Here is a 144,179-nt window from a genome sequence, read left to right on the forward strand (position 1 = left end):
TTCTGCTTCTTGGCCTCCGGGCCCTCGTTGTAAAAGACCTTCCATGTGGCACTGTGTAATACCCCATTTGTAAAATTTCCCAATATTGGCAATATAACCATCTTGTTCTTCATCAATCCCAAGTGGTTTCCTCCTTGTGGTTTCATTTTGGGTTTTGCCTTGTCTTGTCATTTCTTATCATGTTTCTTTTCGCCTTTAATTGTTGCATCATGGCCTCATCATAGTATTGCATTTGTGCTTCTTGTCATTTTACATTCCATCCTCATCATTTGCATTGTGTGATTGTTTTCATGCATGTTGTATTATTGCATGCTCCACGTGTGGTTCTTGCACCATCACTCCTCCTTCCTTCCCTTCCTTCCATTTTTGCAAGTGCCACTTAGCCCTCCACCATAAGTGTTCATTTTCTCCCCAATATTCTAACATCATGTCCTGAACCCCTCTGCCAAATTTCACCTATTTTGAAGTTGTTTTGGTTGGGTTCAAAAATGCCTCAAGTTTGAATTATTTTCAAACTTGTTTTATTTTTCTACCTCTAAAAGTGCCCAACTAAATTTTATCAAATAGTGGGTAATTTCAGGATTATGGGTATATTTTTATATTTCTCCAACTCCTCTCATTTCCCCCTGTGCATTTCTCTTCATTATGTCTCAAGAAAAGAAAAGAGTAGCTAGGAGAAGTAGCCCAGCCAACAGCAACAGCGAAGCTGCCAGCCGCGGCCCAGCAGTGCGCCCGCAGCCCACCTGGCACCCCGCGACCTCCCTCTCTCCGCTTTTTCTCACCCAAGCACGCACGCACCCCTGTTAGGCCCTCGTCACGTGGCCACCTCGGCCCCACTTGTCAGCGGCTGCACTATAGCCCGCACCCACCTTTTCGCTCTCCTCCCACCTTCGCCATGGGGAGCGCGAGCACGAGCGTGATGGCGTGCACCACCCGTCACCCTAATCCCCTTTTAAACCCCTCTCCATGTCACCTGCCTCTCTAGGGTTTCCCTCTCCCACCCGTCGCCGCCAGGTGGGGTCAGCCACAAGATCCGCTGTTCTCCACCGTGCCTGAGCACAACTGGGAGCGCGACCTCGTTGTCAGAGTGCTCTTTGTCGACCTCCGCCTCTCCAACCATATCCTTCTTCTTCCCCATCGCCAACTACATCCCCGATGTCGACTACGGTAGCTGGAGCCCTTTGCAGCATCGACTTCATCTTCTTCTTCGACTCCGGCCACCATACCTGTTCGATCGCCGCCTTCCCCGTCTCCGTCCATTTCATGCCAAGCCGAGCACCCCATCTTGTTCGTGGTGAGCACCCGCGTCACACCGCGCCCTCCCCCCTGTTTTGCACCGGAACCCGTCGTCGTCGATCCTCGCTCCGGCGAGTGGTCCGACCACCATAAGCCCTCCTACACATCGCCGTCGTGTTCGCCATGTCGCGTAGGTCCCAGTTCCGTGCCTAGTTGTTCTGCTAGATCGTTGTAGCTTCATGTTCACGTTCGCGTCACTGACCCTGTTTCTTGCTGCCGGCGTCGACTTAGTCATCGCCCGGTGCCGTATATTGACCGTACGGGTGCAGGATCCCCTGGCGATCCCATTACATCCCACCGCCGCATCTTCTGGTCACCAGATAGACTCCGGCGAGCTCTCCGCCGTCTCTACACCCCGGTGAACCCCTCCTCTGCTTCCCCTGTTTTGCCACCACCTTGTGGGACCCTGCGGGACCCACCCATCAGCCTCACAAGGGACCAGATCCCACCTGTCACCCCTCTCCTCTTTTCTCCTTTTATCTTATTATTATTTCTTTCCAAGTGAATATTCCATTTCTGGCATAGAGCATCTTTGCTTTTCAGGCAAGTCAATTTCTGAACGTTTCCAAATAAGGAAAATGCCATTTCTATCAGTTCCAAATGAGGTAGGTTTTAACTTAAAGTATTTCTGGTGATTTTTCTGTTGTTAACTAAATATATTATATATGTTTTTGGGCTAGAGAAATCCAATGAATCCAGTGGTGGCATTAGTTTCTGCATTTTAGCAAGTTTGCACATATGTCATTTTACATCATGTTACTGTTTTGTCTTTTATGTGTATATTTACGCAAACATGCTATGAGGTATCTTAGCACATGTGTAGATTCATTTTCATGTCTACCCCATGTTAGAATTTATTTCATGCCTTATAGTGCACTGTGATGAGTGCCACAAGCTTGCAAAGTTGCTATCATGAATCTATTTCTGCCATGCATGAATTTCCTCCAAGTCTGAAACCTGTTCATATCACTTGCCATGTTTGCATTGATCCTAACATCTTTTCTGTGGATTTTTGGGTCAAGTTCCGTAAAGGAGTTATGTTAACTGCATTTAGTTCTAGAATGCCATGGTCAAGTTTGCCATGATAGGTTCCTGTAACATGTAGTTTACTTTAACATCCCAAATTTTCAATTTGGAATGTTATACATTAGATCATCATGCATATCATATTTTATTCTGCTTTTGGTTTTGATCCTAGAAAATCCAAAACAACTCAAGGACCCACGGAGAGAGTTGGGGATTTCGTTATTTACATATTTGAGTTTTCTCAAATTTTTTAAACAGGATTATTTGATTTTATTTATTTTATCATCAATTATTTCTATTGCAAAAATATGAGAGAGGGAATAAAATGACTTTCCCGAAATATAGAAATATTGAGGATTTAATAAAAAAATCAAATAAGATTTATTTCGTAGTTTTGCGGTATTCTTATTTAAAATTAGGAAAAATGCGCGTTTTTCAAAATTGCATTTAGGGCCCAAATAAATGTTCACTTTATCGGGCTTGATTTTAGAAACCCGGCAAAATTTATTTCGTGATTTTTGGAGTCAGTTTAGTATTTCTTTTTATTTTTCTTCCGAGCGTAATTATTTAAAAAGAACAAAACCGAATTTGGGCCGTACTCGGCCAGGACTCCGCCTGGCCGGGGCCTTTATAAGGCACGCCCGAGGCCCGAGCTGAGCCAGCCCACAGCCGCCGCCCTAACCCTAGCGCGCCCCAGCCCAGCCGCCGCCGCCGCCGCCAGCCGCCGCCGCCCCGCCGCCGATCCGCCGGAGCCGCGCGCCGCCCGAGGTTCGCCGCCGCCTCGACTTCCATGCTGTTTTTTTTAATATTTTTTTTTCTGTTTGTCATTTTTTTCTTTTTCATCGGATTTTTCGCGGTTATTTTCTCATCGCGATTTCTGATCCGATTTTCGTTTTAGTATAACTTTTCGCTCGTTTATCGGAATCAGGCGATTCAAGCGCCTGGAGTTTCGTCTCGAAACCCTCTTTCCGAATAATCAACTTAAACAAGTTTTTGCTACTGTAAAATTTGACTTAGATCCAGATTACTAGAACGAAGTTGATTTCCTTCGCCGTTTGATTTCTTTTGCTTCATTCGATTTGATTCTTTTTGCAAACCAGGGTTCTTAAGTTGAACTTTCTGGTTAGATCTTCTATTTGAGTTTTACCTGTGCATTAGATGAGTACTTATTGTATGCTTGTTTGTTTGTCTGCGATAGAATACCCGGAGTGCGCCGCCTGTAACTTCGAATCTCTAGGTTTCGCGGATCATCAGCAAGGCAAGTAACACTTTGATCATACCTTTTTCTACAACCCAGTTTTATTGCATTAGATTAATCCTCACACATTGCATGATTAGGATCTAATTAAATTGTGGGATGGGAGGTAGATGAGGTAGTACCTATCACCTGTATTATTATGAAACCTTTGGGAGTTACTTCTACGTTTGCTTATTATGCCATGCTATGCTAGTAGACGTGGATTGGGTGAGTGATATCCATGACAGATGTGAGTTTGTTAATTTTAATGGTTTACTTAAGGTGGCAACTTAAATACACATCTAGGTGGATTGAGGCACCTGGTTTCTATCAGGACTTGCCTGTTTTTCTTTTGGACCGCCACCCAGGCTCAAAGGGATCATAAGATTATTCATACTAGAAACTTCCGTGTGCAGCCACAAGCCATTATGGGCTCTGGCATAGTTGATTAAGTCGTGCGAACTCTTACAGGGTAGACTAGCAGATGTAGGGGAAAGTAGGTGTACCGGTCTATCCAACGTAAGGTGCTAGCGCTTCTGAAAGACTGTGTCTCGGTCATCCGTTTCTCAAACACCATGTAGTGCGAGACATCCAACGGAGGCGATCGAGTCTTGTGGGGAAAAGTGCCCAAACCTCTGCAGAGTGTAATAAACTAATCATGGTTAGCCGTGTCCCCAGTTATGGACATCTTGAGTATCTAGTACCTGGATTATCATGTGAATCTCAACATGTTACTCTAAAATTAATATTGTTGGGTTTTAATGATGATGCTTAATTGGGATTGAGAATGCTGTCAACCATTCTCAATGTTTAACAACCACCATGATAGTAATTAAGTTTATTCCTTTGAAGTAGGGAAAAATTGGCTTTACGCAAAACTGTAACCATAGAGCTTTCCACCAACCAAATATGCATATAGTATAGCTGTTGCATTTCATTACTCTCTATGTGTTACCTTGCCAGCATATTCCATGTGCTGACCCATTCTCGGGCTGCAACGTTAATGTTGCAGACTTTTCAGACGATGATTAAGGAGTTTTTAGGTCGTGGTTCTATACTCAGTGATGCCGTTGGAGTTGATGGACTCACTTATCTTCCAAGCCTTCCGCTGTTATCATTATTAGATGGCCTTAAGCCATATTTATTGTAATAAGTTCTCTTTTGAGACACTCGATGTAATAAGTGTGTGATTTCTACTCTGCTATAAATCCTCCGAGTACTGTGTGGTGTCAGCATTACTGATCCAGGGATGACACCGGAGCACAGAGATCAGACTGTTTGAGGTCTGGTCGCTACAGGGATGGTATCAGAGCACACGCTGACTGTAGGACACGACCACTAAGCTAAAAGACCTAGATCACTACTCACTCTCTTCTCTTTTGACTTCTCATCTTTTCTACTCTTTAGGATGGCGGATGCAAGGAACAAGTTCACACAACTAGATGAAGATACACCCTTTGGACGCCACTTGAAGGAAGTCACTAGATACCTGAACATAGGAGTACCAGGCTTCACGGGAACCTACAACGCCACTTTACCTGAAGAAGAGCGCTGGATGATTCAACTTCAAGTTCCAGGAAGGACGTTCATGCCAGTCACTGAGCCCATAGAGTTTTCTTTTGACACACCAACTTGGAGTCTAGGAAAGAGTATGGCAGCTCACATTGCCATAGGATGCATTGGAGAAGTCTACCGCAAGGATCTCAAGGATACTATCTACCAGATTTGTGGGCGCCGAGATGAACACTGGGAGATGATTAGCACCAGGAAGGATAGATCAATTGCAGCTTTTATCCAGGAGTTAAACCAGCACATTCGACGACAGGAGAATCAGATGTGCGCCGACATGATAGATCTAAAGAAGGCTAAGACTAGAATCAAGGAACTGGAGGAAGAACTCAAGGCTACATGTGAAGATTATGAAGAAGAAATTGAAGTATTGGTGGAGAAGAATGACAACATGATCAAGAAGATTGGAATATTTATGGGAGGCCCGACACCAGTAGATGAAGACGAAGAACCCAAGGAGATTAGCCCGGAAGACCACATCATCATCGACGGCACCGACTCAGAATCAGATAGTAGCGATGATGACTATGTTGATGAAGCTGGAGCCGATATCATGGAGTCTACAACCGTAGAATATTTCTAGTAGACCACCTCATCAGTAGTAGTAGTCCACCATGTAAATATAGTAGTCCGAGCACTTTTGCGATAGCTAGATCGATTGTATGCCTTTGTTTGATTGAATGAAGTGAATTGTTTGCTTTTGCCTCATGTGCATATGGGTAGTGTTTTCTCTTTAGCCCCCTCTATTCTTATATCTCATCTTTTCTAAACCCTCAGATTCCTCCGAGACGTGACCCCGGATTTGCCTTTCCGCCGGAGCTCACCCAGTTGATCCAGCAGCAGAACACCTTGATGCAGTTGCTAGTTCAGAATCAGAATCACGGGAACAACACCAACAACCCACCACCACCACCACCTGTTGACCACTTAGCCCGTTTTCTTAGGCTGAATCCGCCGGTGTTTTCCAGTAGCACCGAGCCGATAGTAGCAGATGATTGGCTCCGCAAGATAGCTAGGGAGTTGACCACAGCAGGATGCACAGATACGGAGAAGGTGAAGTTTGCCGCACATCAGTTAGAAGGACCCGCAGCATCATGGTGGGAGAATTTCACAGCCACCTTCCCAGTCGACACTGTCACATGGGACCAGTTTTAGCAGGCTTTTCGTACTGCCCATGTTTCAGCAGGAGCAATGGCCATGAAGAAGCGTGAGTTTCATAACTTGCGCCACGGAGGACGGACAGTTGGCCAGTATGTGGAGGAGTCTAGTAAGCTAGCACGTTATGCCCCATATGACGTTGCTACGGATGCAGCTAAGCAGGAGAAGTTCCTGGAAGGACTGAATGATGAGTTGAGTATGCAGTTGATGGTAGCCACATTCAACAACTACCAGGAGTTGGTAGACCATACTCTTATGATTGAAGGGAAGCAGCAGCAAATTGAGAACCGCAAGAGGAAGTATGGACAAGGAAAGTATAATTCAGGAGCTCAGCAGAAGCCACGTTTTACCCCTAGACCGGGAGGACATTTTCAGCGTTGGAGTAGGTAGCTCGCACAATCACAATGGCACCAAGAATGGTAACGGGAATGGAGGAAGCAATGGACAGAACCGCAACACCCCATCAACCCCGGCCAAGAGAGATTTGAGTCAAGTCACTTGTTTCAAGTGTTCCAAGACCGGACATTATGCCAATGAATGTCCTGAAGGCCAAAACGGCAATGGAAGTTCTGGGAAGAAGCCGAACCCTTTCAACAGGGGACAGGTGAACCACGTTAATGTGGAGGAGGTTGAAGCTCAGTCCGATGCAGTAATAGGTAAGTTTTTGGTTAAGTCATTTACTGCACTCGTTCTTTTTGATACTGGTGCATCGCATTCATACATATCAAGGGGATTTGTGGAAAAGTATAGCCTACCCACTAGGGTTCTTAAAACACCTATGCTAGTAAGCTCGCCAGGAGCAGAATACATGGCCGGACAAGGATGTTTTCAAGTGCCATTAAGTATAGGAAGGCATGTTTTCCCAACGGATTTAATTATTTTGGAATCCCAAGGTTTGGATGTAATTCTCGGTATGGATTGGTTGTCGATGTATGGAGGAAACATCGATTGCGCCAGTAAGACAATTTTGCTCACAACGCCATAAGGAAGAAGGATCAAGTATGTATCCCGACATGCGTCAAACAGGACACAAGTAAATTCCTTATCAGGAGTTGTGCAAGAGGAAGTACCAGTGGTAAAGGATTTTCCTGATGTATTTCCCGAAGAGTTGCCAGGCATGCCCCCGGATAGAGACATTGAGTTTTTTATTGAGCTTTTGCCAGGCACTGGGCCAATATCGAAGAGACCATACAGGATGCCCACAAAGGATTTGGTGGAAATTAAGAAGCAGATTAAGGAGTTACTGGATAAAGGTTACATTCACCCAAGTTCTTCGCCTTGGGGATCACCAGTACTTCTAGTGGAGAAGAAGGATGGATCGTTAAGAATGGTTGTTGACTATCGAGGACTGAACGAAGTAACAATCAAAAACAAGTACCCGCTACCAATGATCAATGATCTGTTTGATCGATTGCAAGGGGATAAAGTGTTTTCCAAGATCGATTTGCGATCAGGGTACCATCAGTTGAAGATTCGAGAACAGGATATTCCTAAGACAGCATTCACCACAAGATATGGACTGTATGAGTATACTGTTATGTCATTTGGACTGACTAACGCGCCTGCCTATTTTATGAACCTGATGAACAAAGTGTTTATGGAGTTTTTGGATAAGTTCGTCGTAGTGTTCATCGATGATATCCTAGTTTATTCAAAGAATGAAGAGGAACATAAGGAGCATTTGCGTTTGGCACTTGGAAAGCTCAGAGAACATCAATTATATGCCAAGTTCAGCAAATGTGAGTTTTGGTTGAAGGAAGTAGGATTCCTCGGACACGTTATATCTGGAGAAGGTATAGCTGTTGATCCCACTAAAGTTGATACCGTGACCAAGTGGGAAGCACCAACAACAGTTGGAGAGATCCGGAGTTTTCTTGGACTCGCAGGATACTACCGGAGGTTTATTGAGAATTTTTCAAAGATAGCGAAGCCTATGATGGAGTTGTTGAAGAAGGATACTAAGTTCAAATGGACTGAGGAGTGTGAGGCTAGTTTCCAGGAGTTGAAGAAACGCTTGGTTACCTCACCAGTGTTGATTTTGCCAGATCAGACCAAGGATTATGAGGTGTATTGTGACGCTTCACGTCGAGGACTTGGAGCAGTGCTTATGCAGGAAGGGAGAGTTGTTTCGTATGCTTCACAACAACTGAAGCCTCACAAATTGAATTATGCCATGCATGATTTGGAGTTAGCAGCCGTAGTGCATGCATTGAAGATGTGGAGACATTTCCTCATTGGAAATCATTGTGAGGTGTACACGGATCACAAGAGTTTGAAGTACATTTTCACGCAGAAGGAGTTGAACCTCAGACAAAGGAGATGGTTGGAGCTCATCAAGGATTATGATATGAGATTGCATTACCATCCCGGAAAAGCTAATGTAGTAGCTGACGCATTAAGCCGTAAGAGCCATGTCAATACGTTAATGACGGGAGAAATACCCAAGGAGTTAGCAGAAAACCTTCGTGAGCTATGTTTGTAGATAGTTCCGAGAGGCTATGTGGCAGCATTGGAGATTCAGTCAACATTGATGGATAAAATCAGAGAGGCTCAGAAATCTGACAAGGAGATTGCTTCTATAAAAGAGAAAATGAGCCAAGGAAAAGCTAAGGGATTTCGTGAGGATGAGCACGACACCCTATGGTTTGAAGACCGTGTTTATGTACCCAATGACCCGGAGATCAGAAAGTTGATTCTGCAAGAGGCACATGATTCACTGTATTCGATTCACCCAGGAAATACCAAGATGTATTTGGATTTGAAGGATATTTTCTGGTGGACCGGAATGAAGAAGGATATTGCGGAGTATGTAGCAGTTTGTGACGTATGTCAGAGTAAAGGCAGAGCATCAGAAGCCAGCAGGACTGTTGCAACCATTGCCGATACCCGAATGGAAGTGGGATAAGCTAGGCATGGATTTTATCACGGGATTACCAAGGACTCGTTCAGGCTATGACTCGATTTGGGTTGTAGTTGATCGATTAACGAAGGTAGCTCATTTCATCCCAGTAAAGACCACTTACACCAGTGCTAAGTTGGCAAAGATATACATGACCAGGATAGTATGCTTGCATGGAGTTCCAAGGAGTATCGTATCAGATAGAGGCACCCAGTTTACCTCAAAGTTCTGGAAGCAGTTGCATGAGACTTTGGGTACTAGGCTAGAATTTAGTACAACTTTTCATCCGCAGACAGATGGACAGACCGAGAGAGTCAATCAGATTTTGGAGGATATGTTGAGAGCTTGTGCGCTAGATTATGGATCTAGTTGGGACGATAATTTGCCATATGCAGAGTTCTCTTACAATAATAGCTATCAGACCAGTTTGAAGATGGCCCCTTTCGAAGCTCTGTACGGAAGGAGGTGCAGGACACCGTTGTCATGGGACGAAGTTGGAGACCGCCAGTTGTTTGGACCAGATCTGATCAAAGAGTCTGAACAGAAGGTGAAGTTGATTCGCGATAGGCTCAAGGTAGCCCAGTCCAGGCAGAAGAGCTACGCAGATTCTAAACGCAAGGAGACAGTTTACGAAGTTGGAGACAGAGCTTATGTTCGAGTATCCCCACTTCGAGGGATTAATCGCTTTGGAGTTAAGGGGAAGTTAGCGCCATGATTTGTAGGGCCATATCAAGTTTTGGAGTGTATGGGAGAAGTGGCCTACAAGTTGGAATTGCCAGAAGGATTGTCGGGAGTTCATGATGTGTTCCACGTCTCTCAGTTGAAGAAGTGTCATGCGGAGATGGCTGACATACCTTTGCGAGACACAGTGCCATTGGAAGCAATTCAGTTGGATAACAATTTGACCTATGAGGAGAAACCAGTCAAGATTCTCGAGTTTGACAGCCGAGTCACTCGCAGCAAGGTTATCAAGTTTTGCAAAGTTCAGTGGAGTCACCACACGGAGGATGAAGCCACCTGGGAGCGAGAGGAAGATTTGCTCAAGGACCACCCTCACCTATTTTCTAGCCAACCCGAATCTCGAGGGCAAGATTCATCTTAAGGGGGGCAGGTTTGTAACATCCCAAAATTTCAATTTGGAATGTTATACATTAGATCATCATGCATATCATATTTTATTCTGCTTTTGGTTTTGATCCTAGAAAATCCTAAGCAACTCAAGGACCCACGGAGACAGTTGGGGATTTCGTTATTTACATATTTGAGTTTTCTCAAATTTTGTAAACGGGATCATTTGATTTTATTTATTTTATCATCAATTATTTCTATTGCAAAAATATGAGAGAGGGAATAAAATGACTTTCCCGAAATATAGAAATATTGAGGATTTAATAAAAAAATCAAATAAGATTTATTTCGGAGTTTTGCTGTATTTTTATTTGAATTTAGGAAAAATGCGCATTTTTCAAAATTGCATTTAGGGCCCAAATAAATGTTCACTTTATCGGGCTTGATTTTAGAAACCCGGCAAAATTTATTTCGTGATTTTTGGTGTCCGTTTAGTATTTATTTTTACTTTTCTTCCGAGCGTAATTATTTAAAAAAAACGAAACCGACTTTGGGCCGTACTCGGCCAGGACTCCGCCTGGCCGAGGCCTTTATAAGGCGTGCCCGAGGCCCGAGCCGAGCAAGCCCACAGCCGCCGCCGCCGCCGCCCCGCCGCCGATCCGCCGGAGCCGCGCGCTGCCCGAGGTTCGTCGCCGCCTCGACTTCCGTGCTGTTTTTTTTAAAATATATATTTTTTTCTGTTCGGCGTTTTTTCTTTTTCGTCGGGATTTTTCGCGGTTATTTTCTGATCGCGATTTCTGATCCGATTTTCGTTTTAGTATAACTTTTCGCTCGTTTATCGGAATCAGGCGATTCAAGCGCCTGGAGTTTCGTCTCGAAACCCTCTATCCGAATAATCAACTTAAACAAGTTTTTGCTACTGTAAAATTTGACTTAGATCCAGATTACTAGAACGAAGTTGATTTCTTTCGCCATTTGATTTTTTTTGCTTCGTTCGATTTGATTCTTTTTGCAAACCAGGGTTCTTAAATTGAACTTTCTGGTTAGATCTTCTATTTGAGTTTTACTTGTGCATTAGATGAGTACTTATTGTATGCTTGTTTCTTTGTCTGCGATAGAATACCCGGAGTGCGCCGCCTGTTACTTCGAATCTCTAGGTTTCGCGGATCATCAGCAAGGCAAGTAACACTTTGATCATACCTTTTTCTACAACCCAGTTTTATTGCATTAGATTAATCCTCACACATTGCATGATTAGGATCTAATTAAATTGTGGGATGGGAGGTAGATGAGGTAGTACCTATCACCTGTATTATTATGAAACCTTTGGGAGTTACTTCTACGTTTGCTTATTATGCCATGCTATGCTAGTAGACGTGGATTGGGTGAGTGATATCCATGACAGATGTGAGTTTGTTAATTTTAATGGTTTACTTAAGGTGGCAACTTAAATACACATCTGGGTGGATTGAGGCACCTGGTTTCTATCAAGACTTGCCTGTTTTTCTTTTGGACCGCCACCCAGGCTCAAAGGGATCATAAGATTATTCATACTAGAAACTTCCGTGTGCAGCCACAAGCCATTATGGGCTCTGGCATAGTTGATTAAGTCATGAGAACTCTTACAGGCTAGACTAGCAGATGTAGGGGAAAGTAGGTGTACCGGTCTATCCAACGTAAGGTGCTAGCGCTTCTGAAAGACTGTGTCTCGGTCATCCGTTTCTCAAACACCATGTAGTGCGAGAAATCCAACGGAGGCGATCGAGTCTTGTGGGGAAAAGTGCGCAAACCTCTGCAGAGTGTAATAAACTAATCATGGTTAGCCGTGTCCCCGGTTATGGACATCTTGAGTATCTAGTACCTGGATTATCATGTGAATCTCAACATGTTACTCTAAAATTAATATTGTTGGGTTTTAATGATGATGCTTAATTGGGATTGAGAATGCTGTCAACCATTCTCAATGTTTAACAACCACCATGATAGTAATTAAGTTTATTCCTTTGAAGTAGGGAAAAATTGGCTTTACGCAAAACCATAGAGCTTTCCACCAGCCAAATATGCATATAGTATAGCTGTTGCATTTCATTACTCTCTATGTGTTACCTTGCCCAGCATATTCCATGTGCTGACCCGTTCTCGGGCTGCAACGTTAATGTTGCAGACTTTTCAGACGACGATTAAGGAGTTTTTAGGTCGTGTTTCTATACTCAGTGATGCCGTTGGAGTTGATGGACTCACTTATCTTCCAAGCCTTCCGTTGTTATCGTTATTAGATGGCCTTAAGCCATATTTATTGTAATAAGTTCTCTTTTGAGACACTCGATGTAATAAGTGTGTGATTGCTACTCTGCTATAAATCCTCCGAGTACTGTGTGCTGTCAGCATTACTGATCCAGGGATGACACCGGAGCACAGAGATCAGACTGTTTGAGGTCCGGTCGCTACATTTACTAGCTCTAAACATTGCTACCTGATACTGTTTCTGTAATGCTCAGTGAATTTCTGCTAACTCTATTTGCCATGATGTTTTACACATGTTATATTGAGCTCTAGCAGTAGCTCAGTGTTCATGATTTGTAGAGATTCACCTGTACTTTACTGCCATGTCTTTTGTTTCCATGTTTGGGTGCTGTAGCATATTTAAACTTTGCATCTAAGTTGCCATGCTATTGTTTTCAATATATTGCATTGTATCTTGTTTTGCTCGTCATTTGCAAACCGTGCATCCGTTTTCAGTGATCTTCATATCAATTTCATTTGAAATCTTTCAATCTTTCCCGTCGCATGCTTGGGTTACCAAGGTTCTGCCCATATCCTTCATGACTCCATCGTTACCTTCTTGTTGTTTGTCTCCTTTGTTCTGATAGATCTGTAACTCCATGCATACCGTTCTTGTTATGCATCCTCGTTAGACTTGCATCTAGAACATGTTCTTTGGGTAGGTTCGGGAGACGATTTTGAGTACGTGGATCCTGTCGAGTACATTCACAAGGAGCAAGGATTCAATACCTCTGAAAACGTTGCAAGCAAGATGATCATTACCCCCGATATCACTTCTATCTTTGCTTGCTAGTTGTTCATTCTATTACTATGTCGCTCTAGCTACTACTTTTTTATCAAGCCTCCCTTATTGCCATGTCAAGCTTCTAACCCACCTTCCGAGCAAACCGTTGTTTGGCTATGTTACAGCTTTTGCTTAGCCCCTCTTATAGCATTGCTAGTTCCAGGTTCAGTGCAGGTTGTTCCATGTTGGAACATGGATATGTTGGGATACCACAATATCTGTTATTTAATTAATGCAGCTATATACTTGGTAAAGGGTGGAATGCTTGGCCTTTTGCTTGGTGTTTTGTTCCACTCTTGCCGCCTTAGTTTCCATCATACCGCTGTTATGTTCCTTTAATTTTGCGTTCCTAACATGGTCGTGGTGTTATGGGACCCCCTTGTCTCTTCGCCTAAAGTAAAGCTTTCCAGAGGAGATCCATGGTTTTACCATTTGCCTAATAACAACCAAAATTTTGCATAGGGAGTAATTAACCCGAGGACTCTTAATCAACCCCCGGGATAGTGCTCGACATGAGTGTTGGTCCACCTACATAGCAGTCGGCGGTGCCGCCCTTTGGCTATCGTCCAATTCACATAGACAGATGAGTCTGTAGATAGAAAGCGCGCAACTCTGGACACGGACCTGACTAACCAGGAGATCTCCTTGGGATATTTTTCCTTTCTTCAAAGAGCTTGTGCACCAAAATTCTGAGAATACTCGGGGTGTCCCGCGATGGAGGATTGTCTTCGCGGATCGTGAGCTTGTCATGGGCTAAGTTGGGACACCCCTGTAGGGTTTTATATTTCAAAAGCCATGCCCATGGTTATGTGGCAGATGGGAGTTTTTAATATCCGGTTGTAGTGAACTTGAAACCAGAGTCAAATAAAATACACCAACCACGTGTGTAACCATGATGGTCTCTTTTAGATGAGGTTCAGGAAGAGAACATGGTGGGGTCATGTTTGAATGTAAGTAGTTCAGGATCACTTCTTGATCATTACTAGTTTGCGACCGTTGCGTAGTTTCTCGTCTTATTCTTGTATTCATAAGCTAGCCACCATACAATGCTTAGTGCTTGGTGCAACTCCACCTTATATCCATACCTTACCTTTAATCTTCGATAGTCTTGCATGGTGGGTAATGGAATTGCTGAGTCCCCATTGCTCACATTATACTACAAACACAGTTGCAGGTGCAGATGAGACTGATGCAGGTGATGTGTAATGCCCCGAGACCGATGCTCGAGAAAACTTCTATATGTTCCTGGTTTCGTTGTGTGTTTCTTTTGTGCCTGCCCTTTTATTTGTGCATTGCATCATGTCATCATGCAACCCGTTTTAAAAACTAAACCAAATAAACCGTATGGATCTTCGATCCATTTAAACCGAGGGAATTCACATGGTGAGTTCTCTTTATAACATATCATCCCAGTATTTAGAGACCTACTATAAATAATCCATTAGTTTGGAATTAACCGCAAACACACTTGCAATTTAAACTCTCAAGTGTCTTCTGCTTCAAGTTTCACCCCCAAACTTTGCCAACAATTCTTTTCCCTTTTATCGAGACTCTTCCTGTTTTCCCAACATTTTTGGACTCTTAAAAAAAACCTTGAGTTTATTCAAACCATTTGAATTAAATTCAAATGTATTTGAATTTAAATCTTTCAATCATGCCACTTTCATTTTCCTAGATCGAGCTCAGTTTTGTGAGTCTGAAAAAAATACCCCTGTGCCTAAGTCCCTTCTCTTCCCTTTTTATTTTCCTTTCTTTCTTTCATTTTTTTTCTTTCTTTCTCTGGTACGAGAGAATGAGGGAGAGAGGAGAACCGCAGTGCAGCCCAGTCGGCCAGTTGGGCCTCCAGCAGCCTCGTCCCACCAGTGGCCCAAGGCCCAGTCATGCCCCCGTAAACCTAGCGAGCCCCTCCTTGTTCCCTTCCGCCGCCGCTGGCCCGATCCCCATCTCACTGCTCGATACCCCAACCTCTCGCTCCCGTGCCTGATCGATCCAGCGCCTCCAAGGGCGACGTCCGATTCCCGCGTCCCTGACCTCGGCCTCGACCATGGCGCCGCGCCACCGACCACCAACAGGACGCTGCCCATGGACGCGCCCGTCCCCGAGCATCGATCCGGCCCTCATCGAGCCCCCGTGCAGCACCCGCCTCCCTGGATGCGTCTCTGGTATCTCCGTCCTCCAGCCGCGCCCGAGGGTGCTCCCCGAAGCCGGCGCCGTGTTCCTCCAGCACCACCACCAGGCTGCCCTCTCCTTCCCCCTGCGCAGGAGCTCGCAGCCACCACCATGGCGCGTCTTGCTACTCCCCCCAGCACCCAATCCTTTCCTTCTACTCCCTCAGTCATGGCACTTCGCCGCTCTTTTGCTCGCCCGCCTTCCCTCGCGCGACCTGCATGGCCGCCGGCCATGGATGCCATCATGCTGGCCTGCAGCTTCGAGTGCGCTACTGTGCCTTGCTGCTCCTGCTTCGTATGATAGCGGATGACCTCCGTCGAGCTCGCCCGGCCACCTTCGACCTCAGTGTGGCCCTGCCTCCACTAGCAGGCTCCTGCTGTCGGCCGTTTCCATGGGTTCGGGGAGCCCCAAGTCATGTCTGTGGCCTTCGTGTCTATTGATGCTCCGCTATTTTCTTTCTCCATCGTCTCCCCGAGCTCGTCAAATCCTGTACCCGGAGCCCAAGTCGGAAGACCCCGTGAAGTTCCTCTACCGTCATCATGGATCCAACAAGTTCGCGAGTACGACTACTTCCCACGACGACTTTGTAGCACTACCATCTCGATGATCGCCGATGAACGATAGGACGACTACTTCTACCGCCATCGCCGTGAACATCTACTTCCACTACCATCGCCGGAATCGTGAGAACCTCTACCAACGACCTCGAAACGTGTACGACGACTGTTGTGGAAGACTCGTACCTCTACCACTTCCCGAACATGTACCACGACGGCCGTGAACGACTACTTCCTCTACGAACTAGAACCGCTCTGAGAATGCTCCCTTGTAAGGTATAACCTCGACACGACCGTCCATGGACCGAATGCATGTTTTGTGATACGAGATGAACCCCGTGTTTGCAGCGTGCCCGTTTGTTACGTGCACGACCCTTGGTTGCCATGCCGCCGACACATGGGACACCCGGTATCCGGGAGCGCCCCACCTTCTTTTGCTCGCTCCCGCCACTTCCTTTTGCACCGGTATCTCTATGAGCTACCGGAACCGATATATTGCCGTGGCATCACTTCCGGATTCGTTGTCGTGGCACCCCTTCCGTTTCCGCCATGATGACAAATGCCTCATATCTTTTCGTGCCAACATTTTCATAAATATTGCATAAAACTTGCTCATGTTATGCGCATCATGATAATAACATTTAAATGTTTAAAATTGTTGTTGTACCAAGTTGATAAATGCATATGGGGATTTACCGGGTTTGTTGTTTATTATATCCGGCCCCATATAAAATTGTTTAGGTGGTTTAGTCTTGTTATGTTTCACCTCTTGCCATGTTAACCATCATTTAATATTGTTGAGTACCTAAACGAGAGAGAACTAAATAACTTGAATGTGGTGTTTCTTCAATATGCAACGGAGTTGCATATTGAGCTCCACTTAATTTGTAGGATTGTTTGTGCACTTTGCCATGTCATGCTTCATTAAAACGGACATCCATCATACTTGATTGTGCATCATGCCATATTTATGTGGTGGTTGTTTACTATGATTGTTTGCTTCTTTCCGGTGTTGCTTCTTCGGGTTGATTCCGGTAACGTCGTGTTGTGAGGATCTGTTCATCTACGTCTGTTTGTCTTCCTCATGGACTCGTTCTTCTTCCTTGCGGGATTTCAGGAAAGATGATCATACCCTCGAAATCACTTCTATCTTTGCTTGCTAGTTGCTCGCTCTTTCGCTATGCCTATGCTGCGATACCTACCACTTGCTTATCATGCCTCCCATATTGTTGAACCAAGCCTCTAACCCACCTTGTCCTAGCAAACCGTTGTTTGGCTATGTTACCGCTTTGCTCAGCCCCTCTTATAGCGTTGTTAGTTGTAGGTGAAGATTGAAGTTTGTTCCTTGTTGGGACATGGAGATGTTGTTCTTTGTTGGAACATGTTTACTTGTTGGGATATCACAATATATCTTATTTAATTAATGCATCTATATACTTGGTAAAGAGTGGAAGGCTCGGCCTTATGCCTGGTGTTTTGTTCCACTCTTGCCGCCCTAGTTTCCGTCATATCGGTGTTATGTTCCCGGATTTTGCGTTCCTTACACGGTTGGGTTATAATGGGAACCCCTTGACAGTTCGCCTTGAATAAAACTCCTCCAGCAAGGCCCAACATTGGTTTTACCATTTGCCACCTAGCCTTTTCTTTCCCTTGAGTCGGCCGGCTCAAGGGTCATCTTTATTAAATCCCCGGGCCAGTGCTCCTCTGAGTGTTGGTCCAACCCAGAGCACCGTGCAGGGCCATCCCTTGGCAACTTGGGTTACGTCGGCTCCTGTACGCTTAGCTTATCCGGTGTGCCCTGAGAACGAGATATGTCAGCTCCTATCGGGATTTGTCGGCACAGCGGGTGGTCTTGCTGGACTTGTTTTACCATTGTCGAGGATGTCTTGTAGAACCGGGATACCGAGTCTGGTCGGAATGTCTCGGGAGGAGGTCTATTCCTTCGTTGACCGTGAGAGCTTGTGATGGGCTAAGTTGGGACACCCCTGCAGGGATTTGAACTTTCGAAAGCCGTGCCCGCAGTTATGGGCAGATGGGAATTTGTTAACGTCCGGTTGTAGAAAACCTGAAGTTGACCTGAATTAAAATATATCAACAGCGTGTGTAACCATGATGGTCCCTTTCCGGCGGAGTCCGGGAAGTGAACACGGTTGTTGGAGTTATGCTTGACGTAGGTTGCCATAGGATCACTTCTTGATCATACTTTTATCGACCGTGCTTTTCCTTCTCTTCTCGCTCTCATTTGCTTATGTTAGCCACCATATATGCTAGACGCTTGCTGCAGCTCCACCTCATACCTTTACCTTACCCATAAGCTTAAATAGTCTTGATCACGAGGGTGTGAAATTGCTGAGTCCCCGTGGCTCACAGATACTTCCAAAACCAGCTTGCAGGTGCCAATGAGTCCGTGCAGATGATGCAACCCAACCCAGGAGGAGCTCGATGAAGATCTTGTCCTTTGTGTTGTTCCATTCTAGTTGATCAGTAGTGGAGCCCAGTTGGGGTCGATCGGGGACCTTTGTCGCATTTGGGGTTCTTCTTTTATTTTGGTTCCATAGTCGGACCTTGATTGTATTTGGATGATGTAATGCTTTATTCATGTATTGTGTGAAGTGGCGATTGTAAGCCAACTATGTATCCTTTTCCCTTATGTATTACATGGGTTGTGTGAAGATTACCTCACTTGCGACATTGCTTTCAATGCGGTTATGCCTCTAAGTCATGCTTCGACACGTAGGAGATATAGCCGCATCGAGGGCGTTACAAGTTGGTATCAGAGCCTTCCCCGACCTTAGGAGCCCCATTGCTTGATCGTTATTAGCGGCCGAGTTGTGTCTAGAAAAATGTTTTGAGTCATTTAGGAATTATTTATCAGAGAGTTTAGGAATTCTTTTTACTCCTCAGTCCCTTCATCGCTCTGGTAAGGCATCCTGACGTAGAGTTTTGACTCTTCTCTTCTCTAATTTCACTAAAAAAAATTTTTAGGGTCACGCGGGTATCTTGGAATCGTTCCGATGGTTTTGTGACGAGAACACTGTCTTGGTGCCTCCTGTTAGGGGTTTTGTGGAAGTGTCCCGAGGAGTTGAGCTCTGAGGTGTTGTCGTCATAATTTTATCGTTGCAGTTCTGGAATACCTGAGTTTAGTATGTCGACATCGAAAATCTCTTTTATGCAGTTCATTGGTGAGATAACCTCGACGCCACCCAGTACTGGGGCGGGAGTTCGGGAGTATCGCCATAACTTGTATAACGGATGCTTTTCGAAGGTTGAGGTAGACGATTTCCGAAGGTTTCTTGGTTATGCGTTGAAGGATGGATACAGCTGGATGTAGGATTTGCTAGTTTCTGGTGAGATATTATGCTTCCCCTGTATCCCCGACACCTGATTGCATAACCGAAAAGGTTCAGGAGTTTCATAGGTGGGAATTCGATTAGCTCTTAGGATATCTTTTCGACAGATGTATGATATGAAATTGGGGTTCGACGTCTAGTGGTCTGCCTATTCACGGTCGGTTTTACAGTGGTCTCGTTGTGTCTTAAAGAGTCCTTGGCTATGCCGACTCGGGGACACTTCGTATGTCATGTGCACTGCCTTGTACATGATGGTGCTGTACGATCGAGCCCGTGTAGGCCCCACCACGAAAACTTCGGACGAAATCTCTATCATATGTTTGTTCCGGCTTATTTTGTAAGCCAATCCTTTGTTTGTTTTGAATTGTGGTATTCGAGTTGCTTCGAAGTCAAGTGTTCATTACATACCTTTCCTAAACGGTGTTCTCATACTCCGATGTGAATACCAATCCTTCATGATAATTGGGATTGTCATGTCAATCCTTTTCACCGGTGTGTTTCTCTTCAAGTGGACCCGATCATTTCAACATTCGCAAGATCAACTCTAACTCTTCTCAACGTTGTTCGTTTCATCCGTCTTCAAGTTGACTTTGTTTCCCTCCCTCCCACCCTTTTTCTTCAAGGACTCTTATATCTTAATAAAGTATCCATTTTATTCATGTGAAGACTCTCCATTCTTTTTCCGTCAATATTCTTATCCGGTGATTCTCATGAAGATGATAATGGAGTCTCAAGTTAATCTTTCTTCATTCTTTTTCTTCTCCGGTGGTTTCAATTCAAGTTTTCTGTGTTGATCATATTTTTTTTCCTCGTTTCAAATACCTTCTCATGCCGCTGCACGTCATATTCATTCACTTCTCGCTATTTAATTGTTCCGGAGTGCTCAAGATATCTCGAAGATTAGTGTTTTCCACTCTGCATTCGTTCAAGATCTTTCGAGGTTGTTATCTCATTCAAGTCATTTAATTCAACCGGTGCAACCTCTCTTTTAAATCATTTCAACGGAGTTTCTTTTGAGTGGGCCTAACCGATAGGTCTTTTCCTAGGAAATTACCTGACTCTTCTCATTATCCCGGGGATAACCTCAATTTCATTTCGAAGTTTGACGTAAGAATGAAGTTTTCATCAGTCATATGTATTTCTCCAAGATCTCTCAATTTCTTATCATCGTTGGATCAACCTTTCCATTCTTCATTCCGGAGTATCTCAGCAATTCATGGTGGTGTTTCTCGTCGTCATTCTCAACATTTGAAGACCGAAGAAGAGTTTTACATCCATATTTTATTCGTTCTCTCAGAGATTCGTGGTTCTAGTTCGAGACCATCCTCTCATAATTGTTTTCGATTGTCAGAATTATTTTCATCCTTCCGGAGCAATTCAGGAGCCTTTTTTCAGTGTGTTCATCTGGAGTCCATCATCTCAGAATTTATTCATTCTCAGCTTTCAGCTCTCATACTCCAAATTTTACCGGTGCTTCGTTCAAGTGATCTCTAATCAGTTCGTGATCCCTTCGTTCTCATGTATCTAGATTCTCTTGAGCATCTTCGTTCATTTGCAAATTCTTTCCAGTGTTTCTTTATGTTCTCTTCGTTCATTTTTAATTCTTACGGTGGTTCGTTCAAGATCTCTCTTCCGTATCAATTCATTCGTTCTTTCCAATCCCAACCGGTGATTTCTTGAAGGCCTCTTCAAGTTTGCGCATTATCTATCTTAATCCTTTTTACGAGAATAAGTAGTATGTCAAATCCGTTGATTGTCATCAATTTAATTGATGAAGGACGAGCATAATGTAATTCTTATTCTTGTTTCATCCGAATGAGTAATTTTTTTTCCAGAGTGGTTCATCATATCATATTCTCAGTTTGAGATGCCTTATCTTTTCTTTCCCGGAGTTCCAAGCTCTCGCAATTATGTAATCACGGGGATCTATCAAAAATCTTTACAGGGTTTCAGCTTGTGTTTTCAGCTTCTCTCCCTTTTTCTGTTTGATCATTCTTTTGTTTACCGGAATTCTTCATGGAGGCTCTACATAATGATTCATCAAGGATTTAATCCATTCTGAAACGTTCATCGAGATTATTTTCAGAGGAGTTCAAGCATTCTTAATCTTGCTAACCGGAGTGCAATTCTTTCTTCCGTATTATTGGAGGTGGTATTATGTCATTCTTGATAATTTGAGTTCATGTTTTCATGATTCACATGGTGTCAAGAATGAGATATTTTAAATCCATAAATCTCGTCATTGGAGTTATCTTGGGTTATATTTCACCTAAAGCCTTCCCTAAGGGTTGTTGCTATCTATGGTGATTATAAATGATCAAAGTTCTTCATTTATCCTTTCGGTGAAATAAGTTTCTCGTTTCCTTGTTCTTACCAATAAAATTCTTTTTCCCGTGAGTGGCAGGTTTTCATCTCTTAATTTGAGATGTACTCCACAAGACCATATAAAGCTTATCCTTTCGTTGTTGGTTTTCCAACAACTCCATTCGACCCTTCTCCTAAAGATGCCTTTTCAAACTCTTTGTGACAGAAGTTGGCATTTTCTTCTCCATTCTTTATTTTAATCATCTATCTTCTATTACTCTCTCCTAGAGGAATTGTGTTGCTGCTCTTTTCAAACCTTTTTCTTGTCCTCATCATGTTTATCATCTTAACCGGAGTGTTGTGCCCCTTTGCTCAAGCTCTTTCATTTTATCTAGTCTTTCATCTCTTTTCATCCGAAGTGTTGTCCGAATTTGTAATTCCTTATTCCGCTTCCCTACCGGAGTGCTTTCAACTTCATTTATCTCCGTTGTATTCTTTTCTCGATATGGCTTAACCTTTTCAAGTTTCTTTGGTCCCACTCGTTTGTCAAAGAAGCAACTTAGTTTTACCTCTTCTCTTTCTCTTCCGTTTGTCCCTCCGGTGTCATTCTAGATCTCGGGACGAGATCCTCTCGTAGTGGTGGAGTGTTGTAACGCCCCGAGACCGATGCTCGAGAAGACTTCTATATGTTCCAGGTTTCGTTGTGTGTTTCTTTTGTGCCTGCCCTTTTATTTGTGCATTGCATCATGTCATCATGCAACCCGTTTTAAAAACTAAACCAAATAAACCGTTTGGATCTTCGATCCATTTAAACCGAGGGAATTCACATGGTGAGTTCTCTTTATAACATATCATCCCAGTATTTAGGGACCTACTATAAATATTCCATTAGTTTGGAATTAACCGCAAACACACTTGCAATTTAAACTCTCATGTGTCTTTTGCTTCAAGTTTCACCTCCAAACTTTGCCAACAATTCTTTTCCCTTTTATCGAGACTCTTCCTGTTTTCCCAACATTTTTGGACTCTTAAAAAAAACCTTGAGTTTATTCAAACCATTTGAATTAAATTCAAATGTATTTGAATTTAAATCTTTCAATCATGACACTTTCATTTTCCTAGATCGAGCTCAGTTTTGTGAGTCTGAAATGATGCCACTGAGCTGAAGTGGGAGTTCGAGGAAGACCTTGGCTGTTACTATGCTTCCTTTCAGGATGATCAGTAGTGGTGCCCAGTAGGGACGATCGGGACTTATCATGGGTGGTTGTCTTTATTCGTTTGATTTCATCCATAGTCGGACTTTGTATTCATCTTGAATGATTGTATAACTTGATGATATTGTGTGACATTGTGGCGATGTAAGCCAAAGTTCGTATTCTATCTATTCAGTACATGAGATGAGAAAAGATACAACCACTCTTGCGACCATACCAATATGTGCTTATGCCCCAAGTCGTGCCTCGAAATGTATGGAGTATAGTCGCATATTGGGCGTTACACACCGTCTCCGGCATTGTGCACACGTCCATATTGGGGATGCTGGTCCAAAGGGAGTCCATTAAGTTCGTTCAAGGCAGGGTTGAGAGGGGTGTCCCACTTGGACCTCATTGACGAAGACTGGCTTTCGGCTGCAAGCTCGTGTTGCTTGTCCTATAGAAGGAACGTGAACCATTTACGAATGTGTAGTCGACTTGATCAGAAGCTAAATGTAAGGTGGTAAAAGAATAATTACCAGTATTCTAATCAATTTCCTCATGATCGGGTCCGTGTAAAAAACCTTCTTTTCCTTGTCCCACTTGTAGTGGGCCCTGATGAAGTCACGCTCCAAGGGGTTGGTGAACTTCGCGAAGGGGTCTGGGAGACCCGCGACTTCACGTTATGCGTCCTCCTTATCCCATATGGTCCTTTTGCCAAGGTAGCCACGGCTTCCAAGGCATTGGTTCCCCGTGTTCCTTTGTTGAAGTCTCTTGAATTTCACAACCCTAGCCTTGGCTGCCTCGGTAGCGCAAGTGTCCTTGGGCTTTTGGAACTCCTCTTCCATAAGTGTCGGATTTTCCTTCGGAATCTTGGACAGGGGTTCCTCAGCCTCAATATCTCGTTTCACCCTCCCTTTCTAGGGGGACAAACCATTGCTGAACATGACCATGGCGTGATTGTTAATATTTTTCATCTTCGCATCATCCCATGAGTGCTCTATGCCATCATCCCAGTCGGGGAAGTTGAATCTCTTATGCAACTTCGTCAGGAGCAACTGCCTCAAATGTTCTTTACACCTTAAGTCATCGTCGTTGATGCTCGCGCATTCTTGTAGGATGCATCCAACTTGGTTCCCATAGCACTTTCTAGGTTCTTCCGGCTCCAATGGCTCAAACTTTCCAGGGGTCATCTTTGTGATCACCAATCGTCCGATGCCGAGTTTTTTAGGTTTTCGTATCCTCTGCTTCTTCTTTTTGGTAGCGGCTTTGGCGCCGATACCTTTCCTGCCGGTATCTTCCCCGTCGGTCTTGGCGCCTCCATCGGTGCTGGCGCCGTCGGTGTTGATGTCGACGTCAGTACCATCATCAAGGCCGCCTTGCAAACCTTGATTGTGCTTAGCAGACAAAAAGTCGAGGTATTGTTTTCACCGTCATAATCCATCTTGTCTGCATCATGGTCAGAAGGCCCGGTTTCTTCGTTGTTTGACATGTTTCCTATGATTAAGTCTCCTCGTTTAATTCTAAAACTATAATAAAAAGATAAATGACATAAAAATGGTCTATGGTTTGCTAGAATGTCGTTTCATTCCCGTCGCAGCAAATCCCGGCACTCGATATGCCTACTTTCTAGCACAAGTCATGCCAAAATTCATGGGAAAAATTTCGGCATGACCTTTGCTAAAAAGTAGACATATCGAGCGCCTGAAATTCACTGGAATGGAAATGAATCAACATTCCTGCGAAACATAGGCCACTCGGATCATTTACCCTACACACAAGCATCATTTTCCAAATATCACATGTCCACTTCAAATATAAGCTAGCTAGTGGGGGGTTGTTCCACCACGGCCCTGTTTGAATCACATGTCCAAATCACATGTCCACATATCATATAGGGTTCATATAGAAACAATTGCTTTATCTAAAAGATCAAATAGCAAAAAATTCCTTGAATAAAATTTGTTAGCTAGCTAAATACCAAAAAAATCCTTCAATAAATTTTTTATCCTAGTTTGGTAGCTGGCTAAATGCCAGTAAAAATTCCTTGAATAAAATTTATGTCCTAGTTTGATACCTACCTAAATTCATAACTAAATTTGATACATAGGGTTCATATCTAAATTTGATAAATTCATCACCGCAAAATTCATAACTAGGGTTCAACCTAGCTAAATTCATAACTATATTTGATACCTAGCTAGGGTTCAAAACTAAATTCATTGCCACAAAAAAATAACTACCTACTGCCCTAACTGAATAGATAACCTAATTAACCTACTTCCCTAACTAAAATCTAAGTAAATTAACCTAAGAACCCTAGCTAGAACTGTAATGGTAGACATAGAGAGAGGAGTGGTGGGGGGCTTACAGAGCGTGCAAGGCGAGGTGGCAGGCCAGACGACGACCGAGGTTGGGAGGGGAGGAAGTAAAGGAGGTAGGCGTGCCACGCTGGCATCGGGGACGGGGCTAGACGACGGCGATGGAGGCATGTGGCGTCGGGGTCGGGCCGGGGCCGTGGGAGGAGGCGCGCGCGTCGGGGGCCGGGAAACGGTGAGGGAGGCGTGCGACGTCGCGGTTGAGGTTGTCGCTCGGGCTCTGGCAATTGTAATGGATGGGGAAATGAGGGGGAGAAGAGAGTGGGGGGGGGGATTGGGGGAGGAAGCAAAGGAGGGAAGCCCACGTGGGGGGTTATTTGAAAATAGCAGTAGCGCTGTTTTGGAAAATGCACTATAGCTAAGGTAGCAATATTACGTTTGCGCCAACAATGCTACTGCTGTATGAAGTCGCTATAGAGGGCTTCTGGGACATCGCTACTACTACATAACTTAGCTATAGCGCTTTTATTCAACCAACGCTCCTGCTATTGTTTTCATTTTCTCTTTTCCTTTTCGTTTTTGCTTAATTTTTTCCTTTTCTTTTCCATTTTGTTTCTTTTGTTTTATTTTCCTTTTCTTCTTCTTTTTTGCTTTCTTTTTTTCTTTTTTGCTTTCTTTCTTTTCTTTTCTTTACCTTTTTCCAAGAGCTAGAACGAAGGGAAGATGGTACAATGTATATAACTAAGGCGATATATATTGCATCATTTTACCCATAACGGTTAAGTGTGCATACAAAATAGGAACATATATATTACATCATTTGACCCATAACGGTTAAGTGTGTACACAAAATCAGAACATATATATTACATCATTTGATCGATAACGGTTTCTCAGCATCGACATTTTCGTTTTTGAGTGAGCTTCTTTCCCTTCTTGTTCATTGACGAATAATTGAGCCCCTCATTGTGAGTTTTCCTTTTCCATGGAGTATGATCTTTCTTAGGTAATGTAGTATTGATTCTTCTTTTGACATATACTTCATTGTCATCGTCATCTTCCCTCATCGGGTTGCCGTACTGGTCGTACTCTTCCTCGTTGGCGACTCCATCCATTCCAATGATGTTCCTTTTGCCTCTCCTCACGACAACATATCTGGGATTTCTCGGGTCTGTTATGGAGAAGCATTGTGTCACGTGCTTAGCGTGTACCCATGGCTTGTTTTTTGCGATGGCGTTCACCGTAGCGCTCTTGGCATCGCGTATAGTCATGGTAGTGAAATACCTATTTTCTCCAGAGTAGTCAAGCTCAGAGATCTCCTCGACCCTTCGTAAAATCTCTCAATTGCGCTGTTGTCGCTGCCATCATGCATTCCATCGTCACCCCTGAGTTCTGAAAATCAATGTTCATATCTTTGGCCGTTATGTAGAACGTGTATCCGTTGATATCGTATGCCTGATAGGTCACGAAGTTGGGCGACGGGCCATGTGCTAAGGCGTATATGAGCAATCCGTCCTTAGAGCCCTCTCCCGGGGGATTAGCAAGAATATACTCTTTGAACCAATGCAGGAAAGTGGAGTTGTGCTATCTAGTAACTCCAGCATCCATCCTGCATACCCCTCGGTCACGATACTTCTCTGTGATGGTTTCTTTGTGTAGTGTCACGAAGGGATCTACCTAGTCTAGGTGTTGCAGCACTACTAAGTTTGCTCTGTCAAAGTCGTTGCATCGATCTGAGTAGGTCACATGCAGTTCCCTTCGACCGTTGGAGTGACCTTCTCCTTTAAGCCTCCCAACGTGCTTCTTAATGGGCAAACCAACACCAGGCAGCTGGTCTCCGCGATATAGAAAATTCTCGCAGAAAGAGATGCACTCTAGTGTCAGATAGCCCTGGACGATGCTTCCATCTGGACTGGACATGTTATGAACGAATCCTTTGATGATCCCATTCATCCTCCCGAACGACATCATGTTGTGCAGGAACGACGACCCTAGGTCTATTATGTCATCCACAATATGGACACACAGATGCACCATGACATTAAAGAACGCGGGTGGGAAGTACATCTCAAGCTCATTTAGTATCACAACGATCTCTTCCTGCAGCCTTCGGAGCTGCTTCACACTGATCGACTTTCGAGAGATGCCGGCGAAAAATTTGCAAAGACCAATAAGCGTGTCACGTACGTGTTTGTCCATTATCCGTCTAAGGACAATAGGTAGTATCTGCATCATCATAACATGACAGTCATGGGACTTCATCCCGCCAAACCTTTTCTTCTTCGTCTCTAGAAATCTGCTTACCTTCCCATAGTAACCGGAACTAACTTTGATTCCGGTAAGGCACTTGAAGAACTCAGGAGGACTTAAGGTGAAGCAAGAAGGGGGCTAATAATCCCCTTCCTTTACTTTTTTTCGCTTCTTCTCCCGCTCCTCTCTCTGTCTCTGTCTCCTCTGACTTTTTACAGGGTGGCATGTGCAGATCTACCCTGATCTCCAAATCTTGCAACTCTTTTCTTGCCTTCGGCCCATCCTTGGTCTTATCCAGCATGTTCATCAGTGTCGCAAGCAAGATCTCAAGGATATTCTTACAGATATGCATTGATCAAGGCAATGAGGCGTGTCGACTTCGTGCCAGAAAACATACCTCATCTTCCATACCTTAAGCAGAGGCTCTCGCGCCTTTTTCATCGTCTATCTTGGAGCGAGGAACTATTCCCAGTTTTTCAATAGCTCATCAATTTTGGTGCCGCTCCACTTACGTGGAGGTCCACGATGCTCAGCCTCACCATTGAATAGATCTCCATGGTTTCTCCACGGGTCGTCCTTCTCGAGCCATCTTCGATGCCCCATGTACACGATTTTCCCAGACCCGCCATCTTTCGTTGATGTTAGCTGCTGAGATGTCATATCATCCATGCACCACGTGCATCCGCAATATCCATGGCACGCCTGGCCTGCGACATATCCGTAACCGAGATAGTCGTGCACCGTCGTGATCAATGCGACTCTCGTATAGAAATACTCTCCTTTGCTGGCGTCCCATGTCTTGGCTGGTGTTTTCCATAACGTGTCTAACTCGTCTTGAAGTAGCCCCAGAAACAGATTAATATTATTTCCTGGTTGTTTCGGCCCTTGAATCAGCATGCCCATGTGTATGTACTTTGACTTCATGCACAACCAGGGGGGATGGTGTACATCCATACAAACACGGGCCATGTGCTATGGTTGGTGTTCTGGTTTCCAAACGGATTCATGCCATCGGTACACGCGCCAAGCACGATGTTCCTTGCATCACATGCGAAATACCGATATTTGCCATCGAACACTCTCCACTGGCTTCCATCCACGAGGTGTCTCAGCTTTGGATCATCTCCGCATGCCAACGCATGAGATTTGCTTCCTTGGGATCTACAAAATAAAGTTGCAGACAGGGAGCGATCGGTAAGTACCATACAACTTTTCTGGGGAGATTTCTTCCCGGCCTTCTTGTATCGAGAAGCATTGCACACCGGACAACTTGTTTTTTCCGCGTGCTCCTTCTGATAAATTATACAATCTTTGATGCATGCATGGTATCTAACGTGCGGCAGATCAAGAGGGCACACGATCTTCTTGGCCCCGTCCACACTAGTAGGACATAGATTCCCTGCGGGAAGAACATCCTTTAGGCTAGTTGGACATAAAAGCTCATCGAGGCTAGTGTGTGTCCATTTGTTTTTAGCCTTTGTCTTCAGAAGTTTGAGCGCGAAAATCAAGCGGGTCACCTCGGGATCACAACCATCATACAATGGAGTGTTCGTGTCTACCACCGATTGCTGCAGCTTGGCCTCCTCTCTAGAAGTAGCTCTGTCAGTACTTGTCTCCTTGCGAAGCAGTTCTTGAACATGAGGGTCCTGCACGATTGAACTTAGTATCTAACGAAGTCTGTGGCATGGAGTCCACGTTTTCTCCACCGCCATGTACGGCCCCTTCTCCGCCGCCATGTCCGGCCTCTTCTTCGTCACCATGTCCGGCCTCTTCCCCGCCACCATGTCCGGCCAATTCTTCGCCGCCATTATGGGTCATCTCTTCGTCTTGTCCTGTGTCATCATTGCGTGCCCTGTCAGCATAGTCATCCTCATCATCCTCATCTTCAATTATCCATCGACTATAAACATCCATGAAACTAGTCATGAGCAGGTGTGCTATCACACGACCATCCTCATAGGGGTCGAGCCAAATCAACACAGACATAAAATCTTCGTCTGGTTATTTTCTTTCATGTCCTACTCCGTCGACCGCAACCACCTTTCCACCATCGTTCCACTGACCATCATGAACACCTGCACGGTAATAATAAACAAATTGATTATAAAAATGCATGCATGCATAAAAGTCATACAAAAATTGGGCATGACCTTCCCTAAAAATAGGACATATAGAGTTTGCCTGGAATTCGCCGAAACGGAAATAAATCGACATTTCAGCAGAACATAGGCAACTCACAAGCACAATTTGCCAGGAAACTCATGCCACACACAAAATTTCCATCATATCACCCGATTATATCATACCTCACACATACACATATGTTCATTCTTGCAAAAGCACAAACTTTTAATCACCTATCTCGAGATCGAACACGGTGATGATGATGTCGATCGGTGTCGCCACACACCTATGGAATGATCAAAAGTGGACAAAGCTCTTCTTGACAAGGCTAGATCTAGTTACGGAGGTACATAGGTCACTTCACTAAATGCTAGATCTACCTAGCTAGTTAGTTTGGGAAGGAGATAAGTTCAACTAGTGGAGGGGGAAGGAAAAAGAGAAAGGAGATACATCAATGGAGGTGGTGTAGTTAGCAAGGAGCAATAAAGAGAGAGGAAGAGAGGTAGAATAAGGAGAGTAATGGGGGAGAAGTAGTGAGGAAGAAGCAAAGTGAGGGAGAGAGGAGGTGGGAGCTAGGGGAAAGTGAAGGAAGAGAGGATGGGCAAGGGGGAGGGGGAGGAAAAAGGTGGTGGTTACGGTTTAACAGTAGTGTCGGGTCTAAAACGCGCTGCTACTAATAAGATAGTAGTCGCGCGCCCCTGAGAGAGGCGCTACTGCTAAGTGGGGCTCGCCATGTGGCCAGGTTCATACTTATCAGTAGCAACCTACACAAAAAACGCGCTACTACTATTAAATTAGAAGTAGCGCGGTTATATGAGGTGCGCTACTTCTAAACCTAGTGTGGCGGGAACGATGGGGCAATTTTAGTAGTAGCATTGTTTTATCGCGCCACGCTACTGCTAAGTCGATAGCAGTCTCGCCTTGTTATGAAACACGCTACGGCTAATCAGCAGCAGTGCCTCTTTTTATCCAGTGCTACCGCTAAGGTTTTGTGTATAAGGTTTTCCCTAGTAGTGAATGCATGAGCATGACAATAGTGCTCTCAGAATCTGGCACTTATTTGAGAAGGTGATGACTCAACATAAAATTAAATTGATAGTCCCTGCATAGAGGGAAGTAGATATTTGCAGCGGTGCCAGAGCTCAGTTTTTTAAAATAGAGGTAAATGAAATTTTGAGAAATGCACCCTTCATGTTTACTTCCCGACTTATTTATGTCGCTTGAAGCTACGTCAGTATTTCCCCAAAGAGGAAGGGATGATGCATCACAACAGTGGTAGGTATTTCCCTCAGTTATGAGACCAAGGTTATCGAACTAGTAGGAGAACGAAGCAACACAACGTAAATAGCCCCTGCACACAAATAACAACTACTCGCAACCCGACATGTTAAAGGGGTTGTCAATCCCTTTCGGGTAACGGCGCCAGAAATTGGCACACGGACATGAGATAAATTGTAGTAGATTGATAGATCGAACGCCAAATAAAATAAATTGCGGCAAGGTATTTTTGTATTTTTGGTTTAATAGATCTGAGAAGAAAAGGCAAATAAAATAGAGCGCAAAGGAGAATAATATGAGAAAGAGACCCGGGGGCCGTAGGTTTCACGAGTGGCTTCTCTCGAGAAAAATAGCAAACGGTGACTAAACAAATTATTGTTGGGCAATTGATAGAACTTCAAATAATCATGACGATATCTAGGCAATGATCATTATATAGGCATCGCGTCCAAGATTAGTAGATCGACTCCTGCCTGCATCTACTACTATTACTCCACACATCGATCGCTATCCAGCGTGCATCTAGTGTATTAAGTTCATGGAGAAATGGAGTAATGCAATAAGAACAATGACATGATGTAGACAACATCTATCTATGTAGACATAGACCCCATCATTTTATCCTTAGTATCAATGATACATACGTGTCGGTTCCCCTTCTGTCACTGGGATCAAGCACCGTAAGATCGAACCCACTGCAAAGAACCTCTTTCCATTACAAGATAAATAGATCAAGTTGGACAAACAAAACCCAAATATCAAAGAAGAAATACGAGGCTATAAGTAATCATGCATATAAGAGATCAAAGAAACTCAAATAACTTTCATGGATATAAAGAGATAGATCTGATCATAAACTCAAAGTTCATCCGACTAGAACAAACACACCGGAAAAAGAGTTATATCATATGGATCTCCAAGAGACCATTGTATTGAAAATCAAATGAGAGAGAGGAAGCCAACTAGCTACTAAATACGGATCCGAAGGTCTATAAAGAACTAGTCATGCATCATCGGAAAGGCACCAATGGAAGTGGTGAACCGTTCCGTGATGGTGTCTAGATTGGATCTGGTGGTTCTGAACTCTACGGTGGCAGCTGGAATTGATTTGCATCGACTCCCCTAGGGTTTCTGGAATATTGGGGTATCTATAGAGCAAAGAGGCGGTCCGGGGGGCACGCGAGGTGGGCACAACCCACTAGGGCGCGCCTGGGCTTCCTGGCGCACCCTGGTGGGTTGCGGTCCCCTCAGACCACACCCAGGCGTTGCCTTGGCCCATTGGGTGTCTTCTTGTCCAAAAAAATCTCCATAAAGTTTTGGTGCATTTTGACTCCGTTTGGTATTGATTTCATGCGATGTAAAAACATGCAAAAAACATCAACTGGCACATGACACTATATCAGTAGGTTAGTACCAAAAAATGATATAAAATGATTATTAAACATCCAAGATTGATAATATAACAACATGGAGCAATCAAAAAGTATAGATACATTGGAGACGTATCAGCATCCCCAAGCTTAACACTATGTCAGTAGGTAAGTGATAAAAACATAATTTTTGATGTGGAATGTTGCCTAACATGTCATATCATATTCTTTTATTTATAGCATGGACATTTGGACTTATATATTGTTCAAAGCAATAGTCTAGTTTTGACATGATAATTTAAATACTCAAGCATATCAACAAGCAACCATGTCTTTCAAAATATCAACGCTAAAATAAGCTGTCCCTAGCCCATCATGCTCAATTATTTATCCATTCGTGAAACACACTCGCATATTAACTACATTCCATACTCAAGTACGATCATAGTGCCTCCTAGTTGGTGTTTTTATAAGAGAATATGGAGACTCAAATTCAAAAATAAAATTGCATAAAGCAAAAGAGAGGCCCTTCACAGAGGAAAGTAGGGATTTGTAGAGGTGCCAGAGCTCAAAGCGGAAAACTTAGAGATAAAAACATTTTGGGAGGTGTGTCCTTCCCACCAACGAAAATGACTTAGAGTTCCCAACACTTTCCATGCTAGATATATCATAGGCGGTTCCCAAACAGAAAATAAATTTTATTCCTTTTTCCAGCATACTTTCACTTTCCATGGGTGCCTTCCATACCAACACTTTCCAATGAATTTATTATTTGACAACATAAAGTAAATTCATTTTTCATTTCAGGATTGTGCATCCCTAATACCTTTGCCTTACTCTTGTGCAATGACATGTGAATAAATACTCATCTTGAGAATAACACATCTAGCATGGAAAATATTAGCCACCCCTCACCGCTTCGCGAGCGGTACGAACACAAAAAAGAGAACTTTATTTTGAAAATTAGAGATTGCACATACAAATTTACTTAGAACAGCAAAAGAATACCGCATATAGGTAGATATAGTGGACTCATGTGGCAAAACTGGTTTAAAGGTTTTTGGATGCACAAGTAGTGATCATACTTAGTGCAAAATGAAGGCTAGGAAAAGATTGAGAAGATACCAACCAAGAAATGAATAATCTCATATGCGAGCATTAAGCATAATCAACACCGAATAATGCACCACAAGTAGGATATAATTTCATTCCATAATTATCAACTTTTGTGCTTGCATAGGGAATCACAAACCTTAACACTAATATTCTTACTAAAGCATAATTACTCATCAAGATGACTCACATATCACGTCATCATATCTCAAAACTATTACTAACAATCAAGTTTATTTTGTTCAATGATCTTCATGAAAGTTTTTATTACATCCTTCTTGGATATTTGTCACTTTGGGACTAATTTTCACGAGCTCAAACAAATATAAGTGAAGATCATGAGCATAATTTTTCTTTCTCTCAAATTAATTTAAGTGAAGCAAGAGATAATTTCTTCAAATTTTTTACGAACTCTCAAATAAATCTAAGTGAAGCAAGAGAGAATTTCTTCAAAAATACTAAAGCACACTGTGCACAAAAAGATATAAGTGAAGTAATAGAGCAAGTCCATAGCTCATAAAAATTTAAGTGAAGCATAGAGAGCAATTCTAACAAGTCATGACATAATTTTGGCTCTCTCAAATAGGTGTGTCCAGCAAGGAATCAAGACTTAAAGCACAAAATAAAGAAGCCAAAGACTCATATCATACAAGACACTCCAAGAAAAACACACAGTATGTGACGAATAAAAATATAGCTTTGAGTAAAATACCGATGGTCGTTAGAAGAAAGAGGGGATGCCACTCGGGGCATCCCAAAGCTTAGTTGCTTGCTCTCTTTTGGATAATAGCTTGGGATGCCGGGGCACCCCCAAGCTTAGGCTCTTCTTACTCCTTATGCCTTCATCCATCGTAAGATAACCCAAAACCTGAGAACTTCAAACACACAAAACTCATCAAAAGCCTTCGTGAGATCCGTTAGTATAAGAAAACAAATCACTACTATAAGTGGTGTAGTAAACCAATTCATATTTTGTTCTTGCATTATATCCACTGTATTCCAACTTTTCTATGGCAAAAACTCATCAAATAAAAATATAGAGCCATCAAAACAAGCACACAACGCAAAGAACAGTCTGTACAATCTGGATATTTTAGATAATTCTATAACTCCGAAAACTCTGAAAAATTAGGATGACATAGGAAATTTGTATATTAATCTAATGCAAATGGAATTGGTATTTTATCGCTCCCTGGTTAAAAATGGAAATTATTTTCGTGAGCGCAAAAGTTTCTGTTTTCCAGCAAGATCAAACAACTATCACCGAAGAAGATGCTAAAGGCTTTACTTGGCACAAACACTAATTAAAACATAAAAAACACAATCATTACAGTAGCATAATGGTGCAAACACTCTAGAACAGAAAGCAAAAAGAAAAAATAAATTTTAATCATTGGGTTGCCTCCCAACAAGCGCTATAGTTTATGCCCTTAGCTAGGCATAAAGCAAGGATCTAAGTTTTGTCATCCTTGTTCAACTCTTCAGTCAAACACTTAGAATTCTTCAACAATTTAGCATAAAGATTTTCAATGACAATACTCCTAGGAACAATTTTAAAGAATTCATTTTTGCCAAAGGAATGCTACTCAAGTTCTTAGTAACTTGAGTACTATTGCCAATCTTTATGGGAGTTTTTTCAATAGTTTTAGCAGAAGCAAAAGTCGTGCTCAAAATACTAAAGATTTCTTCTAGTTTATCAATCCGAGACGGACTTTCTTCAATTATTTCATGAATCATGGTTCCTTTTCTTTTAACAACTTAGAAACTTCTATAGATTTTGACCCAATTTTAGTAGCAAAATTATGTATCTTTTTGTCCAAGCTTTCAATATGTTCTTCAGTAAGCATTTTCTATTCAATAGCATCTACTCTTTCCATGGCATGCTCAAGAGTCAAAGTTGTTTCATTAATCATAAGAGATGCTGAACCCACAAAATTTCCCATAGCATTGAAAGCATCAAGAGAGGGACACATCAAGAAATTTTCACAAGTAATCGTATCAAGGACGAATCTATAGCAAGTTGTGATGCCCACATAAAAACAACAAAGAAGAACAACGGTAGATTGCTTACGGATAGATCTATTATGAGCATTGCAAATTCTATCCCAAGCATATTTTAAATTTTCTCCTCCCCTTTGTTTAAAGTTGAGAACCTCGTTCTCGGGAGTGCACGCAATAGAGGAAGAACTATCCATGATGATAATAACGGCAAACAAGTTTGCACACAAAGACAGATCCGACAAGAAAACGGCTAACAAAAAAGAGGGGCGAATAAAACGACAAATTTTTGTGTAGTGGGGGAGAGGCAAATGAGAGGCAAATGGCAAATAATGAATTTCGAGGAGATGAGATTTGTGATTAGGAACCTGGTATATGTTGAAGATCCTCCCCGGTAACGACGCCAGAAATTCCTTCTGATGCAGCACAGTGGCAGTGGTTATATCCCCCAGTTATGAGACCAAGGTTATCGAACCAGTAGGAGAACCAAGCAACACAACATAAACAGCCCCTGCACACAAATAACAAATACTCGCAACTCGACATGTTAAAGGGGTTGTCAAACCCTTTCTGGTAACGGCGCCAGAATTGACAGACGAACGCGAGATAAATTGTTGTAGATTGATAGATTGAACGCTAAATAAAATAAATTGCACCAAGGTATTTTTGTATTTTTGGTTTAATAGATCTGAAAATAAAAGGCAAATAAAATAGATTGCAAAGGCGAATAATATGAGAAAGAGACCTAGGGCCCGTAGGTTTCACTAGTGGCTTCTCTCGAGAAAGATAGCAAACAGTGGGTAAACAAATTACTGTTGGGCAATTGATAGAACTTCAAATAATCATGAAGATATCTCGGCAATGATCATTATATAGGCATCACATCCAAGATTAGTAGACCGACTCCTGCCTGCATCTACTACTATTACTCAACACATCGACCGCTATCCATCATGCATCTAGTGCATTAAGTTCATGGAGAAACGGAGTAATGCATTAAGAATGATGACATGATGTAGACAAGATATATCTATGTAGAGATAGACCCCATCATTTTATCCTTAGTAGCAACGATACATACGTGCCGGTTCCCCTAGTGTCACTGGGATCAAGCACCGTAAGATCGAACCCACTACAAAGCACGTCTTCCCATTGCAAGATAAATAGATCAAGTTGGCCAAACAAAAATCCAAATATGGGAGAAGAAATATGAGGCTATAAGGAATCACGCATATAAGAGATCAAACAAACTCAGATAACTTTCATGGATATAAAAAGATAGATCTGATCATAAACTCAAAGTTCATCAGATCCCAACAAACACACCGCAAAAATAGTTACATCATATGGATCTCCAAGAGACCATTGTATTGAGAGTCAAATAGGAGAGAGGAATCCATCTAGCTACTAACTAAGGACCCGAAGGTCTACAAAGAACTACTCACACATTATCGGAGAGGCACCAATGGAAGTGGTGAACCCCTCCGTGATGGTGTCTAGGTTGGATCTGGTGGTTCTGGACTCTGCCGTGGCTGGAATTGATTTTCGTTGACTCCCCTAGGGTTTCTGGAATATTGGAGTATTTATAGAGAAAATAGGTGGTCTGGGGGGCACCCGAGGTGGGCACAACTCACCAGGGGGCGCCTGGGCTTCTTGGCGCGCCCTGGTGGGTTGGGCTCCCCTCGGACCACCCCCAGGCGTTGCCTTGGTCCATTGGGCGTCTTCTGGTCCAACAAAATCTCCATAAAGTTTCGTTGCATTTGGACTCAATTTAGTATTGATTCCATGTGATGTAAAAAACATGCAAAGAATAGCAAGTGGCACTTAGCACTATGTCAATAGGTTAGTACCAAAAAATGATATAAAATGACTATAAAATGATTATAAAACATTCAAGATTGATAATATAACAGCATGGAACTAAAAAAATTATAGATACATTGGAGACGTATCACTTATCGATATCTTCCATGCTAAACACATTAGTGGCAGTTCCCAAATGGTAAAAGTAACGGTTTACTCCCCCTCCACCAACAATCACACTCCACGGCTAGCCGAATCCTCGTGTACCGTCCATACTAAAGGAAATATGACCTAGAGGCAATAATAAAGTTATTATTTATTTCCTTATATCATGATAAATGTTTAATATTCAGTGTCATCCCTGTGCTAGAGGCTAGAATTGTATTAACCGGAAACATGATACATTGTAGCGACCAGACCTCAAACGGTCTGATCTCTGTGCTTCAGTGTCATCCCTGGATCAGTAATGCTGACACGCATAGTACTTGAATGATTTATAACAGAGTAGCAATCACACACTTATTACCTCGAATGTCTCAAAAGAGAACTTATTACAATAAATATGGCTTAAGGCCATATAATCATGATAACAGCGGAAGGCTTGGAAGATAAGTGAGTCCATCAACTCCAACGGGATCACTGAGTATAGAACCACGACCTAAAGGCACCTTACTCGTCGTCTAAAAAGTCTGCAACATGAACGTTGCAGCCCGAAACGGGTCAGCACATGGAATATGCTGGCAATGTAACACATAGAGAGTAATGAAAGAAATAGGCAATACTACATGCATATATGGCTGGGGGAAAGCTCTATGGTTACAGTTTTGCGTAAAGCCAATTTTTCCCTACTGCAATGGAATAAATTTTATTTAACTATCATGGTGGTTGTTAAACATTGAGAGTGTAGACAACCTCTCAATCCCAATTAAGCATCAACATATAAAACCCAACAAATTAATTAAAGTAACATGATGAGATTCACATGATAATCCATGTACTAGATACTCAAGACGTCCATAACCGGGGACACAGCTAACTATGATTAGTTTATACACTCTGCAGAGGTTTGCACACTTTTCCCCACAAGACTCGATCTCCTCTGTTGGGATTCTCGCACTACATGATGTTTGAGAAACGGATGACCGAGACATAGTCTTTAAGAAGCACTAGCACCTTACAAACGGGTAGACCGTTACACCTACTTTCCCCTACATCTGCTAGTCTACCACTATAAGAGTTCACACGACTTAATCAACTATGCTAGAGCCCATAGTAGCTTGTGGCTGCACACGGAAGTTTCTAGTATGAATAATCTCACGATCCCATTGAGCCTGGGTGGCGGTCCATACAGGCAATCAGTGGAATACCTAGGTGCCTCAATCCACCCAGATGTGTGTTTAAGTTGCCACCTTAAATAAACCATTAGATAAACAATCTCACATCTGTCATGGATACACTCACCCAATCCACGTCTACTAGCATAGCATGGCATAATAAGCAAATGTAGAAGTAACTCCCAAAGGTTTGATAAGGAAACAGGTAATAGGTACTACCTCGTCTACTTCCCAAAACCCACAATTTAATTAGATCCTAATCACGCAATGTTTGAGGATTGATCTAATGCAATAAAACTGGGTATGAAAGAGGTATGATCAAAGTGTTACTTGCCTTGCTGATGATCCGTGAAACCTAGCGATTCAAAGTAGCAAGCGGCGCACTCCGGGTACTCTATCGCGAACAAAAAAGCATACAATAAGTACTCATCTAATGCACAGGTAAAACTCAAATAAGAGAACTAACCAGCAAGTTCAACTTAAGAACTCCGTTTTGCAAAAAGAATCAAATCGAACGAAGCAACGAAAGTCAAACAGCGAAAGAAACAAACTTCATTTACTAATCTGGACCTAGGTCAAATTTTACAAAAGCAAAAACTTGTTTGAGTTGGTTAAATGGAAAGAGGGTTTTGAGACAAAACTCCAGGCGCTTGAATCGCCTGATTCTGATAAACGAGCGAAAAGTTATACTAGAACGAAATTTGGATCAGAAATTGCGATCAGAAATAATCCCGGAAAATCCGGGAAAAAGAAAAACGACGAACAGATTACCGAACGAACGTTCGTTTTCTGGAACTAAATGGTGAACGCGTCCGTTAAAACGAACGAACGAGCGAATGCTCGCTATATAAACTAAACCAAAAAAAACCGATCTAAAAAATGGATCTAAAAAACTCGAATAGAAAACCGGCGGAAAACCAAACAGTTTTCTCGAGGAAAACTGCCGGCCGCGGGCGGGGTCAACCTCGGCGGGGCAGCGGGGTCGGCGGTGGCGGCGGCGGCGGGCGGCGGGGTCGGCGGCGGCGGGCTACGGGGGCGGTGGCGGCTCGGGCGGCGGAGTCCGGCTGCGGCGGCAGCACGCAGCAGCGGCGGTGGAGGCGGCGGCGGTGGCAGATCGGCTAGGGTTAGGGTTAGGCGCGGCGCGGCTTTCGAGCTAACGGGCTCAGGGCGGCGCATTATAAAGGCCGGCCGGACAGAGTCCTCGCCGAACACGGCCCAATGTTGGTTTCGCATTTTTTGTTTATAATTACGCGCAGAAAAACAAATAAAAGAAATACTAAACGGACTCCAAAAATCTCGAAATAAATTTTCCCCGACTTCTAAAATAAAGCCGGTCTAGATGAACATTTATTTCGGGCCTAAATGCAATTTTGAGAAACGTGCATTTTCCTAAATTCAAATAAAATAGCAAAAAAATCCAAAAAAAATCTTATTTGATTTTATTATTAAATCCTCAATATTTCTTTATTTTGGGAAAGTCATTTTATTCCCTCTCTCATATTTTTATAATAGAAATATTTAAAGATAAAATAAATAAAATCAACTGATCCTATTTTCAAAATTTGAGAAAACTTGAATATGAAAATAATGAAATCCCCAACTCTCTCCGAGGGTCCTTGAGTTGCGTAGAATTTCTAGGATCAAACCAAAAGCAAATAAAATATGATATGAAGTGATGATCTAATGTATAACATGCCAAATTGAAAATTTGGGATGTTACATACATGTGTGAATACATAAACAAACCGAGTGTCACTAGTATGCCTCTACTTGACTAGCTCGCTGATCAAAGATGGTTATGTTTCCTAGCCATAGACAAAGAGTTTTCATTTGATTAATGGGATCACATCATTAGGAGAATGATGTGATTGACTTGACCCATTCCGTTAGCTTAGCACTTGATCGTTTAGTTTGTTGCTATTACTTTCTTCATGACTTATACATGTTCCAATGACTATGAGATTATGCAACTCCCGTTTACTGGAGGAACACTTTGTGTGCTACCAAATGTCACAACGTATCTGGGTGATCATAAAGGTGCTCTACAGGTGTCTTCGGAGGTACTTGTTGGGTTGGCGTATTTCGAGATTAGGATTTGTCACTCGGGTTGTCGGAGAGGTATCTCTGGGCCCACTCGGTAATACACATCACTTAAGCCTTGCAAGCATTGCAACTAATGAGTTAGTTGCGGGATTATGTGTTACAGAACGAGTAAAGAGACTTGCCGGTAACGAGATTGAACTAGGTATTGAGATACCGACGATCAAATCTCGGGCAAGTAACACACTGATGACAAAGGGAACAACGTATGTTGTTGTGCGGTTTGACCAATAAAGATCTTCATAGAATATGTAGGAGCCAATATGAGCATCCCGGTTCCGCTATTGGTTATTTACCAAAGATGTGTCTCGGTCATGTCTACATAGTTCTCAAACCCGTAGGGTCCGCACGCATAAAGTTCGATGACGGTTATATTATGAGTTTATGGTTTTTGATGTACCGAAGGTAGTTCTGAGTCCCGGATATGATCACGGACATGACGAGGAGTCTCCAAATGGTCGAGATGTAAAGATCTATATATTGGACGACTATGTTCGGACAGCAAAATGGTTTCGGGGAGTTTTGGGCATAGACCGGAGTACCGGGGGGTTACCGGAACCCCCCGGGGAGACTAATGGGACTATTGGGCCCTAATGGAGAAGAGGAGGGGCGGCCAAAGTGCAGCCACGCGCCCCTTCCCCCAGTCCGAATTGGACAAGGAGTGGGGGGCGACGCCCCCCTTTCCTTTCCCCCTCTCTCTCCTTCCCTCTCCACACCTAATCCCACATGGAAAGGGGGAGTCCTACTCCCGGTGGGAGTAGGACTCCTCATGGGGCGCGCCTAGGGTGGCCGGCCCCCTCCTCCTCCTCCACTCCTTTATATACGAGGAGGGAGGCACCCCTTGGAGACAGCATAAGTGATCTCTTGGATCTTTTAGCCGTGTGTTGTGCCCCTCTCCACCATAGTCTAGCTCGATAATATCGTAGCGGTGCTTAGGCGAAGCCCTGCAATGGTAGAACATCGACATCGTCACCACGCCGTCGTTTTGGCGAAACTCTCCCTCAAAGCTCGGCTGGATCGGAGTTCGAGGGACGTCATCGAGTTGAACGTGTGCAGAACTCGGAGGTGTCGTGCGTTCGGTACTTGATCGGTCAAATCGTGAAGACGTACGACTACATCAACCGCGTTGTGCTAACGCTTCTGCTTTCGGTCTATGAGGGTACATGGACACACTCTCCCCTCTCATTGCTATGCATCACCATGATCTTGCGTGTGCGTAGGAATTTTTTTGAAATTACTACGTTCCCCGATAGTGGTATCAGAGCCAGGTTTTATGTGTTGATGTTATATGCACCAGTAGAACACAAGTGAGTTGTGGGCGATACAAGTCATACTGATTACCAGCATGTCATACTTTGGTTCATCGGTATTGTTGGATGAAGCGGCCCAGACCGACATTACGCGTACGCTTACGCGAGACTGGTTCTACCGACGTGCTTTGCACACAGGTGGTTGGCGGGTGTCAGTTTCTCCAACTTTAGTTGAACCGAGTGTGGCTACACCCAGTCCTTGAGAAGGTTAAAGCAGCACTAACTTGACGAACTATCGTTGTGGTTTTGATGCATAGGTAAGAACGGTTTTTGCTCAGCCTATAGCAGCCATGTAAAACTTGCAGCAACAAAGTAGAGGATGTCTAACTTGTTTTTGCAGGGCATGTTGTGATGTGATATGGTCAATACATGATGCTATATTTTATTGTATGAGATTATCATGTTTTGTAACCGAGTTATCGGCAAATGGCAGGAGCCATATAGTTGTCACTTTATTGTATGCAATGCAATGGCCCTGTAATTGCTTTACTTTATCACTAAGCGATAGCGATAGCCGTAGAAGCAATAGTTGGCGAGACGACAATGATGCTACGATGGAGATCAAGGTGTCGCGCCGGTGACAATGGTGATCATGACGGTGCTTTAGAGATAGAGATCACAAGCACAATATGATGATGGACATATCATATCACTTATATTGATTGCATGTGATGTTTATCTTTTATGCACCTTATTTTGCTTTGATTGACAGTAGCATTATAAGATGATCTCTCACTAAATTTCAAGATCAAACTGTTCTCCCTGAGTATGCACCGTTGCCAAAGTTCGTCGTACCCAGACACCACGTGATGATCGGGTGTGATAAGCTCTACGTCCATCTACAACGGGTGCAAGCCAGTTTTGCACACGCAGAATACTCAGGTTAAGCTTGACGAGCCTAGCATATGCAGATATGGCCTTGGAACACTGAGACCGAAAGGTCGAGCATGAAACATATAGTAGATATGATCAACATAATGATGTTCACCATTGAAAACTACTCCATTTCACGTGATGATCGGTTATGGTTTAGTTGATTTGGATCACGTAATCACTTAGATGATTAGAGAGATGTCTATCTAAGTGGGAGTTCTTAAGTAATATGATTAATTGAACTTAAATTTATCATGAACTTAGTACCTGATAGTATTTTGCATGTCTATGTTTGTTGTATATAGATGGCTCGTGATGTTGTTCCGTTGAATTTTAATGCGTTCCTTGAGAAAGAAAAGTTGAAAGATGATGGTAGCAATTACACGGACTGGGTCCGTAATTGCTACACAGAAAAATTACGTCCTGGAAGCACCGCCAAGTACCAAACCTGCTACAGGAGCAACACCAGATGTTATGAACACCTGGCAGAGCAAAGCTGATGACTACTCGATAGTTCGGTGTGCCATGCTTTACGGCTTAGTACCGGGACTTCAACAATGCTTTGAACGTCATGGAGCATATGAGATGTTCCAGGAGTTGAAGTCAATATTTCAAGCAAATGCCCGGATTGAGAGATATGAAGTCTCCAATAAGTTCTATAGCTGCAAGATGGAGGAGAATAGTTCTGTCAGTGAGCATATAATCAAAATGTCTGGGTATCATAATCACTTGACTCAACTGGGAGTTAATCTTCCTGTTGATAGTGTCATTGACAGAGCTCTTCAATCACTGACACCAAGCTACAAAGGCTTCATGATGAACTATAATATGCATGGGATGAATAAGACAATTGTCGAGCTCTTCGCAATGCTAAAGGCTGCAGAGGTAGAAATCAAAAAGGAGCATCAAGTGTTGATGGTCAATAAGACCGGCAGTTTCAAGAAAAAGGGCAAAGGGAAGAAGGGGAACTTCAAGAAGAACAGCAAACAAGTTGCTGCTCAGGAGAAGAAACCCAAGTCTGGACCTAAGCCTGAGACTGAGTGCTTCTACTGCAAACAGACTGGTCACTGGAAGGGGAACTGCCCCAAGTATTTGGCAGATAAGAAGGATGGCAAGGTGAATAAAGTTATTTGTGATATAGATGTTATTGATGTGTACCTTACCAGATCTCGCAGTAGCACCTGGGTATTTGATACTGGTTCTGTTGCTAATATTTGCAACTCGAAACAGGGACTACGGATTAAGTGAATACTAGCTAAGGACGAGGTGATGATGCGCGTGGGAAATGGTTCCAAAGTCGATGTGATCGCCGTCGGCACACTACCTCTACATCTACCTTCGGGATTAGTTTTAGACCTAACTAATTGTTATTTGGTGCCAACATTGAGCATGAACATTATATCTGGATCTTGTTTAATGCGAGACGGTTATTCATTTAAATCTAAGAATAATGGTTGTTCTATTTATATGAGTAATATCTTTTATGGTCATGCACCCTTAAAGAGTGGTCTATTTTTGATGAATCTTGATAGTAGTGATACACATATTCATAATGTTGAAGCCAAAAGATGCAGAGTTGATAATGATAGTGCAACTTAGTTGTGGCACTGCTATTTATGTCATATTGGTATAAAGCGCATGAAGCAACTCCATACTAATGGACTTTTGGAATCACTTGATTATGAATCACTTTGTACTTGCGAACCATGCCTTATGGGCAAGATGACTAAAACGCTGTTCTCCGGAACTATGGAGCGAGCAACTGATTTGTTGGAGATCATACATACTGATGTATGTGGTCCAATGAATGTTGAGGTTCACGGTGGTTATCATTATTTTCTCACCTTTATAGATGATTTAAGCAAATATGGGTATATCTACTTAATGAAACATAAGTCTGAAACATTTGAAAAGTTCAAATAATTCCAGAGTGAAGTTGAAAATCATCGTAACAAGAAAATAAAGTTTCTATGATCTGATCGTGGAGGAGAATATTTGAGTTACGAGTTTGGTCTATATTTGAAACAACGCGGAATAGTTTCACAACTCACGCCACCCAGAACACCACAACGTAATGGTGTGTCCGAATGTTAAATAGGGCACCATCAAAATCCATTGAGACGACACCTTATGAACTATGGTTTGAAACCAAAGTTGTCGTTTCTTAAAGTTTGGGGCTGCGATGCTTATGTGAAAAAGCTTCAAACTAATAAGCTCGAACCCAAATCAGAGAAAAGTGTCTTCATAGGATACCCAAAAGAAACTGTTGGGTACACCTTCTATCATAGATCCGAGGGCAAGACATTCGTTGCTAAGAATGGATCCTTTCTAGAAAAGGAGTTTCTCTCGAAAGAAGTGAGTGGGAGGAAAGTAGAACTTGATGAGGAAACAGTACCTGCTCCCTTATTGGAAAGTAGTTCATCACAGAAAACTGGTTCATGTGACGTCTACACCAATTAGTGAGGAAGTTAATGATGATGATCATGAAACTTCAGATCAAGTTGTTAGTGAACCTCGTAGGTCAACCAGAGTAAGATCCGCACCAGAGTGGTACGGTAATTATGTTCTGGAGGTTATGTTGCTAGACCATGACGAACCTACGAACTATGCAGAAGCGATGGTGAGCCCAGATTCCGCAAAATGGCTTGAGGCCATGAAATCTGAGATGGGATCCATGTATGAGAACAAAGTGTGGACTTTGGTTGACTTGCCGAATGATCGTCAAGCCATCAAGAATAAATGGATCTTCAAGAAGAAGACTGATGTTGATGGTAATGTTACCGTCTATAAAGCTCGACTTGTTGCAAAAGGTTTTTGACAAGTTCAAGGGATTGACTACGATGAGACCTTCTCACCCATAGCGATGCTTCAGTCTATCTGAATCATGTTAGCAATTGTCGCATTTTATGATTATGAAATTTGGCAAATGGATGTCAAAACTGCATTCCTGAATGGATTTCTGGAAGAAGAGTTGTATCTGATGCAACCAGAAGGTTTTGTAGATCCAAAGGGAGCTAACAAAGTGTGCAAGCTCCAGCGATCCATTTATGGACTGGTGCAAGCCTCTCGGACTTGGAATAAACATTTTGATAGCGTGATCAAAGCATATGGTTTTATACAGATTGTTGGAGAAGCCTGCATTTACAAGAAAGTGAGTGGGAGCTCTGTAGCATTTCTGATATTACATGTGGATGACATATTGTTGATTGGAAATGATATAGAATTTCTAGATAGCATAAAAGGATATTTGAATAAGAGTTTTGCAATGAAAGACCTTGGTGAAGCTGCTTATATGTTGGGCATCAAGATCTATAGAGATAGATCGAGACGCTTAATTGGACTTTCACAAAGCACATACCCTGACAAAATTTTGAAGAAGTTCAAAATGGATCAAGCAAAGAAAGGGTTCTTGCCTATGTTACAAGGTGTGAACTTGAGTAAGACTCAATGCCCGGCCACTACAGAAGATAGAGAGAAAATGAAAGATGTTCCCTATGCTTCAGCCATATGCAATGCTGTGTACCAGACCTAATGTGTGCCTTGCTATTAGTTTAGCATGGAGGTACCAAAGTAATCCAGGAGTGGATCACTGGACAGCGGTCAAGAACATCCTAAAATACCTGAAAGGGATGAAGGATATGTTTCTCGTTTATAGAGGTGACAAAGACCTCACTGTAAATGGTTACGTCGATGCAAGCTTTGACACTGATCCGGGCGATTCTAAATCGCAAACCGGATACGTGTTTTTATTACGGTGGAGCTGTCAGTTGGTGCAGTTCTAAACAAAGCATCGTAGCGGGATCAACATGTGAAGCGGAGTACATAGCAGCTTCGGAAGCAGCAAATGAATGAGTCTGGATGAAGGAGTTCATATCTGATCTAGGTGTCATACCTAGTGCATCGGGTCCAATGAAAATATTTTGTGACAATACTGGTGCAATTGCTTTGGCAAAGGAATCCAGATTTCACAAGAGAACCAAGCACATCAAGAGACGCTTCAAATCCATCTGGGATCAAATCCAGGTGGGAGATATAGAGATTTGCAAGATACATACGGATCTGAATGTTGGAGACCCGTTGACTAAGCCTCTTCCACGAGCAAAACATGATCAGCACCATGGCTCCATGGGTGTTAGAATCATTACTGTGTAATCTAGATTATTGACTCTAGTGCAAGTGGGAGACTGAAGGAAATATGCCCTAGAGACAATAATAAAGTTATTATTTATTTCCTTATATCATGATAAATGTTTATTATTCATGCTAGAATTGTATTAACCGGAAACATGATACATGTGTGAATACACAGACAAACAGAGTGCCACTAGTATGCCTCTACTTGACTAGCTCGTTGATCAAAGATGGTTATGTTTCCTAGCCATAGACAAAGAGTTGTCATTTGATTAATGGGATCACATCATTAGGAGAATGATGTGATTGACTTGACCCATTCCGTTAGCTTGGCACTTCATCGTTTAGTTTGTTGCTATTGCTTTCTTCATGACTTATACATGTTCCTATGACTATGAGATTATGCAACTCCCGTTTACCGGAGGAAAACTTTGTGTGCTACCAAACGTCACAAAGTAGCTGGGTGATTATAAAGGTGCTCTACAGGTGTCTCCGAAGGTACTTGTTGGGTTGGCATATTTCGAGATTAGGATTTTTCACTCCGATTGTCACAGAGGTATCTCTGGGCCCACTCGGCAATACACATCACTTAAGCCTTGCAAGAATTGCAACTAATGAGTTAGTTGCGGGATGATGTGTTATGGAACGAGTAAAGAGACTTGCTGGTAACGATATTGAACTAGGTATTGAGATACCCACGATCAAATCTCAGGCAAGTAACATACCGATGACAAAGGGAACAACGTATGTTGTTATGCGGTTTGACCGATAAAGATCTTCGTAGAATATGTAGGAGCCAATATGAGCATCCAAGTTCCGCTATTGGTTATTGACCGGAGATGTGTCTCGGTCATGTCTACATAGCTCTCGAACCCGTAGGGTCTGCACGCTTAAAGTTCGATGACGGTTATATTATGAGTTTATGGTTTTTGATGTACCGAAGGTTGTTCGGAGTCCCGGATATGATCACGGACATGACAAGGAGTCTCGATATGGTCGAGATGTAAAGATCAATATATTGGACAACTATGTTCGGACACCGGAATGGTTTTGGGGAGTTTCGGGCATATACCGGAGTACCGGGGGGTTACCGGAACCCCCCGGGGAGACTAATGGGCCTATTGGGCCCTAGTGGAGTAGAGGAGGGGCGACCACAGGGCAGCCGCGCGACGGTAGAACATCAACATCATCACCACGCCATCATGCTGACGGAATTCTCCCTCAAAGCTCGGCTGGATCGGAGTTCGAGGGACGTCATCGAGTTGAACGTGTGCAGAACTCGGAGGTGCCGTGCGTTCGGTACTTGATCGGTCGGATCGTGAAGACGTACGACTACATCAACCGCGTTGTGCTAACATTTCCGCTTTCGGTCTACGAGGGTACGTGGACACACTCTTCCCTCTCGTTGCTATGCATCACCATGATCTTGCGTGTGCGTAGGATTTTTTTGAAATTACTATGTTCCCCAACACATACCAACATCAATCCTGGGGGAGTTTTGTTTAATTATTGGCAATTTGATTTCGGGACTGGGGATCCCTATTACTGCCCCTCTCGTGCAAGGATGAGTGAATAAACACTCATCATGAGAATAACCCGCCTAGCATGGAAGATACCGACTACCTCTTGTCGCTCTATAAACAATCCAGGCACACAAAAACAGATATTTATTTGAAGGTTTTAGAGGTGGCACATGCAAATTTACCTAGAGCGGCAGGGTAATACCATGTATAGGTAGATATGGTGGACTCATCTAGAATAACTTGGGTTTTAGGAATTTTTAATGCACAAGCAGTGTTTCTGCTTAGTACAGGCGAATGGTAGCAAATAGATTGGGAAGCAGCCAGCTAGAGAGCGAAAATGGTCATGAACATGCTTTACGCATAATGAACATTGGATACTAGCATGAGTAGGATATGAACACCATGAACATAAGTATCATAGAGGCGATGTTGATTTGATTCGACTACATGCATGAACATGTGCCAAGTCAAGCCTCTCGAAACATTCAGAGCACGATACCATCTCATCATACTACATCACAATCATTTTAACACAATGTTGACATCCAAGATAAATCATTATCCACTCCTAACTACTTAAGCATGGCATGAGAAACTATAATCTCTAATTTTCATTGCAAACATGTTTGATCATAATATGCTGAATCATGGATACTAGGTTAAACACATTTACAATGCACTACTGCAGGATGCTACTAATGCGACACTACGATCAGAGACCCTTCGACGAAACTATGTGCGATGCAATAATCGCAAACAGTGGTGTAAAAAAACCATCAAAAAAGGTGCAAAACATTTGCGATGGAGGATACATCAAACATGGTTAATATTTTAGTCGCGTGTGCGATTCAAGGCATATGGTTCAGTTCAATTACCCGTTTTCAATGAGGAGGAACAAAATAAACGAGTAGCCAGATGAAGGTGTGTGTGATGTACAACATACGGTTCACTCGGATGAACTGTTTGTGATTAGGCAACAAAAAAGAGAAGGTCAGCCCGATCAAGGTGTGTGCGATGTATAGCATACAGTTCACTCGGATGAACTGTTTGTGATTAGGCAACACAAAAGAAACGGTCAGCCAGATCAAGGTGTGTGCAATATACGACATGCGGTTCACTCGGATGAATTCTTTGCGTTGAGACAAGAGAATAGAAACGGTTCAATATAACAAATGCCATAAATATTGCAAGGTTCAAATTCAAAGATTACATCGCCCAAATTCAAACATTGCAAACCGCGTCATTTCTGAAAAGGGATCAACCGCTCATAAGTCATGTATGGGTTTAACACAATGACTTCCAATTGCTTTGCCATATGCTCTTCCAATACGAAGATTGACATTTTTGGAGGCACTTCCATTCCGCTGTACCTGCCGGCTCTCATAATCATACCATTGATCTTTCCTAATTAAATGCGTGTTCAACCTCAGTACCCTCAACACCTTTGCTCTGGCAAGAAAGAACTTGGCAAGTGTAATCTCAGGTAAGGTCCCTCGGTAGGAGTTCAAAGTAATATTTGAGAGATGCAGATCCAGGCATTCGATGTGATTGTCGGTATAAACATTATCCACCTCCGGGCCTATTATTATCTGCAAAATAAGAGAACGTGTTAGTGCCTACATGTAGTTTTGAACATTGCTACATGCCCATTTGGCTTGCAGGATTTGTAAAATGCACCAACGTGCCATCTTCGATCTTGCATGATTAACATGGGCATTTGATTACAATCTAGAAACATGTAGCCTTCTTCACAAGTGGTTGGATTGGATGAAAAATTCCATAAGAAAACTAGTACAGATGAATCCAAAGGAGAAATGCTTATGGATGATTGTAACCATATGAAGGAAGAAACCAATATGGGGTGGGGCGTATGTCCTAAAATCCTCCAACATTCCTTCAGAAATCGTAGTACATTATGATTGTAAACTTGGGAAAAGGCGCAAAAAATTGAACTCCCTTATGGTTAACATTTAACAGGAAAGGAACATCACCTCAATATACAGCTTCTTCAGGCACGGAAAGCATCTCAGGCAACTGACAACTTGGTCCAGCTTGGGGCTGACAGATTCTAGTGCCAAGACCTTCACGGTGCCCAGAGTCTAGGTGAAGCTTCGCTGGATGACAGACAAACATACATCTTCAAAACTAGAAATAATGTTGATATCAAGAAGGAGAGGTATATAAGCGATTGTTGTACCTGAAAGTTGTAGTATTTGACAGACGAATAGCCCACCACTTTCAATTTCGGCGCATAAATGACATTGATTCTTGTTCGACCTTGTTGATCAACTACAAGTAATCTCTCAAGTGAAGGTGGGTCCTGGATGACCATATTGTGGTCCACCTTTTGTGATCTCTCGTTGCAGCACCAGCAACACACATAAATAGTCTGGAGAGTCCTGGAGGTGATGTGCAAGGTACTCGACCAATTCATTGCCTGAAGGCGAAGGAACTCGAGTGCAGTACAGCAGCGGAGCACGCGCTCCATGTCATCCTTTGGGATGCGGACAGCGACAAGCTCGAGGTGCTTCAGTCGTGGTAGAAAAAGAGCGGGCGTGTCATTGGGGGGTGGCAGTTCATGAACTTGGCGACGCGTAGCATGGGCCCGAAGCGGAGCACGGACGTTGGCAGCAAGCGCAGATGCCCATCATTATAACTTAGCTTCTCGAGCTGATCTATGGCGGGGGATCAGAACCACTCGTCAAGATTGGCTTGGTCCTTGCCATTGGAATGGAACTTGCCCGTGATAAAGCCTTTGATTGGGCCATCGTGACTGCCGAGGATCTGGGAGAATGCATCCAAGCTTTGGCGATAGCCATGGCAGAGCTTGTGGACATCGAGGAGGTCGACAGGGGTGCAGAGCCATAGGGTGTGCCACCGCCAGGAAAGGGCGGCTTTCCTCGCCCGATATTTGATTGGGAGGAGGGATAGGATGACTATCAACATACCATCGAGGAGGTTGTTGATGAAGTCTAGGCCTGCTGGAGTCGCTTGCGGTTCTTTCTTGAACCGTCTCCACTTTTTGGCAGCCTCGGTCTCCACCTCGTCGGCGGCAACGGAAACCTCTGTCTCCATATTCATGCCGTGCTCCGGTGCTTTGACGGCATCCTCGTACACTGACGGCTTTGAGGACTTAGAGCGGCGTCGAGGATGCGGGCGGAGAGACATGAATTATGCGTGTGGCGGGGATGGGGGTGCGGCCGCTCGGCAGCGCCATTAATATACACCAGTGGGAGCGAGGCGGGCGGGGGTCCAACGCTGTCTCGCTTCCCGGTGAGAACGACTGCTTAATCTCTAGTATGAATGAAATCTATGCTTAATTACTAAATTATAGTTGCAAAAAATAGATAGTGCTATTGGTTTTTAGCTGCATATTTTGACAAATCGAAGCGTCTCTTGGCTTAGCGCTGAAGTCTGGCTTTAATTTGCGTACCGTAATCTGAACCGTTTGCGTTGAAGAGATGCACAGATCCTGCGTTGAACCGCTTGTACGCTTCCCGGTGAGCCTGCGCACCGGACTACACTCGGACACCTCCTGTTCAGTCAAGCAAGTGTCCACACGGCACCTCCTATTGCCATTAAAACCAAGACACGTGGCGTCACGTGAATGGTTAATAGAACGCACACGTTTTGAATTATACAAACGTTAATATTAAAGAGGAAGCTATTTTTTAAAACTGCATTTGTTGGCTGTCATTATTCGAGTGCGCCTTCTCTAAAAATGGACATGAAAAATACAACAACATGTCGGGTGCCCTTCCATGATAGCATGTCAAGTTTCATGAATTTTAGACGAGTTTTAGATTTACTAGAATTTAAAAACAAAGTATCTCAACGTTTTGCCGGCAATCAACGGTTCCCTGGTGTTTGAAATTCATTCCCATTTCTTGCATGCACCCAAGGACACATTTTTGATTTTTCAACCAATTTATATGCACTAGAGCATGTGCATGTAGTTCAAATTTGAATTATGCATCCAAATGGATTGAATACTCAGTTAATGCATAAAAATGTCGAAAGGAACCCTGAAAAATCACAAAAAATGACATGATACTCCTGTTGTTCTATGATGACACGAGAAAAAACTTGAAAGCAATAAGAGGCAATGTATATCGTTTCGTCCCCAAATGTGGGATGTTCCCTATCGAAACTATCATGCTTGTTGTGAGAAGCTCTAGTTTGTGAGAAGCATATACCAAAACCTGCCCCAAATGGGACAAAAAATTTATCACGACATGTTGATGCCGCTCCATCATAGCATTCCAGGTTTCATCATTTCAGACGAGTTTTGGATTTACTAGAATTTAAAAACAAGGTATCTCAATGTTTGCGGACGAGTGACGTTGGCAGGGAGTTTGACATTCATTCCCTTTTCTTGCATGGGACCTAAGCATGCACCCAAGGAAAAAGATTTTATTTTTCAACCAATTTATATGAACTGGAGCATGTGCATTTAGTTCAAATTTGAACTATGCACATAAATGCATTGAAAACTAAATTAATGCATAAAAATGTCCAAAGGAATCCCGAAAAATCACAAAAAATAACATAACACTCCTGTTGTTCTATGTTGACACGAGAATTTTTTTGGAAACAATAAGAGGCAATGGATATCGTTTCATCCCCAAAGGTGGGGCGTTTCCTACCGAAACCATCATGCTTAATTACTGAATTTTAGTCGCAAATAATAGATAGTGCTATTGAGTTTTAGCTGCATATTTTGACAAATCGAAGTGTCTCTTGGCTTAGCACTGAAGTCTGGCTTTAATTTGCGTACCGTAATCTGAACCGTTTGCATTGAAGAGATGCACAGATCCTGCGTTGAACCACTTGTACGCTTCCCGGTGAGCCTTCCCACCGGACTACACTCAGACGCCTCCCGTTCAGTCAAGCAACTGTCCACACGGCACCTCCTATAGCCATTAAAACAAAGACACATGGCGTCATGTGAATGGTTAACAGAACGCACATGGTTCGAATTATACCAACATTAATATTAAAGTGGCACCTATTTCTTCAAAATGCATTTGTTGGCTGTCATTATTCGAGTGCGCCTTCTCTCGAAATGGACAAGAAAAATACCACAACATCTCGGGTTCCCTTCCATGATAGCATGCCAAGTTTCATGAATTTCAGACGAGTTTTAGATTTACTAGAATTTAAAAACAAAGTATCTCTACGTTTTGCCGGCAATCAATGGTTCCCTGGTGTTTGAAATTCATTCCCATTTCTTGCATGCACCCAAGGACATATATTTGATTTTTCAACCAATTTATATGCAATAGAGCATGTGCATGTAGTTCAAATTTGAATTATGCACATAAATGCATTGAAAACTCAGTTAATGCATAAAAATGTCGAAAGGAACCCCGAAAAATCACAAAAACTGACATGACACTCCTATTGTTCTATGTTGACACGAGAAAAAACTTGAAAGCAATAAGAGGCAATGGATATCATTTCATCCCCAAAGGTGGGATGTTCCCTATCGAAACCATCATGCTTGTTGTGAGAAGCTCTAGTTTGTGAGAAGCATATACCCAAACCTGTCCCAAATGGGACAAAAAATTGACCACGACATGTTGATGCCGCTCCATGATAGCATTTGAGGTTTCAACATTTCAGACGAGTTTTGGATTTACTAGAATTTAAAAACAAGGTATCTCAATGTTTGCGGACGAGTGACAGTGGCCGAGTGTTTGACATTCATTCTCATTTCTTGCATGGGACCTAACCATGCACCCAAGGCCAAAAGATTTGATTTTTCAACCAATTTATATGCACTGGAGCATGTGCATTTAGTTCAAATTTGAATTATGCACATAAATGCATTGAAAACTCACTTAATGCATAAAAATGTCCAAACGAATCCCAAAAAATCACAAAAAATAACATAACACTCATGTTGTTCTATGTTGACACGAGAAATTTTTTGAAAACAGTAAGAGGCAATGGATATCGTTTCGTCCCCAAAGGTGGGGCATTTGCTACCGAAACCATCATGCTTAATTACTGAATTTTAGTTGCAAAAAATAGATAGTGCTATTGATTTTTAGCTGCATATTTTGACAAATCGAAGTGTCTCTTGGCTTAGCACTGAAGTATGGCTTTAATTTGCGTACCGTAATCTGAACCGTTTGCATTGAAGAGATGCACAGATCCTGCGTTGAACCTCTTGTACGCTTCCCAGTGAGCCTACGCACCGGACTATGCTTAGACGCCTCCCGTTCAGTCAAGCAACTATCCACACGGCACCTCCTATAGCCATTAAAAGGAAGACACGTGGCGTCATGTGAATGGTTAACAAAGCGCACACGGTTGGAATTATACAAACGTTAATATTAAAGTGGCACCTATTTTTTCAAAATGCATTTGTTGGCTGTCATTATTCGAGTGTGCCTTCTCTCAAAATGGACACGAAAAATACCACAACATCTCGCGTGCCCTTCCATGATAGCATGCCATGTTTCATGAATTTCAGGCGAGTTTTAGATTTACTAGAATTTAAAAACAAAGTATCTCAAAGTTTGCCGGCAATCAACGGTTCCCTGGTGTTTGAAATGCACTCACATTTCTTGCATGCACCCAAGGACACAGATTTGATATTTCAAAAAATTTATATGCACTCGAGCATGTGCATGTAGTTCAAATTTGAATTATCCACATAAATGCATTGAAAACTCACTTAATGCATAAAAATGTCCAAATGAACCCCGAAAAACCACAAAAAAAACATAACACTCCTGTTGCTCTATGTTAACACGAGAAATTTTTTGAAAACAATAAGTGGCAATGGATATCGTTTCGTCCCCAAAGGTGGGGCATTTCCTACCGAAAACATCATGCTTGTTGTGAGAAGCTCTAGTTTGGGAGATTCATATACCCAAACCTACCCCAAATGGGACAAAAAATTTACCATGGCATGTTGATGTTGCTCCATGTTAGCATGCCATGTTTCATGAATTTCAAACTTGTTATGGATTTACTAGAATTTAAAAACCAGGCATCTCTATGTTTTGCCGGCAATCAATGGTGCCCTGGTGTTTGAAATTCATTCCCATCTCTTGCATGGGACCTAAGCATGCACCCAAGGACACATGTTTGATTTTTCAACCAATTTATATGCACCGGAGCATGTGCGTGTAGCTCAAATTCGAATTATGCACATAAATGCATTGAAAACTCTGTTAATGCATAAAAATGTCCAAACGAACCCCAAAAAATCACAAAAAATAACACAACACTCATGTTGTTCTATGTTGGCACAACCAAAATTTTGAAAGCAATAAGAGGCAATGGATATCGTTTCGTCCCCAAAGGTGGGGCATTCCCTACCGAAACCATCATGCTTGTTGTGAGAAGCTCTAGTTTGTGAGAAGCATATACCCAAACCTGCCCCAAATGGGATAAAAAATGTACCACGACATGTTGATGCCGCTCCATGATAGAATTCGAGGTTTCATCATTTCACACGAGTTTTGGATTTACTAGAATTTGAAAACAAGGTATCTCAATGTTTGCGGACGAGTGACGGTGGCAGGGTGTTTGACATTCATTCCCATTTCTTGCATGGGACCTAAGCATGCACCCAAGGAAAAAGATTTGATTTTTCAACCAATTTATATGCATTGGAGCATGCGCATTTAGTTAGAATTTGAACTATGCACATAAATGCATTAAAAACTCAATTAATGCATAAAAATGTCCAAACGAATCCCGAAAAATCACAAAAAATAACATAACACTCCTATTGTTCTATGTTGACATGAGAATTTTTTTGGAAACAATAAGAGGCCATGGATATTGTTTCGTCCCCAAAGGTGGTGCGTTTCCTACCGAAACCATCATGCTTAATTACTAAATTTTAGTTGCAAAAAATAGATAGTGCTATTGATGTTTAGCTGCATATTTTGACAAATCAAAGTGTCTCTTGGCTTAGCGCTGAAGTCTGGCTTTAATTTGCGTACCGTAATCTGAACCGTTTGCGTTGAACAGATGCACAGACACTGCGTTGAACTGCTTGTACGCTTCCGGTGAGCCTGCGCACCGGACTACACTCGGACGCCTCCCGTTCCGTCCAGCAACTGTCCACACGTCACCTCCTATGGCCACTAAAACGAAGACACGTGGCATCATGTGAATGGTTAACAGAACGCACACGGTTCGAATTATACAAACGTTAACATTAAAGTGGCACCTAGTTTTTCAAAATGCATTTATTGGCTGTCATTATTCGAGTGCGCCTTCCCTCAAAATGGACACGAAAAATACCACAACATCTCGGGTGCCCTTCCATGATAGCATGCCAAGTTTCACGAATTTCAGATGAGTTTTAGATTTACTAGAATTTTAAAACAAAGTATCTCAATGTTTTGCCGGCAATCAACAGTTCCCTGGTGTTTGAAATTCATTCCCATTTCTTGCATGCACCCAAGGACACATATTTGATTTTTCAACCAATTTATATGCACTAGAGCATGTGCATGTAGTTCAAATTTGAATTATGCACATAAATGCATTGAAAACTCAGTTAATGCATAGAAATGACGAAAGGAACCCTGAAAAATCACCAAAAAATGACACAATACTCCTGTTGTTCTATGTTTACACAAGAAAAAATTTGAAAGCAATAAGAGGCAATGCATATCGTTTCGTCCCCAAAGGTGTGATGTTCCCTATCGAAACCATCATGCTTGTTGTGAGAAGCTCTAGTTTGTGAGAAGCATATACCCAAACCTGCCCCAAATTGGGCCAAAAAATGTACCACGACATGTTGATGCCGCTCCATGATAGCATTCGAGGTTTCATCATTTCACACGAGTTTTGGATTTACTAGAATTTAAAAACAAGGTATCTCAATGTTTGGAGACGAGTGACGGTGGCAGGGTGTTTGACATTCATTCCCATTTCTTGCATGGGACCTAAGCATGCACCCAAGGAAAAAGATTTGAATTTTCAACCAATATATATGCACTGGAGCATGTGCATTTAGTTCAAATTTGAATTATCCACATAAATGCATTGAAAACTCACTTAATGCATAAAAATGTCCAAATGAACCCCGAGAAACCACAAAAAAACATAACACTCCTGTTGCTCTATGTTGACATGAGAATTTTTTTGAAAACAATAAGTGGCAATGGATATCGTTTCGTCCCAAAAGGTGGGGCATTTCCTACCGAAAACATCATGCTTGTTGTGAGAAGCTCTAGTTTGGGAGATTCATATACCCAAACCTGCCCCAAATGGGACAAAAAATTTACCATGGCATGTTGATATCTCTCCATGTTAGCATGCCATGTTTCATGAATTTCAAACTTGTTATGGATTTACTAGAATTTAAAAACCAGGCATCTCTATGTTTTGCCGGCAATGAATGGTGCCCTGGTGTTTGAAATTCATTCCCATTTCTTTCATGGGACCTAAGCATGCACCCAAGTACACATGTTTGATTTTTCAACCAATTTATATGAACCGGAGCATGTGCATGTAGCTCGAATTCAAATTATGCACATAAATGCATTGAAAACTCTGTTAATGCATAAAAATGTCCAAACGAACCCCGAACAATCACAAAAAATAACACAACACTCCTGTTGTTATATGTTGGCACAACCAAAATTTTGAAAGCAATAAGAGGCAATGGATATCGTTTCGTCCCCAAAGGTGGGGCGTTCCCTACCGAAACCATCATGCTTGTTTTGAGAAAACTACAAGTTACAGGAACTTAACATGGAAAAGAAAGGCACGACATGAAGCTACTTAAAGCACTTAACAAAAGTCCCTTAGTGACCTTGAGCCAAAAGGGATCAGAAAATACAATTGAAAGCATGTGAACATGGCAAAAACATAAACAGATTCAGACTTTGTGATAAATTGGAGCATGCAAAACAGATAACGAGTAGGCATGTTTACGAGCTCGATGCACTCACTACAAAGTATGGCATAACAAACTAAGCATACACTCATCAAGAAGACATGGCATAGGAGCTATACATGGCAAGAACAACAACATAGCATGCACGGATCAATAGCATCAACCTTCGCAAAATTGCTAAACATGTCAACGATCTGCCAGGATTCACTTCATAGCAAAAGTAGAGCTCGATTGACTCAAGCTAGGGTGCCCTATAATTGCAAACAAGGACATGGATGGATAGATCACCACAATTTTAACAAAACATCCTTAGTGATCATCCTCAAAAGAGGCACGTATCACTAGGAAATAACATGAACATATGGCATAAGAACAAAATCAGGACAAGGAGTTTGTGAAATTTTAAGTCCCTGAAATCAGCATTAACGATTACTCTACTTTGCAAGCTTGTGCTAGTCACCACAAATATCACCAAAATACATGACATACACCCCTGTAAAGATTGCATGGCATATAACAAAACACATGTAGAGCTCAGGATCATATCATGCACACATTAATCATGGCAAAAATGACAAAATGCCATTTGCTGAAACAGATCTGACAAATTCCTCACATAGCCCTCTTCCAACAGCATTTCGGGAATCAAGATGAGCTCAAATGAAAATGATGCAATGAGATGAAATGATGTACTCGTCGAGACGAACATTTTGATATGCTACACGCGCAAATCGAAGCTACGGAGCAGAGATACGATGCGATGAAGCTTGCGTAAAAACATAGCAGATCTGGGGACTTAGAAGAAATTTGGACCTCTCCGGGAAAAGTCAACGGAGGATGAGGGGGTGCGGGACGACGAGATCCAGTCGCGAGGCACGGCGTTTGGATTGGGTGTTGACACTGTACAGGCCGAGGGTGAAAGGGGTCGTTCCGGCCGGAGGTTGAAGATGCCCGCGGCGGTGCCGGCGATGGCGGGTAGCTCCGTGGCTCCGGCGAGCAGGGGAGGCCGGATCCGGCATCGAGGTCGCCGGATCTGGGCGGCGCCGGCCCAGACCGGACGGATGCGAGGCAGGGCGGCACCAGAAGACACAGCCGGCGGCGCGGCGAGGGCATGGCCGCGGCACTCCGGTGAACAGGCGGCAAGGCACGGGTTGCTCACGGCGGGGATGATGGCGCCCTGGTGGCGGAGAAGACAGGCGGCGGGGCACTGACTCCCTGGCGGCGCGCGAGGACCCCGGCGCAGGACGGCGGCTCGGGCCCGTGGGGGCTGGAGACGGGCCTCGGCGGGCCGCGCGGGTGGGACGGCGGAGGCGCTGCCACATGGCGAGGTGGGATTGGAGGGGAGATGCGGCATGGCCGATGTGACGGCCCCTGATTGGTGGAGGTGAGGTGGCCGGCGGAGCGGACATGTCCGGGCGGCGCGTGGACGCGTCCAGCGGCGCGAGGGGAAGGATTTTAGGGTTTGTACCGCGAATTTTTGGGGAGAGCAACATATATACAGGTAGAGGGAGCTAGGAGAGTCCAAATGAGGTGCGGTTTTCGGCCACGCGATCGTGATCGAATGACCGAGATGATGGAGGAGGTTTAGGTGGTTTTTGGGCCACTTTGGATGGGTGTTGGGCTGCAACACAAACGAGGCCTTTTCGGTCCCTCGTTTAACTGTTGGAGTATCAAACGAAGTCCCAATGGCACGAAATTTGACAGGCGGTCTACCGGTAGTAAACCAAGGCCGCATGACAAGTCTCGGTTCAATCCAAAAACGTCTAACTCCCGCAAACGAAAAGAGGTAGAATGGGACACCGGGTGACATAGGAGCGCCGGATTGCAAAACGGACAACGGGGAAAATGCTCGGATGCATGAGACGAACATGTATGCAAATGAAATGCACATGATGACATGATATGCAATGCATGACACGCAAGAAATGACAAGACAACCACAGCGAATAACCTGAGGACACCTGGCACATTGGTCTCGAGGCATTACAGAAGCATATACCCAAACCTGCCCCAAATGGGACAAAAAATTTACCACGACATGTTGATGCCGGTCCATGATAGCATGCCAAGTTTCACGAATATGAGACGAGTTTTGGATTTACTAGAATTTAAAAACCAGGTATCTCAATGTTTTTGGCTGAGTGACGGTGGCAGGGTGTTTGACATTAGTTCCCATTCCTTGCATGGGACCTAAGCATGCACCCAAGGCCAAAAGATTTGATTTTTCAACCAATTTATATGCACTGGAGAATGTGCATATAGTTCAAATTTGAATTATGCACACAGATGCTTTGAAAACTAGGTTAATGCATAAAAATTTCCAAACAAACCCCGAAAAATCACAAAAAAATAACACAAGACTCCTGTTGTTCTATGCTGACACGAGAATTTGTTTGAAAACAATAAGAGGCAATGGATATCGTTTTGTCCCCAAAGGTGGGGCGTTTCTTACCGAAACCATCATACTTGTTGTGAGAAGCTCTGGTTTGTGAGAAGCATACACCCAAACCTGCCGCAAATTGGACAAAAAATTTACATGTTGATGTCGCTCCAAGATAGCATGCCAAGTTTCATGAATCTCAGATGAGTTTTGGATTTACTAGAATTTAAAAACCAGGTATCTCAATGTTTGCGGCCGAGTGACGGTGGCTGGGTGTTTGATATTCATTCCCATTTCTTGCATGGGTCCTAATCATGCAACCAAGGACACATATTTGAATGTTAAACCGATTTACATGCATTAGAGCATGTGCTTGTAGTTCACATTTGAATTATGCACATGAATGCCTTGAAAACTCAGTTATTCAATAAAAATTTTCAAACGAACCCCGAAAAATCACAAAAAATAACAGAACACTCCTGTTGTTCTATGTTGGCACGAGAATATTTTTTGAAAGCAATAAGAGGAATTGGATATCGTTTCTTCCCCAAAGGTGGGGCGTTCCCTACCGAAACCATCATGCTTGTTGTGAGAAGCTCTGGTTTGTGAGAAGCATATAACCAAACCTGCCCCAAATGGGACAAAAAAATTACCACGACATGTTGATGCCGCTACATGATAGCATGCCAAGTTTCATGAATTTCAGACTAGTTTTGGATTTACTATAATTTAAAAACCAGGTATCTCAATGTTTCCGGCCGAGTGACGGTGGCAGGGTGTTTGACGTTTATTCCCATTTCTTGCATGGGACCAAAGCATGCACACAAGGACAAAATATTTGATTTTTCAACCAATTTATATGCACTTGAGAATGTGCATGTAGTTAAAATTTGAATTATGCACATGAATGCATTGAAAACTTAGTTATTGAATAAAGATGTTCAAACGAACCCCGAAAAATCACAAAAAATAACACAACACTCCTGTTGTTCTATGTTGACACGAGAAAAAAAATGAAAGCAATAAGAGGCAATGGATATCGTTTCGTCCCCAAAGGTGGGGTGTTCCCTACCGAAATTATCACGCTTGTTATGAGAAGCTCTAGTTTGTGAGAAGCATATACCAAAACCTGCCCCAAATGGGACAAAACATATACCATGACATGTTGATGTCGCTCCATGATAGCCTACCAAGTTTCATGAATTTCAGACAAGTTTTGGATTTACTAGAATTTAAAAACCAGGTCTTTCAATGTTTGCAACCGAGTGACGATGGCAGGGTGTTTGACATTCATTCCCATTTCCTGCATGGGACCTAAGCATGCACCCAAGGACAAAAGATTTGATTTTTCAACCAATTTATACATACTGGAGAATGTGCATGTAGTTCAAATTTGAATTATGCAAATAAATGCATTGACAACTCAGTTAATGCATAAAAATGTTCAAACGAACCCCGAAAAATCACAAAAAATAACACAACACTCCTGTTGTTCTATGTTGACACGAGAAATTTTTTGAAAGCAATAAGAGGTAATGGATAACATTTTGTCCCCAAAGGTGGGGCGTTCCCTACCAAAACCATCATGCTTGTTGTGAGAAGCTCTGGTTTCTGAGAAGCATATACCAAAACCTGCCCCAAATGGGACAAAAAATTTACCATGACATGTTGATGCCGCTCCATGATAGAAAGCCAAGTTTCATGAATTTCAGACGAGTATTGGATTTACTAGAATTTAAAAACCAGGTATCTCAATGTTTGCGGTCGAGTGACGGTGACAGGGGGTTTGACATTCATTCCCATTTCTTGCATGGTCCCTAAGCATGCAGCCAAGGACAAAAGATTTGATTTTTCAACCAATTTATACACACTGGAGAATGTGCATGTAGTTCAAATTGGAATTATGCACATAAATGCATTGACAACTCGGTTAATGTATAAAAATGTTCAAACGAACCCCGAAAAATCACAAAAAATAACACAACACTCCTGTTGTTCTATGTTGACACGAGAAATTTTTTGAAAGCAATAAGAGGCAATGGATAACATTTTCACCCCAAAGGTGGGGCGTTCCCTACCAAAACCATCATGCTTGTTGTAAGAAGCTCTGGTTTGTGAGAAGCATATACCCAAACCTGCCCCAAATGGGACAAAAAATTTACCATGACATGTTGATGCCGCTCCATGATAGAATGCCAAGTTTCATGAATTTCAGACGAGTATTGGATTTACTAGAATTTAAAAACCAGGTATTTTAATGTTTGCGGTCGAGTGACGGTGGCAGGGTGTTTGACATTCATTCCCATTTCTTGCATGGGACCTAAGCATGAACCCAAGGACAAAAGATTTGATTTTTCAATCAATTTATATGCACAGGAGAATGTGCATGTAGTTCAAATTTGAACTTTTGCACATAGATGCATTGAAGACTCAGTTAACGCATAAATTTTTTCAAACGAAACCCGAAATATCACAAAAAATAACACAACACTCCTATTGTTCTATGCTGACACGAGAAATTTTTTGAAAATAATAAGAGACAATGGATATCATTTCGTGCCCAAAGGTGGGACATTTCCTACCGAAACCATCATGCTTGTTGTAACAAGCTCTGGTTTGTGAGAAGCATATATCCAAACCTGCCCAAAATGGGACAAAAAATTTACCACGACATGTTGATGCCGCTCCATGATAGCATGCCATGTTTCATGAATTTCAGACAAGTTTTGGATTTAGTAGAATTTAAAAACCACACATCTCAATGTTTTGCCGGCAATCAACGGTGCCCTGGTGTTTGAAATTCACTCCCATTCCTTGCATGGGACCTAAGCATGCACCCAAGGACACATATTTGATTCTTCAACCAATTTATATGCACTAGAGTATGTGCATGTAGTTCAAATTTGAATTATGCACATAAATGCATTGAAAACTCAGTTAATGCATAAAAATGTCCAAACGAACCCCAAAAAATCAAAAAAATGACACAACACTCCTATTGTTCTATGTTGACACGAGAAAATTTTTGAAAGCAATAAGAGGCAATGGATATCGTTTCGGACCCAAAGGTGGGGCATTCCCTAGCGAAACCATCATGCTTGTTGTGAGAAGCTCTGGTTTGTGAGAAGCTCTAGTTTGTGAGAAACATATAACCAAACCTGCCCCAAATGGGACAAAAACTTTACCACGACATGTTGGTGCCGCTCCAGGATAGCATGCCAAGTTTCATGAATTTCAGAAGAGTTTTGGATTTACTAGAATTTAAAAACCAGGTATCTCAATGTTTGTGGCCGAGTGACGGTGGCAGGGTGTTTGAAATTCATTCCCCTTTCTTGCAAGAGACCTAAGCATGCACCCTAGGACAAAAAGATTTGATTTTTAAACTAATTTATATGCACTAGAGAATGTGCATGTAGTTCAAATTTGAATTATTCACATAAATTCATTGAAAACTCAGTCAATGCATAAAAGTATTCAAACGAACCCTGAAAAACCACAAAAAATAACACAACACTCCTGTTGTCCTATGTTGACACAAGAAAAAAAATTCAAAGCAATAAGAGGCAATGGATAGCGTTTCGTCCACAAAGGTGGGGCGTTCCCTACCGAAACCATCATGCTTGTTGTGAGAAGCTCTAGTTTGTGAGAAGCATATACCGAAACCTGCCCCAAATGGGACAAAAGATTTACCATGACATGTTGATGCCGCTCCATCATAGCATGCCAAGTTATATGAATTTCATACGAGTTTTGGATTTGCTAGAATTTAAAAACGAGGTATCTCAATGTTTGCGGCCGAGTGATAGTGGCATGGTGTTTGACATTCATTCCCATTTCTTGCATGGGACCTAAGCATGCACCCAAGGACAAAATATTTGATTTTTCAACCAATTTATATGCACTGGAGAATGTGCATGTAGTTCAAATTTGAATTATGAACATAAATTCATTGAAAACTCAGTTAATGCATAAAAAATAACACAACACTCCTGTTGTTCTATGTTCACACGAGAAAATTGTTGAAAGCAATAATAGGCAATGGATATCGTTTTGTTCCCAAAGGTGGGGTGTTCCCTACCGAAACCATCATGCTTGTTGTGTGAAGCTCTGGTTTGTGAGAAGCATATACCCAAACCTGCCCCAAATGGGACAAAAAAATTACCACGGCATGTCGATGCCGCTCCATGATAGCATGCCAAGTTTCACGAATATGAGACGAGTTTTGGATTTACTTGAATTTAAAAACCAGGTATCTCAATGTTTTTGGCCGAGTGATGGTTGCAGGGTGTTGGACATTCGTTCCGATTTCTTGCATGGGACCTAAGCATGCACCCAGGGACAAAAGATTTGATTTTTCAACCAATTTATATGCACTGGAGAATGTGCATATAGTTCAAATTTGAATTATGCACATAGATGCATTGAAAACTTGGTTTATGCATAAAATGTCCAAAAAAACCCTGAAAAATCACAAAAAATAACACAACACTCCTGTTGTTCTATGCTGACACGAGAATTTTATTTGAAAACAATACGAGGCAATGGATATCGTTTCGTCCCCAAAGGTGGGGCGTTTCCTACCGAAATCATCATACTTGTTATGAGAAGCTCTGGTTTGTGAGAAGCATATACCCAAACCTGCCCCAAATGGGACAAAATATTTACCACGACATGTTGATGCCGCTCCATGATAGCATGCCATGTTTCATGAATTTCAGACATGTTTTGTATTTACTAGAATTTAAAAACCAGGCATCTCTATGTTTTGCCGGCAATCAACGGTGCCCTGGTGTTTGAAATTCATTCCCATTCCTTGCATGGGACCTAAGCACGCTGTAGCGACCAGACCTCAAATGGTCTGATCTCTGTGCTTCAGTGTCATCCCTTGATCAGTAATGCTGACACGCATAGTACTTGAAGGATTTATAACAGAGTAGCAATCACACACTTATTACATCGAATTTCTCAAAAGAGAACTTATTACAATAAATATGGCTTAAGGCCATCTAACAACGATAACATCGGAAGGCTTGGAAGATAAGTGAGTCCATCAACTCCAACGGCATCACTGAGTATAGAACCATGACCTAAAGGCACCTTACTCGTTGTCTGAAAAGTCTACAACATGAACGTTGCAGCCCGAAATGGGTCAACACATGGAATATGCTGGCAATGTAACACATAGAGAGTAATGAAAGAAATAGGCTATACTACATGCATATATGGCTGGAGGAAAGCTCTATGGTCATAGTTTTGCATAAAGCCAATTTTTCCCTACTGCAATGGAATAAATTTTATTTAACTATCATGGTGGTTGTTAAACATTGAGAGTGTAGACACCCTCTCAATCCCAATTAAGCATCAACATTAAAACCCAACAAATTAACTAAAGTAACATGATGAGTTTCACATGATAATCCATGTACTAGATACTCAAGATGTCCATAACCGGGGACACGGCTAACCATGATTAGTTTATACACTCTGCAGAGGTTTGCGCACTTTTCCCCAGAAGACTCGATCTCCTCCATTGGGATTCTCGCACTACATGATGTTTGAGAAACGGATGACCGAGACATAGTCTTTCAGAAGCGCTAGCACCTTACGAACGGGTAGACCGTTACACCTACTTTCCCCTACATCTGCTACTCTACCACTGTAAGAGTTCGCACGACTTAATCAACTATGCTAGAGCCCATATTAGCTTGTGGCTGCCCATGGAAGTTTCTAGTATGAATAATCTCATGATCCCTTTGAGCCTGGGTGGCGGTCCATAAGGAAAAATAGGCAATCTCTTGAATACCCAGGTGCCTCAGTCCACCCAGATGTGTGTTTAAGTTGCCACATTAAATAAACCATTAAATTAAAAATCTCACATCTGTCATGGATACACTCACCTAATCCACGTCTACTAGCATAGCATGGCATAATAAGCAAACATAGAAGTAACTCCCAAAGGTTTGATAAGAAAACAGGTAATAGGTACTACCTCATCTACTTTCCAAAACCAACAAATTAATTAGATCCTAATCATGCAATGTTTGAGGATTAATCTAACCCAATAAAATTGGGTATGAAAGAGGTATGATCAATGTGTTACTTGCCTTGCTGATGATCCGTGAAACCTAGCGATTCATAGTAGCAAGTGGTGCACTCCGGGTACTCTATCGCAAACAAACAAGCATACAATAAGTACTCATCTATTGCTCAGGTAAAACTCAAATAAGAGAACTAACCAGAAAGTTCAACTTAAGAACTCCGGTTTGCAAAAAGAATCAAATCGAACGAAGCAACGAAAGTCAAACGGCGAAAGAAACAAACTTCGTTTACTAATATGGACCGTCAAATTTTACAGAAGCAAAAACTTGTTTGAGTTGGTTAAACGGAAAGAGGGTTTCGAGACAAAACTCCAGGCGCTTGAATAGCCTGATTCTGATAAACGAGCGAAAAGTAATACTGGAATGAAAATCGGATCAGAAATCGCGATCAGAAATAATCGCGGAATATCCGAGAAAAAGAAAAATGACGAATAGATTAACGAACGAATGTTCGTTTTCTGGAACTAAACGGTGAACGCGTCTGTTAAAACGAACGAACGAGTGAACGCTCGCTAAATAAACTAAACCGGAAAAAAATGATCTAAAAAAACGGATCTATAAAAAACCGAACGGAAAACCGGCGGAAAACCGAACGGTTTTCTCGAGGAAAATCGCCAGCGGCGGGGCAGGGTCAACCTCGGCGGGGCAGCGGGGTCGGCGGCGGCGGCGGCTCCGGCGTCGGCGGGCTCCTGGGCGGCGGCGGCTCGGTCGGCGGCAGCGGCGGCTAGTGGAAGCGGTGGCGGCGGTGGATCGACTAGTGTTAGGGTTAGGCGCGGCGCGGCTTACGTGCTAACGGGCTCGGGGTGGCGCATTATAAAGGCCGGCCGGACAGAGTCCTGGCCGAACATGGCCTAAAGTCGGTTTTGCGTTTTTTATAAATAATTACACCCAGAAAAACAAATAAAAGAAATACTAAACGGACTCCAAAAATCCCGAATTAAATTTCCCCGGCTTCTAAAATCAAGATGATCTAGATGAACATTTATTTGGGGCCTAAATGTAATTTGAAAAACACGCATTTTTCCTAATTTCAAATAAAATAGCAAAAAAATCCAAAATAAAATCTTATTTGATTTTATTATTAAATCCTCAATATTTCTTTATTTTGGGAAAGTCATTTTGTTCCTTCTCATATTTTTATAATATAAATATTTGAAGATAAAATAAATAAAATCAACTGATACTATTTTCAAAATTTGACAAAACTGAAATATGAAAATAACGAAATCCCCAACTCTCCCCGAGGGTCCTTGAGTTGCGTAAAATTTATAGGATCAAACCAAATATGAATGATGATATGTAGTGATGATCTAATGTATAACATTCCAAATTGAAAATTTGGGATGTTACAAACCTACCCCCCTTAAGATGAATCTCGCCCTCGCGATTCGGGTTGGCTAGAAAATAGGTGAGGGTGGTCCTTCAGCAGATCTTCCTCTCGCTCCCAGGTGGCTTCATCCTCGTTGTGGTGGCTCCACCGAACTTTGTAAAACTTGATAACCTTGCTGCGGGTGACTCGGCTGGCATACTCAAGAATCTTGACTGGTTTCTCCTCATAGGTCAAATCACTGTCCAACTGAATCGCTTCCAGCGGCACTTTATCTCTCAGCGGTATATCAGCCATCTCTGCGTGGCACTTCTTCAACTGGGAAATGTGGAATACGTCGTGGACTCCTGACAATCCTTCGGGCAATTCCAACTTGTAGGCTACTTCTCCCATACGCTCCAAAACCTTGTATGGTCCTACAAAACGTGGCGCTAACTTTCCCTTATCTCCAAAGCGCTTAACTCCTCGAAGTGGAGATACTCGAAGATAAACTCGGTCTCTGAATTCGTAAACTGTCTCCTTGCGTTTAGAATCTGTGTAGCTCTTCTGCCTGGACTGGGCTACCTTGAGCCTATCGCGAATCAATTTCACCTTCTATTCAGACTCCTTAATCAAATCCGGTCCAAACAACTGGCGGTCTCCAACTTCATCCCACGACAATGGGGTCCTGCACCTCCTTCCGTACAAGGCTTCGAAAGGGGGCATCTTCAAGATGGATTGATAACTGTTGTTGTAAGAGAACTCTGCGTATGGCAAATTTTCATCCCAACTAGATCCGTAATCTAGCGCGCAAGCTCTTAGCATATCCTCCTAAATCTGATTGACTCTCTCGGTCTGTCCATCTGTTTGTGGATGAAAGTTTGTGCGGAACTCTAGCCTGGTACCCAAAGTTTCGTGCAACTGATTCCAGAACTTTGAGGTAAACTGGGTTCCTCTATCTGATACAATGCTCCTTGGAACTCCATGCAGACATATAGTCCTGGTCATGTATATCTTTGCCAACTTAGCGCTGGTGTAGGTAGTCTTCACTGGGATGAAATGAGCTACCTTTGTCAAACGATCGACTACAACCCAAATCAAGTCATAGCCTGAACGCGTTCTGGGCAATCCTGTAATAAAATCCATGCCTAGCTTATCCCACTTCCATTTGGCTATTGGCAATGGCTGTAACAATCCTGCTGGCTTCTGATGCTCTGCCTTTACTCTCCGGCATACATCACAAACTGCTACATACTCCACAATATCCTTCTTCATTCTGGTCCACTAGAAATTATCCTTCAATTCCAAATACATCTTGGTATTTCCTGGGTGAATCGAATATGGTGAATCATGGGCCTCCTGCAGAATTAACTTCCTGATCTCTGGGTCGTTGGGCACATAAACATGGTCTTCAAACCATAAGGTATCGTGCTCATCCTCATGAAATCCTTTAACTTTTCCTTTGCTCATCTTCTCCTTTATAGAGGCAACCTCCTTGTCAGTCTTCTGAGCTTCTCTGATCTTATCCATCAAAGTAGACTGAATCTCCAATGCTGCTACATAGCCTCTCGGAACTATCTCCAGACATAGCTCACGAAGGTCCTCGGCTAACTCCTTCGCTAGATCTCTCGTCATTAGGGTATTGACATGGCTCTTACGGCTCAGCGCATCGGCTACTATGTTAGCCTTTCAGGGATGATAATGCAATCTCATATCGTAGTCCTTAATGAGCTCCAACTATCTCCTTTGCCTGAGATTTAGCTCCTTCTGTGTGAAAATGTACTTCAAACTCGTGTGATCCGTGTACACCTCACAATGGTTTCCAATGAGAAAATGTCTCCAAGTCTTCAAGACCTGCACTACGGCTGCTAACTCCAAATCATGCGTGGCATAATTCAACTCATGATGCTTAAGATGTCGTGAGGCATATGAAACAACTCTTCCCTCCTGCATAAGCACTGCTCCAAGTCCTCAACGTGAAGCATCGCAATACACCTCATAATCTTTGTTATGATCCGGCAAAATCAACACTGGTGATGTAACCAAACATTTCTTCAACTCCTGGAAACTGGCCTCACATTCCTCAGTCCATTTGAACTTGGTACTCTTCTTCAACAACTCCGTCATAGGCTTCGCAATCTTCGAGAAATTTTCAATAAATCTCCAGTAGTATCATGCGAGTCCAAGAAAACTCCGGATCTCTCTAACTGTTGTTGGTGCTTCCAAATTTGTCACAGTGGCAACCTTGGTGGGATCTACTGCTATACCTTTTCCGGATATAACGTGTCCGAGGAATCCCACTTCCTTCAACCAAAACTCACATTTGCTAAACTTGGCATATAACTAATGTTCTCTGAGATTCTCAAGTACCAAACGCAAATGCTCCTTATGCTCCTTTTCATTCTTCGAGTAAACCAGAATATCATCAATGAACACTACGACGAACTTATCCAAAAACTCCGTAAACACTTTTTTTATCATGTTCATAAAATAGACAGGTGTGTTAGTCAGACCAAAGGACATAATGGTATACTCGTACAACCCATACCTGGTGGTAAAAGCCGTCTTAGGTATATCCTGTTCTGGAATCTTCAACTGATGGTATCCTGATCACAGATCGATCTTGGAAAATACCTTAGCTCCTTGCAATCGATCGAACAGATCATTGATCATCGGTAGTGGGTACTTGTTCTTGATTGTTACTTCATTCAATCCTCGATAATCAACAACCATCGTTAATGATCCATCCTTTTTATCCACTAGAAGTACTGGCGATCCCCAAGACAAAGAACTTGGGCGAATATAACCTTTATCCAGTAACTCTTTAATCTGCTTCTTAATCTCCTCCAAATCCTTTGCGGGCATCATGTATGGTCTCTTAGATATTGGCCCTATGCCTGGCAAAAGCTCAATCAAAAACTCAATGTCTCTATCCGGTGGCATGCCTGGTAACTCTTCTGGAAATACATCTGGAAAATCCTTTACCACCAGTACTTCCTCCAGTACAATTCCTGTTAGGGAATTTACTTGAGTCCTCTTAGGCACATGTCGGGATACATACTTGATCCTTCTTCCTTCTAGGGTGGTAAGCAAAATCGACTTACTAGCGCAATCGATGTTTCCTCCATACATCGACAGCCAATCCATACCCAGAATTACATCCAAACCTTGCGATTCCAAAATGATCGAATCCGAGGGAAACACATGCCTACCTATACTCAATGGCACTTGAAAACATCCTCGGCTGGCCATATACTCCGCTCCTGGTGAGATTACTAGCATAGGTGTTCTAAGAACCATAGTGGGCAGGTTATACTTGTCCACAAATCCCCTTGATATGTATGAATGTGATGCACCAGTATCAAAAAGAATGATTGTAGTAAAAGACTTAACCAAAAACTTACCGATTACTGCATCCGTCTGCTCTTCAACCTCCTCCACGTTTACGTGGTTCACCTATCCCCTGTTGAAAGGGTTTGGCTTCTTCCTAGAGCTTCCATTTCCATTTTCATTCTGGGCTTTAGGACATTCATTGGCATAATGTACGGTCTTCTGGCACTTAAAGCAAGTCACTTGGCTCAGGTCTCTCTTGGCTGGGGTTGACGGGTTGGTGCGGTTCTGGCCGTTGCTTCCTCCATTCCCATTACCATTCTTGGGGCCATTATGATTATGCGAACTTCCTCCTCCATGAGTATGCTGAAAAGGTCCTCCCGATTTAGGGGTAAAATCTGGCTTCTGCTGAGCTCCTGAATTGTACTTCCCTTGTCCATACTTCCTCTTGCGGTTCTCAATCTGCTGCTGCTTCCCTTCAATCATAAGAGCACGATCTACCAACTCCTGGTAGTTGTTGAAGCTTGCTACCATCAACTGCATGCTCAACTCATCATTCAGTCCTTCCAGAAACTTCTCCTGCTTAGCTGCATCCGTAGCAACGTAATCTGGGGCATAACGTGCTAGCTTATTAAAGTCATCCACATATTGGCCAACTGTCCGTCCTCCTTGGCGCAAGTTGCGAAGCTCACACTTCTTCATGGCCATAGCTCCTGCTGAAACATGGGCAGTACGGAAAGCCTACTGAAACTGATCCCATGTCACCGTGGCTATAGGGTAGGTGACGGTGTAATTCCCCCACCATGATGTTGCTAGTCCATCCAACTGATGTGCGGCAAAGCGCACCTTCTCAGCATCAGTACATCCTGTAGTGGTTAACTCCCTTCCAATCTCGCGGAGCCAATCATCTGCTACTATAGGCTCGGTGCTACTAGAGAACACCAGTGGATTCAGCCTAAGAAAACGGGTTAAGTGATCAACAGGTGGTGGCGGTGGTGGCGGGTTGTTGTTGTTGTTCCCCTGATTCTGATTCTGGACTAGCAACTGCATCAACATATTCTGCTGCTAGATCAACTGGGTGAGCTCTGGTGGAAAGGCAAATCCATTATCACGTCTCGGAGGCATCTGATGGGTTTAGAAAAGATGAGATTTAAGAATAGAGAGGGGTCTAGAGAGAAAACACTACCCATATGCACATGAGGCAAAAGCAAGCAAATCAATTCATTCAATCAAACAAGGGCATGCAGTCAGTCTAACTATCGAAAAAGTGCTCGGACTACTCTATTTACATGGTGGAATACTACTACTGATGGGGTGGTCTACTAGAAATATTCTTCGGTTGCAGACTCCATGATATCTGCTCCAGCTTCATCAACATAGTCATCATCGCTATCGTCTGGGTCCGAGTCGGTGTCGTCGATGATGATGTAGTCTTCTAGGCGAATCTCCTTGGGTTCTTTGTCTTCTTCTACTAGTGTAGGGTCTCCCATAAATATTCCGATCTTCTTGATCAGGTCGTCATTCTTCTCCACTAGTACGACGATTTCCTCCTCATAATCTTCACATGTAGCCTTGAGTTCTTCCTCCAGTTCCGTGATTCTTGTCCTCATCTTCTTCAGATCTATCATGTCTGTGCACATCTGGTTCTCCTGACGTCGAATGTGCTGGTTTAACTCCTGAATAAAAGCCGCGATTTATCTATCCTTCTTGGTGCTGATCATCTCCCAGTGCTCATCTCGGCGCCCACAAATCTGGTTGATAGTATCCTTGAGATCATTGCGGTAAACTTCTCCAATACGTCCCATGGCGATGTGAGCTGCCATGCTCTTTCCTAGACTCCAGGTTCGTGCATCAAAGGAAAACTCTATGGGCTTAGTGACTGGCATGAACGTCCTTCCTGGAATTGAACTTGAATCATCTAGCGCTCCTCTTCAGGTAAAGTGGCATTGTAGGTTCCGGTGAAGCTTGGTACTCCGATGTTCAGGTATCTAGTGACTTCCTTCAAGTGACGTCCAAAGGGTGTATCTTCATCCGGTTGTGTAAACTTGTTCCTTGCATCCGCCATCCGAAAAGAGTAGAAAAGACGAGGAGTCAGAAATGAGAAGAGTGAGTAGTGATCTAGGGCTTTAGCTTAGTGGTCATGTCCTATAGTTAGCGTGTGCTCTGATACCATCTTGTAGCGACCAGACCTCAAACGGTCTGATCTCTGTGCTTCTCATCCCTAGATTGGTAATGCTGACACGCACAGTTCTTGAAGGATTTATAACAGAGTAGCAATCACACACTTATTACATCGAATGTCTCAAAATAGAAATTATTACAATAAATATGGCTTAAGGCCATCTAATAACGATAATAGTGGAAGGCTTGGAAGATAAGTGAGTCCATCAACTCCAACGGCATCGCTGAGTATACACGACGACCTAAAGGCACCTTACTCGTTGTCTGAAAAGTCTGCAACATGAACGTTGTAGCCCGAAATGGTCCAACACATGGAATATGCTGGCAATGTAACACATAGAGAGTAATGAAAGAAATAGGCTATACTACATGCATATATGGCTGGTGGAAAGCTCTATGGTCACAGTTTTGCATAAAGCCAATTTTTCCCTACTGCAATGGAATAAATTTTATTTAACTATCATGGTGGTTGTTAAACATTGAGAGGTAGACACCCTCCCAATCCCAATTAAGCATTAACATTAAAACCGAACAAATTAATTAAAGTAACATGGTGAGTTTCACATGATAATCCCTGTACTAGATACTCAAGACGTCCATAACCGGGGACACGACTAACCATGATTAGTTTATACACTCTACAGAGGTTTGCACACTTTTCCCCACAAGACTCGATCTCCTCCGTTGGGATTCTCGCACTACATGATGTTTGAGAAACAGATGACCAAGACATAGTCTTTCAGAAGCGCTAGAACCTTACGAACGAGTAGACCGTTACACCTACTTTCCGCTACATCTGCTAGTCTACCACTGTAAGAGTTCGCACAACTTAATCAACTATGCTAGAGCCCATAGTAGCTTGTGGCTGCACACGGAAGTTTCTACTATGAATAATCTCATGATCCCTTTGAGCCTGGGTGGCGGTCCATAAAGAAAAACAGGCAATCGCTGGAATACCTAGGTGCCTCAATCCACCCAGATGTGTGTTTAAGTTGCCACCTTAAATAAACCATTAAATTAACAATCTCACATCTGTCATGGATACACTCACCCAATCAACGTCTACTAGCATAGCATGGCATAATAAGCAAACTTAGAAGTAACTCCCAAAGGTTTGATAAGAAAACAGGTAATAGGTACTACCTCATCTACTTCCCAAAACACACAATTTAATTAGATCCTAATCATGCCATGTTTGAGGATTCATCTAATGCAATAAAACTGGGTATGAAAGAGGTATGATCAAAGTGTTACTTGCCTTGCTGATGATCCGTGAAACCTAGCGATTCAAATTAGGAAGCGGCGCACTCTGGGTACTCTATCGCAAACAAACAAGCATACAATAAGTACTCATCTAATGCATAGGTAAAACTCAAATAAGAGAACTAACCAGAAAGTTCAACCTAAGAACTCCGGTTTGCAAAAAGAATCAAATCGAACGAAGCAACGAAAGTCAAACGACGAAAGGAACAAAGTTCGTTTACTAATCTGGACCTTGGCCAAATTTTACAGAAGCAAATACTTGTTTGAGTTAGTTAAACGGAAAGAGGCTTTCGAGACGATACTCCAGGCGCTTGAATCGCCTGATTCCGATAAACGAGCGAAAAGTTATACTAGAACGAAAATCGGATGAGAAATCGCGATGAGAAATAATCGCGGAAAATCCGAGAAAAAGAAAAACGACGAACAGATTAACGAACGAACGTTCATTTTCTGGAATTAAATGGTGAACGCGTCCGTTAAAACGAACGAATGAGCGAACACTCGCTAAATAAACTAAACCAAAAAAAACGGATCTAAAAAAATGAACGGAAAACCAATGGAAAACCGAACGGTTTTATCGAGGAAAACCGCCGGCGGCGGGGCTAGGTCATCCTCGGCGGGGCAGCGGGGTCGGGGGCGGTGGCTCCGGCATCGGCGGCGGAGGTGGCGGGCGGCGGGGTCGGCAGCTGCGGGCTCCTGGGCGGCGGTGGCTCGGGCGGCGGAGTCTGGCGGCAGCGGCGGCTCGCAGCCGCGGCGGCGACGTCACGTGGCAGTGGCGGCAGATCGGCCAGGGTTAGGGTTAGGCGCGGCGCGGCTTACGGGCTAACGGGCTCAGGGCGGCACATTATAAAGGCTGGCCGGACAGAGTCCTGGGCGAACACGGCCCAAAGTCGGTTTCGTGTTTTTTTATAAATAATTACGCGTAGAAAAACAAATAAAAGAAATACTAAACGGACTCCAAAAATCCCGAAATAAATTTTCCCCGACTTCTAAAATCAAGCCGGTCTAGATGAACATTTATTTGGGGCCTAAATGCAATTTTGAAAAACGCGCGGTTTTCCTAAATTCAAATAAAATAGCAAAAAATCCAAAATAAAATCTTATTTGATTTAATTATTAAATCGTCAATATTTCTTTATTTTGGGAAAGTCATTTTATTCCCTCTCATATTTTTATAATAGAAATATTTGAAGATAAAATAAATAAAATCAACTGATCCTATTTTCAAAATTTGAGAAAACTCAAATATGAAAATAACGAAATCCCCAACTCTCCCCGAGGGTCCTTGAGTTGCGTAGAATTTCTAGGATCAAACCAAATATGAAATATGATATGAAGTGATGATCTAATGTATAACATTCCAAATTGAAAATTTGGGATGATACACATGCACCCAAGGACACAGATTTGATTTTTCAACCAATTCATATGCACTAGAGCATGTTGATACGTCTCCATCGTATCTATAATTTTTGATTGTTCCATGCCAATATTATACAACTTTCATATACTTTTTGCAACTTTTCATACTATTTTTTGGGACTAACATATTCATCCAGTGCCAAGTGCCAGTTCCTGTTTGTTGCATGTTTTTTGTTTCGCAGAAAATCCATATCAAACGGATTCCAAACGGGGTAAAAATGACGGAGATTTTTTTGGAATATATGTGATTTTTGGGAAGAAGAATCAATGCGGGATGATGCCCGAGGGGGCCACGAGGCAGGGGGCGCGCCCCAGGGGGTCAGGCGTGCACTTGGCCCTCCTCGCCACCCCGTAAGGCGGTTGGTGCCCTTCTATTGCCGCAAGAAAGCTAATATCTGGATAAAAATTGTGCCCAAAATTCAGACCAATCGGAGTTACGGATCTCCGGGAATTTAAGAAATGGTGAAAGGGTAGAATCAGGAACGTAGAAAAAGAGAGAGATAGAGAGACATATCCAATATCAGAGGGGCTCTCGCCCCTTCGCTGCCATGGAGGCCATGGACTAGAGGGGAATCCCTTCTCCCATCCAGGGAGAAGTCAAGGAAGAAGAAGAAGAAGAAGAAGGGGGTCCCTCTCCCCCTCTCCTCCGGTGGTGCCGGAACGCCGCCGGGGCCATCATCATCACCGCAATCTACACCAACAACTTCACCGCCACCATCACCAACTCTTCCCCCCTCTATGCAGCGGTGTAACCCCTCTTTAACCTGTTGTAATCTATACTTAAACATGGTGCTCAACGCTATATATTATTTCCCAATGATGTATGGATATCCTATGATGTTTGAGTAGATCCATTTTGTCCTATGGGTTAATTGATGATCGTGATTGGTTTGAGTTGCATGTTTTATTATTGGTGCTCTTCGTGTCGCGCAAGTCTGAGGGATCCCCACTGTAGGGTTTGCAATATGATCATGATTTGCTTATGGTGGGTGGCGTGAGTGATAGAAAGACAGACTCGAGTAAGTAGGTTGTTTGCGTATGGGAATAAAGAGGACTTGATGCCTTATATTGCTATGGTTGGGTTTTACCTTAATGATCTTTAGTAGTTGCGGATGCTTGCTAGAGTTACAATCATAAGTGCATATGATCCAAGAAGAGAAAGTAGTTAGCTTATGCCTCTCCCTCAAATAAAATTGCAATAATGATTACCGGTCTAGTTATCGATTGCCTAGGGACAAATAACTTTCTTGTGTGACAACAAGCTCTCTACTAAAACTAACTTAGTTGTGTCTTCATCTAAACAGCCCCTACTTTTTATTTACGTGCTCTTTATTATCTTGCAAACCTATCCAACAACACCTACAAAGTATTTCTAGTTTCATACTTGTTCTAGGTAAAGCGAACGTTAAGCGTGCGTAGAGTTGTATCGGTGGTCGATAGAACTTGAGGGAATATTTGTTCTACCTTTAGCTCCTCATTGGGTTCGACAATCTTACTTATCAAAAGAGGCTACAATTCATCCCCTACACTTGTGGGTTATCAAGACCTTTTTCTGGTGCCGTTGTCGGGGAGCAATAGCGTGGGGTGAATAGTCTCGTGTGTGCTTGTTTGCTTTATCACTAAGTAATTTTATTTGTTGTTCTAAGTTGTTCTCTATCTTTAGTTATGGATATGGAACACGAAACACCAAAAAAATTAGTTTACTTGCTACACATGGAGATGGGGAACCTCCTGAAACCCTGGATGCTCATTATGTGAAAGATATTATGTACTACTTTGATAATCCTGAGAAAACCCCATTCAACTTTATAATGGGAGTAACGTTGGATCAACGTGAATACTTTAGGGATTATCGCTTGACTCAAAAAGGGAAACTATTATGGGATCAAATTCATATGTTGCATTGGTATGCTCGGCAACTATGCTTGAGATATGATTATACTTGTTGCTCTAGGATGAAGGCTCCACACCTTCCCTTTTCATGTGAATTTACTGATAATGAAACCTTAGCTTCTTATGCTAATGGTATATATGATTACTATGATGTGGAACAAATAGAAGAATTCGTTGCTTTTATGGGTGCTTATGAAATTGAATATTTGTTTAAAGAGTGTGAAGATTTTGATGATTTAGATTATAGACCTGAAAATTGAGCTATCCTTAAATATTGCTATGAGAATTATAAATACAATTATGATATTGATGAATTTATTGAGAAAGTCTCCGCTGTCCGAGAAGAGACTAATATTTTGCAGGAGTCTATGGAAGAAGAAATTGATGAAACTGTGAGCTTATTGGATGAAAAAGATGATGAGGAGAGCGAAGAACAAAAGGAGGAAGAGCGGATTAGCTACCCGTGCCCACCTTCTAATGAGAGTAACTCTTCAACTCATACATTGTTTAATTTCCCTTCGTTCCTACCGAAGGATGATTCCTATGATGATTGTTATGATCCGGTTCATTCTTTTGAAATATCCCTTTTTGATGATGCTTGCTATGCTTGTGGCCAAGATGCCAATATGAATTCTGCTTATGGAGATGAACTTGCTATATTTCCTTATGTTAAACATGAAATTGTTTCTATTGCACCCACGCATGATAGTCCAATTATCTTTTTAAATTCTCCCGACTACACTATATCAGAGAAGTTTGCACTTATTAAGGATTATATTGATGGGTCGCCTTTTACTGTTGCACATGATAATTTTGATAGATATAATATGCATGTACTTGCTGATCCTACTTGCAATTATTATGAGAGAGGAACTACATCTCTGCCTCTCTATGTTTCCAATACGATAAAATTGCAAGAAACTTCTTATACTATGCATTGGCATTTACTATGTGTGCATGAAATGTTCTTTTATGACATGCCAATGCATACGAAGAGAGTTATACTTCATTGTTGCATGATATATGTTAATTTGTGCTCACTACTAAATTACAAATCATTGTTGATTCAAATTGGCTTTGATATACCTTGGGATCCAGGGGGATTCGTTACTTGAGCACTTTATGCCTAGCTTAATGGCTTTAAAGAAAGCGCTGCCAGGGAGACAACAAGGAAGTTTTAGATAGTCATTTATTTCTATTGAGTTCTTTTATATAGTTTAAAAACAAAAAAGTAAAGAAGGGAACCCAAAACTTTTCAAAAAGGAAAGTGAAAGTGAGAGAGATAAGCATTGTTGAAGTGGGGGAGCTCCTTGAACTTTGTTCATGCTCATGGAAACTTTTTGAATCTTGATTACAGAAACTTCTCAACAAAAATAATTACCCACTTGTACAATTCCATTGTATTATAAAAATAATGTGCCAAGGTTTGCCTTTAGGATGTTTACTTTGCTTGTTGGTTTGTGCGGTGCAGAACAGAAACTTTGGCTGTAGTGCATGATTTTACATATTTTGCTGGAATGTCAAACTGTTTTGAAAAGTTTTGCACTGTCTTTCTATACAAATTTTTTATGTTTCCTAATTTTGGGAGAATTGTTGGAGTACCAGAGGTATGGTGAATGTTCAGATTATTTCAGACTGTCCTGTTTAAGACAGATTCTGTCTTTGCTGCATAGTTTGCTTGTTTTGATGGAACTATCAATTTCTATCAGTGGATGAAGCCATGGAAAATTTATATTACAATAGCTACAATGCAAAAAATATATGAATTGGTTTGCAACAATATTTAGAGTAGTGATTTTCTTTATTATACTAACGGATCTTACCGAACTTTTTGTTATGTTTTTTGTGATTGAAGTTTTCAAGTTTTGGGAGAGATCACGATGGATGAAGGAATAAGGAGTGGCAAGAGCCTAAGCTTGGGGATGCTCGAGGCACCCCAAGGAAATATTCAAGGACTCACAATCAACCAAGCTTGGGGATGCCCCGGAAGGCATCCCCTCATTCTTCTAACAATCATCGGTAATTTTACTTAGAGCTATATTTTTATTCGTCACATGATATGTGTAAATCTTGGAGCATCTTTTGCATTTAGTTATCACTTTTCTTTGATACACCATGCTGGTATGAGATAGTCCATGGCTGATTTATAGAATGCTCTTTGCACTTTAGTTATATCTTTTGAGTATGGCTTTATAGAATGCTTCATGTTCTTCACTTATATCATTTGAAGTTTGGATTGCCTATTTCTCTTCACATAGAAAACCGTCATTTGTAGAATGATCTTTTGCTTCACTTATGTTTGTTAGAGCGCGGGAATATCTTCTGTAGAAAGAATTAAACTCTCTTGCTTCACTTATATTTATTTAGAGAGATGACTTGAACTGGTCATTCACATGGTTAGTCATAAAATCCTATATAAAACTTGTAGATCATTGAATATGATATGTTTGATTCCTTGCAATAGTTTTGCGATACAAAGATGGTGATATTAGAGTCATTCTAGTGGGTAGTTGTGGATTGTAGAAATACTTGTGTTGAAGTTTGTGATTCATATAGCATGCACGTATGGTGAACCGTTATGTAACGAAGTTGGAGCATGAGGTATTTATTGATTGTCTTCCTTATGAGTGGCGGTCGGGGACGAGCGATGGTCTTTTCCTACCAATCTATCCCCCTAGGAGCATGCCCGTAGTACTTTGTTTCGATGACTAATAGATTTTTGCAATAAGTATGTGAGTTCTTTATGACTAATTTTGAGTCCATGGATTATACGCACTCTCACCCTTCCAATGCCCTTTCGGTACTGTGCAATGCCCTTTCTCACCTCGAGAGTTGGTGCAAACTTCGCCGGTGCATCCAGACCCCGTGATACGATACGCTCTATCACACATAAGCCTCCTTATATCTTCCTTAAAAGAGCCACCATACCTACCTATCATGGCATTTCCATAGCCATTCCGAGATATATTGCCATGCAACTTCCATCATTATCATATATATGACTTGCGCATTCGTTGTCATATTCCTTTGCATGATCGTAAGATACCTAGCATGATGTTTTCATGGCTTGTCCGTTTTTTGATGTCATTGCTACGCTAGATCATTGCACATCCCGGTACACCACCGGAGGCATTCTTATAGAGTCATATCTTTATTCTAGTATCGAGTTGTAATATTGACTTGTAAGTAAATAAAAGTGTGATGATCATCATTATTAGAACATTGTCCCATGTGAGTTTATCAAAATAAAAGTGGCCAAAGAAGCCCCCGAAAAAAGAGAGAGGCCAAAGAAGCCTACAAAAAAGGAAAAAAAATAAAAAAATGAGAGAAAAGAGAGAAGGGACAATGTTACTATCCTTTTACCACATTTGTGCTTCAAAGTAGCACCATGTTCTTCATATAGAGAGTCTCTTGAGTTATCACTTTAATATACTAGTGGGAATTTTCATTATAAAACTTGGCTTGTATATTCCGATGATGGGCTTCCTCAAATGCCCTGAGGTCTTCATGAGCAAGCAAGTTGGATGCACACCCACTTAGTTTCAGTTTGATATTTCATACACTTATAGCTCTTAGTGCATCCGTTGCATGGCAATCCCTACTCCTCACATTGACATCAATTGATGGGCATCTCCATAGCCCATTGATTAGCCGCGTCAATGTGAGACTTTCTTCCTTTTTGTCTTCTCCACACAACCTCCATCATCATATTCTATTCCACCTATAGTGCTATGCCCCTCCGCTGCCATGGAGGCCATGGACCAGACGGGATCCGTTTTGTCCTATGGGTTAATTGAAGATTGTGATTGGTTTGAGTTGCATGTTTTATTATTAGTGCTGTCCTATGGTTCTCTCAATGTCGCGCAAGCATGAGGGATCCCCGCTGTAGGGTTTGCAATATGTTCATGATTTGCTTATGGTGGGTTGCGTGAGTGATAGAAACACATACCTGAGTAAGTAGGTTGTTTGCATATGGGAATAAAGAGGACTTGATTCCTTATAGTGCTATGGTTGGGTTTTATCTTAATGATCTTTTGTAGTTGCAGATGCTTGCTAGAGTTCCAATCATAAGTACATATGATCAAAGAAGAGAAAGTATGTTAGCTTATGCCTCTCCCTCAAATAAAATTGCAATAATGATTACCAGTCTAGTTATCGATTGCCTAGGGACAAATAACTTTCTTGTGTGACAACAAGCTTTCTACTAAAACTAACTTAGTTGTGTCTTCATCTAAATAGCCCCTACTTTTTATTTACGCACTCTTTATTATCTTGCAAACCTATCCAACAACACCTACAAAGTATATCTAGTGTCATACTTGTTCTAGGTAAAGCGAAAGTTAAACGTGCGTAGAGTTATATCAGTGGTCGATAGAATTTGAGGGAATATTTGTTCTACCTTTAGCTCCTGACTGGGTTCGCCACTCTTACTTATCAAAAGAGGCTATAATTCATCCCCTATACTTGTGGGTTATCAAGACATGTGCATGTAGTTCAAATTTGAATTATGTACATAAATGCATTGAAAACTCAGTTAATGCATAAAAATGTTCAAACGAACCCCGAAAAATCACAAAAAATAACACAACACTCCTGTTGTTCTATGTTGACACGAGAATTTTTTTGAAAGCAATAAGAGGCATTGGATATTGTTTTGTCCCCAAAGGTGGGGCGTTCCCTACCAAAACCATCATGCTTGGTGTGAGAAGCTCTGGTTTGTGAGAAGCATATACCCAAACCTTCCCCAAATGGGAAAAAAATGTACCACGATATGTTGATGCCGCTCCATGATAGCATGCCAAGTTTCATGAATTTCGGACGAGTTTTGGATTTACTAGAATTTAAAAACCAGGAATCTCAATGTTTGCGGACAAGTGACGGTGGCAGGGTGTTTGACATTCATTCCCATTTCTTGCATGGGACCTAAGCATGCACCCAAGGTCAAAATATTTGTTTTTTCAACCAATTTATATGCAATGGAGAATGTGCATGTAGTTCAAATTTGAATTATGCACATAAATGCATTGAAAACTCAGTTAATGCATAAAAATGTTCAAACGAACCCCAAAAAATCACAAAAAATAACACAACACTCCTGTTGTTCTATGTTGACACGAGAAAATTTTCGAAAGCAATAAGAGGCAATGTATATCGTTTCGTCCCCAAAGGTGGGGCGTTCCCTACCGAAACCATCATGCTTGTTATGAGAAGCTCTGGTTTGTGAGAAGCATATACCCAAACCTGCCCCAAATGAGAAAAAAAAATTTACCACGACATGTTGATGCCGTTCCATGATAGCGTGCCAAGTTTCATGAATTTCAGACGAGTTTTATATTTACTAGAATTTAAAAATCAGGTATCTCAATGTTTGCGGCCGAGTGACGGTGGCAGGGTGTTTGATATTCGTTCCCATTTCTTATATGGGACCTAAGCATGCACCCAAGGACAAAAGATTTGATTTTTCAACCAATTTATATGCATTGGAGAATGTGCATGTAGTTAAAATTTGAATTATGCACATAGATGCATTGAAAACTCAGTTAATGCATAATAATGTCCAAACAAACCCCGAAAAATCACAAAAAATAACACAAAACTCATGTTGTTCTATGCTAGCACGAGAAATTTTTTGAAAACAATAAGAGGCGATGGATATCGTTTTGTGCCCAAAGGTGGGGCATTTCCTATCGAAACCATCATGCTGGTTGTGTGAAGCTCTGGTTTGTGAGAAGCATATACCCAAACCTACCCCAAATGGGACAAAAAATTACCACAACATGTTGATGCCTGATAACTTAGAAGTATAAGGGATCGCAATAGTTTTCGAGGGTAGAGTATTCAACCCAAATTTATTGATTCAACACAAGGGGAGCCAAAGAATATTCTAAAGTATTAGCAGCTGAGCTGTCAATTCAACCACACCTGGAAACTTAATATCTGCAACAAAGTGTTTAGTAGAAAGTAATATGATAGTAGTGGTAACGATGGTAAAAGGTAACGGTAGCAAAAGTAATATTTTTGGTGTTTTGTAGTGATGATAACAATAGCAACGGAAAAGTAAATAAGCGAAGAACAATATATGGAAAGCTCGTAGGCAATGGATCGGTGATAGAGAATTATGCCGGATGTGGTTCATCATGTAATAGTCATAACCTAGGGTGACACAGAACTAGCTCCAATTCATCAATGTAATGTAGGCATGTATTCCGAATATAGTCATACGTGCTTATGGAAAAGAACTTGCATGACATCTTTTGTCCTACCCTCCCATGGCAGCGGGGTCCTAGCGGAAACTAAGGGATATTAAGGCCTCCTTTTAATAAAGTACCGGACCAAAGCATTAACACATAGTGAATACACGAACTCCTCAAACTACGGTCATCACCGGGAGTGGTCCCGATTATTGTCACTTCAGGGTTGCCGGATCATAACACATAGTAGGTGACTATAGACTTGCAAGATAGGATCAAGAACTCACATATATTCATGAAAACATAATAGGTTCAGATCTGAAATCATGGCACTCGGGCCCTAGTGACAAGCATTAAGCATAGCAAAGTCATAGCAAAATCAATCTCCGAACATAGTGGATACTAGGGATCAAACCCTAACAAAACTAACTCGATTACATGATAAATCTCATCCAACCCATCACCGTCCAGCAAGCCTACGATGGAATTCCTCACGCACGGTGGTGAGCATCATGAAATTGGTGATGGAGGATGGTTGATGATGACGATGGCGACAGATTTCCCTCTCCGGAGCCCCGAACGGACTCCAGATCAGCTCTCCTAAGAGAGTTTAGGGCTTGGAGGCGGCTCTGTATCGTAAAACGCGATGACTATTTCTCCCTGATTTTTTTCACTCCGAACACGAATATATAGAGTTGGAGTTGAGGTCGGAGGAGCTCCAGGCGCGCGCCCACCCTCGTGGCTAGGGTGTGGGCCCCCTGGTCTTGATCTTTTGCCAGTATTTTTTATTATTTCCAAAAATAATCTCCGTTAAGTTTTAGGTCATTCCGAGAACTGTTGTTTCTGCACATAAATAACACCATGGCAATTCTACTGAAAACAACGTCAGTCCGGATTAGTTCCATTCAAATCATGCAAGTTAGAGTCCAAAACAAGGGCAAAAGTGTTTGGAAAAGTAGATACGACGGAGACGTATCAATGCCACTCCATGATAGAATGCCATGTTTCATGAATTTCAGACGAGTTTTGGATTTACTAGAATTTAAAAACCAGACATCTCAATGTTTTGACGGCAATCAACGGTGCCCTGGTGTTTGAAATTCATTCCCATTCCTTGCAAGGGACCTAAGCATGCACCCAAGGACACAGATCTGATTTTTCAACCAATTTATATGCACTAGACCATGTGCATGTAGTTCAAATTTGAATTATCCAGACGAGTTTTGGATTTACTAGAATTTAAAAACCATGTATCTCAATGTTTGCCGCCGAGTGACGGTGGCAGGGTGTATGACATTCATTCCCCTTTCTTGCATGGGGCCTAAGAATGAACCCAAGGACAAAAGATTTGATTTTTCAACCAATTTATATGCACTAGAGAATGTGCATGTAGTTTAAATTTGAATTGTGCACATAAATGCATTGAAAACTCAGTTAATGCATAAAAATGTTCAAACGAATCCCGAAAAATCACCAAAAATAACACAACACTCCTATTGTTCTATGTGGACACGAGAAAAATTTTGAAAGCAATAAGAGGCAATGGATATCGTTTCGTCCCCAAAGGTGGGGCATTCCCTACCGAAACCATCATGCTTGTTGTGACAAGCTCTGGTTTGTGAGAAGCATATACCCAAACCTGCCCCAAATGGGACAAAAAATTAACCACGAGATGTTGATGCCGCTCCATGATAGCATGCCAAGTTTCATGAATTTCACACGAGCTTTGGATTTACTAGAATTTAAAAACCAGCTATCTCAATGTTTGCGGCCGAGTGACGGTGGCAGGGTGTTTGACATTCATTCCCATTTCTTGGATGGGACCTAAGCATGTGCCGGGGCTGCTAGATCCACGGGCACCTATGGGAACCGGCGAACCGGGTCCCTTTTGGTTCGGCGGGGGCGGAGGTCGCGCAAAGAGCAGATCGAGGCGAGACACACGAGCGATTTACCCAGGTTCGGGCCGCAAGGATGCGTAAAACCCTACTCCTGCTTTGTGGTGTTGTCTTGATTTCTAGCTCGGGAGCGCGGAGTACTACAGTACACTCCAGCGGCTAGCAAGACCGAGCGTGGGTGGATGAACTGGCTAACGCCCCTCCCTCGTTGCACTCGGGCCTCCTTTTATATGCTCAAGGGGTTACCAACATAGCAACGGGGGGCAAAAATGTAAAAGTGGTGGTTGGTACAGCTACCCGTACAGTGTTATCATACCTAACCCTGGCGGCAGGGGACAAGGGCATTAATTGCCCGTCTGCGTCGCCTAAACAGTACCGAAATGGACCGCTAGGGACGCCACCGTTTGCCACGATGGTTACCTTGTCAGCGCCTGCTTGCCACGATGGTTATCTTGTCAGCGCCTGCTTGCCACCGCGCACCCCTAGCGGCACGGCCTCTCTACCACATGTGCTTGGGAGGGTCCCAGAGCAACACGTTGGCAGGTGTGCCAGAGCGCGGGCACAAAGTGGGGGTTTCCCGCGGCAAGCTCCTTGCCGCGGTCGTCGCCTTGTCGTATTCGGGAGCTTGTCGCTCACCGGGCCTTGCCGGGACGCGCGGCGCGTCGCTGCAAGCTTTCTTGGTATGCCTTGAGTGGCCTTCCCGGCAAGCTCCTCTTGCCGGGGTCTTGTCTTCTTCCCGGCCAGCTTTTCTTGCCGGGGCCTTGGTTGGCCTTCCCGGCAAGCTCCTCTTGCCGGGGCCTTGGTTTGAGTACTTTGTTCTTGAATGGTCTTCAAAGTAGCCGCGGAGGGTCTTGGCGGTCACCCGGAAAGCCTTGCCGCGGGGTGCTGCGACTGCCCGTGCACAAGTTCGGGATACTAGGGTACCCCTACTCTAGTACACCGACAGGAGCCCCCGGGCCTGGGCCAGACACGGTGCCGAGCGCTGTTGGTCCAGGCCCAAAACAGTGCACGGGCATGCGCGGCCTAAGTCACGCCGCATATCTCTCCGCTTCCACTGCGCACGCCCAGAACGGCACACGTCAAACGCGGCGTCGTGGGTGACGTGGGCGGCGTGCGCGGGGCTCAGCCCCGTGGGCATGCGTCAAGCCATGATGAAGGGGACGGTTCGTGCCCTCCTACCTAAACGGAGGTAGGCGTGGGGGCGTGGTGCATTTACTGGACGGGGCCGGCGCGCGGTTTTCGAGGCGCCGGCTCCCCGCGATCACGGGGTGGGGCGAGGCTGCCTCATCTGTCGCCTCAGCTCTGCATCCCCGCCACGCGGCTCCCATGCGCTTGGAGTCGTGGACGGTGGGAGTGGGAATCTGGGCCGTCGCGAGCAGAGGCAGCGGGTTGGCCCCGATTCCCTGCTCTCCCCGTGCCTTGATTCGCTGAGCGGGGCGGCCGAGCCCCCACCTCGCTCCTTTATAAAGAGCGGGAGGGGAGCGTAGAAACCCGCACTCGCTCATCTCCTCCTTTCTTCAGCTTCTGCTCCCCTTTCTCTCATTCGCCATGGAGAAAGGGAACCCTGGCTTTTCATCGGTGGCGGCGAGGGTCGCCGCCAGACAGCGTACCCCTCTCTCTCCCGCGCCCGTGGTGGCAGAGCCAGCCACAAGGGGAAGAGGGAGGGGGCGAGGTCGTGGACGAGGTCGAGGACGAGGTCGAGGCCCTCGGGGAAGAGGCGGACGGGGCGGCGCGCTAGCTTCGCCTCCGCCGGCGGCTCCTCTCCCCACGCCGGTCCATATAGGGGACGAGCCTTGCGAGTTCTTCGTCAGGCTGCGCCGGGCGCCTCGTCGTCGCCTCCGGCTTCCAGCTCCGTTTGCGAGCGTGATGGAGTCGGACCCGCCCGAGACGCTGAGACTGCACATGAGGGGCTGTGGGATCAGCGGCACACGAGTCCGCGTTGTATTCCCAGCCCCTAATGTGATGTATCTGGATCGAGGGTGGAAGACGTTCGCCCATATCCACAGCTTGACGGGGGGGCTCACCCTCCATTTTAAGTTGATGGAGGGCGATCTCCTCTCCGTCAAGGTCTTCGGGTGCTTCGGCACTCGGGCGAAGTGCTGCGTGGACAGCTCCTCCGATAGTGAAGGCTCCTCCTCGAGCGATAGTGACGAGGAGGAGAGCGACAACGACGATGAGGGTAACGGGCGGCGGGATGGCGGGTCCGACTAGGTGTCGGGCGCCACTCCGCGCGGCACCGGCGACTCCATCATCCGTGTCGCCGGCTCCTTGAACTCCCCGGGGCCGTCTCCTTGGGCGGCTGGTGTAGGGAGGCTGCGGAAGGGGAAGAGGGTTGGTGACAAGGCCGTCAGGTCGAGGTACGAGGGCGTGGTGCCCTCGACAGCGTGCTGATGTCCTGCCGCCCCGTCTTCGAGCCCCGCTTCCGGCGCCGCCATCACCGTCCAGCCTTCGGACGGCCCCCGGGATGTTCTCTTGGTGTCTTCTGGCACCCGTAGCTCGCCTAGGCGCTCCTTTTGCCCTTTTCGCCTCCTTGACCTACCTCCTGAAGAGGGGGACAGGAAAGGGATTACGGGCATCTTATCTTTTTAATTTGTAAGCCCTCGGGCCTTAGCTGCATCTAAAACTTGTAATCCTCTCTTTCATGTTTTTCATCCTCTATGGACTGTACCTGAGTGGGATGTTTTTTAATGAAAAGGGGATGTTTGCCGGGTTACTTGTCTCGCGGGTTGAACCCACGCCAAGGAGCAAATCCTTGGTGTCCCTCGGACAGACATTTCATCTCCCGGCAACAGGCCCTGCCGCCTTCCCACGTCGCTCGACCTTTCTCGCGCCTTTGACGGAGGCGGGAACGAGGCGGGTGCGGCCTCCTCGTTTCATCCCTTTGCTGCCGCGACTACGACCAAACTCGGCCCCGGGAACGAGCCCCAGGGCCTAGAGTTGAGGGAGCACGGCAGTTTTCGGGAAGAAACGTGGTTTCGCATTCCCCAGTCCATAAGAGGATGCATGAAGAGGGACGAAAGACTTATCTGATATCGCAGCCCCCGGCAACTCTGGCTTGCCGTGGATGAATCTTGGCACCCGCAGCCCCCAGCAACACCGGTTTGCTGGGGCTCAGGTGCCGGTGCACCCTTCTTCTCCTTCTCTCCCTCGAGCGGTCCGGCCAGGATATGCGAGCCCTGCGAATGAAGGAAAAGCGAAGGGACGGACTCTCGACCTCTAAGCTAGGGGTTAGCCGCTGTTAGGCACTATCAACCCTAACCAAGGACGAGACTCGACCTAGCATGCATGCTCTAACCCCGGGGTGATCAGCGCTTCATTTACTGGTGCTCAGGGTCTGCGCCTGGCTCTGTACAAAGGATTACATGCAACAGCGGCAAGACTTGTACAGAAAGGTGGTTGCCGGACAGGGTCCGACAACCGCGCCTTACGGGTAAAACTTACGAAGATGCTCGATGTTCCAGGAGTTGCTCACTGGTACGCCATCTTCGGTCTCAAGGCGGACAGCGCCAGGCCTTGTGACACGCTTCACCCGGTAAGGGCCTTCCCACTTCGGCGTCAACTTGTTGGAATTCTTGGCTGACTGAACGCGCCGAAGAACAAGGTCGCCTTCCTCGAGACTCCTGGCATTGACTCTGCGGCTATGGTAGCGACGCAAAGCTTGCTGGTAGCGAGCAGCTCGCACAGCAGCCTGGAGACGGTCTTCCTCAAGGAGCGGCGCGTCATCTTGCCGCAGCCGCTCTTGCTCGAGCTCATCATAAGCGAGCACTCGAGGTGACCCGTATACGAGTTCCGTGGGGGTAACTGCCTCTGCTCCATAGACTAGAGCAAAGGGTGTCTGTCCAGTGGCTCGATTTGGCGTCGTTCTGATCGACCAAAGAGCCACCGGTAGCTCCTCGATCCAGTTCCTTCCGCACTTGTGCAGCCTGTCGAAAGTTCTGGTCTTGAGCCCGCCCAGCACTTCAGCATTTGCCCTCTCCGCCTGACCGTTGCTTCTCGGGTGAGCAACAGAAGCGAAGCAGATCTTGGCGCCAAGGTCTTGGACGTATTGCATGAAGGTGCGGCTCGTGAATTGTGTACCGTTGTCGGTGATTATCCTGTTAGGGATCCCGAAGCGGCAGACAATCGACCTGAAGAACTTGATGGCTGACTGTGCGGTCACCTTCCTCACTGGTTCCACTTCCGGCCACTTTGTGAACTTGTCGATTGCGACGTACAAGTACTCAAAGCCCCCGACAGCTCGGGGAAAGGGGCCGAGGATGTCGAGCCCCCAGACCGAAAATGGCCAGGATAAAGGGATCGTCTGGAGAGCTTGAGCTGGCTGGTGTATCTGCATGGAATGGAACTGGCACGCTTCACACTTGGTTACTTGTGAAGTTGCATCCTGGAGGGCTGTTGGCCAGAAGAAACCTTGCCGGAATGCTTTGCCGACAAGTGCTCTTGCGCCAATGTGGTGACCACATATGCCTCCGTGTATCTCTGCCAACAGCTTTTTTCCATCTTCCCGGTGAATACACTTCAATTTCACACCATTGAGTCTTCTTCTGTACAGTGTCTTGTCGACAAACTGGTACATACTTGACTGCCGGGCTACTCTTTCCGCTTCTTCTTGCTCCTCGAGAAGTTCTCCTGTCTAAAGGAAACGGACAATCTGCTGCGCCCATGTTGGAGCTTGTGGCTCGACAACAAGGACTAAAGGCAAATCTGCCGCTGTGGGAACGTCCGCTTCTACGGCGAGGAGCTGCGCCTCTGCTGGAGCTTGACGTTCCTCGACAAGCTTGCCGGAGCAAAACTCATCGGGAGCTTCTGCTTCAACGGAACAAGCCCTAGGGCTTACCGGAGCATCTTGCTCCTCAGCGCTCTTGGCGTTGTTCTTGGAGACTGCTACGGGAACATCCGCTTCTACGGCGAGAAGCTGCGTCTCGGCCGGAGCTTGACGTTCCCCGACAAGCTTGCCGGAGCAAAGCTTATCGGGAGCTTCTGCTCTGACGGAACAAACCCTAGGGCTTGCCGGAGCAGACTGCTCTTCAGCATTCTTGGCGTTGATCTTGGGGACCTTCTTGGCGGCGGCTTCGGGAAGCTCTGCCGGCAAATAGTCACCAGGAATCAACTTCCTCTTCTTGCTCTGTCCAGTTGATGGTATTACGGATGGTTGAGTCAGCTTGAGCACAAAGATCCCTGGTTCCATAGGTAGCTTAAGTGCGGCGCACTTTGACAGGCCGTCAGCAATGATGTTCTGAGCTCTCGGAACGTGCTCCATTTGTAGGCCGTCAAAGCGCTCTTCTAGCTTTCTCACTTTGTCAACGTAAGCTTCCATCAACGGACTCTGATAGTTCTTGTTTACTTGGCGGACGACAAGCTGTGAGTCACCCCTGACAATGAGCTTCTTGATCCCAAGGTCTGCCGCGGTCCTGAGACCGGCAAGCAATCCCTCATACTCTGCAGTATTGTTTGTTGCTTGCTCCTTGGGAAAGTGCATCTGGACTATGTACTTGAGGTGCTCTCCGGTGGGTGCGATAAGCAGCACACCAGCACCGGCGCCTTGCAGCGAAAAGGCACCATCAAAGTACATCAGCTACTCTTTGCTTGCTTCCTTGTCGGGGATGCTCGTTTCTGGAATTTCTTCATCTGGTGTTGGCGTCCATTCTGCTATAAATTCTGCCAATGCTCTGCTTTGGATAGTTGAAGTACTTTCAAACTTGAGGCCAAAGCTTGACAGTTCCAGTGCCCACTCGACAATCCTGCCTGTCGCTTCTGGATTCTGCAGTATCCTCTTCAGCGGAAAGCGAGTGACGACTGTGATCTCATGAGCTTGGAAGTAATGGCGCAGCTTTCTCGAGGCCATGAGAAGGCCGAAAAGCAATTTCTGCACACCAGAATACCTTGACCTAGCCCCCTGCGGGAGGGAACTGACGAAGTAAACTGGGCGCTGCACCATTTTCTTCCGTGTCTCCTCTTGCATCTGCGCAGATCCATCTTTGTCGGGACCAGAGCTTGTCGGGGAAGCCCCCTGCTTGTCGCTGGATGTGCTTGCCGCGGTTGCTGGCTCATCATCGGCCTCCCTCTCTGCTACTAACGCAGCACTAACCACTTGATTGGTTGCCGCTATGTACAGCAGCAACTTTTCTTGCGGCTTAGGTGCGACAAGTATTGGAGGGGAAAACAGGTATCTCTTCAGGTCTTGCAGCGCAGCCTCCGCTTCCGGAGTCCATTTCATTGGACCTGCCTTTTTCAATAATTTGAAAAACGGCAGGGTGCGCTCAGCAGACCGAGAGATAAACCTGCTGAGAGCAGCCACGCAACCGGCAAGTTTCTGTACATCCTTGACGCGCCTTGGTGCTTCAATCTGCTCAATGGCCTTGATCTTGTCGGGATTGTCTTCAATTCCCCGCAGAGACACGAAGAACCCGAGAAGCTTGCCGGAGGAAACTCCAAACACGCACTTCTCAGGGTTGAGCTTGAGGCTGATCTTGCGCAGATTTGCAAAGGTCTCGTCCAAATCTTGAGTCAGGGTTGCTCTGTCCTTGCTCTTGACCACTATATCATCCATGTAGGCTTCCACATTTCTGTGTATCTGTGGCTCAAGAGCAATATGGACTACTCTTGCAAATGTCGAACCAGCATTTTTTAATCCGAAAGGCATCCGTACGAAACAGTACATGCCACATGGAGTAATAAATGCGGTCTTCTCCTCATCCTCTTCTGCCATGAAGATCTGATGATATCCTGAGTATGCGTCAAGAAATGAGAGCAAATCACATCTGGCTGTGGAGTCAACAATCTGGTCAATGCGCGGCAAAGGAAATGGGTCTTTGGGACAAGCTTTGTTAACATCGATGAAATCGATGCAAAGTCTCCATTTCCCGTTTGCCTTGCGCACAACGACAGGATTGGCCAACCACGTGGGATGGAGCACTCCTCTGACAAGGCCTGCTGCTTCCAGTTTCTTAATCTCTTCTGCAATGAATTCTTGGCGCTCCACTGCCTGCTTCCTGACTTTCTGCTTGACGGGCCGCGCATGAGGACAAACGGCAAGGTGGTGCTCAATCACTTTCCTGGGAACATCGGGGATGTCAAACGGTTGCCACGCAAACACGTCGACATTCGCCCGCAGGAAAGTAACGAGCGCGCTTTCCTATTTGGGGCCGAGCGTGGCACTGATGGTGAAGGTACCACCAGTGCCGTCCTCCTTGGCGGACACCTTCTTCGTCTTTGGCGGAGCCGCCATCGTCTTCTTGCACTTGCCGGTGAAGCTCGATGGCGCGTCCTCAACGGCAGCGCAGCACTCCGAAGAGGTGCGCTTGCCGGAGTGGGCACCAGAACTCTTGCCGGACTTGGTCTTGCTGGTGGAGCTCGATGGTGCGTCCTCGACGGCAGCGCAGCACTCCGAAGAGGTGCGCTTGCCGGAGTGGGCATCAGAACTCTTGCCGGGCTTGGTCTTCTTCCCCCCGGGAGCTTCAGCGGCAAGTGGATTGCGATCCGCCGCGGCTGGTGCTTCCCGGTAGATCTTGTCGGCACAGATAAGAGCATCTTTCTTGTCGCCAGGGACAGAAATGACGCTTATCGGGCCTGGCATCTTCAGCATGTTATACGCGTAGTGAGAGGCTGCCATGAACTTGGCGAGTGCTGGACGGCCAAGTATCCCATTGTAGGGCAATGGGATATCGGCAACGTCGAATGTGACCCTCTCAGTCCTGAAGTTTAGCTCGCTGCCAAATGTTACCTGCAGCGTGACCTTCCCCTTCGGCTTGCTCCTTCCCGGGTTGATTCCTTGGAATGTGCCGGTCTCTTCGAGCTCACTGTCAGGGATTTGGAGTTTCCGGAGCACAGCGGAGGAGATCAGGTTCAAGACGGCCCCGCCGTCAACTAACATCTTAGTGACCTTGAGGTTGCGGATAGTTGGTGAAACCAACATCGGCAGGCACCCGACCGCAGTTGTGCGATCAGGGTGGTCCTCAATGTCAAAGATGATAGGCGTGCTGGACCATTTCAGAAGCTTGCGCGATTCGACAGGCGGTTCCGCTGCATTGACTTCCCGTGCCCATTGCTTGAGTTGGCGGTGTGAAGTGTGCAGAGAAGCACCGCCGTCAACGCACAAGACCTCTGTGGCTTTCTGAAACTCCTGCTCACTGGTCTCAACATCATCCATGCCTTCGTCGTCGTCATCTTCATCGCTGTCGCGGCCACGGGGAGGCCTGTCTCCTTGCCGCTGCTTGGCCTTGCCGCGGCGTCCTCCCGGTCCGGCGCGCTTCTTCCCGGATTCTCCAGCACCTCCTTGGGCCCTCTCCTTGTCGCACCGCTCGTACTCAGCTCTTTGCTGCTGGACGAGCTGCTCGACTTTCTTGCAGCTCCGGAGGTCATGGCCCTTGGTGCGGTGAATCTTGCAGTATTGGTGGTCGGAGCCGTCCTGCTTGTCGGTGGCCGCCACAGCCTGGCAGTTGGCGCATGCGGCAACCTCCTTGCCGGAGCTACTGACCTTGGCTTGCTTGGCGCCGCCGTCGCTGCCGGACTGCTCAACGACCAGCACTTCTTTGTTCTGCTTTTTCCTGCTGTTGCGCCGCCGGTTTTTTGCCGGGGCGGCATCCTCGCTGCCAGATCCCCCTGCTCCAGTGCTCTCTCCGGGGAATTTCCTCCCTTCCTCAGCGCGTGCACACTTGTCGGCCAGGGCATATAGCTCGCTGACGTCCCGAATCTTGCACATCGCCATCTCCTCCCGCATCCTGCGGTTACGCACGTTCTGATGGAACGCGCTGATTACCGCGGCAGGGTGGATATTTGGGATGTTGTGCTGTACACGGCTGAACCTCTGGATATACTTGCGCAGGTGCTCTCCTTCCTTCTGGACGAGCAGATGAAGATCACTCTCTTGGCCATGAGGTTTGTGGCCGCCTGTGAAGGCGCCGACAAATTGATGGCATAGATCAGCCCAGGAGGATATGGAGTTGTCCGGCAAGTGCATGAGCCAAGACCTGACGTTGGGCTTGAGCACCAACGGGAAGTAGTTGGCAAGGATCTTATCGTCCCGTCCCCCAGCAGCCTGCACCGCGATGGTGTAGATGCTGAGGAACTCCGACGGATGCGACTTGCCGTCGTACTTCTCTGGTACATCTGGCTTGAAGTTCTTCGTACTGGGCCACTGGACTTGCGGCAGCTCACGAGTGAACGCAGGGCAGCCTACCGCGTACGGCAAGTCGCCTGGCTCCTCCGGCGCATGCATGTCAACAGAGGGCCCAGCGCGCTGGTCTGATTGACGCCGCGCTTCTCTCCGGCGCTCGATGCGAGTACGAGCGTCTTCTTGTTGTCGTTCTTGAAGAACTTGGCGCTGATCGCGACAAGCTCGCGGATCTGACGACGCGGTGGAGTCGCTGTCGAGGTGGACCCGGCGAGTCGACGATCTTGGCCTTCGGGGTGTAGAGTGCACAGTAGTTGCACCCCCACCAGTCTTGTCATCTCTGGCTCGTGCCTGGCTGGCTTGCCGCGGCTGAGACGCGCTCGGCTGTCGTGGAGTGTCGCCGTTGGCGAAGCCGATGAGACTCTGGATAGTGGCCCTCCAGTCGTCGACCTTGTCCGCCGCTGGAGGGTAGTCTAGGAGCAGCTGAGCTCGCGCCAAAGCTTCTGCTGCGGTGGTGGGTGGCGGTGGCGAACGGTGCGAGGAGCGGGATATGCTCGGACTTCTAACTACGTTAGAAGGAGCAGTATCTCGTCCAGGCGACCGTGTCTCGCTCGCGCCAGCAGGTTGACGTGCATGGTGGTCCTGAGCACTCCGAGATCCACCAGCTCGATCTTGATCTAGCGAACGCATGGTACCATGAGTACCACGACGCTGCCGGTCCCGCGCCTCTTGAGATGGGCGCGGTGCATGCACGGACGCCGAGGTCTTGGAGTGTGCTCGGTCATTGTGGGAGCCGGCTACGCCGCCAATGGGCAACGCAGCCTTGCCCTGGGACCTGGCAGCACCGTGAGTTCCCTCGTCGACGCGTGTCCTTCCGCCGGCGCCCGCCCCACCAACCGTTTGCTCTGGCGGTGGCTGGCTCGGCGCGGACGGAGCGGCTGCCTCCGAAACTTTCTTCTTCGGCGGCATGTTTCTGAAGATGATGAAGATCTAGCCCGCGAGAATGCCGGATCTGGTTCACACAACTTCGACGCCCCCTACCTGGCGTGCCAGAGATGCCGGGGCTGCTAGATCCACGGGCACCTATGGGAACCGGCGGACCAGGTCCCTTTTGGTTCGGCGGGGGCGGAGGTCGCGCAAAGACCAGATCGAGGCGAGACACACGAGCGATTTACCCAGGTTCGGGCCGCAAGGATGCGTAAAATCCTACTCCTGCTTTGTGGTGTTGTATTGATTTCTAGCTCGGGAGCGCGGAGTGCTACAGTACACTCCAGCGGCTAGCAAGACCGAGCGTGGGTGGATGAACTGGCTAACCCCCCTCCCTCGTTGCACTCGGGCCTCCTTTTATATGCTCAAGGGGTTACCAACATAGCAACGGGGGGCAAAAATGTAAAAGTGGTGGTTGGTACAGCTACCCGTATAGTGTTATCATACCTAACCCTGGCGGCAGGGGACAAGGGCATTAATTGCCCGTCTGCGTCGCCTAAACAGTACCGAAATGGACCGCTAGGGACGCCACCGTTTGCCACGATGGTTACCTTGTCAGCGCCTGCTTGCCACGATGGTTATCTTGTCAGCGCCTGCTTGCCACCGCGCACCCCTAGCTGCACGGCCTCTCTGCCACGTGTGCTTGGGAGGGTCCCAGAGCAACACGTTGGCAGGTGTGCCGGAGCGCGGGCACGAAGTGGGGGTTTCCCGCGGCAAGCTCCTTGCCGCGGTCGTCGCCTTGTCATATTCGGGAGCTTGTCGCTCACCGGGCCTTGCCGGGAAGCGCGGCGCGTCGCGGCAAGCTTTCTTGGTATGCCTTGAGTGGCCTTCCCGGGAAGCTCCTCTTGCCGGGGTCTTGTCTTCTTCCCGGCTAGCTTTTCTTGCCGGGGCCTTGGTTGGCCTTCCCGGCAAGCTCCTCTTGTCGGGGCCTTGGTTTGAGTACTTTGTTCTTGAATGGTCTTCAAAGTAGCCGCGGAGGGTCTTGGCGGTCACCCGGCAAGCCTTGCCGCGGGGTGCTGCGACTGCCCGTGCACAAGTTCGGGATACTAGGGTACCCCTACTCTAGTACACCGACAGCATGCAGCCAAGGACAAAAGATTTGATTTTGAACCAATTTATATGCACTGGAGAATGTGCATGTAGTTCAAATTTGAATTATGCACATAAATGCATTGAAAACTCAATTATTGAATAAAAAAGTTCAAACGAACCCCGAAATATCATAAAAAATAACGTAACACTCATGTTGTTCTACGTTGACACGAGAATTTTTTTGAAAGGAATAAGAGGCAATGGATATCGTTTCGTCCCCAAAGGTGGGGCGTTCCCAACAGAAACCATCATGCTTGTTGTAAGAAGCTTTGGTTTGTGAGAAGCATATACCCAAACTTGCCACAAATGGGACAAAACATTTACCGCGACATGTTGATGCCGCTCCATGATAGCATGCCAAGTTTCATGAATTTCAGATGAGTTTTGGATTTACTAGAATTTAAAAAACAGGTATCTCAATGTTTGCGGCCGAGTGACGGTTGCAGGGTGTTTGACATTCATTCCCATTTCTTACGTGGGACCTAAGCATGCACCCAAGGACAAAAGATTTGATTTTTCAACAAATTTATATGCACTAGAGAATGTGCATGTAGTTCAAATTCGAATTATGCACATAAGTGCATTGAAAACTCATTTAATGCATGAAAATATTCAAACGAACCCCGAGAAATCACAAAAAATAACACAATACTCCTGTTGTTCTATGTTGACACGAGAAAAAATTTGAAAGCAAAAAGAGGCATTCTAAATCGTTTCGCCCCAAAGGTGGGGCGTTCCCTACCGAAACCATCATGCTTATTGTGAGAACCTCTGGTTTGTTAGAAGCATATAACCAAACCTACCCCAAATGGAACGAAAAATTAACCAAGACATGGAGATGCTGCTCCATGATAGCATGCCAAGTTTCATGAATTTCTAACGAGTTTTGGATTTACTAGAATTTAAAAACCAGGTATCTCAATGTTTGCGGCCGAGTGACGGTGGCAGGGTGTTTGACATTCATTCCCATTTCTTGCATGGGACCTAACCATGCACCCAAGGATAAAAGATTTGATTTTTCAACCAATTTATATGCATAGGAGAATGTGCATGTAGTTAAAATTTGAGTTATGCACATAGATGCATTGAAAACTCAGTTAATGCATAAAAATGTCCAAACGAACCCCAAAAAATCACAAAAAAACAGAACGCTCCTGTTGTTCTATGCTGACACAACATTTTTTTTTTGAAAACAATCAGAGGCAATGGATATCGTTTCGTCCCCAAAGGTGGGGCATTTCCTACCGAAACCATCATGATTGTTGTGACAAGCTCTGGTTTGTGAGAAGGATATAACCAAACCTGCCCCAAATGGGACAAAAAATTTACCACAAGATGTTGATGCCACTCCATGATAGCACGCCATGTTTCATGAATTTCAGACGAGTTTTGGATTTACTAGAATTTAAAAACCGGACATCTCAATGTTTTGCGGCAATCAACAGTGCCCTGGTCTTTGAAATTCATTCCCATTTCTTGCATGGGACCTAAGCATGCACCCAAGGACACAGATTTGATTTTTCAACCAATTTATATGCATTGGAGAATGTGCATGTTGTTCAAATTTGAATTATGAACATAAATGCATTGAAAACTCATTTAATGCATAAAAATGTTCAAACGAACCATAAATAATCACAAAAAATAACACCACACTCTTGTTGTTCTATGTTGACACGAGAAATTTTTTGAAAGCAATAAGAGGCAATGGATATCATTTCGTCCCAAAAGACGGGGTGTTCCCTACCGAAACCATCATGCTTGTTGTGAGAAGCTCTGGTTTGTTGGAAGCATATACCCAATCCTGCCCCAAATGGGACAAAAAATTTACCACGAGATGTTGATGCCGTTCCATGACAGCATGGAAAGTTTCAGGAATTTCAGACGAGTTTTGGATGTACTAGAATTTAAAACCAGGTATCTCAATGTTTGCGGCTAAGTGACGGTGGCAGGGTGTTTGACATTCATTCCCATTTCTTGCATGGGGCCTAAGCATGCACCCAAGGACAAAAGATTTGATTTTTCAACTAATTTATATGCACTAGAGAATGTGCATGTAGTTCAAATTTTAATTATGCACATAAATACATAAAAATGATCAAACGAACCGCGAAAAATCACAAAAAATAACACAATACTCATGTTGTTCTACGTTGACACGAGAAATTTTTTGAAAGCAATAAGACGCAATGGATATCGTTTCATCCCCAAAGGTGGGGCGTTCCCTACCGAAACCATCATGCTTGTTGTGAGAAGCTCTGATTTGTGAGAAGCATATACCCAAACCTGCCCAAAATGGAACAAAAAATTAACCACGACATGTTGATGCCGCTCCATGATAGCATGCCAAGTTTCATGAATTTCAGACGAGTTTTGGATTTAATAGAATTTAAAACCAGGTATCTCGATGTTTGAGGATGAGTGACAGTGGCAGAGTGTTTGACAATCATTCCCATTTCATGCATGGGACCTAAGCAGGCACCCAAGGACAAAAGATTTGATTTTTCAACAAACTTATATGCACTAGAGAAGGTCCATGTAGTTCAAATTTGAATTATGCACATAGATGCATTGAAAACTCAGTTAATGCATAAAAAAGTCCAAACGGACACCGAAAAATGACAGAAAATAACACAACACTCCTGTTGTTCTATGCTGACAAGAGAAATTTTTTGAAAACAATAAGAGGCAATGGATATCGTTTCATCCCCAAAGGTGGGGCATTTCCTACTGAAACCATCATGCTTGTTGTGAGAAGCTCTGGTTTGTGAGAAGGATATACTCAAACCTGCCCTAAATGAGACAAAAAAAATTTACCACGGGATGTTGATGCTGCCACATGATAGCATGCCATGTTTCATGAATTTCAGACGAGTTTTGGATTTACTAGAATTTAAAAACCAAGTATCTCAATGTTTGCGGCCGAGTGACGGTGGCAGGGTGTTTGACATTCATTCCCATTTTTTGCATGGGACCTAAGCATGAACCTAAGGACAAAATATTTGATTTTTTAACCAATTTATATGCACTTGAGAATCTGCATGTAGTTCAAATTTGAATTATGCACATAAATGCATTGAAAATTTAGTGAATGCATAAAAATGTTCAAACGAACCCAGAAAAATCACAAAAAATAACAAACACTCCTGTTGTTCTATGTTGACACGAGAAAATTTTCGAAAGCAGTAAAAGGCAATGGATATCGTTTCATCCTCAAAGGTGGCGCGTTCCCTACCGAAACCAGCATGCTTGTTGTGAGAAGCATATACCCAAACCTGCCCCAAATAGGACAAAAAATTTACCATGGCATGTTGATGCCGCTCCATGATACCATGCCAACTTTCATGAATTTGAGGCGAGTTTTGGATTTACTAGAATTTAAAACAAGGTATCTCAATGTTTGCGGCCGAGTGACGGTGGCAGGGTGTTTGACATTCTTTCCCATTTCTTGCATGGGACCTAAGCATGCACTCAAGGACAAAAGATTTGATTTTTCAACGAATTTAGATGCACATGAGAATGCGCATGTAATTCAAATTTTAATAATGCACATAAATGCATTAAAAACTCAGTTATTGAATAAAAATGCTGAAACGAACCCCGAAAAATCACAAAAAAATAACACAACACTCCTGTTGTTCTATGTTGGCACGAGAATTTTTTTGAAAGCAATAAGAGGAATTGGATATCGTTTCATCCCCAAAGGTGGGGTATTCCCTATCGAAACCAGCATGCTTGTTGTGAGAAGCTCTGGTTTGTGAGAACATTATACCCAAACCTGCCCCAAATGGGACAAAAATTTTACCACGACATGTTGTTGCCGCTCCATGATAGCATGCCAAGTTTCATGAATTTCAGACGAGTTTTGGATTTACTAGAATTTAAAACCAGGTATCTCAATGTTTTGCCGGCAATCAACGGTGCCCTGGTCTTTGAAATTCATTCCCATTTCTTGCATGGGACCTCAGCATGCACCAAAGGATACATATTTGATTTTTCAACCAACTTATATGCACTGGAGCATGTGCATGTAGTTCATATTTGAATTATGGACATAAATGCATTGAAAATTCAGTTATTGAATAAAAATGTTCAAACGAACCCCGAAAAATAAAAAAAATAACACAACACTCCTATTGTTCTATGTTGACATGAGAATTTTTTGAAAGCAATAAGAGGCAATGGATATCGTTTCGTCCCCAAAGGTGGGGCGTTCCCTACCGAAACCATCATGCTTGTTGTGAGAAGCTCTGGTTTGTGAGAACCATATACCCAAACCAGCCCCAAATAGGACAAATGATTTCCCATGACATGTTGATGCCGCTCCATGATACCAAGCCGTGTTACATGAATTTCAGACGAGTTTTGGACTTACTAGAATTTAAAAACCAGACATCTCAATGTTTTGCCGGCAATCAACGGTGCCCCGGTCTTTGAGATTCATTCCCATTTCTTGCATGGGACCTAAGCATGCACCCAAGGACAGAGATTTGATTTTTCAATGAATTTATATGCGCTTGAGAATGTCTATGTAGTTCAAATTTGAATTATGCACATAAATGCATTGAAAACTCAGCTAATGCATAAAAATGTTCAAACGAACCCTAAAAAATCACAAAAAATAACACAACACTCCTGTTGTTCTATGTTGACACGTGAAAAATTTGGAAAGAAATAAGAGGAAATGGATACCATCATGCTTGTTGTGAGAAGCTCTGGTTTGTGAGGAGCATATACCCAAACCTGCCCCAAATGGGACAAAAAATTTACCACAACATGTTGACGCCGCTGCATGATAGCATGCCAAGTTTCATGAATTTTAGACGAGTTTTGGATTTACTAGAATTTAAAACCAGGTATCTCAATGTTTTGCCAGCAATCAACGGTGCCCTGGTCTTTGAAATTCATTCCCATTTCTTGCATGGGACCTAAGCATGCACCCAAGGATACATATTTGATTTTTCAACCAACTTATATGCACTGGAGCATGCGCATGTAGTTCAAATTTGAATTATGGACATAAATGCATAGAAAACTCAGTTATTGAATAAAAATGTGCAAACGAACCCCGAAAAATCACAAAAAATAACACAACACTCCTATTGTTCTATGTTGACATGGGAATTTTTTGAAAGCAATAAGAGGCAATGGATATCGTTTCATCCCCAAAGGTGGGGCATTCCCTACCGAAACCATCATGTATGTTGTGAGAAGCTCTGGTTTGTGAGAACCATATACCCAACCCTGCCCCAATTAGGGCAAACGATTTACCACGACATGTTGATGCCGCTCCATGATAGCATGCCAAGTTTCATGAATTTCAGACGAGTTTTGGATTTACTAGAATTCAAAGATGAGGTATCTCAATGTTTGCGGCCGAGTAACGGTGGCAGGGTGTTTGACATTCATTCACATTTCTTGCATGGGACCTAAGCATGCACCCAAGGACAAAAGATTTGATTTTTCAAACAATTTATATGCACTGGAGAATGTGCATGTAGTTCAAATTTGAATTATGCACGTAAATGCATTGAAAAATCAGTTAATACATAAAAATGTTCAAACGAACCCCGAAAAATCACAAAAAATAACACAACACTCGTGTTGTTCAATGTTGACCCGAGAATATTTTTGAAAGCAATAAGAGGCAATGGATATCATTTCAACCCCAAAGGTGGGGCGTTCCCTACCGAAACCATCATGCTTGTTGTGAGAAGCTCTGGTTTGTGAGAAGCATATAACCAAACCTGCCCCAAATGGGACAAAAGATTTACCACGACATGTTGATGCCTCTCCATGATAGCAATCCAAGTTTCATGAATTTCAGACGAGTTTTGGATTTACTAGAATTTAAAACTAGGTATCTCAATGTTTGCGGCCGAGTGACGGTGGCAGGGTGTTTGACATTCATTCACATTTCTTGCATGGGACCTAAGCATGCACCCAAGGATAAAAGATTTGATTTTCAACCAATTTATATGCACTGGAGAATGTGCATGTAGTTCAAATTTGAATTATACACATAAATGCATTGAAAACTTAGTTATTGAATAAAAAATCTTCGAACGAACCCCAAAAAATAACAAAAAATAACACAACACTCATGTTGTTCTATGCTGACCCATTAAAAATTTTGAAAGCAATAAGAGGAAATGGATATTGTTTCATCCCCAAAGGTGGGGCATTCCCTACCGAAACCATCATGCTTGTTGTGAGAAGCTTTGGTTTCTGAGAAGCATATACCCAAACCTGCCCCAAATGGAACAAAAAATTAACCACGACATGTTGATGCCGCTCCATGATAGCATGCCAAGTATCATGAATTTCAGACGAGTTTTGGATTTACTAGAATTTAAAAACCAGGTATCACAATGTTTGCGGCCGAGTGATGGTGGCAGGGTGTTTGACATTCATTCCCATTTCTTGAATGGGACCTAAGCATGCACCCAAGGACAAAAGATTTGATTTTTCAACCTACTTATATGCACTGGAGAATGTGCATGTAGTTCAAATTGAATTATGCACATAGATGCATTGAAAACTCGGTTAATGCATAAAAATGTTCAAACGAACCCCAACAAATCACAAAAAATAACACAACACTCCTATTGTTCTATGCTGACACGAGAAATTTTTTGAAAACAATAAGAGGCAATGGATATCGTTTCATCCCAAAGGTGGGGCGTTTCCTACCGAACTCTGGTTTGTGAGAAGGATATACCCAAACCAGGCCCAAATGGGACAAAAAATTAACCACATGTTGATGCTGCTCCATGATAGCATGCCATGTTACATGAATTTCAGACGAGTTTTGGACTTACTAGAATTTAAAAACCAGATATCTCAATTTTTTGCCGGCAATCAACGGTTCCCTGGTCTTTGAAATTCATTCCCATTTCTTGCATGGGACCTAAGCATGCACCCAAGGACACAGATTTGATTTTTCAACCAATTTATATGCGCTTGAGAATGTGCATGTAGTTCCAGTTTGAATTATGCACATAAAAATATTCAAACAAACCCTTAAAATCACAAAAAATAACACAACACTCCTGTTGTTCTATGTTGATTCGTGAAATTTTTTGAAAGCAATAAGAGGAAATGCATATCGTTTCTTCCCCAAAGGTGGGGCGTTCCCTACTGAAACCATCATGCTTGTTGTGACAAGCTCTGGTTTGTGAGGAGCATATACCCAAACCTGCCCCAAATGGGACAAAAAATTTACCATGACATGTTGATGCCGCTCCATGATAGCATGCTAAGTTTCATGAATTTTAGACGAGTTTTGGATTTACTAGAATATAAAACCAGGTATCTCAATGTTTGTGGCAGAGTGACGGTGGTAGGGTGTTTGACATTCATTCCCATTTCTTGCATGGGACCTAAGCATGCACCCAAGGAAAAAAGATTTGATTTTTCAACCAATTTATATGCACTGGAGAATGTGCATGTAGTTCAAACTTGAATTATGCATTGAAAACTCAGTTATTGAATAAAAATGTTCAAACGAACCCTGAAAAATCAAAAAAATAACACAACACTCATGTTGTTCTACGGTGACACGAGAATTTTTTTGAAAGCAATAAGAGGCAATGGATACCGTTTCGTCCCCAAAGGTGGGTCGTTCCCTACCAAAACAATCATGCGTGTTGTGAGAAGCTCTGGTTTGTGAGAAGGATATACCCAAACCTGCCCCAAATGGGACAAAAAATTTACCACAACATGTGGATGCCGCTCCATGATAGTATGCCAAGTTTCATGAATTTCAGACAAGTTTTAGATTTACTAGAATTTAAAGACCATGTATCTCAATGTTTGCGGCCGAGTGACGGTGGCAGGGTGTTTGACATTCATTCCCATTTCTTGCATGGGACCTAACCATGCACCCAAGGATAAAAGATCTGATTTTTCAACCAATTTATATGCATAGGAGAATGTGCATGTAGTTCAAATTTGAGTAATGCACATAGATGCATTGAAAACTCAGTTAATGCATAAAAATGTTCAAACGAACCCCGAAAAATCACAAAAAATAACACACCACTCCTGTTGCTTTATGCTGACACAAGAATTTTTTTGAAAACAATAAGGGCAATGGATATCGTTTTGTCCCCAAAGGTGGAGCATTTCATACCGAAACCATCATGCTTGTTGTGAGAAGATCTGGTTTGTGAGAAGGAAATACCCAAACCTTCCCCAAATGAGACAAAAATTTACCACGGGGTGTTTATGCGGCTCCATGATAGCATGCCATGTTTCATGAATTTCAGACGAGTTTTGGATTTACTAGAATTTAAAAACTAGACATCTCAATGTTTTGCCGGCAATCAAAGGTGCCTTGGTCTGAATGTTTTGCCGGCAATCAACGGTGCCCTGATCTTGCATGGGACCTAAGCATGCACCCAAGGACACAGATCTGATTTTTCAAACCAATTTCTATGCACTGGAGCATGTGCATGTAGGTCAAATTTGAATTATGGACATAAATGCATTGAAAACTCTGTTAATGCATAAAAATGTCCAGCCGAACCCCGAAACATCACAAAAATAACACAACACTCCTGTTGTTCTATGTTGACTTGAGAAATTTTTTGAAAGCAATAAGAGGCAATGGATATTGTTTCGTCCCTAAAGGAGGGGAGTTCCATACCGAAACCATCATGCTTGTTGTGAGAATCTCCGGTTTGTGAGAAGCATATATCCAAACCTGCCCCAAATGGGATAAAAATTTTATGACGACATGTTGATGCCACTCCATGATAGCATGCCAAGTTTCATGAATTTCAGACGAGTTTTGGATTTACTAGAATTTAAAACCAGGTATCTCAATGTTTGTGGCAGAGTGACGGTGGCAGGGTGTTTGACATTCATTCCCATTTCTTGCATGGGACCTAAGCATGCACCCAAGGAAAAAAAGATTTGATTTTTCAACCAATTTATATGCACTGGAGAATGTGCATGTAGTTCAAACTTGAATTATGCATTGAAAACTCAGTTATTTAATAGAAATTTTCAAACGAACCCCGAAAAATCAAAAAAATAACACAACACTCATGTTGTTCTACGGTGACACGAGAATTTTTTTGAAAACAATAAGAGGCAGTGGATACCGTTTCGTCCCCAAAGGTGGGGCGTTCCCTACCAAAACAATCATGCGTGTTGTGAGAAGCTCTGGTTTGTGAGAAGCATATACCCAAACTGCCCCAAATTGGACAGAAAATTTACCACAACATGTTGATGCCGCTCCATGATAGTCTGCCAAGTTTCATGAATTTCAGACAAGTTTTAGATTTACTAGAATTTAAAAAGCACGTATCTCAATGTTTGCGGCCGAGTGACGGTGGCAGGGTGTTTGACATTCATTCCCATTTCTTGCATGGGACCTAACCATGCACCCAAGGATAAAAGATCTGATTTTTCAACCAATTTATATGCATAGGAGAATGTGCATGTAGTTCAAATTTGAGTAATGCACATAGATGCATTGAAAACTCAGTTAATGCATAAAAATGTTCAAACGAACCCCGAAAAATCACAAAAAATAACACAACACTCCTGTTGCTTTATGCTGACACAAGAATTTTTTTGAAAACAATAAGAGGCAATGGATATCGTTTTGTCCCCAAAGGTGGAGCATTTCTTACCGAAACCATCATGCTTGTTGTGAGAAGATCTGGTTTGTGAGAAGGAAATACCCAAACCTTCCCCAAATGAGACAAAAATTTACCACGGGGTGTTTATGCCACTCCATGATAGCATGCCATGTTTCATGAATTTCAGACGAGTTTTGGATTTACTAGAATTTAAAAACCAGACATCTCAATGTTTTGCCGGCAATCAAAGGTGCCCTGGTCTCAATGTTTTGCCGGCAATCAACGGTGCCCTGATCTTGCATGCGACCTAAGCATGCACCCAAGGAGAGAGATCTGATTTTTCAAACCAATTTATATGCACTGGAGCATGTGCATGTAGTTCAAATTTGAATTATGGACATAAATGCATTGAGAACTCTGTTAATGCAAAAAAATGACCAACCGATCCCCAAAAAATCACAAAAATAACACAACACTCCTGGTGTTCTATGTTGACACGAGAAATTTTTTGAAAGCAATAAGAGGCAATGGATATCGTTTCGTCCCTAAAGGAGGGGAGTTCCCTACCGAAACCATTATGCTTGTTGTCAGAAGCTTTGGTTTATGAGAAGCATATACCCAAACCTGCCCCAAATGGGATAAAAATTTTATCACGACATGTTGATGCCACTCCATGATAGCATGCCAAGTTTGATGAATTTCAGACGAGTTTTGGATTTACTAGAATTTAAAACCAGGTATCTCAATGTTTGTGGCAGAGTGACGGTGGCAGGGTGTTTGACATTCATTCCCATTTCTTGCATGGGACCTAAGCATGCACCCAAGGAAAAAAGATTTGATTTTTCAACCAATTTATATGCACTGGAGAATGTGCATGTAGTTCAAACATGAATTATGCATTGAAAACTCAGTTATTGAATAAAAATGTTCAAACGAACCCCGAAAAATCAAAAAAATAACACAACACTCATGTTGTTCTACGGTGACACGAGAATTTTTTTTGAAAGCAATAAAAGGCAATGGATACCGTTTCGTCCCCAAAGGTGGGGCGTTCCCTACCAAAACAATCATGCGTGTTGTGAGAAGCTCTGGTTTGTGAGAAGCATATACCCAAACCTGCCCCAAATGGGGCAGAAAATTTACCACAACATGTTGATGCCGCTCCATGATAGTCTGCCAAGTTTCATGAATTTCAGACAAGTTTTAGATTTACTAGATTTTAAAAAGCACGTATCTCAATGTTTGCGGCCGAGTGACGGTGGCAGGGTGTTTGACATTCATTCCCATTTCTTGCATGGGACCTAACCATGCACCCAAGGATAAAAGATCTGATTTTTCAACCAATTTATATGCATAGGAGAATGTGCATGTAGTTCAAATTTGAGTTATGCACATAGATGCATTGAAAACTCAGTTAATGCATAAAAATGTTCAAACGAACCCCGAAAAATCACAAAAAATAACACAACACTCCTGTTGCTTTATGCTGACACAAGAATTTTTTTGAAAACAATAAGAGGCAATGGATATCGTTTTGTCCCCAAAGGTGGAGCATTTCCTACCGAAACCATCATGCTTGTTGTGAGAAGATCTGGTTTGTGAGAAGGAAATACCCAAACCTTCCCCAAATGAGACAAAAATTTACCACGGGGTGTTTATGCGGCTCCATGATAGCATGCCATGTTTCATGAATTTCAGACGAGTTTTCGATTTACTAGAATTTAATAAGCAGACATCTCAATGTTTTACCGGCAATCAATGGTGCCCTGGTCTCAATGTTTTGCCGGCAATCAGCGGTGCCCAGATCTTGCATGGGACCTAAGCATGCACCCAAGGACACAGATCTGATTTTTCAAACCAATTTATATGCACTGGAGCATGTGCATGTAGTTCAAATTTGAATTATGGACATAAATGCATTGAGAACTCTGTTAATGCATAAAAATGTCCAGCCGAACCCCGAAAAATCACAAAAATAACACGACACTCCTGTTGTTCTATGTTGACACGAGAAATTTTTTGAAAGCAATAAGAGGCAATGGATTTCGTTTCGTCCCTAAAGGAGGGGAGTTCCCTACCGAAACCATCATGCTTGTTGTGAGAAGCTCTGGTTTGTGAGAAGCATATACCCAAACCTGCCCCAAATGGGATAAAAATTTTATCACGACATGTTGATGCCACTCCATGATAGCATGCCAAGTTTGATGAATTTCAGACGAGTTTTGGATTTACTAGAATTTAAAACCAGGTATCTCAATGTTTGTGGCAGAGTGACGGTGGCAGGGTGTTTGACATTCATTCCCATTTCTTGCATGGGACCTAAGCATGCACCCAAGGAAAAAAGATTTGATTTTTCAACCAATTTATATGCACTGGAGAATGTGCATGTAGTTCAAACATGAATTATGCATTGAAAACTCAGTTATTGAATAAAAATGTTCAAACGAACCCCGAAAAATCAAAAAAATAACACAACACTCATGTTGTTCTACGGTGACACGAGAATTTTTTTTGAAAGCAATAAAAGGCAATGGATACCGTTTCGTCCCCAAAGGTGGGGCGTTCCCTACCAAAACAATCATGCGTGTTGTGAGAAGCTCTGGTTTGTGAGAAGCATATACCCAAACCTGCCCCAAATGGGGCAGAAAATTTACCACAACATGTTGATGCCGCTCCATGATAGTAAGCCAAGTTTCATGAATTTCAGACAAGTTTTAGATTTACTAGATTTTAAAAACCACGTATCTCAATGTTTGCGGCCGAGTGACGGTGGCAGGGTGTTTGACATTCATTCCCATTTCTTGCATGGGACCTAACCATGCACCCAAGGATAAAAGATCTGATTTTTCAACCAATTTATATGCATAGGAGAATGTGCATGTAGTTCAAATTTGAGTTATGCACATAGATGCATTGAAAACTCAGTTAATGCATAAAAATGTTCAATCGAACCCCGAAAAATCACAAAAAATAACACAACACTCCTGTTGCTTTATGCTGACACAAGAATTTTTTTGAAAACAATAAGAGGCAATGGATATCGTTTTGTCCCCAAAGGTGGAGCATTTCCTACCGAAACCATCATGCTTGTTGTGAGAAGATCTGGTTTGTGAGAAGGAAATACCCAAACCTTCCCCAAATGAGACAAAAATTTACCACGGGGTGTTTATGCGGCTCCATGATAGCATGCCATGTTTCATGAATTTCAGACGAGTTTTCGATTTACTTGAATTTAATAAGCAGACATCTCAATGTTTTACCGGCAATCAATGGTGCCCTGGTCTCAATGTTTTGCCGGCAATCAGCGGTGCCCAGATCTTGCATGGGACCTAAGCATGCACCCAAGGACACAGATCTAATTTTTCAAACCAATTTATATGCACTGGAGCATGTGCATGTAGTTCAAATTTGAATTATGGACATAAATGCATTGAGAACTCTGTTAATGCATAAAAATGTCCAGCCGAACCCCGAAAAATCACAAAAATAACACGACACTCCTGTTGTTCTATGTTGACACGAGAAATTTTTTGAAAGCAATAAGAGGCAATGGATTTCGTTTCGTCCCTAAAGGAGGGGAGTTCCCTACCGAAACCATCATGCTTGTTGTGAGAAGCTCTGGTTTGTGAGAAGCATATACCCAAACCTGCCCCAAATGGGATAAAAATTTTATCACGGCATGTTGATGCCACTCCATGATAGCATGCCAAGTTTGATGAATTTCAGACGAGTTTTGGATTTACTAGAATTTAAAACCAGGTATCTCAATGTTTGTGGCAGAGTGACGGTGGCAGGGTGTTTGACATTCATTCCCATTTCTTGCATGGGACCTAAGCATGCACCCAAGGAAAAAAGATTTGATTTTTCAACCAATTTATATGCACTGGAGAATGTGCATGTAGTTCAAACATGAATTATGCATTGAAAACTCAGTTATTGAATAAAAATGTTCAAACGAACCCCGAAAAATCAAAAAAATAACACAACACTCATGTTGTTCTACGGTGACACGAGAATTTTTTTTGAAAGCAATAAAAGGCAATGGATACCGTTTCGTCCCCAAAGGTGGGGCGTTCCCTACCAAAACAATCATGCGTGTTGTGAGAAGCTCTGGTTTGTGAGAAGCATATACCCAAACCTGCCCCAAATGGGGCAGAAAATTTACCACAACATGTTGATGCCGCTCCATGATAGTAAGCCAAGTTTCATGAATTTCAGACAAGTTTTAGATTTACTAGATTTAAAAAACCACGTATCTCAATGTTTGCGGCCGAGTGACGGTGGCAGGGTGTTTGACATTCATTCCCATTTCTTGCATGGGACCTAACCATGCACCCAAGGATAAAAGATCTGATTTTTCAACCAATTTATATGCATAGGAGAATGTGCATGTAGTTCAAATTTGAGTTATGCACATAGATGCATTGAAAACTCAGTTAATGCATAAAAATGTTCAAACGAACCCCGAAAAATCACAAAAAATAACACAACACTCCTGTTGCTTTATGCTGACACAAGAATTTTTTTGAAAACAATAAGAGGCAATGGATATCGTTTTGTCCCCAAAGGTGGAGCATTTCCTACCGAAACCATCATGCTTGTTGTGAGAAGATCTGGTTTGTGAGAAGGAAATACCCAAACCTTCCCCAAATGAGACAAAAATTTACCACGGGGTGTCTATGCGGCTCCATGATAGCATGCCATGTTTCATGAATTTCAGACGAGTTTTCGATTTACTAGAATTTAATAAGCAGACATCTCAATGTTTTACCGGCAATCAAAGGTGCCCTGGTCTCAATGTTTTGCCGGCAATCAGCGGTGCCCAGATCTTGCATGGGACCTAAGAATGCACCCAAGGACACAGATCTGATTTTTCAAACCAATTTATATGCACTGGAGCATGTGCATGTAGTTCAAATTTGAATTATGGGCATAAATGCATTGAGAACTCTATTAATGCATAAAAATGTCCACCCGAACCCCGAAACATCACAAAAATAACACGACACTCCTGTTGTTCTATGTTGACACGAGAAATTTTTTGAAAGCAATAAGAGGCAATGGATATCGTTTCGTCCCTAAAGGAGGGGAGTTCCCTACCGAAACCATCATGCTTGTTGTGAGAAGCTCTGGTTTGTGAGAAGCATATACCCAAACCTGCCCCAAATGGGATAAAAATTTTATGACGACATGTTGATGCCACTCCATGATAGCATGCCAAGTTTCATGAATTTCAGACGAGTTTTGGATTTACTAGAATTTAAAACCAGGTATCTCAATGTTTGTGGCAGAGTGACGGTGGCAGGGTGTTTGACATTCATTCCCATTTCTTGCATGGGACCTAAGCATGCACCCAAGGAAAAAAGATTTGATTTATCAACCAATTTATATGCACTGGAGAATGTGCATGTAGTTCAAACTTGAATTATGCATTGAAAACTCAGTTATTGAATAAAAATGTTCAAACGAACCCCGAAAAATCAAAAAAATAACACAACACTCTTGTTGTTCTACGGTGACACGAGAGTTTTTTTGAAAGCAATAAGAGGCAATGGATACCGTTTCGTCCCCAAAGGTGGGGCGTTCCCTACCAAAACAATCATGCGTGTTGTGAGAAGCTCTGGTTTGTGAGAAGCATATACCCAAACCTGCCCCAAATGGGACAGAAAATTTACCACAACATGTTGATGCCGCTCCATGATAGTACGCCAAGTTTCATGAATTTCAGACAAGTTTTAGATTTACTAGAATTTAAAAACCACGTATCTCAATGTTTGCGGCCGAGTTACGGTGGCAGGGTGTTTGACATTCATTCCCATTTATTGCATGGGACCTAACCATGCACCCAAGGATAAAAGATTTGATTTTTCAACCAATTTATATGCATAGGAGAATGTGCATGTAGTTCAAATTTGAGTTATGCACATAGATGCATTGAAAACTCAGTTAATGCATAAAAATGTCCAAACGAACCCCGAAAAATCACAAAAAATAACACAACACTCCTGTTGCTTTATGCTGACACAACAATTTTTTTGAAAACAATAAGAGGCAATGGATATCGTTTTGTCCCCGAAGGTGGAGCATTTCCTACCGAAACCATCATGCTTGTTGTGAGAAGATCTGGTTTGTGAGAAGGAAATACCCAAACCTTCCCCAAATGAGACAAAAATTTACCACAGGGTGTTTATGCCACTCCATGATAGCATGCCATGTTTCATGAATTTCAGACGAGTTTGGATTTACTAGAATTTAACAACCAGACATCTCAATGTTTTGCCGGCAATCAAAGGTGCCCTGGTCTCAATGTTTTGCCGGCAATCAACGGTGCCCTGATCTTGCATGGGACCTAAGAATGCACCCAAGGACACAGATCTGATTTTTCAAACCAATTTATATGCACTGGAGCATGTGCATGTAGTTCAAATTTGAATTATGGGCATAAATGCATTGAGAACTCTGTTAATGCATAAAAATGTCCACCCGAACCCCGAAACATCACAAAAATAACACGACACTCCTGTTGTTCTATGTTGACACGAGAAATTTTTTGAAAGCAATAAGAGGCAATGGATATCGTTTCGTCCCTAAAGGAGGGGAGTTCCCTACCGAAACCATCATGCTTGTTGTGAGAAGCTCTGGTTTCTGAGAAGCATATACCCAAACCTGCCCCAAATGGGATAAAAATTTTATGACGACATGTTGATGCCACTCCATGATAGCATGCCAAGTTTCATGAATTTCAGACGAGTTTTGGATTTACTAGAATTTAAAACCAGGTATCTCAATGTTTGTGGCAGAGTGACGGTGGCAGGGTGTTTGACATTCATTCCCATTTCTTGCATGGGACCTAAGCATGCACCCAAGGAAAAAAGATTTGATTTATCAACCAATTTATATGCACTGGAGAATGTGCATGTAGTTCAAACTTGAATTATGCATTGAAAACTCAGTTATTGAATAAAAATGTTCAAACGAACCCCGAAAAATCAAAAAAATAACACAACACTCTTGTTGTTCTACGGTGACACGAGAGTTTTTTTGAAAGCAATAAGAGGCAATGGATACCGTTTCGTCCCCAAAGGTGGGGCGTTCCCTACCAAAACAATCATGCGTGTTGTGAGAAGCTCTGGTTTGTGAGAAGCATATACCCAAACCTGCCCCAAATGGGACAGAAAATTTACCACAACATGTTGATGCCGCTCCATGATAGTACGCCAAGTTTCATGAATTTCAGACAAGTTTTAGATTTACTAGAATTTAAAAACCACGTATCTCAATGTTTGCGGCCGAGTTACGGTGGCAGGGTGTTTGACATTCATTCCCATTTATTGCATGGGACCTAACCATGCACCCAAGGATAAAAGATTTGATTTTTCAACCAATTTATATGCATAGGAGAATGTGCATGTAGTTCAAATTTGAGTTATGCACATAGATGCATTGAAAACTCAGTTAATGCATAAAAATGTCCAAACGAACCCCGAAAAATCACAAAAAATAACACAACACTCCTGTTGCTTTATGCTGACACAACAATTTTTTTGAAAACAATAAGAGGCAATGGATATCGTTTTGTCCCCGAAGGTGGAGCATTTCCTACCGAAACCATCATGCTTGTTGTGAGAAGATCTGGTTTGTGAGAAGGAAATACCCAAACCTTCCCCAAATGAGACAAAAATTTACCACAGGGTGTTTATGCCACTCCATGATAGCATGCCATGTTTCATGAATTTCAGACGAGTTTGGATTTACTAGAATTTAACAACCAGACATCTCAATGTTTTGCCGGCAATCAAAGGTGCCCTGGTCTCAATGTTTTGCCGGCAATCAACGGTGCCCTGATCTTGCATGGGACCTAAGAATGCACCCAAGGACACAGATCTGATTTTTCAAACCAATTTATATGCACTGGAGCATGTGCATGTAGTTCAAATTTGAATTATGGGCATAAATGCATTGAGAACTCTGTTAATGCATAAAAATGTCCACCCGAACCCCGAAACATCACAAAAATAACACGACACTCCTGTTGTTCTATGTTGACACGAGAAATTTTTTGAAAGCAATAAGAGGCAATGGATATCGTTTCGTCCCTAAAGGAGGGGAGTTCCCTACCGAAACCATCATGCTTGTTGTGAGAAGCTCTGGTTTGTGAGAAGCATATACCCAAACCTGCCCCAAATGGGATAAAAATTTTATGACGACATGTTGATGCCACTCCATGATAGCATGCCAAGTTTCATGAATTTCAGACGAGTTTTGGATTTACTAGAATTTAAAACCAGGTATCTCAATGTTTGTGGCAGAGTGACGGTGGCAGGGTGTTTGACATTCATTCCCATTTCTTGCATGGGACCTAAGCATGCACCCAAGGAAAAAAGATTTGATTTATCAACCAATTTATATGCACTGGAGAATGTGCATGTAGTTCAAACTTGAATTATGCATTGAAAACTCAGTTATTGAATAAAAATGTTCAAACGAACCCCGAAAAATCAAAAAAATAACACAACACTCTTGTTGTTCTACGGTGACACGAGAGTTTTTTTGAAAGCAATAAGAGGCAATGGATACCGTTTCGTCCCCAAAGGTGGGGCGTTCCCTACCAAAACAATCATGCGTGTTGTGAGAAGCTCTGGTTTGTGAGAAGCATATACCCAAACCTGCCCCAAATGGGACAGAAAATTTACCACAACATGTTGATGCCGCTCCATGATAGTACGCCAAGTTTCATGAATTTCAGACAAGTTTTAGATTTACTAGAATTTAAAAACCACGTATCTCAATGTTTGCGGCCGAGTTACGGTGGCAGGGTGTTTGACATTCATTCCCATTTATTGCATGGGACCTAACCATGCACCCAAGGATAAAAGATTTGATTTTTCAACCAATTTATATGCATAGGAGAATGTGCGTGTAGTTAAAATTTGAGTTATGCATATAGATGCATTGAAAACTCAGTTAATGCATAAAAATGTCCAAACGAACCCCGAAAAATCACAAAAAATAACACAACACTCCTGTTGCTTTATGCTGACACAAGAATTTTTTTGAAAACAATAAGAGGCAATGGATATCGTTTTGTCCCCAAAGGTGGAGCATTTCCTACCGAAACCATCATGCTTGTTGTGAGAAGATCTGGTTTGTGAGAAGGAAATACCCAAAGCGTCCCCAAATGAGACAAAAATTTACCACGGGGTGTTTATGCCGCTCCATGATAGCATGCCATGTTTGATGAATTTCAGACGAGTTTTGGATTTACTAGAATTTAAAAACCAGACATCTCAATGTTTTGCCGGCAATCAAAGGTGCCCTGGTCTCAATGTTTTGCCGGCAATCAACGGTGCCCTGATCTTGCATGGGACCTAAGCATGCACCCAAGGACACAGATCTGATTTTTCAAACCAATTTATATGCACTGGAGCATGTGCATGTAGTTCAAATTTGAATTATGGACATAAATGCATTGAGAACTCTGTTAATGCATAAAAATGTCCACCCGAACCCCGAAACATCACAAAAATAACACGACACTCCTGTTGTTCTATGTTGACACGAGAAATTTTTTGAAAGCAATAAGAGGCAATGGATATTGTTTCGTCCCTAAAGGAGGGGAGTTCCCTACCGAAACCATCATGCTTGTTGTGAGAAGCTCTGGTTTGTGAGAAGCATATACCCAAACCTGGCCCAAATGGGATAAAAATTTTATAACGACATGTTGATGCCACTCCATGATAGCATGCCAAGTTTCATGAATTTCAGACGAGTTTTGGATTTACTAGAATTTAAAACCAGGTATCTCAATGTTTGTGGCAGAGTGACGGTGGCAGGGTGTTTGACATTCATTCCCATTTCTTGCATGGGACCTAAGCATGCACCCAAGGAAAAAAGATTTGATTTTTCAACCAATTTATATGCACTGGAGAATGTGCATGTAGTTCAAACATGAATTATGCATTGAAAACTCAGTTATTGAATAAAAATGTTCAAACGAACCCCGAAAAATCAAAAAAATAACACAACACTCATGTTGTTCTACGGTGACACGAGAATTTTTTTGAAAGCAATAAGAGGCAATGGATACCGTTTCGTCCCCAAAGGTGGGGCGTTCCCTACCAAAACAATCATGCGTGTTGTGAGAAGCTCTGGTTTGTGAGAAGCATATACCCATACCTGCCCCAAATGGGACAAAATAATTTACCACAACATGTTGATGCCGCTCCATGATAGTATGCCAAGTTTCATGAATTTCAGACAAGTTTTAGATTTACTAGAATTTAAAAACCACGTATCTCAATGTTTGCGGCCGAGTGACGGTGGCAGGGTGTTTGACATTCATTCCCATTTCTTGCATGGGACCTAACCATGCACCCAAGGATAAAAGATTTGATTTTTCAACCAAGTTATATGCATAGGAGAATGTGCGTGTAGTTAAAATTTGAGTTATGCATATAGATGCATTGAAAACTCAGTTAATGCATAAAAATGTCCAAACGAACCCCGAAAAATCACAAAAAATAACACAACACTCCTGTTGCTTTATGCTGACACAAGAATTTTTTTGAAAACAATAAGAGGCAATGGATATCGTTTTGTCCCCAAAGGTGGAGCATTTCCTACCGAAACCATCATGCTTGTTGTGAGAAGATCTGGTTTGTGAGAAGGAAATACCCAAAGCGTCCCCAAATGAGACAAAAATTTACCACGGGGTGTTTATGCCGCTCCATGATAGCATGCCATGTTTGATGAATTTCAGACGAGTTTTGGATTTACTAGAATTTAAAAACCAGACATCTCAATGTTTTGCCGGCAATCAAAGGTGCCCTCGTCTCAATGTTTTGCCGGCAATCAACGGTGCCCTGATCTTGCATGGGACCTAAGCATGCACCCAAGGACACAGATCTGATTTTTCAAACCAATTTATATGCACTGGAGCATGTGCATGTAGTTCAAATTTGAATTATGGACATAAATGCATTGAAAACTCTGTTAATGCATAAAAATGTCCAGCCGAACCCCGAAAAATCACAAAAATAACACAACACTCCTGTTGTTCTATGTTGACACGAGAAATTTTTTGAAAGCAATAAGAGGCAATGGATATCGTTTCGTCCCTAAAGGAGGGGAGTTCCCTACCGAAACCATCATGCTTGTTGTGAGAAGCTCTGGTTTGCGAGAAGCATATACCCAATCCTGGCCCAAATGGGATAAAAATTTTATCACGACATTTTGATGCCACTCCATGATAGCATGCCAAGTTTCATGAATTTCAGACGAGTTTTGGATTTACTAGAATTTAAAACCAGGTATCTCAATGTTTGTGGCAGAGTGACGGTGGCAGGGTGTTTGACATTCATTCCCATTTCTTGCATGGGACCTAAGCATGCACCCAAGGAAAAAAGATTTGATTTTTCAACCAATTTATATGCACTGGAGAATGTGCATGTAGTTCAAACTTGAATTATGCATTGAAAACTCAGTTATTGAATAAAAATGTTCAAACGAACCCCAAAAAATCAAAAAAATAACACAACACTCATGTTGTTCTACGGTGACACGAGAATTTTTTGGAAAGCAATAAGAGGCAATGGATACCGTTTCGTCCCCAAAGGTGGGGCGTTCCCTACCAAAACAATCATGCGTGTTGTGAGAAGCTCTGGTTTGTGAGAAGCATATACCCAAACCTGCCCCAAATGGGACAAAATAATTTACCACAACATGTTGATGCCGCTCCATGATAGTATGCCAAGTTTCATGAATTTCAGACAAGTTTTAGATTTACTAGAATTTAAAAACCACGTATCTCAATGTTAGCGGCCGAGTGACGGTGGCAGGGTGTTTGACATTCATTCCCATTTCTTGCATGGGACCTAACCATGCACCCAAGGATAAAAGATTTGATTTTTCAACCAATTTATATGCATAGTAGAATGTGCGTGTAGTTCAAATTTGAGTTATGCATATAGATGCATTGAAAACTCAGTTAATGCATAACAATGTCCAAACGAACCCCGAAAAATCACAAAAAATAACACAACACTCCTGTTGCTTTATGCTGACACAAGAATTTTTTTGAAAACAATAAGAGGCAATGGATATCGTTTTGTCCCCAAAGGTGGAGCATTTCCTACCGAAACCATCATGCTTGTTGTGAGAAGATCTGGTTTGTGATAAGGAAATACCCAAACCTTCCCCAAATGAGACAAAAATTTACCACGGGGTGTTTATGCCGCTCCATGATAGCATGCCATGTTTGATGAATTTCAGACGAGTTTTGGATTTACTAGAATTTAAAAACCAGACATCTCAATGTTTTGCCGGCAATCAAAGGTGCCCTCGTCTCAATGTTTTGCCGGCAATCAACGGTGCCCTGATCTTGCATGGGACCTAAGCATGCACCCAAGGACACAGATCTGATTTTTCAAACCAATTTATATGCACTGGAGCATGTGCATGTAGTTCAAATTTGAATTATGGACATAAATGCATTGAAAACTCTGTTAATGCATAAAAATGTCCAGCCGAACCCCGAAAAATCACAAAAATAACACAACACTCCTGTTGTTCTATGTTGACACGAGAAATTTTTTGAAAGCAATAAGAGGCAATGGATATCGTTTCGTCCCTAAAGGAGGGGAGTTCCCTACCGAAACCATCATGCTTGTTGTGAGAAGCTCTGGTTTGTGAGAAGCATATACCCAATCCTGGCCCAAATGGGATAAAAATTTTATCACGACATGTTGATGCCACTCCATGATAGCATGCCAAGTTTCATGAATTTCAGACGAGTTTTGGATTTACTAGAATTTAAAACCAGGTATCTCAATGTTTGTGGCAGACTGACGGTGGCAGGGTGTTTGACATTCATTCCCATTTCTTGCATGGGACCTAAGCATGCACCCAAGGAAAAAAGATTTGATTTTTCAACCAATTTATATGCACTGGAGAATGTGCATGTAGTTCAAACTTGAATTATGCATTGAAAACTCAGTTATTGAATAAAAATGTTCAAACGAACCCCAAAAAATCAAAAAAATAACACAACACTCATGTTGTTCTACGGTGACACGAGAATTTTTTGGAAAGCAATAAGAGGCAATGAATACCGTTTCGTCCCCAAAGGTGGGGCGTTCCCTACCAAAACAATCATGCGTGTTGTGAGAAGCTCTGGTTTGTGAGAAGCATATACCCAAACCTGCCCCAAATGGGACAAAATAATTTATCACAACATGTTGATGCCGCTCCATGATAGTATGCCAAGTTTCATGAATTTCAGACAAGTTTTAGATTTACTAGAATTTAAAAACCACGTATCTCAATGTTTGCGGCCGAGTGACGGTGGCAGGGTGTTTGACATTCATTCCCATTTCTTGCATGGGACCTAACCATGCACCCAAGGATAAAAGATTTGATTTTTCAACCAATTTATACGCATAGGAGAATGTGCGTGTAGTTCAAATTTGAGTTATGCATATAGATGCATTGAAAACTCAGTTAATGCATAAAAATGTCCAAACGAACCCCGAAAAATCACAAAAAATAACACAACACTCCTGTTGCTTTATGCTGACACAAGAATTTTTTTGAAAACAATAAGAGGCAATGGATATCGTTTTGTCCCCAAAGGTGGAGCATTTCCTACCGAAACCATCATGCTTGTTGTGAGAAGATCTGATTTGTGATAAGGAAATACCCAAACCTTCCCCAAATGAGACAAAAATTTACCACGGGGTGTTTATGCCGCTCCATGATAGCATGCCATGTTTCATGAATTTCAGACGAGTTTTGGATTTACTAGAATTTGAAAACCAGATATCTCAATGTTTTGCCGGCAATCAACGGTGCCCTTGTGTCAATGTTTTGCCGGCAATCAACGGTGCCCTGATCTTGCATGGGACCTAAGCATGCACCCAAGGACATAGATCTGATTTTTCAAACCAATTTATATGCACTGGACCATGTGCATGTAGTTCAAATTTAAATTATGGACATAAATGCATTGAAAACTCTGTTAATGCATAAAAATGTCTAGCCGAACCCCGAAAAATCACAAAAATAACACAACACTCCTGTTGTTCTATGTTGACATGAGAATATTTTTGAAAGCAATAAGAGGCAATGGATATCGTTTCGTCCCTAAAGGAGGGGAGTTCCCTACCGAAACCATCATGCCTTTTTGAGAAGCATATACCCAAACCTGCCCCAAATGGGATAAAAATATTATCACGACATGTTGATGCCACTCCATGATAGCATGCCAAGTTTCATGAATTTCAGATGAGTTTTGGATTTACTAGAATTTAAAAACTAGGTATCTCAATGTTTGCGGCCAAGTGAGGGTGGCAGGGTGTTCGACATTCATTACCATGGACAAAAGATTTGATTTTTCGACCAATTTATATGCACCAGAGAATGTGCATGTAGTTCAAATTTGAATTATGCACATAAATGCATTGAAAACTCAGTTAATACTTAAAAATGTTCAAATGAACCCCAAAAAATCAAAAAAATAACACAACACTCCTGTTGTTCTATGTTGACACGAGAAAATTTTTGATAGAAATAAGAGGCAATGGATATCGTTTCGTCCCCAAAGGTGGGGCGTTCCCTACCTAAACCATCATGCTTGTTTGTGAGAAGCTATGGTTTCTGAGAACCATATACCCCAACCTTCCCCAAATGGATCAAAAAATTAACCACAACATGTTGATGCCGCCCCATAATAGCATGCCAAGTTTCATGAATTTCAGACGAGTTTTGGATTTACTAGAATTTAAAAACCAGGTATCTCAAACGGTGCCAGGGTGTTTGACATTCATTCCCATTTCTTGCATGGGACCTAAGCATGCACCCAAGGAAAAAAGATTTGATTTTTGAACCAATTTATATGCACTTGAGAATGTGAGTGTAGTTCAAATTTGAATTATGCACATAAATGCATTGAAAACTCAGTTAATGCATAAAAATGTTCAAACAAACCCCAAAAAATCACAAAAAATAACACAACACTCCAGTTGTTCTATGTTTACATGAGAAAAATTTTGAAAGCAATAAGAGGCGATGGATATCGTTTCGTCCCCAAAGGTGGGGCGTTCCCTACCGAAACAATCATGCTTGTTGCGAGAAGCTCTGGTTTGTGAGAAGCATATACCCAAAACTGCCCCAAATGAGAAAAAATTACCATGGCATGTTGATGCCGCTCCATTATAGCATGCCAGGTTTTATGAGTTTTAGACGAGTTTTGGATTTACTAGAATTTAAAAATCAGGAATCTCAATGTTTGTGGCCGAGTGACGGTGGCAGGGTGTTTGACATTCGTTCCCATTTCTTGCATGGGACCTAAGCATGCACCCATGGACAAAAGATTTAATTTTTGAACCAATTTATATGCACTGGAGAATGTGCATGTAGTTAAAATTTGAATTATGCACATAGATGCATTGAAAACTCGGTTAATGCATAAAAATGTCCAAACAAACCCCGTGAAATCACAAAAAATAACACAACACTCCTGTTGTTCTATTATGACACGAGAAATTTTTTGAAAACAATAAGAGGCAATGGATATCCTTTTGTCCCCAAATGTGGGGCGTTTCCTACCGAAACCATCATGCTTGTTGGGAGAAGCTCCGGTTTGTGAGAAGCATATACCCAAACCTGCCCCAAATGGGACAAAAAATTTACCACGGCATGTTGATGGCCCTCCATTATAGCATGCCATGTTTCATGAATTTCAGACGAGTTTTGGATTTACTAGAATTTAAAAACCAGGTATCTCAATGTTTGCGGCCGAGTGACGGTGATAGGGTGTTTGACATTCATTCCCCTTTCTTGCATGGGACCTAAGCATGCACCCAAGGACAAAAGATTTAATTTTTCAACCAATTTATATGCGCTAGAGAATGTGCATGTAGTTCGAATTTGAATGATGCAAATACATGCATTGAAAACTCAGTTAATGCATAAAAATTTTCAAACGAACGCTGAAAAATCACAAAAAATAACACAACACTCCTGTTGTTCTAAGTTGACACGAGAGAAAAATTGAAAGCAATAAGAGGCAATGGATATCATTTCGTCCCCAAAGGTGGGGCATTACCTAACGAAACCATCATGCTTGTTGTGAGAAGCTTTGGTTTGTGAAAAGCATATACCCAAACCTGCCCCAAATGGGACAAAAAATTTACCACGACATGTTGATGCCGCTCCATGACAGCATGCCAAGTTTCATGAATTTCAGACGAGTTTTGGATTTACTAGAATTTAAAACCAGGTATCTCAATGTTTGCGGCCGAGTGACGGTGGCAGGGTGTTTGACATTCATTCCCATTTCTTGCATGGGACCTAAGCATGCACTCAAGGACAAAAGATTTGATTCTTCAACCAATTTAGATGCACTTGAGAATGTGCATGTAGTTCAAATTTCAATAATGCACATAAATGCATTGAAAACTCAGTTATTGAATAAGAATGTTCAAACAAACCCCGAAAAATCACAAAAAATGACACAACACTCATGTTGTTCTACGTTGACACGATAAATTTTTTGAAAGCAATAAGAGGCAATGGATATCATTTCATCCCCAAAGGTGGGGTATTCCCTACGGAAAGCATCATGCTTGTTGTGAGAAGCTCTGGTTTGGGAGAAGCGTATACCCAAACCTGCCCCAAATGGGACAAACAAATTTACCACGACATGTTGATGCCGCTCCATCATAGCATGCCAAGTTTCATGAATTTTAGACGAGTTTTGGATTTACTAGAATTTAAAAACCAGGTATCTCAATGTTTGCGCCCGAGCGACGGTGGCAGGGTGTTTGACATTCATTCCCATTTCTTGCATGGGACCTAAGCATGCACCCAAGGAGAAAAGATTTCATTTTTCAACCAATTTATATGCATTGGAGAATGTGCATGTAGTTCAAATTTGAATTATGCACATAAATGCATTGAAAACTCAGTTAATGCATAAATATGTTCAAATGAACCCCGAAAAATAAATAAATAACAGAACACTACTGTTGTTGTATGTTGACACGAGAAAATTTTTGAAAGCAATAAGAGGCAATGGATATCCTTTCGTCCCCAAAGTTGGGGCGTTCCCGCCGAAACCATCATGCTTGTTGTGAGAAGCTCTGGTTTGTGAGAAGCATATACCCAAACCTGCCCCAAATGGAACAAAAAATTAACCGCGACATGTTGATTGTGACGCCCGGATATGTAAGCTACAGTGAACCTCTGCTAATGATGCCACGTCACCTCGATTACTGTTCCTAATCTCGTGTTAGTTCGAAACTGATTCAAATTCAAATTCAAATTCAACCAAAGAATAAAAGTTTTCAAATTTTAAAACTAAAATGTTCGGAGTGAACCAAATATTGCATAGGTAATTATGGTGGAGAAAGCACACCTTTATAAAATGTTTAAACACTCTAAAATGAATAAAATAGTAACAATAATAATTATTTAAATGCTTCCAAAATGTTAAACAATTTCAAAACTATTTTGTTTCGGTGCTAAGTGGTTTGTGGCTGTGGCTTAGTTTGCAACCTCTATTTTGGTGCCACTGTATTATTTTACTAAAATGAGAAATAAAAGAAAACAAATAAACAGAAACTATAAAAGAAAATAAGGTTTATAAAAAATGGAAAGCCCCAGGCCAACTGGGCCATCCGGCCAAACTCCTCCCTAGCCCAACCGGCCTCCCATATCCCCCCACCCCAGGAAACCCTAACCCAACCACCAGCACTCCCCCCCCCACGCCGTTCCCTCCCTCCCGATCCAATCTGGATCAGGGACGAGACCCCCCACTCGCCCCACCCCGCTCGCTCCCCTCGTTCCTCTCCACCTCGCGCCGCACGCACGCATCGTGCCTGGGGGAAGAGCTCCCCGCGCCCGATCCACCCACCAACCCTCACCGCCCCCTCTCCCCGATCTGGACGCGCCCCCGACCCCGTCGTCATCGCCGGCGCCAGGCGCCGCCTCGCCTGCGCTGCCCCGCCGTCGCCGCCCTGCGCCGGACCGACCATCGCCACCGACCGGGACGACCACGCCGGACGTCATCGCCGCTCCTCCCCTGCGTCGCCGCGTCCCCGTCCTCCTCCCCAAAGGCTCCACCGAGCCTCGCCAACCCTCGTCTCTGCAACGTCGGTGAGGCACCGTCCTCCTCCCGCCCACGTGCTCGAACCCTGGTGCCACACACCGCGTGCCCCGGTCTTGCTGCTCTTCCTCCTGCCGCACGCGCTCACCACGCGCTCCGGATGACCCCATACCGCGCGCTCACGGCCGGGACCTTTTCCCCGCGCCGCGACTGGACCGGCGCCCCTACACGCGCCCGTGCGCGCCCACCCGCGCCCACGGCCATCGCTGCCGGACGCCCGCGCCCGAGACGGTGCTCTGCCCGCTCCTGCTCACGGCCTCCTCGCCCCGCTCCCTCGACCATCCCACGCCCCGTGCCCCTGCTCCACGGCTGCTGCTGCCTCCTCTACCCACCGCACCCGCCGTGCCGCTACCTCCCCAGGTCGTCGTGGCCTCGCCTGTGCTGCTTCCTCGCCGCCCCGGCCGGCGCCGTGGCCACCGGCCTCCCCCTGCACCGGCCCCCCTGCCGGGTCCGCCCGCACTGGCGTGCGCTCAAATGAACGGGTGCTGGACACCCATTGCGCCCATCCCCACCCCAGCACCCGTTAGCCCGAACCGCTGTGGCCCCTTTGGCCCAATGACACAGGGGCCCATGCCCCAGAACTTTATTAAAAAAAGAAGAAGAAGAACTAAAAATAAATAAATAAAATAATAATTAAAATTAAAATAAATTTAATTAATTAATTAATTAACTAAACTAATTAAGTTAATTAACCTTAATTAATTAATCTAATTAACCTATTAGCTTAATTAAACAGTAATTAGTTTAACTAAACCCTAATTAACCTAACAGAGTATGACAGGTGGGTCCCACTGGACCCACGCGTCAGTTTGACCCAGTCAACTCTATTGACTGCTGATGTCAGCATGACATCATGCTGATGTCATTAATTCATTTTCGAATTAATTAATTAATTAATTAAATTCTAGAAATTAATAAAATCTTTAGAAAATCATATCTTTTACTCCGTAACTCGGATGAAAATACTTTCTACATAAAAGTTGCTCAGAACGACGAGACAAATCCGGATACGCAGCCCGTTTATCCGCCACGCATCCCTAGCATAGCGAACACGCAACTTTCCCCCTCCGGTTCATCTGTCCGAAAACGCGAAACACCGGGGATACTTTCCTGGATGTTATCCCCCTTCACCGGTATCACCTAATACCGCGTTAGGGCACCCCTAGCACCGTTACTTGTCTTGTCATGCATCATTATGCATCTGTTTGCATTATATTCATTGTTTCTTCCCCCCTCTTCTTCCGCTAGACACCGAGACCGACGCCGCTGCTACCCGGTACGACTACGGTGTTGACGACCCCTCTCTCTCTTGCCAGAACAACCAGGCAAGCCCCCCATTTGATCACTAGGTATCGCCTAATCTTCTCTATACTGCTTGCATTAGAGTAGTGTAGCATGTTACTGCTTTCCGTTATTCCTATCCTGATGCACAGCCTGTCCTTGCTACTACTGTTGTTACCATTACCTGCTATCCTACTGTATCTTAGTATAGGATGCTAGTGTTCCATCAGTGGCCCTACACTCTTGTCCGTCTGCCTTGCTATATTACTGGGCCGTGATCACTTCGGGAGGTGATCACGGGCATATACTATATACTTTACACAGTTACATTACTTGTGGTACTGTTCGGAGTTGGGGGCTGAAGGGGCAGGTGGCTCCATCACGGTAGAGGTGGGCCTGGGTTCCCGACGGCCCCCGACTGTTACTTTGTGGCGGAGCGACAGGGCAGGTTGAGACCACCTAGGAGAGAGGTGGGCCTGGCCCTGGTCGGCATTCGCGGATACTTAACACGCTTAACGAGATCTGGGTATTTGATCTGAGTTTGGCCATTTGGTCTATACGCACTAACCATCTATGCGGGAGTAGTTATGGGTATCCCGGCGTCGTGGTATCAGCCGAAGCCTTCGTGACGTCAGCGACTGAGTGGCGCGCGCCGAATTGGAACGTAAGCCTGCTCTTGTATTAAGGGGGCTAGTTCTGCTTCCGGCCGCGTTCGCAACGTGCAGGTGTGCTAAGGGCGATGGGCCCAGACCCCTGTGCGCTTAGGTTTAGACCGGCGTGCTGACCTCTCTGTTGTGCCTAGGTGGGCCTGCGACGTGTTGATCTTCCGAGGCCGGGCATGACCCAGGAAAGTGTGTCTGGCCAAATGGGATCGAGCGTGTTGGGGTATGTGGTGCACCCCTGCAGGGAAGTTTATCTATTCGAATAGCCGTGATCTTCGGTAACAGGACGACTTGGAGTTGTACCTTGACCTTATGACAACTAGAACCGGATACTTAATAAAACACACCCTTCCAAGTGCCAGATACAACCGGTGATCGCTCTCTCACAGGGCGACGAGGGGAGGATCATCGGTTAGGGTTATGCTATGCGATGCAACTTGGAGGACTTCAGTCTACTCTCTTCTACATGCTGCAAGACGGAGGCTGCCAGAAGCATAGTCATCGAAAGGACTAGCTATCCCCCTCTTATTCCGGCATTCTGCAGTTCAGTCCACCTATGATAGCCTTATTCCAGTTGATACCAATGCATACATATGTAGTGTAGCTCCTTGCTTGCGAGTACTTTGGATGAGTACTCACGGTTGCTTTCTCCCCCTTTTCCCCCTTTCCCTTCTTCCTGGTTGTCGCAACCAGATGTTGGAGCCCAGGAGCCAGACGCCACCTTCGACGACGACTCCTACTACACCGGAGGTGCCTACTACTACGTGCTGCCTGCTGACGATGACCAGGAGTAGTTAGGAGGATCCCAGGCAGGAGGCCTGCGCCTCTTTCGATCTGTATCCCAGTTTGTGCTAGCCTTCTGAAGGCAAACTTGTTTAACTTATGTCTGTACTCAGATATTGTTGCTTCCGCTGACTCGTCTATGATCGAGCTCTTGTATTCGAGCCCTCGAGGCCCCTGGCTTGTAATATGATGCTTGTATGACTTATTTTATTTGTAGAGTTGTGTTGTGATATCTTCCCGTGAATCCCTGATCTTGATCGTACACGTTTGCGTGTATGATTAGTGTACGGTCAAATCGGGGGCGTCACATTGATGCCGCTCCATGTTAGCATGCCAAGTTTCATGAATTTCAGACGAGTTTTGGATTTAATAGAATTTAAAAACCATGTATCTCAATGTTTGCGGCCAAGTGACGGTGGCAGGGTGTTTGACATTCATTCCCCTTTCTTGCATGGGACCTAAGCATGCACCCAAGGACAAAAGAATTGATTTTTCAACCAACTTATATGCAATGGAGAATGTGCATGTAGTTCAAATTTGAATTATGCACATAGATGCAACAAAAACTCAGTTAGTGCATAAAAATGTCCAAACGAACACAGAAGACTCACAAAAAATAACACAACACTCATGTTGTTCTATGCTGACATGAGATTTTTTTTGAAAACAATAAGAGGCAATAGATATCGTTTCATCCCCAAAGGTGGGGCGTTTCCTACCGAAACCATCACGCTTGTTGTGAGAAGCTCTGGTTTGTGAGAAGGATATACCCAAACCTGCCCCAAATGGGACATAAAATTTACCACGGGATGTTGATTGCCGCTCCGTTATAGCATGCCATGTTTCATGAATTTTAGATGAGTTTTGGATTTACTAGAATTTAAAAACCTGACATCTCAATGTTTTGCCGGCAATGAACGGCGCCCTGGACTTTGAAATTCATTCCCATTTCTTGCATGGGACCTAAGCATGCACCCAAGGACACATATTTGATTTTTCAACCAATTTATATGCAATGGAGAATGTGCATGTAGTTCAAATTTGAATTATGCACATAAATGCATTGAAAACTCAGTTAATGCATCAAAATGTTCAAACGAACCCTGAAAAATAACAAAAAATAACACAACACTCCTGTTGTTCTATGTGGACACGAGAAAATTTTGAAAGAAATAAGAGGAAATGGATATTGTTTCGTCCGCAAAGGTGGGGTCTTCCCTACCGAAACCATCATGCTTGTTGTGAGAAGCTCTGGTTTATGAGAAGCATATACCCAAACCTGCCCCGAATGGGACAAAAAATTTACAATGACATGTTGATGCCGCTCCATGATAGCATGCCAAGTTTCATGAATTTCAGACGAGTTTTAGATTTAATAACATTTAAATACCAGGTATCTCAATGCTTGCCGCTGAGTGACGGTGGCAGGGTGTTTGACATTCATTCCTATTTCTTACATGCGACCTAAGCATGCACCGAAGGACAAAAGATTTGATTTTTCAACCTATTTATATGCACTGGAGAATGTGCATGTAGTTCAAATTTGAATTATGCACATAAATGCATTGAAAACTCAGTTAATGCATAAAAATGTTTAAACGAACCCCGAAAAATCACAAAAAATAACACAACACTCCTGTTGTTCTATGTTGGCATGAGAAACTTTTTGAAAGCAATAAGAGGCAATGTATATAGTTTCGTCCCCCAAAGGTGGGGCGTACCCTACCGAAACCATCATGCTTGTCGTGAGAAGCTCTGGTTTGTGAGAAGCATATACCCAAACCTGCCCCAAATGGGACAAAAAAATTTACCACGACATGTTGATGCCGCTCCATGATAGCATGCCAAGTTTCATGAATTTCAGATGAGTTTTGGAGTTACTAGAATTTAAAAACCAGGTATCTCAATGTTTGCGGCCGAGTGACGATGGCAGGGTGTTTGGCATTCATTCCTATTTCTTGCATGGGACCTAAGCATGCACTCAAGGACAACGATTTGATTTTTAAACCAATTTATATGCACTTGAGAATGTGCATGTAGTTGAAATTTGAATTATGCACATAAATGCATTGAAAACACAGTTAATGCATAAAAATGTCCAAACGAACCCTGAAATTTGAATTATGCACATAAATGCATTGAAAAACCCCTAGGCTACTGCCAGAATAGTGGAGTGGGCTTTGGAGTTATCTAGCTTTGGCCTGAAGTTTGAGAGCACATGAACAATTTAGAGTAGGGCTTTGGCAGAGTTTATTGCAGAATGGACGGCAACACCTGATGAGGAAGTGCTAGAAATAGTTATCCCCGACAAGGAAGCGCCCCAGGAATGGATCATCTATTTCGATGGTGCCTTTTCCCTACAAGGTGTAGGGGCTGGCGTGCTTCTCTTTGCCCCCTCCAGGGAGCACTTGAAGTACGTCGTCCAGATGCACTTTGCCCGGGAAGAGGCGACCAACAAGACAGCAGAGTATGAAGGGCTCCTTGCCGGGCTTAGGATTGCTGCTGAATTGGGAATCAAGAAGCTGATCATTTGAGGATATTCACAGATTTTTGTGAGACAAGTCAACAAGGATTACCAAAGTCCATTCATGGAGGCATACGTTGAGGAAGTGAGAAGATTGGAGGAGCACTTTGACAGATTGCAAACGGAGCACGTGCCCCATGCGGAAAACAGCATAGCTGATCATCTGTCAAAGTGTGCTGCGCAGAAGCTTCCTATGGAACTAGGAACTTTTGTTTTCCATCTTACACAGCCCTCCGTATCCCCAGCAACAATGGCCTGGAAAAGTTGAAAGATAGTCTCCGGTAAGCCTCTCCCGGTAGAGCCCCACAGGGCTATTAGCAGGGACCCTGCCGGAAACAACTCCTCATCACTTGCTGGACCGCACCCTCCAGCCGGGCCTATGGTCCCCGCGGACGAGGAACGTGCCCCCGCAGTTGAGGAGGTGCCGCTAGTCCTTGTTGCCGAGCCTCAGGCTCTAACTTGGGCAAGGCACATAATCCACTTTCTCCAAACAGGAGAATGATACGTCTCCAACGTATCTATAATTTTTGATTTCTCCATGCTATATTATCTACTATTTTGGACATAATTGGGCTTTATTATCCACTTCTATATTATTTTGGGGAATAACCTATTAACCGGAGGCCCAACCCAGAATTGTTGTTTTTTGCCTGTTTTAGGGTTTCAAAGAAAAGGAATATCAAACGGAGTCCAAACGGAATGAAACTTTCGGGAACGTGATTTTCTCACTGAATACAACTCAGGAGACTTGGACCCTACGTCAAGCCAATCAACAGGAGGCCAAGAGGTAGGGGGCGTGCCTGCCCCCCCCCCCAAGTGCGCTCTCCACCCTCGTGGGCCCCCTGTTGCTCCACCGACGTACTTCTTCCTCCTATATATACCCACGTACCCCCAAACGACCAGATACGGAGCCAAAACCATAATTCCACCGCCGTAACTTTCTGTATCCATGAGATCCCATCTTGGGGCCTGTTCCAGAGCTCCACCGGAGGGGGCATCGATCACGGAGGGCTTCTACATCAACACCATAGCCTCTCCGATGAAGTGTGAGTAGTTTACTTCAGACCTATGGGTCCATAGTTAGTAGCTAGATTGCTTCTTCTCTCTTTTTGGATCTCAATACAATGTTCTCCCCGTCTCTTGTGGAGATCTATTCAATGTAATCTTCTTTTTGCGGTGTGTTTGTTGAGGCCGATGAATTGTGGGTTTATGATCAAGTCTATCTATGAATAATATTTGAATCTTCTCTGAATTCTTTTATGTATGATTGGTTATCTTTGCAAGTCTCTTCGAATTATCAGTTTGGTTTGTCCTACTAGATTGATCTTTCTTGCAATGGGAGAAGTGCTTAGCTTTGGGTTCAATCTTGCGGTGTCCTTTCCCGGTGACAGTAAGGGCAGCAAGGCACGTATTGTATTGTTGCCATCGAGGATAACAAGATGGGATTTTCTTCATATTGCATGAGTCTATCCCTCTACATCATGTCATTTTGCTTAAGGCATTACTCTGTTTTTAACTTAATACTCTAGATGCATGCTCGATAGCGGTCGATGAGTGGAGTAATAGTAGTAGATGCAGGCAGGAGTCGGTCTACTTGTCTCGGCCGTGATGCCTATATACATGATCATACCTAGATATTCTCATAACTATGCTCAATTCTGTCAATTGCTCAACAGTAATTTGTTCACCCATCGTAGAATACTTATGCTCTCGAGAGAAGCCACTAGTGAAACCTTCTACTTAGGTATTTACTTTGCTATTTTACTTTGCCTTTATTTTACTTTGCATCTTTATCATAAAAATACCAAAAATATTATCTTTTCATATCTATCAGATCTCACACTCATAAGTGCCCCTATAGGGATTGACAACCCCTATTTGCGTTGGTTGCGAGGATTTATTTGTTTGTGCAGGTACAAGGGACTTGCGCGTAGCCTCCTACTGGATTGATACCTTGGTTCTCGAAAACTGAGGGAAATACTTACGCTACTTTGCTACATCATCCCTTCCTCTTCGGGGAAAGCCAACGCAGGGCTAAAAGAGGTAGCAAGAAGGATTTCTAGCACCGTTGCCGGGGAGGTCTACGCAAAAGTCAACATACCAAGTACCCATCACATACCCTTATCTCCCGCATTACATTATTTGCCATTTGCCTCTCGTTTTCCTCTCCCCCCAATTCACCCTTACTGTTTTATTCGCCCTCTCTCTCTATCCTCCTTCTCTTTCTCTATTTGCCCTTTTTGTCCGCTTGCTTTTTGTTTGCTTGTGTGTTAGTTTGCTTGTTTGTCGCAATGGCTCAAGATAATACTAAATTGTGTGACTTCACCAATACCAATAACAATGATTTTATTAGCACTCCGATTGCTCCTCTTACTGATGCTGAATCTTGTGAAATTAATACTGCTTTGCTGAATCTTGTCATGAAAGATCCATTCTCCGGCCTTTCTAGTGAAGATGCCGCTACCCATCTAAATAGCTTCATTGATTTGTGTGACATGCAAAATAAAAAAGGCGTGGATAATGATATTGTTAAATTGAAGCTATTTCCTTTTTCTCTTAGAGATCATGCTAAAGCTTTGTTTTCGTCCTTGCCTAAAAATAGTATTGATTCATGGAATAAGTGCAAAGATGCTTTTATCTCTGAGTTTTTCCTCCTGCTAAGATCATCTCTCTTAGAAACGATATTATGAACTTTAAGCAACTTGATCATGAACATGTTGCACAAGCTTGGGAGAGAATGAAATTAATGATATGTAATTGCCCTATTCATGGTTTAAATTTGTGGATGATTATACAAAAATTTTATGCCGGATTGAATTTTGCTTCTAGAAATCTTTTGGATTTGGCCGTGGGAGGCACTTTTATGGAAATAACTTTTGGAGAAGCTACTAAACTCCTAGATAATATTATGTTTAATTATTCTCATTGGCATACTGAAAGATCTACTAATAAAAAGGTGCATGCAATAGAAGAAATTAATGTTTTGAGTGGAAGGATGGATGAACTTATGAAATTATTTGCTAATAAGAGTGTTTCTTCTGATCCTAATGATATGCCCTTGTCTACTTTGATTGAGAATAATAATGAATCTATGGATGTGAATTTTGTTGGTAGGAACAATTTTGGTAAAAACGCATATAGAGGAAATTTCAATCCTAGGCCCTATCCTAGTAATCCCTCTAATAATTATGGTAATTCCTACAACAATTCTTATGGAAATTATAATAATATGCCCTCTGATTTTGATTCTAATATTAAATAATTTATTACTTCACAAAAGAATTTTAATGCTATGATTGAAGAAAAATTGCTTAAGATTGATGATTTGGCTAGGAATGTTGATAGAATTGCTCTTGATGTTGATTTTTTGAAACTTAGATCTATTCCACCTAAGCATGATATCAACAAGTCTCTCAAAGCCATGAGAATTTCCATTGATGAGTGCAAAGAAAGAACCTCTAGGATGCGTGCTAAGAAAGATGCCTTTATAAAAGCGTGTTCTTCTAGTTCCTATGAAAATAATGATGAAGATCTAAAAGTTATTGATGTGTCCCCTATTAAATCTTTGTTTTGCAATATGAATTTTGATAATGATGGGACTGAATATGATCCACCTTTACCTAGAAGGCGTTCCAAGAATTCTGAATCTTTTGATCTTGATGCTAAATTTGATAAAAGTGGGATTGAAGAAATTAAAACCCTAGATGTTGCTAAACCCACTATTATGGATTTCAAGGAATTTAACTATGAAAATTGCTCTTTGATTGATTGTATTTCCTTGTTGCAATCCATGCTAAATTCTCCTCATGCTTATAGTCAAAATAAAGCGTTTACTAAACATATCGTTGATGCCTTGATGCAATCTTATGAAGAAAAACTTGAATTGGAAGTTTCTATCCCTAGAAAACTTTATGATGAGTGGGAACCAACTATTAAAATTAAAATTAAAGGTCATGAATACTATGCTTTATGTGATTTGGGTGCTAGTGTTTCCATGATTCCAAAGACTTTGTGTGATTTGTTAGGTTTCCGTGATTTTGATGATTGCTCTCTAAACATGCACCTTGCGGATTCCACTATTAAGAAACTTATGGGAAGAATTAATGATGTTCTTATTGTTGCAAATAGGAATTATGTGCCCGTAAATTTTATTGTTCTTGACATTGATTGCAATCCTTCATGTCCTATTATTCCTGGTACACATTTCCTTAGAACGATTGGTGCAATTATTGATATGAAGGAAGGAAATATTAGATTCCAATTTCCGTTAAGGAAAGGCATGGAACACTTTCCTAGAAACAAAATTAAATTAACTTATGAATCTATTATGAGATCCACTTATGGATTGCCTACCAAAGATGGCAATACCTAGATCTATTCTTGCTTGTTATGCCTAGCTAGGGGCGTTAAACAGTAGCGCTTGTTGGGAGGCAACCCAATTTTATTTTTTTCCTTGATTTTTGCTCCTGTTTAGTAATAAATAAATTATTTAGACTCTGTTTTGGTTGTGTTTTTTTGTGTTTAATTAGTGTTTGTGCCAAGTAGAACCGTTAGGAAGACTTGGGGAAAGTCTTGTTGAACTTGCTGTAAAAAACAGAAACTTTAGCGCTCACGAGAAATGCTGTCTTTTTTATTTCGTAAGTGCTATTTAGTTAATTCTTTTTGCAGATGACTAATATATAAATTCCTCATGTCCAGAAATTTTTTTTGGAATTTTTGGGGATCCAGATCTTGCCCTAGCTACAGATTACTACAGACTGTTATGTTTTTGACAGATTCTGTTTTTTGTGTGTTGTTTGCTTATTTTGATGAATCTATAGCTAGTAAAATAGTTTATAAACCATAGAGAAGTTGGAATACAGTAGGTATAACACCCATATAAATAAATAATGAGTTCATTACAGTACCTTGAAGTGGTTTTTTGTTTTATTTCGCTAACGGAGCTCATGAGATTTTCTACTTTAAGTTTTGTGTTGTGAAGTTTTCAAGTTTTCGGTAAAGATTTGATGGATTATGGAACAATGAGTGGCAAGAGCCTAAGCTTGGCGATGCCCATGGCACCCCCAAGATAATCTAAGGACACCTAAAATCCAAAGCTTGGGGATGCCCCGGAAGGCATCCCCTCTTTCGTCTACTTCTATCGGCAACTTTACTTGGAGCTATATTTTTATTTACCACATGATATGTGTTTTGCTTGGAGCGTCTTGTATTATTTGAGTCTTTATTTGTTAGTTTACAACGATCATCCTTGCTGTACACACCTTTTGAGAGAGCCATACATGATTTGGAATTTGTTAGAATACTCTATGTGCTTCGCTTATATCTTTTGAGTTATATAATTTTGCCCTAGTGCTTCACTTATATCTTTTAGAGTACGGTGGTGGATTTGTTTTATAGAAACTATTGATCTCTCATGCTTCACTTAGATTACTTTGAGAGTCTTAATAGCATGCTAATTTTCTTAAAATCCTGATATGCTTGGTATGCAAGATTAATAATAAAAATTCTCTTATGTGTGTGTTGAATACTATGATAAGTTTGATACTTGATAATCGTTTTGAGATATGGAGATGGTGATATTAAAGTCATGCTAGTTGAGTAGTTGTGAATTTGAGAAATACTTGTGTTGAAGCTTGTGATTCCCGTAGCATGCACGTATGGTGAATCATCATGTGATGAAGTCAGAGCATGATTTATTTATTGATGGTCTTCCTTATGAGTGGCGGTCGGGGACGAGCAATGGTCTTTTCCTACCAATCTATCCCCCTAGGAGCATGCGCATAATACTTTGCTTTGATAACTTGTAGATTTTTGCAATAAGTATATGAGTTCTTTATGACTAATGTTGAGTCCATGGATTATACGCACTCTCGCCCTTCCACCTTTGCTAGCCTCTCTAATACCGCACACCTTTCGCCGGTATCATACACCCACCATATACCTTCCTCAAAACAGCCACCATACTTGCCTATTATGGCATTTCCATAGCCATTCCGAGATATATTGCCATGCAACTTTCCACCATTCCGTTTATGACACACTCCATAACTGTCATATTGCTTAGCATGCTCATGTAGTTGGCATAGTATTTGTGGCAAAGCCACCGTTCATAATTCTTTCATACTTGTCACTCATGCATAATTGCATATCCTGGTACATCGCCGGAGGCATTCATATAGAGTCATATTTTGTTCTAAGTATCGAGTTGTAATTATTGAGTTGTAAGAAAAATAAAAGTGTGATGATCATCATTATTAGAGCATTGTCCCAGTGAGGAAAGGATGATGGAGACTATGATTCCCCCACAAGTCGGGATGAGACTCCGGACGAAAAATAAAAATAAAAAGAAAGAAAAGAGGCCATAAAAAAGAGAAAAGGCCCAAATAAAGAAATAAAAAAGAGAAAAGAAATGAGAGAAAAAGAGAGAAGGGACAATGTTACTATCCTTTTACCACACTTGTGCTTCAAAGTAGCACCATGATCTTCATAGTAGAGAGTCTCTCATGTTATCACTTTCATATACTAGTGGGAATTTTTCATTATAGAACTTGGCTTGTATATTCCAATGATGGGCTTCCTCAAAATTGCCCTAGGTCTTCATGAGCAAGAAAGTTGGATGCACACCCACTTAGTTCTTTTTGAGCTTTCATATACTTATAGCTCTAGTGCATCCGTTGCATGGCAATCCCTACTCACTCACATTGATATCTATTGATGGGAATCTCCATAGCCCGTTGATACGCCTAGTTGATGTGAGACTATCTTCCCCTTTTTGTCTTCTCCACAACCACCACTCTATTCCACCTATAGTGCTATATCCAGGGCTCACGCTCATGTATTGCGTGAAGATTGAAAAAGTTTTGAGAATGTCAAAAGTATGAAACAATTCCTTGGCTTGTCATCGGGGTTGTGCATGATTTAAATATTTTGTGTGGTGAAGATAGAGCATAGCCATACTATATGATTTTGTAGGGATAACTTTCTTTAGCCATGTTATTTTGAGAAGACATAATTGCTTTGTTAGTATGCTTGAAGTATTATTATTTTCTATGTCAATATGAACTTTTGTCTTGAATCTTTCAGATCTGAATATTCATACCACAATTAAGAAGAATTACATTAAAATTATGCCAAGTAGAACTCCGCATCAAAAGTTCTGTTTTTATCATTTACCTACTCGAGGACGAGCCGGAATTAAGCTTGGGGATGCTTGATACGTCTCCAACATATCTATAATTTTTTATTGCTCCATGCTATATTATCTACTGTTTTGGACATTATTGGGCTTTATTATCCACTTGTATATTATTTTTGGGACTAACCTATTAACCGGAGGTCCAGCCTAGAATTGCTGTTTTTTGCCTGTTTTAGGGTTTCGAAGAAAAGGAATATCAAACGGAGTCCAAACGGAATGAAACATTCGGGAATGTGATTTTCTCACCGAATACAACTCAGGAGACTTGGACCCAACGTCAAGCCAATCAACAGGAGGCCACGAGGTAGGGGGGCGCGCCTGCCCCCCCCCCCCTCAGGCGCGCCCTCCACCCACGTGGGCCCCCTGTTGCTCCACCGACATACTTCTTCCTCCTATATATACCCACGTACCCCCAAACGATCAGATACGGAGCCAAAACCCTAATTCCACCGCAGTAACTTTCTGTATCCACGAGATCCCATCTTGGGGCCTGTTCCGGAGCTCCGCCGGAGGGGGCATCGATCACGGAGGGCTTCTACATCAACACCATAGCCTCTCCGATGAAGTGTGAGTAGTTTACTTCAGACCTACGGGTCCATAGTTAGTAGCTAGATGGCTTCTTCTCTCTTTTCGGATCTCAATACAATGTTCTCCCCCTCTCTTGTGGAGATCTATTTGATGTAATCTTCTTTTTGCGGTGTGTTTGTTGAGACCGATGAATTGTGGGTTTATGATCAAGTCTATCTATGAATAATATTTGAATCTTCTCTGAATTCTTTTATGTATGATTGGTTATCTTTGCAAGTCTCTTTGAGTTATCAGTTTGGTTTGGCCTACTAGATTGATCTTTCTTGCAATGGGAGAAGTGCTTAGCTTTGGGTTCAATCTTGCGGTGTCCTTTCCCGGTGATAGTAAGGGCAGCAAGGCACGCATTGTATTGTTGCCATCGAGGATAACAAGATGGGGTTTTCTTCATATTGCATGAGTCTATCCCTCTACATAATGTCAACTTGCTTAAGGCGTTACTCTGTTTTTAACTTAATACTCTAGATGCATGCTGGATAGCGGTCGATGAGTGGAGTAATAGTAGTAGATGCAGGCAGGAGTCGGTCTACTTTTCTCGGACGTGATGCCTATATACATGATCATACCTAGATATTCTCATAACTATGCTCAATTCTGTCAATTGCTCACCAGTAATTTGTTCACCCACCGTAGAATACTTATGCTCTCGAGAGAAGCCACTAGTGAAACCTATGGCCCCCGGGTCTATCTTTATCATATCAATCTCCTACTGCTTAGTTATTTACTTTTCTATTTTACTTTGCATCTTTATCATAAAAATACCAAAATATTACTTTATCATATGTCTCAGATCTCACTCTCGTAAGTGGCCCTATAGGGATTGACAACCCCTATTTGCGTTGGTTGCGAGGATTTATTTGTTTGTGCAGGTACGAGGGACTTGCGCGTAGACTCCTACTGGATTGATACCTTGGTTCTCAAAAACTGAGGGGAAATACTTATGCTACTTTGCTGCATCATCCCTTCCTCTTCGGGGAAAACCAACGCAGTGCTAAAAGAGGTAGCAGAGAACTTCCTGATGACCAAGATGAGGCTAAAAGAGTAGTCCGGAGGGCCAATATGTATCAGTTTATCGATGGCACTCTATACAGAAGGAGGCCCAATGGTGTGAAATTGAAATGTATCTACTGGGAAGAAGGAAAGGAACTGCTGGCTGAGATACACAAAGGCATGTGCGGCTCCCACATTGGATCAAGGGCATTAGTTGGGAAAGCATTCCGACAAGGATTCTATTGGCCCACAACCCTCCAAGATGCGGTTGAGCTAGTCACCAAATGTGAAGCCTGCCAGTTCCATTCCAAGAATATCCACTTGCCTGCCCATGCTCTTCAGAGAATCCCTTTGTCATGGCCATTTTCGGTCTAGGGGCTCGATATCCTCGGCCGTTTTCCCCGAGATTTTGGGGGCTTTGAATTCTGGTTCGTTGCTATCGACAAGTTTACGAAGTGGCTGGAAGTAGCTGCCATGAGAAAGGTGTATTCTCAGTCAGCTATCGAGTTCTTGAAAGAATTGGTGTGTCATTTTGGAGTCCCGGCAAGGATCACTGTTGACAATGGCACCCAGTTCACGAGCCGCGCCTTCATGCAATTTGTTCATGCCCTCAGAAGCAAGATCTCATTTGCCTCTGTCGCACATCCCAGGAGCAACGGCCAAGATGAGAGGGCGAACACTGAAGTGCTGCGAGGACTCAAGACAAGAAGTTTTGGTACGCTGCAAAAGCATGACAATCGGTGGATCGGTGAGCTGCCGGTAGTTCTCTGGTCCCTCAGAATGACACCAAATCAAGCTACCAAGTAGACTCCCTTCTCCCTAGTCTATGGGGCAGAAGCGGTTATCCCCATGGAACTCATTTATGGGTCACCTCGAGTGCTTTCCTACGATGAATTAGCACAATATCAGCACCGGTGTGACGATGCCGTGCTACTCGAGGAGAACCGTCTTCGGGCTGCTACGCGTGCTGCACGCTATCAGCAAGCCCTGCGTTGCTATCACAGCTGCAGGGTTCCTGCCTGTTGCTTTGAGGAAGGCGACCTTGTCCTTGGGCGCGTTCAATCCGCCAAGGGTACAAACAAATTGATGCCAAAGTGGGAAGGCCCTTACCGGGTAGTTCCGGTCACCTGACCTGGCGCAGTCCGTCTAGAGACCGGAGATGGCATTCAATTGCAAAACTCATGGGACATTGCGCATCTCCACAAGTTCTACCCATAAGGCGCGGCTGTCGGTCCCTACCCGGTAGACACCCTTTTGTACAGGCCTTGCCTTCGTTGCATGTAACCCCTTGTACAAAGCCAGGTGATGACCCTGAGCAATAGAGAAATAAATGAAGCGCTGGGGCCCCTGATCAAGTTGCATGCATGCATGAGCATTCCAAGAGCATTTCATAAGCATTTGCATATGCATATAGATAGAGTTGCAGAACACTGACATGGACTCGAAGGATTACATTATTTGAGCTCAAATTTGGCTAGTGCCTACAGGTTTAAGATTCAAAAAAGATAAGTGCCCCGTAATGCCCTTTATTGTCCCTCTCCTCCTAGGCACAACAGTAGAAGCCGAAGGGGAAAAAGCAGCCACACACGAGACATGATAAGATAAATTAAAATGATAGCCACACAACTTGGCAACATGCAGCCACACATAACAAGATAAATAGCAGCCACACATGTGAACATGGAATAATTACTACAAGGTTCAACACAAATAGCATAATAGGTAATAAGGTTCACTGACCACAAATACTCAAATAGTTCTCACAACTCATAATGGCCTGGATTGCCGCTTCAGTTATTCCCCCCTTTTTTGTGGATGCCGCTTCAGTTACCTGAACCATAACCGATCGGTTTGACAATCGGTTAATCATCTGACAACCGATTAAAAGCCAGTTAATCGGCTTGACCATTTAATGAACTGAGTATGTGCTATTCGGCTCAGTTAGGCACTGAGTAACGATTAAATGGGCATTTAAATGGTAACTCGGCCGAGTTCTTGAACAGTGATTTAAACTAAGTCAAAACATACTGCAAAAGAAAAGAAAACAGAAAGATTTATAAAAGAGAAAGACAGAGAGAGAGAGAGAGTACCTGGCCTTACCTGGAGCCCAAGTGGCTGGCCCAGCCCACCTTCCCGGCTCCCTGTCGTCTTCCTCCCCACGCCAATAGGCAGCGCGCGTGGCCGACGCACGCCAGCACGCGCCCGACCACCTCCTGCTTCCCGTCGCTGCCCCGACGCATCTGGAAGACGCCACGCACCCCCGACCTCTCTCTCCCTCACCCATGGCCTCTCCCCTCCCCTGGACCTCTTCCTCTCACCCACCCGAACGGGTCCGTCGCTGCCGCACGCCATAGCCACAGACACCGTCCACCCCTCGCCTCTCCGACGCGCCAAGGAGCTCCTCCATCGACCTCTATGTCGTCTCCGCCGATCCACGCAACCGGAAGGCCCTCGGAGCGTCGTCCTCGACCTCTTCTTCCTCCCTCGGATGCCCAAGATCGCCGCCGACGCCCCGCCTGCTCCAGCCCTTCCCCGAGCCCGCTTCGGCGCCCCTGCACTCGCCGTGAGCCAATACACCGAACCCCTCTCTCCCTGTGCTATATTTCCCTGTTTAGCCGTCGTTCCCATTGAGCCTGAGAGCTCGGCTCCGCCGGCGATGTCGCCGATGCGGCTAGGGCTTGTTCCAGTCGCATCTGGGTGCATAGTCGAACTCCAGGAGTTCCTAGGAGCCCGTAGAGCACCTCATCTAGCGTCCACATGGCTTGCGACCTCGCCTGTCTCATCCCCGAGCTCTGGCCACCGTGGATGAGCTCGCCGCCGGTGAACCAGGCCACCCCACGCCCAGCCGCGTGCTTCCCTGGATGCGGGCGAGCAAGGGCTCCTTTCTGATGCCCTCATCGCAGCAAGCCGTAGCCCCAAGCGCAACTCTGGCGAGCCACTGCCGCTCTGGTTCATGGCCGTCGTCTAACCGCCAGCGCAGTGGGCCCCAAGCCATTATTAATTTTGGTTAGGATTAGTTCTAACCTTAATTAACCCCTGAGTCACTGACTGATGGGTCCCACGTGTCAGGTTTGACCCTGGTCGCCCAGTTGACCGCTGTCGTCACATAGACATAATGCTAACGCAGTAAGTGTTTTCTGGAGTTTTAAATAAATTAGAAATGATTTATTTATTTCAGAAAATGTTTGAAACTTATAAAAATCATAGAAATTAAACCGTAACTCCAAATGAAATAATTTATATATGAAAAATGGTCAGAAAAATTCAATCTATCCATCTGTACCATTTTCATGCATGTTGGAAAAACTTTTAGTTGCTGAATTGGACAAATCATATAAATGGCATTTGAATTTCACATTTGGAGTTTGAATTTGAATCTTGGATTCAAACCAACTTCATTTAAATTGTTGCCAGTTGCATTAGCTCAAACCACAGCATATTGCCATGTCATGATCGTGCATCATATTGTTGCATTGCATTGATTGTGTTCTTTCTCTGTTTGCCGGTATCTGTCCCCTCTGAGTGGACGTAGTTCCACGATGAGCTCGATGACACCGATGAAGAGCTATACTATCTTCAGAAGTGCCAGGCAAGCAAAACCCCCCTTGTTCATTCCGATACATTCCCACTCTCTCGCTCCTACTCTCTTTTACTGCATTAGGATAACATCGATTCAACTGTTACATGTTGCGGTAGCTGAACCCCTTTCCCTCTGCATGACCTGTCATTGCCACAGTAAATAGATGAAACCCACTAGCATGAGTAGGAGTTGTTTGAGCCCTAATGTGCCTACTCATTCATGCATGTTTGTCGTGCCTGCTACTGCTTAGAGTTGAGTCGGGTCTGATTCATCAGGAATGAATTGGAATGGTGATGAACATGTCCTAATGTGTGTGAGCTAAGTGCGTGAACACGATTTGGTAAAGGTAGCGGTGAGAGGCCATGTAGGAGTACATGGTGGGTTGTCTCATTGAAGCCGTCCTCAGGAACTGAGTTCTGTGTTTGTGATGCATGAACAGCTACTACCACACATTGGGATCCTTAATTGACTCTCTAGAGTTATTAACCGCCTTGATCTCTGCCCAGGAGTGGTAACTAGTTTCTGGTTTTTGTAGGATATGTGTTGGAGGCCGTGCGTAGCACTGGCCCTAGAGGTGGGCTATGATGCGGTAGATACACCATGGCACGGTGTAACAGGCGCCCATTTGGTGTCTCGGGAACCCTGCACACATCTTTGGGGCTGTGAGCGAAACTCCGGCCGGATCTCCTCGCGGATGGAACCCAAATAGGCGATACACCTGGACTAGAGACTTGTGTGGTTGGTCAGGTCGGGGCCGACTCCCTTGCCAGGCTTCCACTTGAAGGTTGCCGAGATACATGACGTGTACATGGTGGTAAGTGCCGAGAGCGTGTGTGAAGAAGTACACCCCTGCAGGGTTATAAATGATCTATTCGAATAGCCGTGTCCACGGTAAAGGACTTCTGGGTTGCCTGTACAGTTCATAGACAAGTGAAAGTGTGTCAGGACCCCGATTCCAAGTCACATCGATATAGCCGGTAACACCTCATATCACATTGCGGCCTCACGCACGGTATCCCCACGGGTGTCGCCTTACCATGGCCCGGGACCGTTTGCGCCTTTTGGCTCACGTATATGATAGTGTCGCTAGCATTCATATGACAGAGAACCTGGGCCGACATGGCTAGTCGTGAACCCAAAGCGGCACAGACCTATGGGGACAGGCATACATGAATCACATCGAACATGTCGGTCATCAGCGTGTGAATCCGGGCTGTAGGACTGGGCTAATAGGACTCCGGGTAACCCGGGCTGTAGCAGGCTAGGCAGGACTCCGGAAGTCACCGCGTGACATTTCCCCGAAGGGACAGACATAGGAACGAAATGAAACACATGCCGGCCAATCAAGTGTCCTGATCAGTAGTGCTGGGCTAGCAGGACT

The sequence above is a fragment of the Triticum urartu genome, chromosome 3A (genome assembly GCF_056163025.1).
Source record: "Triticum urartu cultivar PI428250 chromosome 3A, HENAU_Tu73, whole genome shotgun sequence".
NCBI classification, from domain to species: domain Eukaryota; kingdom Viridiplantae; phylum Streptophyta; class Magnoliopsida; order Poales; family Poaceae; genus Triticum; species Triticum urartu.